Consider the following 124,024-nt stretch of genomic DNA (forward strand, 5'->3'; position numbering starts at 1 on the left):
AAAAATAAAAATAAAAATAAAAATAAAAATAAAAATAAAAATAAAAATAAAAATAAAAAACCTGTTACTTCTTTGTTCTTCCTGCTTGGATATGTTCTTCCTGCACATTCAGACAAGAACCAAGATGATGAACACATTTTTTAAACCACCCTTGGTGCCAGCATAATAAAATTCCAGCAGCAATCAAAAATAGCTTGCAAAGCAAAACAGGTGTGCCCACAATAATTGTTCTCTCCTGAATTTAAGAGAAGGATGCTCTTATCTTCAGGTATCTTGATAAGAACAGGCCCTAGCAGAATAAAGTAACCCCTCTGCAGAAAAAAGTCAAGTTCTGCTGATGAGTATTCCACTGGAGAATCTTCCTACCTGTTGCCTTAGGAATGAGTAAGTATTTTTAAAGCCCCTCAGTCTCCAGCCCAACAAGTAATGCTGATCATATGTGCAGGTAGAGACTCAGCTTAAGAAATTCCTCAAAACTGAATGATGGCAGGAGTCTGCTCCTGTCTCTTCACTCCTGCTACCTTGGGCATTGCCCAGACTAAGTTACAGACCAGTGGCTATTGAATCTTACCTTCAAGGTATAAGCACACCAACACACATGTGCAAGTAAACCTGTACGCACAGATCTTGCCACTTTCCATCACAAAACAGTGTAAACTGTTTCAGTGCATCTTTTGAAGCAAATATTTCTCCCTGCCCTAATCACTGACAGAATCATTACAACCCAATTCTCCTTTGAAAAATAACAGTGACAAAATGCAGTGGGAGATATCTCCAGGTTTGTCCTTTTTCCTAACTTTTTAAGTAATAATGATACACATCTGGAGTTAAAGAGGCTTCACAGGGGTGGAGAAATTTACCTGACTGAAGAAATTACAGAACTCATGTCTGCAAATTGGTTTTTCAGCTGCATCTGACCAACTCACCACTTTCAGATTATGATATTCCTGGCTTCTAGCTGTGTTAAGGGAGTTTATCCAGGAAGAAAAAATGCAAATTTGGCAAGCAGCTCCTTAGCAAATGCACAAGACTGGATGGTGTTTATAACATCACTTGCCAGCTTCACAATCTCAACTAAAAGCAGTAGAACTTTTCTGTAGGTATAAGAAAAAGTACCAGCAGTTCGTTTTATTAATTCCAGTTTCATGTAGGAATTGTGTTGTTAAGATACTACAGAAGATAGATCTTCTAGAATTAAAATTTACCAATTCTCAAAAGAAAAAATACTCTGAAACTGAGTTTTAACTCATGAAAATGAATTTTCTGACAAAATCCCATTCTGTAGTATTTGTACAGTGCAGGCTGCTATACAAACACAGTGAGAGACAGCCTCTGTTCAGCACCACGTAATCCAAACAGGCTTTTGCTCTCATAATCATGAGGGATGTCAATAACACTGGATTTCATTAGTCAACTGGGAAAAGTGGTTTATTTTCAACAGCTGTGATTTATGGAGCCCCACTTAGAAGTCACAGAACACCTGCTGGGTCAGGATTTCTTTCAGCTAATTTGAAAGCAACTACAAATTAGGTGTTTAAAATATCTAACTTGACTAGAATCTTGTCACCACTGGAGAAAGACAGCATCTCCAGATGGCAGCCCAGAAATGAGTGCCCAAACTGGGAGAGCTAAACAGCCCCAGGCTGCACAGGGATGCGGGGACAACTGCTGCAATGCAAGATGTGGCTCTCAGGATCTAAATTTAAACAAGGGAGCAGACATAGCTGTGTGGCAGTGTAACAGCAGGGGGCTATCAACCAATTGGAGGCTGTCAGGTATTGCCATCCTAGTGGGAGAGAATGCAAAATTAAGTAATAATATAATCCATAATCAGTGTGGGGATATTCCATTCAAAACTGGATATATTTGCACAAACTTCTACAGAAAATCCTGCCTCATTCTTGAAATTACAGTGGATTAATTAATACAGAACATGACTTCAGAAAATATGAAGAAAATTATCTTGTGTATTGTGCATGCATGCCATGTAATTCATTCCGAGTAGTCAAACAAGGGTTAATCTGAAATAATAGTTACTGGGTAGACAGTGCCTTTGAGGTCACTTGAGCGATTTGGCCCTGAACAGGACAAGAGAAAAACCAGTGACACATCCTCCTCCTTCCCAGCTAGCACCAGTGCACACCCTGATGATGGTCTCAGGGCAACTGGCAGCTCAGCTTCACACAAAAAGGGATCTCACAGGGGTCTGGAGAGTACATGGGAAAGGAGCTCTGGCAAGGTCTTCCCTCCAATGTTAGTGAACACAGAAATATAAGTTACAGATATATTAAAACAAGAAGAACTGCAATAGATTTTCTTTCAGGGAGTGTTAAGGAAAGCTGTAGTGGCAATAGGACACTTCTTTCAACTCCACTTTTCCATCTGTTTCTGAGCAGTTTCTCATATCAGGGAAAACTACTCAAATGTATCAGTGAGGAGGTGAATGCCCTTTGAACGGTCTCTCCCCTAAGGCATGACTTTGTATCATCTGTCTGGGCTGACAGGTCACACACCATCAACAAAAAGGACCAACTCATCCTTTTTGATGGCTGCAGCCTGTCATTGTCCCTTGCTTTCAGCACACATGGCAAAGATGTGCCCTTCCTCTGAGGGAACCAAGCAGCTGAAGGGAACATGACACTTCATTAGCTTGGGAAAGCTTGAAAACAACCAGCATTGCATTTATATCTACAGGGTTTCAAGGATTTTCTGTCTGGACTTGCATTTAATCAGAGCTAAGAAAGAACTAAGAAAAAAATAGCAATATTATCTAAAAGGAATCTAAAATTCATGAGCTACCAATGCACCTTTGCTAAACTTTTCAAGCTCTCAAGCTGCATTTACTCTAGGAAAATATCTTTTGTTCCAAGAGTGTTCCTGGTGATGTTATTTGTAGTATAAAAGAATTTTTTAAAATAGCTGTTTCTGAATTCTTTTTTCAAACCTGGTCACTGCTCTTCTCACTTAATGAACAGCTGAACTGGTCAAGGCCTGCTTCAGATTAACGTTTCTCAATCAAATTAAGTGTCAAGATCTCTAAAGTTCTCCTGAAAAACTATTGTAATTTAAAACCTTGCTTGGATGTGTACTAATTTCCAACTGTAGCTGAATTAAGACAATCAGCTGTAAATAACGTTTATGCACGATAAGCCATCATCACCTGAGGCTGAAAACCCTTGATGCTAGATTGGAGAGGGGGATTGCAACTCCCTAAAAACATCATGGAAAGTACAAAGCCCGGGGGGGTGATGCTGGCTGCTAGCAATTAATGATCTGCTGATGCTGACAGATCTAAAGAACTGAAGAGGGAAAGTGGTCTTATGTGGTTAATGCTTTTTATAGAGTGATGCACTACTTGTGCTGATTTCAGTATCTGGACTCCCGTGGACTTACACAATGTAGGATCCAGCTGCTGAGGGGTTCATTTTCAAGTTTTCAAGAACAAAGAGAGCGTGGCTACATTTCACGCTGAGTTCTGGGTTTTGAAGTAGCTAATAGGATGTATGTTGAAGCCTAAGTAAAGAAGATTTGTCTGCAAATTCATTTTGCAGAAACAGAACACATTTTGAAATTACACTGGAGATGAAAACAGCTCTTCCATATAATGATTTGCACTCTCTATCCCATACTTAGTAGGCCAGGAGAAAAACCAAGGAGATACACAACTGATGAGACACTTATTTGCAGGAAGGGGGAGAAGAAAACAATTTCCTTCCATATCATATATAGCGATGACCAAATATAAATTAAGAATGATATTTTAATGTTGAGGGATAACCCCGCAATCTGCATATGTTGTGATGATTCACAATGAACCTGACCAAAAAAAAAAATCTGCAGAAGCTCTCAGTGTTATTAATAATAATCGTTATTCAGAAATTTCCCAGATTAATTACTTTACCTTCCCTTCTGCAACTGCTCATGCCTCCGTTATTTAGCATGTGCATTTTATTCTCTTCTAATTAAATGCAATTTCACAGAAGCTGTCATTTTTCTTGTGCACATTTGACTCAGCAGAGCTGAACAGCGGGCATCCCTCTCTCAGAGCCAGTGCTGTTGTACAGCTCCATGCTCTAGCCTTAATGGAAGTCACAGCTCTTGAAATGCTCTGAAGGGAAAAGCTGTCATGTTTCTATGGGACCCACAACACAGATTATTTCCTCTTGTCTGGATTTATGGCAAAGGATGCTCGCAAGGCCAACATAAGCATTCTTAATACACCTCTTAGGAAATCAATCTTACAAACACAATAAATGAAACAGGCTGTGGTTGGATCCTTGAAAACTCTGTCTGCAGCTATTCTGGAAAATAAAGAATTCTTGTTTTTTGTTTGCTATTTGTGTTATTGTTGTTTTTCCTGGATCTTTTTCCTCTCGATTCAAGATATTTCAACAAAAAAGCTCTTTAGCTAAGTGACACATTTTCAGACCAAATTCAAAATTCCTCTGTTTGCTTTTATAAATTTAACCATAGCCTGATTGAAACCCCCTACTCTGCACCCACAAATCACATGTTGACACTATTTCAAGGCACAGGGGAGCATTGTCTGCTGCATAGAAAAGGAATTTACAAAACTAGAAAAAATGGCAGGAGCTTTCCCCCAAAACACCCAGCAGGCTGCAGGATAAGAAAGCTACTCAAAAGCCCATGGGTAATTCAGACTCTGATGTGACCACTTGGAGCACTGTATCCAGCTTTTGTATCCCTAGCATAAGAAGGATGAGGACCAGATGGAGTTGATCCAGAGAAGGGTCACAAAGATGATCAGAAGGTTGGAGCACTTCTCCTATGAAGAAGTGCTGAGAGAGTTGGGATTGTTTAGACTGGAAAAGAGAAGGTCCAGAGGAGACCTCAGGGTCTTTCAATACATAACCAGGTCTCATGCAAAAGATGGAAAACAACTTTTTTTTTTTTCTGCCAGGGCCTGTAGCAGCAGAACAAGGAGTAACAGTTTTAAACAAACGGAGGGAAGATTTACATTAGATATAAGGAAGACATTACTTATTACTGGGGTAGTGAGGCACTGGAACATGATGCCCAGAGAGGTTGTGGATGCCCCATCCCTGGAAGAGTCCAAGGACAAGTCAGATGGGGCAACCTGGTTCAGTGAGAAATGTGCCATCCCAACTCTCTTTCAGTCCAAACCTTTCTATGATTCTATATTACCATGATGTATAGCACTTATTTCTTTACCAAGAAGAAGGACTGACTTACTGGTAATTACAAAGTTCTGATAAAAATGAATCACCCAGTGATGCTATCTATCTCTTGTAGAATTACACTATTTCAGGCAAAATAGAGTGGCTACCAGTAACCTGCTCTGTTCTTAGGAATAGGCTTAGATTTTCACCTGGTAAATAGTCACATAGCCCCACTGGATTTGAAGAACGTCAGTTTTATCAAAAGCAAAGAAATCTCTTTTTCCTCCCTTTGCCAAGCAACCAGACAGAGAGTGGCTGCACTTTTAGCCAACATCGTGCCTGGCTGCCTTCCCCACATGCGCTGACTGTGACTGCTTCAGCACAGCACTACTCAATCTGCTTGAAGCTTGAGGACAGTTTCCAGCTTCCCCGAGCATTTCATTACCTTATCTTCATTATTTAGACAAATATAGAACACTTCTCCAGACAGGTCGAAGGGCGCCAGTTTATCTGCATTAATATAAAAACAACCCTTTATCCACAGTACCCAGCTTCTCCTTGAAACTCAGCCACTATCCAATGAATGCTGCAAATAGCAGGATTTGTGTACACCAGTACTAGATGCACTGCACTCCTCATTTGAACCTGTTCAGCTGTGTTTCCATTCTTTGCTTTTTGTTTTGCTTCTCTGAAATGGTGATTTTTCCATTTTCTGTCTTAGTGTTTATTGTTAAACAACCAGTTTGAACAATACTCATGATCTAGTTGATGAGTTCTGTTTTACATGTAGATACAGTGTCCTGTGGCCATGTAATGTTAATGGCAACTATTACCTTTGAACTGCCCATGAAATCTTGCCATGTCCTGGTTATCTTACTGCTAAGAATAATGCTCTGTAATTACGTGGAAGGAAAGGGAAGCCCCAGTTATTTTATTCTTCAATTTATATGGAACTATGCTACAATAAATCAGTGAAGTGATAGAGAGTTATGGAGGCAAGGACTTACTGTACATTTGTTGTTTGGTTTTTTTTTAAGGATCACTTATTATTATATAAATATTAGGTTCTTAAAAACGTTTAGACAAAGCTTATTCTCAGGTTTCATGCAATTCTAAAAAATAAGAGGACTTCTCAGGAAAATAATCCTATAAATGTAGCTGTATATTGAAATAGCATTTCAAATGCTTTCTTCTAGGGGCTCTAACTGGGACAAGAAATGCTTTTTACACTATCTAGGATACTTAGCAAGAGTAGAAAAGGGAAGGAAATTTACCTATAATAATCCATCCCACTGGACTACTAGAATAAAGATCCATTCAGAGTTTGCTTGTCCAAATTTGTTAGGTCTGGAAAACTTTTATTATTTTTTTTTCTAGCTGAGGAGAAAAATCCTAGAACAGAAGGAACATGCTTCAGAGCAGTATTTCAAACAGAAAATTATCTTCCCTGAAGATCTGAAACATGATTTTGCTATATTTATTGGTTTTATAACAGAGAAAGGTCAAAATGTGAACTTAACCAGCAAATACAGCAAAGCCTCTTATGCTTCTTCTGTCCTAATGGGAATAAAAGTAAACTTGCATCTAGTACTTTAATACTGGTGGGTCTTGGTTTTCTCTTTTGTATGAAAATATTCTGTGGAATATTTGGAGTACTGAGACAAAACAGGGTCTGAAAAATCGGATTCATATGAGTAGGTGATAAATACAAAGTTCAAAAATTAAATTAAAAAAAAATGGAAAAAGGGAAAAATTATGCAGAGGCACTTCTCAAGAGAGAGTCTAATCCATTAAGCAGCTGACATTCTGACCCATCACTTCTTCTTCATTTAGGATCTTTCATCCTTCGTGCAAGAGGTTTCTCATTACTTTTATCTAAACATTCTCATTACTTCTATCTAAACAAATCTAAGTGCATTGGCATTCTTCTCCAAACAATTTGCTGAGAAAAATCCTCTAAACAGTCACAGTCTAAAGTTTGAACAGTGGGACCTAACAGATGAATTCTGTTTTCTCTTTTCTTCTGAGCCAATGACCTAGACTATGTAAACACCTTCCTTCTGGAATTAATTTCCATCCAAAATAATTTTCTTTCTAGAATTCGATTTTGAAATAAAACAACGAGGTGGATGGCAGGACACTATGATGCAGGCCCCTGTTCTGTCACATAGTTTCTATAAGACACGGGTGAGACGAAGCCAGATCCACAGAAAACCTCCAACATAGGTATTCCGAAAGGTGTGGATTTGAGCTCCTGTTCAGCTCCTCCCCAGTAGAGCAGCTTTGCTCTGAGTGTACCTTAATCCACATGTTAAAGTGCTGAAACTCTTCAGAAAGCACGGAACATTCATTTCTTCTGCCCCAACACAACAGTCTTGCACTCAACCCAGCACCTCCCTGTCCATCGGGCTCACCTGCATATTGGAGACCTGAGTTACAGCCCTCCACTCAGCTCTGCTTAGGAACGAGGCCCGGAAGTCACTCTACCCTCCCCAGACAAGGCAGCTGTGGCAGCCTAGTGGGCCCCTGCAGAAAGCCCCCTCTAAGAATGTCTCTTGCACAGACAGCAGCCCTTATACACCAAGCTTTCACAGCTCCAAGAAGTAGCCTGTAGGCCCAGCGTGTTGTGAGTGCTGAGTCACAGACCGAAGATATCTGAGGTCCACATGCATCAGTGGAAGAAAACATTAAGGGCAACGAAGCTGAGAAGCACAGTATGTCACTAGATTGCATAGGGCTGGCACCAGGTCCACTGAAGATCATGGCCAGCCTGATCTTTTTCAAAAAAACCCTGCTCTTCCTCTTTAGGGCCTATCAGTCCCTTCCCTGCCCCAGAGAAGTTCCTGAGATTAAGAGCCTAAAAATCTTTAAGCTGTGACAGGAAAAGTGAATGCATTTCACAGGATCCCAGTAGTCTCCCTTGTGCCCAGCTCAGACAAGTGGAGACCACTAACAGTTAACTTGGAGCTTCTCTATGATCTCTGACAAGTTTCTGGGCCAGGTAATTAAATTGTTCCTGCAGAGGCTTGCAGCCCCCCCAGGGGCTTCTGCAGACAAAGCAGGAGTGTAGTTGTTCCTGCCCAGAGGGGCTACATTCTCATGCACTTCCTACTCCTTCGAGCTCTTCAGAAAGCAAATGACCAAGCTCAACTTTTAACAATTAAGTTTCCTGTGGTTTTTTTTTTTGTTTGTTTGTTTGGTTTTTTTTGTCACTGATGAAGAATTTGCCTGTTTTGGACTGAATGATCATTTCTGAACTGTTACCCAATATATACACTTGCAAGTGTGACTCCCTGTGACATTTTTGCTAAACTAATCAGTTCCTGCTGCTAAAGCTTAATAAATGTTACTTCTTTGCCATGCAGGGCCTGAGGTCTTTCTGCTAAGGAAAAGAGAGATGGGAACTGAACTTTGGAAGAAGTTTTCTGTAGGATCATAACTTAATTCAACTTTTAACCCTTAATATTTCATGCTAAAACGACTCATTAAAAATGAGAAACTGAAAACAAACTCTGTTTTTTTACCACTAATTATATTCTTCCACAAAAATCACTTACTTCTATGTCTGGGAAAAAAACACACACTGGACTTGCCACTGCAGGCAAGATTCTGCCATTCCTCATACCTTCAACACATTCTATTGTCAATCCAATATTTAGTTATCTTACTTATAAGCACATACAAATAGCATTGGATTTTGGGCTGCTCTTTGGAACGTTCCCACTTCCCAGTGTTTTTAGGTGATTAATAACCAGATTTCAAGCTAAAAGGAGTAGGGTGAAGATGGTTTACAGCTCCCTGAAACAGAAGTAAGAGTTTAACCTATTCCTTTTACATCATAAGTATTCAAGATAACAATAGAAAACATCAGGGTAATAGTGCCTTAATTACTGCCTTTCTCCAGAAATTATTTTGGAAGGGCAAAAAGCCCTTGGTTCAGTACAGCAACTCTGGCATCCTCACAGAGGGGTCAGTGACAAATTTCCCAAGCAAGAAAATGGTGACAAGCACAACTGAGGTGCCAAAACTTAAGGACTAAAGCACTCGATTTGTCTCTGCCTACTTTGCACAGCTTTGTGTTCTGTCTTCGGCTTTGAATGACCTGTTTCAAAATTTTCTGGTCTGTGAGCATATCTTCTAGGTGTACAAGGAGATACTTCAGGCATATAAATTCCCTAAGGAGATCAGGTGCACATTATATCATGTAAGGTACACTAAAAATGATGTACCATTTAAATAGTACACTACACTGATAGGATTAGACTATCAGAAAGTTAAAAGTCATTTCTCTAGGGAAAATACCAGGCACTACAACAGAACGTCATGGTACTGCTCATCTCTTCCTCCTTCTGCCTTTTTATTGCCAAGTCCTTTCATTTCCAGTGTTTCTCTGTTTAAATTTAAGAATATCTCTTTGCTTCTTAACAGGATGAAGCATTTCATCCCAGAAACGTTTACTGGTCATTGAAGATGATGCATAATTTGTGTTTTGCTCATTAAGGACTTCCCAGCCAGAATTCGCCTTTTTCCTGAATACTGAATACTTCTATTTGGCATTTTGGCAGCCTATTAACACTAGTAAAACATTGTTATGAAAACACATCAAGTTGTTCTTAGACTACAATCAGTCTTCCTGTTATGAAGTCAAGTCCAATCTGGACTTCAAGTTTACTTCTGAGTATCAACGTAAGATACAGTCTGTGAAAGTTCAGTATATTATAGTCCGTCCATTCCATCTGCTATATGAGTTAATCTACTTCTTTATTTAGTGTTAGTATGTTCACAAAAACAGATATCACATTCACAAAATGTAACTTCTGAAGCATTTCCTTGGTGGCTAATTTCCCCTTCATGAATACTGGAATCTACTGAGAACTGTCAAATGAACTTGTTTTGGCTTTATTTCTTTTGCTTACATGACCACGTGAAATTTCCTCCAATTGCCTAGCAAGCCCTCATAGCTACAGTCTCAGATCTCCATCTCTTAGGCAGTTAAATTCCTTTTGAACAGTGCACATCATCTTCTGAGCACATAAGACCTTTACACACGCTCACCCCCAGTGTCTAAGTTCCTTTTACATCCCTCAGAAGGCTTCATAATAGAAAAATGATTTTCATAAACCAAGGGAGGTTACTCACAGTGTGGGGAAGGAACTGGGACACAGATGCTTTGTCCAATAGTGGTCCAACTTTGGGACAGAGGAAATAGAAACCAAATCTCCTTTCTTCACGTTCAGGCCCAGGCATTCCTACATAGACTTGTTAATCAAACTAATGTAATTGCTGTGTCCAGTATAATGAATAGTACAGACTAAGTTTTGCTTTTCTATACATATACTGCATAGTGGGTCTACACGTATTCCACATTTAGCCTGCCTCATAGAAGCATAAAACTGCTGTTTCAGTGCCTCAGAGATAATTTAAGCCAGTGTATGCTGGAAGTGAATATTGTGTCAAAGTACATACATTTGAAAATTTGACTCTCCGTGATCACAAGGAAGATCAGAGAATTTGAAGGCAAATTAATTTAATTACAAAGGTATTATTTATTTCATTCCAAATGTTTTGTTCCTAAGCATTAGTTTAGAGGGGATTTTAACTTGGCTAATCCAATAAAGAAGAGCGAGTTGGAATAAAAACAGCAACAATTACTGCAATTCCTCTTGTTCCTCTTGCAGAAAGCAACTTATCCTGCCATTAGCTTTACACTTTCAAAAACAACCTTTTCTTCTCACCCACTGCTGACATTTACCAAATGAACCACCTCCATTAATAGCAATGTTTTAGTAAACAGTCTTTCTTCCCTGCCACAGCTGTCTCATCCAGTGCACGTAATCAACCTGCTGGGGAGAGCTGAGTTATTAGAGATATAAGACTGATTGAAATTAGTGATTCCCAACACTTAATCCCAGTGTGACAAAACAAGCCTTTGCATTTTTTAAGCACTTAAGTTATCTCAAGCAAGTATGGAACAACAATGACCTGAAATACCTGTTGTTCATTGTTCTATCATTAACTCATGAGTTACTGGAAGTTTTGGAAAATCAGTTGAACGCTGATCCCAAGTTTGTTTAAATTTGTCATCCCAGGTATCTCTGTATATGAAATGAGTCATAATATCTGCAATTTCTTGGATTTTTTTTTTAGGAAAGATGTTAAGGCTCTATCCCCAGCCATCTGCACCTCATAGGAAGAAGTCTTAAATAAGCCTTTGCAGATTTGGCCAAGACACCTTTTGCACATATTTGTTGCCACGGCAGATGTTTTAATGACACAGAAGAGCTCTAACGACAAAAGCATCTCAGAGTCACTTTATATCAGGAGTTTGCCACGGCAAAAGGAAGACAACTGTGGAAGCTAAGGAAGACAGATGGACTTCAGAACAAGCTCAGACATTATATCAGGCAGGAATGGAAGGTGCCCAACCTGTCCCAAAGAATGATGAGATCCAGCAGAGAAGGCTCCACCAAAAATACTGCTAAGTTGTTCTGCTGAGCAGTACTGCTGCTGGTTGCAGGTGTTTTGATACATACATGCCCACTATCAAAATGTGGGCATGTGAGCATATGCGTATTTTTGTATTAAAAAAAAAATAGTTAAAAATAATAGATATTCTGTTATTCCACCATGGCTTCACTTTCTGGGAATACCCCTCCTTGTGGTTCCTCACTCCCACAGTGCAGATGCTGAAAATCTACTCCTGATCCATGAAACCAGTAGAGAACCATCTCCAGTCACCCTATTTTCTCTAAGCACTACCTTAGTTCACAGGAGGCTGTAATGAAGCCATTAGGCCTACTGAAGGAGAAAGGAGCTATTTAAAGTAGATCTAGCACCAGAACTGGACTGAAGTGGAATTTTCCACATTGTGTGTATGAGAGATCAGGCTGAGACTGAGCCACGCTGCTGCAGAATTACCAAGGATCCAATTATGACTCTTCTCCCTTCAGTCCTGTAAAGCTCCATTTCTGATTACACAGTCAGCAATAAAGAAGTGGATGTTTATCTTAAACTCTTACAGTTCTCCCCGTTCCCTCGTGCTCCTTGTCAGTTTGCCCTTAGACTGCAAGGCAATATATTGTGTAACCACCCTGGAAGCATATTCTGGATGACAAAGGAAGACCTTCACACAACACAGATTCTGCCTTTAACATTCAGAGCTATGATGCCACTAATAGCAGTAAAGCATTAGTAAAACAACAACAAGAAGCAACAAGGCTGTCAGCTCAGCATAATGTCTCTTCCTTTCCTGGACTAACATAGAGGATACGCACTCTGAAGGTTATATCTCTGCCAGTTTTATGTATTGACCTTGACGTCCTGTCCGTTACAATATTCTTTAAAATCCATCATCTTAAACTAAGTTAGAAAACCTAATTAGTAACAGAGACAATGAATAACAAGCTTAAGGGGAGGGAGGAGAGAACTTCTTGCAGGTGGCCAGCTCTTAGCTGAATAATTCTCTGTGCAATAGTCATGCTTCAAAAATTTAATTTTCTGTAATTTCATTTAGGATGGGGAAAACAAAAGAAAATGAGCAAAGTGATATAGGATTTCATTTATATGCTGACAGGTAAGTTCATCTAAAGTTTACCTATCATAGCTGAAGTACCTTTCTTCCAAAGCATTTAATTGTATGAAACAAGGGGCAATAAAAAACAACACAGGACCTACTTGGCATTGTTATTTGATATTTTTACACTGAAAAAATAGAAGCCTCTCTACGTCAGGCTGATTGTATTAATCTGTGATTCCTGCAGTCCTTCAGACTTGATTGCTTTTTGATTCTCACTTAGGGTACATGGTGATAAAAATGCTGAAATTATAATTCTTATTTAGAAGGCAAAGGGGTTCCATGGTGAGTCAAATATTCTGCTGCCTTAATTAAAGAGTTGCACTGAAAAGCTTAGCTGATTCTGCAGAACTCCACTTGGAGCACAAAAAGGGCATTAAGTGCAGACAGATATTGGGGACCACCCTTACAATTGTTCTGAGCTACATTCATGTTGTTGTTGCAGCATATTACGGAAGAATAACCAACATCAAATTTGAAATATTCATTTTATCTAGAAAACAGAAGTAAAATTCAGTCCTCTCAGTGATGAAAATATATACTCCTTAATGGAGTTCTTTAAGTGTTATCATTTCAATTGAAGATTCTGAAGAGAGATTTTCAGCAACAGAACACCCTAAAGAAAAAAAAAAAAAACCTAAAGTATCAAACAATAATTGAAAGTCTTGATTTTGAAAGTCAATGATTTACAAGTACCAGCTCCCTTTGAAATGACTGCCAAGAAACCTCTACACTCAAGGTTTTTATTCCCTGAGAGCAAACATTGCTGTAAGAACATAAGCCACCATTCTTTTACAGAGACAGCAGTAGCTGATGGATTAATATCTTACGCAATGCTCTGAACTATCCATGCTCCCTCAGGATTCAATTTGTACAAATCAATAGTCATCACTGTTTCTTTCAATTTTTCATATGACCACAGCATTGAGAATTAATATTTTACTGAGATAAATAACATTAAGGCTCCAGGGGGCACATGAAACTTGGGTACACATGAGTACCATATTAGAGCTCAGGTAAGGTTCTATCTGCTTAGAGACATTAAGTTAAATCAATTTTTATTTGATAATCCCAGAATCCAGCATTAAACTTTCAAATGCTCCCTTTGTGCTGGCGTTCCTTCTAACCTTATGCCTAAGCTCAAGTCAAATTACGTAGATGTATTTGTGGTTTCTTTTCCAGATACCTGACAAAAACCTAGGCAGCAAGAAAAACCCTAAACAGCTTGTCACAGTGAAATTAACTGCAAAGGATAGCAAGGGTTCTACTTGCCCCAGCATCTAAGTCTCAGTTCCTAAACTCTGAAACTACCCATTACTAGAGAACAGAATTGCAGGTTAATCTCAATTTTACCAGATATTTTGGCACAGATCAGAACTGTACAGACACACAGTTCTTACCTGATGAGATCCTGATCAGAGAAGGAGGAAGCTCAGTCTCTATCAACTCCACCAGTGAGACTCACTTTAACCAACAAAATAAAAGGGGAATAAAGTCAGAATTAGCTCTCCTGCTCACAGATGGCACCTGAGACAAGAGCACAGCTGAAATGACTTCATTTACTCAAAGATAATGAACTAATGAGGGATGTAATTGTGATCCTAAAAGTTCTCCCCTTTGGGCTAGGAAAAATCAGCATGCAGGCCCTTCTTGACCAAGGTAACAGATGCTTTCCAAAGGAGGGCTTCAGACTTGAAAGCTTGCTGCATCCTTGTTCCTGAACAAGAACATACTGTGTGATCAACCCTGCCTGTATCTTTTGGATGGAACCAACAACCCCATCTTCTACTCAAGCACATATGCTCCTGGTGCCCAGCAATGCCTCCAGCCATTCCCTCTGCATTTGCAGGTAGCTAACAGCAGTATGAAGCATCTTCAGCAGCCCTAATGTTTGGTTTCAACTTCACAGCTGGGGAAAACTAGCAGCTGTTTTGTTATTCAAAAAACAACAGAATAGGGACCCACTGGGGTTACTTCTGTGTGTAAGTGGGTGAATCAGGTGAATAACTGAATGATGCAGATCAATTAAGACTAACTTAGTTAATAGAGTTGATTTGCTAATTAGATCACTTGGTGAATCAACTGCAATTCACACATGACAGAAATATTAACAAATATTAAATGCTTACAATGGAACAGATAAATATTGCTGCTGAAATGGTTCTGAAGAAGGTGGTCACTACACAGAAGTTTTCTCTTAAAGGACTGGAGATGGATATGATTTTCATAAAATCCTCTGGATGGGAAGTATATTTTCGTCCTAGCTTGTACATCTTTCATCACCCTGACAGCTCCCAGTGGACCATAAGTGTTCACTGAAAATGAGCTGGGAGAGAACTTCATGATTAGGATCCATGCATAGAGGTTGATTGTGCCAAGACAGCGTGGATCTGCTGCAAGGAAGTCACATAGAATCATGAAATTACCAAACATCCCAAATTGGAAGGGACCCATAAGGATCATTGAGTTCATTTCCTCTGTACAGGATCACACAAAAATCTGACCAGAAAAAATGAAAGAAATGTTTTTAAAATTGAAAGGTGATTTAAGAAAAAGTGTGGAAATAAAAAAAAAAAGGGGGAAATAATGAGACTGAACCTCTCACACATTTCCTCTCAGAGCCTGGAAACATATCTGGGCTATTTGTATCAAGTGATGTACACTTAGGGCAGATGAGCCTCTGATGTTTGAGCTAGCTCAGTGTCATCACAGTGGAGATCACTGGGAAGGAAACACTAGAACTATTATATTAAATGTTTTTGGAAGGCTTAAAATGCTTTGGTCAGGTATAATTAATATGACCTCCCAAACAAAAGTAGAGCTGCAGCTTCCGGAATACCAGATATCCCATGATGAGTTAAGAAAATGCTGAGCTATACAGTCTGTGCAATCAGAACAAACTGAAGATGCAAGACGAACTTGGGGGAACAAATATGCTGCTCCCCACACAGGAAGAAATGAAAAAACACCCACAAAAACAAACATACAAACAAACACACAAACATAATTGTTCACTTGGTGGTGCAATAACGGCAGAAAGTGGCGTTCAGTAAATATTTATGGAGTTCAGACCATGGCTGCATTATTTTAGTGCTTTCATATGGCTCCTCTTTGGAACCAACTAGCACTATAAACTGGTGTCTTGTTTCTTCACAGCATCAGTCTTTGTTCCTTGTGAGCTATAAATGCTGGGTTTGATCCTAAACAGGAACATTAACTGTCTGCGGATTCCAGTGAACTTCTGGCAGTTTATACTTGCTTTGGATCTAACTAATTAACAAAATTCACACAGGATCTTCTCAATAGTGCAAAATTTGTAACATTAATGATTTATCTATTTGTTTTAATAGTGTTCATTTATATTCTGTTTTACTGATGTTTTCCTGCATGCAAGGATTTACAGGTTTAGAAAAGCTTTTGTAAAGAATTTCATTCCAATCAATTTGATTTCATATGAGTGAGCTGTCAGAAAAGCAAGTCTACCTAAAGAAAGGATTTCCTATAAAATTCGTATTGTGTGTGCATAACTTCACAGTTGGGCTATTGCACCGTTTTGAAAGGATCTAAAACAGGAGAACAGCCCTAACAGTTCTGTTGCCCAGCTGCTGAATTATACATAGTGAAAACTGACCCAGCATTGCGGTACGTCTATCAGCCATGGAGCCTCCCAGCTCACGGTCACAGCTTGTCAGGTTTGATGGGAACTGGTTAAACACAGTGTCAGAGTGGGTTACCTGGGGCAACTCACAGAATGAATGCTCATCAGTCAGTTGGCAGTCTTGCAGAATCTATCAAGTCCTGCAAAATGCTGGAAAGTGATTGAGTACGAAGACTTCCAGTTATTGAGTCCTGGCTTCTCTTTTCCCATGTTAATGCTTTCTAAGCATGAACAAGAAACCAGCACCACTCAGTGTCCTGCTACAGAGCTCTGTCACACCAGCCATACTCAGTGAGAGCTAACAGCTGCCCTGCTCCCGGTGCAGGACTTCGGCACCACCTCAGCTCACTGGGCATAGCAGGCCTGCACAAGGCCTTCTGGTGCCTGGCCAAAGGCAATGGAGTATTTCGGAGATACAAATCAAAAGACTTCCTAGGTGATCTTAGTGGTCTTTTCCAACCTTAATGATTCTGTGATTCTAGACTTGCATCAAGTCAAACAAATGGCAAGCCAAATGCATTGTCGTTGCCTTCACCTGCTATGAGACCTGAGATGAAGCCTGAGTCACTGGCTGAACATTCATCGTGCACTTGAGATTCAGATCCCACAGAAAGAAGGCACACTGTGGCCCTGCCAAAGAGTCACGTGAAGAAGCAACGACAAAAGGTGTGGACAAAGCTCTCTGATCTGTGTGTACCTCGGGAGCAGCACAGGAATCTTTGCTTCAGAGCCTTTTCTACCAGCAAGGACAAAACAGCACTTAGCTCTGGCTTGAAAGAAGGCCATGCAGACCAGAGGTCAGAGACATCTCTGGACCCAGAACATTCATCAGTCCGAGAGTACATCCAGTCCTGTCGCATCAAGAAAAAACAAGACAGAAAAGTGACTGTGTGTTTTTAGGGCCTCTGACCCTACTGCCATTCTAATTCAAATAAGGAGTCACAGAAATGTTGCACACAAGATTAGGCATCTGTGCAGAATATCTAACTGATATCTAACTTATCTAACTGATGAAGCTTTCTGTTTGTGCAGCCCTGCGTGTACATCAGTGACTTTCTTAATGAACTGCAGAGAGGCCTGCCCAGCAGTGTGAGGCATTCAGTGCAGAAGTTAACCTCACTTTCAGGACAGAGAGTTATGTAATTTACCCGTACATTGCACCGCAGACGATGTGGGTTTTACTGCCATTTCATCCCAAGTGCCCTGTGATGTTGAAACTTTCACAGTTCAATGAACAGTAAATTGATTCTCTTACTAGGTCAGCCCTGGTAACAGGCAGAGATTTAAGCTGCTTATCACAACATATGACTAAGTAGTGTTTCTGAACTGCATCTCTTCATGACAGAGGGAGGTTAGACTCTACTCCAGCACCCTGGCTGCTGGCCTCTGGTATTTGGTAGCGTTTGTATGGAGTGCCAAATGTTATTTACTTCCTAATCTGCCTACAGAATAAAAAGAATTGCTGCTCTGGGCTATTTCAGAAAGAGAATATGTATGACTCACGAATTTTATCTTGGCCTCAAGCACTGTCAATATATGTTTTACTGTGCTTTAAAAAACAATTAATGCAGATTTCTATGTGTCTTAAGAAGTCTACAGATCATTTAGTGATTTTCATGAGGCGCTAAACCTTACACATCCAGCAAAGCCAAGTTATTTGTTGTTATTAGTCAGCATAATCCTTCGTCAGAAACTCCAGGCTATATTCTCTGTGCTAGAACAGATGCTCAATTCATATTTACTGTCATATATGGCAACAGCTGTACAAGAACCATATCAAACCTCTAAATCCTATGCACATCTATGGAAGTAGGTTCTGAGCCCAGCTCTTTTCTCAAAACCCTGGGTTATAACCAGATCTGAATTCCCACAAAGTCTGAAAGCGCTCTGTTATGGACCTGGATTCAGCATGTCTGGCTTGGCTTGTGTTTAATTTTAGCAGCTACCCACCGGTATATTTGTGATCTTTCCATGTTTTGCCATTCTGAGTACTAGATGCTTAAAGGCAGAGATTTTGCTGGGCAAAGAGTACAACTGTACCGTGTTACCTACATTAACTATCCTGTTTGTGGCATCTGCTATCTAGAAGTGACTTTTGTAGACAAACTTCTTTCCCACAAATAAAAAGCCTTCATCCTTTAAGTTTCCACAACCCCACTGTTCCCACCCAAGATAATGTCCTTTCTCACACTCAAGGCCCTCATGTTCTCTCTCACACTCTGACTTTCAGCTGTCTTTCAGAATCACTCGGTTACACAAAAAGTGGCACAGGGGTGATGAGTAAAATACAGAAATCTCCCTCCTGCATATCCTACTTTCAGGGAACCAATGGCACTTCTATTTCATCAAGATGATACCAGACTCCATTACAGAAGAACCCGGGCCCTATTCTGTGCTAGCCCAGCAAAGTTATCTTCAGTATTGCAGACAAGCTGGAACAAGATACAAATCAGGAAAGGAAGGAGTCGAACCTATTGAAATCAAAATCTGCAGCTCCTTTTTGCCTGGAGGACAAAGTTAACAACAGTAACTACAGGTGTGCCCCAGCAGTCAATACTCACCCAAATTCTGTTTAACATTTTCATTAATGATCTGGATTACAGGGCAAAGTTTGTCCTCAGCAAATCTGTGGTTGACACAAAGCTGAAAGGAGTGGCTGACTCATCAGAGGTTGTGCTGCATCCACAGGGACCTCAGTAAGGCAGAGGCTGACAGAAACCTCATAAAGTTCAGCCAGGGGAACTGCGAAGTCCTGCACCTGGGGAGGAACAACTTTCTCCTCATAGACAGTCAAAAGCTGGAAAAAGAAAGTGCAGCTTCCCTCGCCCTTACCACCATGAACATTCGAGAAGAAGCCTTTCCATATCAATGCATGCAGGTCTGTGCAATCTCAGTTCAGCATGATAAGAATCTAAGCCTGAAACCTAAGAATTTATTTTCTGGTGGATATCTTAATCTTCAAATCAAGACAGAAGTGCTTTCCACACCTGCAAAAAGTCTGCTTAGTCAGATGCAAGTCACATACAAGAAAACTATCTACAACAAAACAGCTTATAATGAATCTACTGTATTTACTTTATTCTGATCAGTGCCACTCCACTGAAAATGCTGAAATGATATTTTAAGCAACCTAGCATACCCTTACAATCTTTTGTTTTGGTGGGTTTTTCTTGTTTTGGTTTTGTTGGTTTTTTTTAAGCATATCAATCAGTCAATGACATATCTCCAACATTTCCACTTCTGTCTTTCCTCAGTATCATTACTGAGGAAGGCTTGACACTCCACAACAACCAAAATTATCAGTTTTGGTTGTTGTGGAGTTCCTTACAGGTATGCATCTCTACTTCCACGCAATCTAGGAGGAAAAATCTTAGTTCTTAGAGTGGTGCTAAAGTCTAGGAATTTAACAGCATTCTAAAACGCAATGAAAATGTGTGTTTGCTATTCTTCTATCCAGTAATAAATACAGAAAACACAACTATGCACAGATTTAAATCACAAGAAGTGGTAAATCATGATGCTCTTAAGATTTGAGGCAAAATTCAGTAAATTTATTGAATCTTCTTAAATTTCAATAGGCTTTGGCTGGGTCTCTTTATGATATTAAAATCCATTTGTTACTAAACATCATGTTCAGTACTGCAGTATGCAAATGGTACAATTTGTTAGTATTATTATGCAAATGTTCAGGTCCAACCATTCTCTTCTTGAAGTCTCAAAATATAATTTCTGTAGACATCAATCTGAGTTACCCATTTTTAATTGCACTGTATACAAGTATTACAGAAGAATACAATACAGTATTCACAAAAATCAGGGGCTTATATGAAACCTACAAAGAGCAGCACAGCATCGATGAAATAAAGGCAATATTTCAAAAAATAAAAAATTATGCTTGGCAGATTTGGAAAACAGTGTTAAAGAAAAAAAAGGCAAATGAATTGGCACAGTTTAACAATCTAATTTCTAAGTGCACTTCATAATAACTCTCCTTAAAAGCTGCTGCTTTCCCAGAAGATGATGACAAAAAGCCTCATTAGGACACCACTGTTTTGTAGTGACAGGTTTTATTGCATTGCCAGCTGTGAATCTAAAAAGAAAAAGAAAAAAAGCTCCCCAAATAACTATAAAGGTTCCTAAAAAGCCAGTTTTCTTTATTATCATCAAAAAATAGCAACATAGCACTTCCATATGTTTGTGAATACCCACATATGCCCTTGTTTAAAAAAAAATAGAAGTTAAAGAAAGGTGATTTTTGTTTTCGCTTCAAAAATAATGTAAACATTTATTAATGAGATATTTTGGTGATCAGAGAGATATGTACAATGAGATAGATTTGAGTCCAATCCTGCAAAATACATGTTTGTGAATGCAGACTTGAATACCTGTTGATCCTGCTCATTTGAGCATGAATGATTAATGTAATTGAGGACTGGCAGGGTCAGACTCTTAGCTTCACATAAACTTTTCCACAATCTGTTCTAGGCTAAAAAGTATAGATACAGTATATACCCTGTATATTGATTTTTACAAAAGGTGTTCTACAGCTCTAACTCCATTATTGCTAGACTAAAAATTAATATTTAGAGCAATTTACATGAATCATAAAGGATAAAATTGAGATGCAGCTTCTGATGATTGAATTTCCACTTGAGCCATTTTAAACTGGGTACACTGCAGCCATTTGCGGAGCACTGACGAGCTATTGTTCATTTGTCCTGACCCCTGTAACATCCTTAGGCTGTGATGGTTGACATTGCTCTGGATGGCTTGGAGGCGTAGCTGGAGTCCAGCAGACAAATGCTGTTGAAATAACGCAAAACATTTCATTTATCTCCATTAATACGTGCTTTTATTCTGTACTTATTGTCATCAAGTGTTGTTAGTGAGGGAAAGTTCCTGCACTGCTCCAGTGTCACATTTCTTTCTTCCACATCCTGCGCTGTAGTGTTGCCATGAATGAAAAATGTGCCTACAAATCACTAGGACTCCCAGTCCTGATCTGTTATGGGATTCTGCAACCCAGAACAAGAAAACTGCAGCTTGGGGAACAACCACTTCAGTAAAAAGTAAAAGGCTAGGCTGCAGAACCCAGTTAGAAGTATTCCAAAAGGGAAAGGAAGGGCAGGACTGAGCACAGGGCACGTATCTTAGCTGATGATGCTAAGATACCCAAGACCTTCTGAAGTGCTGAGCTATCTAGTCCATCTGGATGTGATACAATGACCTGTTTTCTGAGAGTTTGGAGACAAAGTCTAGGGATCCTTCTTCTCAGAATTTACAGAAATAAGTAAGAGTAAGATTAAAATAACAAGCTACTAGAAACAACTTACCTTAAGATTTGACTGTATCATTGGCAACCACATTGGTATTAACTGCAAGAAGAGATGGATTTTGTTATTATACAAGTGACTGTAAACATGCTGTAGTTACTGTGAGACAGAGAAAGGAAGATGTAATGCATTTAGTTGTCAAAATGGACACAGACTGAACCATAAATCTACAAATATGGTTATTTTTCAATGATGTGTATGTTTTGTGGCAAATAACTTGCTGAGGTTAAGAAGCCAGCTTCGTTTGCAGTTTGATGAATCAACAGTAGCATCTACTGATACCCTGGGTAGGAATTGCCTTAGTATGAAATGAAAATAAAATAAAACAAGTTAAAAGAAATAACTTCCTATTTTCCTCCACGGACACATCTGTATGTGTAGGTGGGCAATAACAGAATGAATACAGTACATATTCTGCATTGGAAAGTACAAATCAAGAACTGAAAAGACAGAGAAGTTCCCAATAAAAAGCAGATATTTAAATGGTAACCAGCACTTCATAAGCCACTAGGTCAGTGTCACTGCTTCAGTGCAGAATAGGACTGATATGCTCGCAAGCACGGGTATACTCTCCTGTATATATGCAGAAATGTTGATATTCATTTCAGTCTCCTGCTCTTCAGAGAACTTCTAAGCATAACATGACAAGCTTCTAGAAGATAGAAAGGCCCTTCTAACAAAAGTGTTCATGTTCTCCAATATTCATTTAACCACCAAGGTTATTGTTCTAAAATGTTCCTCCAAATGGTATCAAAATTTGCAATGTACCAATTATGCTACCGGGAGCTGCAAGTTAAACCTAATCGCTATTGACAGCATTAGATAAAGTGCTGTTTGCCTTGTGCAAGGAATGATAATTGTTTCAATTTCAGTGTTGTTTTTTCTGGAGAATCATATGCAACTCTGTCAGGACCGATTACTTAGCCTACCAAATAAAGAAGCTCAGCATTGACAGATGAATGCCAAAACAGAGGGAAAGTAGCCAGATGCAGTAGGTGTGGGAATTCTCTATGCCATTTTGTTAACTCCCACACTAAGTGAAGTGCCTAGTAAGGTCTAGTGCCCCCAAATCCAGATGTGAATCTTGGAGAGGTGGGAACAGGAAACATATAGTGAAAAGCCATGTTCTGTGTCCTACTGCCATCAACAAATATCACTGAAATTTCACCCTCAATTAATGACTTCACTATGAAATTAGCCAGTGGAGACAGAGGTATAACAAGCAAGGAGAGAAGGTAGGCAGAAAATCCAGGGAAGGGAACTTTTCTTGGGGCCAATGTTCCCCTTTGCATCTGAACCAACTGACTGGACTTCTTTTAGAGTCAGCTGAAAACAATAAGCACTTCTCATCACTGCTTTGGGACAAGATGAACTGGATATCTAAAATAGATAAAGATGAGTCATGACCTAAAAATATGTGTTTATATCCATTGACTAGAAAGAGTAGTCAAGGAAACTAGCTCGTATTGATATTTATGCCACAGAAGTCTAAGGTTAGATAAGATTATTGTCATCCAGCATCAATTCCATCTTCCAGAACCTGGACGCATAGAGGAAAACTAAGCATTCTGTTTCAGGCACAAGAAAGGAAACCCTCCACTCCTACAGCTGCCACTTAGATAAATGAGACAAGAAGAAGTTTTTACTGAAGCACTTAAGCTTTATAACCTAATTCCTAGCCAGCCTTTTCTACACAAAGGAATAATACATAAAGCTGACTAGCAAAAAAAAAAAAAAACAGCTGGAAGAACAGACTGCTGTCACTGTCAATTTTTGGAATTGATATTTTCAACAAGATCATGTTGATTCCAGTGCAAGTTCTGACAGAAACCAGGCTGGAGAATAGATTGGTTACTGTGCTTTTTTGGCTCCTCAGCTCTGCTCATTTAGAAAGAAAATAAACATTTAATGGTTGAAATGTTTTCACAGGAAATAAACTTTGTTTTCCTCACCGGATCAGTCAAGATGTGCTAAAGTCAGATCCAAAAATCATCCTCTAATGAAACAGAAAATCACTTAAAGACCATAGAAAGCAATCAAATATGTCTCAGTGCTAAAATCAGAATGAGTTTATTTTAATAGCAGAGGTCAACACAGTATTTGGAAGAGGGATCCCCTCAGAACCAATGGAAAAGAGGAGATAAAGGAGTGCTTATAAGAGGAGATAAAGAAGAGCTTTCAGGAGCAAGAAAGCTCTTCTTTCAGTGAGAGAGAGCACAGTTTTTCATGTCTTCCCTTTCTCTCTTGCTTTCAGACAGATTTTCAGAAAATGCCCACTTAGTACAAATGGCCTGTCATCATCTGAATCCTTCTCATTGTGGTGCATTGGAAATGTGTGTCATACCCAATTACATAATGACTTCATTAACAAGTTTTTGTAGCACCTGGATTCCTCAGGTGAAATAAAAGACATTGCAGTAGGCAAAATGTGAGTGACAAATGATCAGGACTGTGCTCAGTTCCAAGAGGAATTGCTATATTAGCTGAAAGAATGTTAGAAAGAACTAGGATAAATACTTACATAATTAATTAGTTCTGAAAAAGTAACCTGGGACTGCAATCCTAAAATACTATTTTGTCCATGTACTGCTCTTGCATGACTGCATTTTAGGGTTAGGTAGAGGAGATTTAGCCATCCAGACTCTTCTCTTCCCCCTCTCATTCACTAAGCATGTAACAAAGCACCTTAACTGAATTTCATAAGCTTATGAGCTTGATTTTGTAGTAACAAAACCTGATTAAACCTGATTTAGCATATTGTTGATATATACTCTGAAATGTAACTCTCTGTAAGTGTTTATTTGAATTGTGACAGGAATTTAGCTCAAAAAGCCTCTCTGTTGACAGCTTTAAAGCCATTCCTCCATTTTCTTTAAAGACATATACTTGTCAAAATCTGGACATCCTAGACTGCTCCCAGATCCTCTAGGGACACTGACAATTACTTTGATGTCCCTACAGTGACAGATTTTTTGTGATGAATTGAGACATTACTGACAGTAAATCTGTATTTTCACGATGAATGTGAATATTTTCAGGTCAGTTAACATCAAATCCTTTCATTTAGCTGCTATTCTTTCAATTCCTCCTTCACCATAAAAGATGGGAATAAAACATTAGTAAGAAGTTTTCTTTATGGCAACTGAAGAACTACATAAACCAACATACACCAGCTAGCTTCAGAATGCATTTAACTACTTGGTTTGTTATAATTTTCTGTGGGGAAAAACAAAAGCAAAAACAAAATAAACACCTTCAGAATAATGTGATGACAAAACAGGTAAAAAAGGCGAATAAAATTGATCCATGCTTGTGCAACTGCCCCAGCCCTTTTGCAAGCTATCCTACTCTGATCTGAATAGCACAGAAAATGCGCAGGAGCCTGACTGCTGATTTCAAAAGCAATTTTACGTTAATGAAGCATGTCTTATTTGATTTTTTAATCAAAAATAGCCTATTGCATATCCGTCGGAAAGAAGATGAATATTTGACTAAGAAAGACACAAAGGCATTTAATACACTACTGTGGAATAAGGCTTTGTAATTAACCTAAAAGAATTTGAGATCTGATCAATGAGGTGATCTCCAAAGGATCTGTGATGGTTTAAGATTAGAGAGTGGCTGAAAATTTAGACAGTACCTAGAGGTTCTCATGAGGCCAGAGGCACTAGTTGGGGAATAAGACCATCACAACAGCAGAAGGAGGAAGTAGATCAGAAGATCATTTCAAAATATCAGGTGAATATGGATTTGAAATTATGATCTGGTCTTACTAGAGATTGTATTTTTTTGTGTGCTCTAATAGATTTTATTTCTGCACTAACATTCAACTTCAAATTCTACTTTTGTTGCTGTTGTTTAAGTGTTGCAGGGAGCATTCTCTAGTGATCACAAACATTCAAGCAATATTCTTGACCAAATATTCATAATGTGGTACACCTACCTTTACAAAGATAGTAGAGTTGCATTCTTGTAAAGCTTCCATTAAACTAATCACATGCAGACATACCATTTCCACCATCTTGTAAAAATAATAATAATAATCAAGAATTAAATCAATATCCAGTATTGTACACTAAGCAAACCCTAAAAAGAACCTTCCTTTGTTTGCTTGGCAATTATACTGAATCCCTAGATGCATAATTACTAAATACACATAAGATAATATGCACAGATAAGGCGCAGTTTCTTTATTTAGTTTTCCCCTGATGCAGCAACACCTGTCAGATATTTCAAAGTGTTTTATGAATTTTAATTCCTTTCAGACATCATAAGTCCTTTTACATGCCTTTGCTGTATAGACCTCATCAATCAAGGTGTCAGAAATTGATATTTTTATTTACTGAATCCTTTGAAAATTAACATAGCCACACAAAACATCTCTTTTTTTCTACTATCAGAAGACAATTTATTGTTCTAAACTGGCAGCTAGTCCATCATTCTTCCATTTTTTATGATTAATTATGACAGATAAAGACATTATTTATTTGGTGGTAGACAACATTTTACATTTTATATCATGTAAATTCATAGGTTCGAGAAAAATACCTTGAGCCAACAGTGAGTACACTGCCTGCATAAACTATGTGTAAATTCCCCTGACAATAATAACCTTTTATACAGTCTTTTTTATCTTCAAAGCGCTTTACACAAACACTAATTAACTTCACAACACCCATGTGAGTAAGTATTATTATCACAATCCACAGAGCAAGAGCCAAGGCAAATAGATTAATAACTTGCACTAAAGCCACACAATGAGACCCTTTAAGAGTAAAGACTGGAATTGAGGCTTCCAGGTCATATTCTGGTCCTAAAGTTTGACATTTTCCTTTGTGCTTGATTAAACAATGGCTAGTAAGTTGCACTATGAAAGGCTGAAGTATCATTTAAAGTCAGTTACAGATGTTCCTTGCCTCTTGATATGGACCAGACACAAGGAAAGAGTGTCAAACACACTCCAAATAGAGTCTATGTGCCTATGCAATTACAAAGGTCCAAAGATGGTGGTGATAGGTTACTTATAAGAGGAAATGGGAATTGTGTTAAATAATTTTCACTTTAAAAAAGGGGAGGAAAGAAAGCAGCAAAAGAAACAAAAAAGAATGAAAACTCCAAATGTTCATAGCATCTTGCTTAGAGGATGAGGACATCTATAAAGACTCTTTCTCACTCATCTACTAGTCACCATCTCAGTTAAAGTTAATCTTTCATTAACATACAGTGATACCACACGTCATGTCTTTCTGGCTAACAATACGTCTTGCCCATCATAGTAAACAAGCTCTCAACTCTAAACCTGCACGCTTAAGAATCGTTAGTCAGTGGGAAGCAGTGGCAGCACCTATGTGAAAGCCATTCACATACCTCTGGGTTCTTACTGTATGAAGCTTCTCCAAAAACAATGAGCAGTTAAGTGAAAAATTAGAAATTATTTCCAAAAACAAACAAACAAAACAACCTGGATAATTTCTGGGCACCATGAATAATACCCTTTCAAACTTGATCTCTAGAGATTCAACTCATTAACTACTAAAAAGTGCTTCTAGAGATAACTATGTGCCTTATTTTTGATAAGCAACCAGCGGGCTGAGTAGTGAAGTGCCAGCACTGTGTATTCTTCACCACTCTATGGTAAAAAAACAACTGAAAGAATATTCATAGAATTATCCTATAACACTTAGTTGCTTGTGTGAGGCAGAGTAAGATGAAGCAATAGGACCAGTGGGAAGAGCAGGGATATACAAAATGAGACTTGAAGCAGAGAGCCTTCAGTCCAACATGTAGTGACTAGCTTCTGAGACACCATGTCTCTGTTTCAGGTAGATCCTGGCTGTATCCTATCTGAGGCCCACTGCAAGATTAAACCAATACTAACTAGCTTCCTCCTTAACTTCTCAAAGCATCAATCTTGCTTCAAAAAGTTATTCAGAGACTGATGTATTCCAGTGGAACATGGAAACAAAGCCAAGCCCCAGCCAAGTCTAATCTATACAAATCTGTGTACAGCATCTGACTCACCACTTTGTTATGTGCCATCAGCTGTAGGATGCTAGGTGTCACGCGGCTCCAGAACTCCAGGGCTGTAAGGATTGCTGTAAAACTAAATTCATTCTGATTCTGGACGGTCGGAGCTACTGCTGTTTGTTCACAATACACTGTCCAGAGCTGAGCAAATATAAATGCGTGGAAGAGGGAACACATGTGCAGAACAGACGTCTGAAGAAATAGAAAAGAGAGGACAATGTTTATTGAAAAAAAGTGTATTGGAATATAATGCAAAGGTTTTCCCAAGGTACTTCTCTCTCATGCATTGTACTCTGCAGTCTTGCCCTTCACTTTCCTGAATGCTTCTCTTCAGTTAGAAACTAATCATGTTAACATCTCAAAGTTTAGAGCTGGTTTCATATCTGTGGGCTAAAAACTGCATTTGCAACCACACAAACCTGTTCAATCTAAGTGTACAATATTAAGGTCAGTCCCTTTAAAGAAAAGGTTAGTTTTGCATAACTGGTACTAAAGACTAGTCCTGAGACTCTTACTGGAAAACTCTTACCACCTTCTGTGGGAAGCCTGGAGGCATCTATAACACCTCTTAGTCTGATTACCTACAAGAAGGGTATCACACAAAATACATCAACCTGTGATCTATTTCTGTCTTACTGGGACACAGCTGCTCACAGTCCAGGAAAGTAAGCTCTGTGAAGCTAACAGAGAATCCATCCTGTGTACTCAAGTATGAGTTTGCTAATAAGTGTTATATATTGCGATGTCTGAGACTCTAGGAGACCTGTTCATTAACTACTTATTTAAAAGAATGATTTTACTGGTCAGAAATGTGTTCTTAGTTTTATAGTGCAACAGTGATCCATGCTTTGTGGCAGTATGACCACATCAAATATTGCAGTGGTTGCTTGGTAACGGGAAAGAGGTAATTAACTGAGTGAAAAAGGAAAAAAAGCCAGGAGACATGAATGGGAAGCATCAGTGTATGGCTGAGGGGAAAAGGGGATTTTAAGTACTAGGCAAATGTATAATCCTGCTTCTGTAGTTAATAAAATCCTGGTTGTGTACTGCTATATAAGTGTTTAGCTACAGTCACAAATTGCTTACAATTTGCAATAACTCTCTTGTCAATAGCTTCTTTGGAAACAAAAAGTTATGCTTGAACCATCAATGTTTGTAATTAATTTTTGATCACAACATCATTAATAGGTTGCACAGACCACTGTACCCCTAGATAAGAATTAGCAACTCTCCAGAGATTTGCTACAGAGATGGTCATTGCTAAAGATTCAATTTGGAATTGAGTTTTTCCTTTCCCACTCCCGTTCTGAGATATTTTGAAAAAGTTAAAACTCTTAAACTTATCTGTAATGATTTCATCACTAGTTTTATACACATGAAGAGCTAACTATGCAAGAGAAACTGTAGAGATTTCTTTCCCTAGATCACAGATTTTTATAATGTTTTAGACCTTTTTACTTCAGAAGAAATAAATATTCCTATACTGGCCTGCTTCAACCTAGTGGAATCCTTTCTCAAATGTAAAAAAGGCAGAGGGTTCTTAAACTCTCAAAATAGAATTATTGGATTATTTCAGAAACCATCTGTGGGATTCTGTGCTGGTAGTATAAGCCATTTTAGACAAATGTTACTTTACATGATGTAGTTTTGATTATATTTGTATTGTTTTAAATTTCACATCACGACCAAAATACAAATTATTGACAAAAAGAGTAAGGCCAGTCTATACCACATCTCCTCTTAAAATGCAGAATCCCTTACCTTCGATTGCTCTGGAAACCCAATCAGAATAACAATAAGGTGGTCAGCAATTTGTGAACCTGCATCCAGTGGAATAGGCATGCAAGATGATGGAGAATTTGGACAGACAACATTGTGTGTCAGTGACCCCAGGAGTAGCCAGGACAGCAAACGAATATGTGAAACACATTCTATGAATTCTTTGGGCCTGTCAAAAAAGAGTGGATTTTATAATGCTGCAAAGTTTTCTACTTCTTCCTCAAAGCAAATAATCTCTTTAAACACTTTGCAGATGCAGACTTAAGTGTTTTGGAAGCACAAATCATTGGTACAGCTTACAGGAAGTCTAGAACCACACAGAATTTAGTGGATTTGGCATAACCTTTAACAAGTCCAACAGAACATAACTGGAGGGGCCTAAGGAGTGGCCTGTGTAGAAGGATAAAACATGCTCAGATTCACCTCATTCACACACAGTGATATTTTTACACAGAAATCATCAAATGAGGACTGCCAAAATGGTAGTCTTCCCCCTGATTCCCAGAACAGCACAGCTGACAAGGCTATGACAAGATATTCTTCATTCCACAGCTAGCTCTGAGACACAGGTACCCTGCCCTGCCTTAACTTCACTGTTCTCCTCTTTTCCATACATGAACTCCAAGTGGAGTTCGTTTCTTCTTTTCTTTGTTTCTCCCTAGACATTAGGACAGCATTCTTTTGAGGGCAAAGACTGCTTCTTCATGACTGTTATCAATTCATCCACCACTTAGTGCAAAACTTAATTATGAAACTCTGTGTTTAAACAAAGAAGGAAAATTATTTTCTCAAGTCATCTTATCTATTCCCTTCCTGTGAAACAGTTCAAACTACATACCCATATGTATACATAGGCGTGGGAAAAATATTTTAGATCAACAAATCACTATCTAGTAGGCTACTCACTACTCTCACTCATTTATAATTTAATGGCATTGTCAAGGACTCACAGAAACAAAGGCATTTTTTTTGCAGACTGATAAAATGTTCAACCTCAAATACATACAGATTCTCATGGGAAGTCCATATCTTGCCCTCTGAATTCATAACGTAATTTTTACAAATAAGAAACTGTAGCCCAAAATTGTTTCTTATTCTCCATATTTCAAACCTATGTATGTTCTATCTGTGAGACTGGAGCCGAAACATCTTACTCCATAGAAGCCCAGGCAGAAAGCCTGAGACAAAGCTGGGACTAGAATATAGCTTTGCTAAAGTACAGTCCAGTGAGCTACACTCAAAACATCTCACTTGCTAGCGCTGTAAGATAAAGGACAGTGCTTTGCTCTTCTTTTTAAAGATAAGACATTGCACATTAGGATTTCTCACACTGGAAAAAAAAAAGGTCTTGAACACCAGGACTTCTCCCTAGGTGAAGTCAGTATGTTTTATTGCCATCTAAGCAGACACACACAAACATCTTGCTCATTTGTAGTCAGTAATTTCAAGGGGCATGAATTCAATTTTTCTATGATAATATTTTATATAAGTGTAGGACTAATAAATTACTTGCACGCTTTTCACTGTCTGTACTGAGATGGAGAATCAAGTTCATTTCCAGTGCAACTCCAGTCAAGTCAAAGGAGATACCTCCACTGGTGTGTACTTTATATGTTGCACTGATGACTTCTCAGATAAGGATCAGGGAGATGCTGATGAGCATTTTCAATGACCCATGCCCACTACTCCCAACTACGCAGCCTATCTTCTCAATCTCAAAACAAACACAGAACTTTGTGGAGACTTCTAATTCAAGTTAGTATTCCTTTTTGTGGAAAAGCATTCTCACCCTTGTTGCATTGCTGAAGGAGGATGGTAAAGCCAAGGCAAATATCGGATCACAGCTTTGTTGTCTCTGTGGTTTCCTCGTGTGATTTCCATAGCAGTAATCTGAGCTAAACCAACTTTCAGATGCCCACCAAATGTGTCTTCATGCAGTGGCTGAGAACAAGTCTTCATGTGACTCTGCAAAGCAAAGATCTTATTTCCTACCTGAAAAGAGTATTCTGTTTCCTTCAGTCTCTTTCTCGAGGTCTCTAGCTTGAGACTAAAACTACAGAATATGACTCAGAAATGGGTTTACAAACATTCTGCAGTCTCTGTATTAGTAAGTGTATTACAATGCACCTTTTTTCAAGGAGGCCACGTTCTCAAGAACCCATGCAAAGATGGCTTTACAAAACGTCTAAGCACCTGTTGTACCAAAAACTCAAAGCAGGTAAGTGCAAACTAATGGTTTCACATCCAGACAGTTTAACTAAAGATCAAAGAATCCAGCCATTCAATTGGGTGTCACCCTCGGCAGGAAATGCTTTCCTTGTGCAATAGAATTGTGCAATGTTCTATTTCCTTACACAGAAATATGCTGTCTCTCATTCACCAGTGATATGACTGTGCTGCTCACGTTATTTGCTACAAATGCCGTTAAGCCCTGGAAATACAAGGACTAAACCTTTTACCAAGACACCAACATACATTTCTGCCTGGAAAGATAACTTATTATGCTGTTTTGACAGTTACAAGGAATGTTTCACTGGTGCTCTTTGTGATAATTCTGCATTTCTAGCTGAGCTAACTTTGCATTATCTTCTGTCTCTGCACTAATGGAACATAGGCTGAGTATATATATATATATATGCTTTGCATAAGAAAAAAAGACTATCAATAATTAAACTATTATAAAAGAATAAAAATCAATAATATTTTATATCAGGATCTGACCCCTAGCAACTTACACTTTCAAAGTCACATAAAGTCTCTTCAAAATTATGAAAGAACCCTGTCAGCACGTACATGTAGTGAGTTAGCTATACAGGTAAGAAGGACAGAAAGTTATGCAGGCAATTACATTCTTCAAAAATCATGGCATTTTCAAAATAAAGCCTGAGCTCTAGCAGTTAAAATGTTATCCCCCCCCCAAAAAAAGAAAGATAATAAACAGAACAGAAAAAATAAACTGAGATTATCTTGAGAATTAACATTTCTATCTTGTTTATAAAGCAATACTTGTGAATATGTAGGACTGAAAATAATTAACTTCTTTCACAGAAATGAAACTACCAAAAAAAGGACACTCGAATAATCAATATCTTCAGCTATTTGTTCACTGAACTTTTATAGGATAGCATGTAATAATATTTTCTCATTTTTATTTTTTTTCTTCTGAAATGCATCACTAAGCATTTGAAGCTTGGGAAACTTCAAGAATTTGAAATGTTGAAATGATTCAGCTCTTCCTGTTGAGAAGTTAATAGTCATATAAATCCTACAATGTACTCTATGTGAATTGGTTAGTCCAGATGCTCTTGATAGTTGTAGTACGCGTTCATAGTAAGAAATGTACAACTGGGTAGGAACACCAATGTTAATGAATCCCAGGCAACATATGTAATTATATTCGGGTTAAAAGAAATTAATTCTAGATATTGTGAATTTGGTTAAAATTCTGACTATTTATAAACTTAGAAACATTTGCAATATCTTCCAATAGTTCTGTAATCACATAAGTTTACCTTTAGATCCTACTAGAATCTGAAAATGAGAAACTTGACTTCTCAAGTTCAGCCCTATTTAATAAGAACTGTCTTTTAATTTTGCAAAAGCAGCCAAAATTTCTTCTGCAAAATAAATTAAATTACTCCCATTTTTGACTCTGTTGTTTTTGGTAGAGTCCTGTATTCAATGGACTCAGACAACACAGACTCAAACCAATACAACATGCAGTTTTGACAAGTCCGTTCTGATTTCATTTTAAATACCACACAGTACACATTTGATGAGCTTCTTGACTAATTTAAAAATATTAAAGTGACAAACCGGATGAAGTTTGAGTTCATGTCCTAGCTATATCTAGGTATACAAATGAGCTAAGTAAATAACCCTAGCAAGGATTAGAAATTAACAGCTCAGACAAGTTTTGTGAAAGCATTTCTATAAAACAGACTGCAACTCAAGGGAGAAGGGGCACCAACAAAAAGCACAAATGGAAGAGATCTTCCTACAGAAAATTTTTACACAGAAGAGAGGATATCTGCAAGTATTTTCAAATGAATTTTTCCTGTTCTCCATTTCTATGGAAGTGGCAAATCAGATGTATCTCTCTCTCATTTATGATTTATTTGCCAATCTCTTTTGAAAGTAGTTCTGAACTGGAAGAGAAATGGGTGAATAATTTTAAAAGATACAGTGGGAAGGCAATTCAGTTCCGTCTGAAATGATTAATTATTTTGTACTTTGAAGTAAATTTCTACTCCAGCTACTGTACAAAAGCCTGCTTCTCTTACCAAAAATTTTCTTTTGTATCACAATGAGATTCAAGGCATACAGCCAATGGGGTAAGAATGTACAAAAAAAAAAAGGTATTTTGTCCAGTAAAACAAGGTTACCCTGGATTTTAAGAAAGGTGATTTTCAGTTTCACAGGGATTCTTCTTCTTTTGTGGTATTGTTATCCTCCAATAAATTGTTCCCTCCAGGACATACATTATAGTGGAGAGGACAAGGGGAAAGTGAGCAAGTACGTGAGATAAGTAAAAATAAAAGGAAGGAAGAAAAACAAGTCAGTCTTCCTCAAAGGCTTATAATGTCTCATGCCAGGCAGGCTAATTACAGAAAGCATATTTAAAACTACAACAACCACAAAAAATCCATGCTCACTTTATGTATGCCCATAACCAACCTTCAGTTTGGTTAAGGTATGCATATCTGCAATGAAATCCAGCACTTCCCCAACATACTGCCTCATGCATTCCATTGCTGCTGTTCCACACTAGAACATAAAAGAAATAAGTTTAAGTACCAGCTTTCAAATACATTAGTGTTTTTATCTTTGCTTCTTTTGTGCCACAAGAGGTTTGTTTTTGTCTGTTTGAAATTCTTTACTTCTTATTTGAATTACTTTAATTAGAAATAGGCATTCTTTGATGTTTTTCTTCTCACTGTAATTTGCTTTTTTATCTGATGATGGTATCAAAAGATAGACCAGTCAGTGTAGCTTCTTCTTGCATCATGACATGCTCTTATCTATGACAGCAATGAAAGATTAACTAATGAAACTTTCAATAATATCTTTGTCATGCAGCTCCTGAAATTTATAGTGGTCCAGAATCAAAGTCTTAAAAAGTTTGCTGAGAGTTTAACAGCTGAGTTCTTCAAGCAGCTGAGCATTTCTGCAAGTAAAGCCCATCAGATGCAATTGCAGAAAACCAAATTCAGTCACAGACGCAGATGCCCTTATATAAGTTCACTTGAATCACGATGGAAAAAACAGTGTAAATGATTGGCTTTGTGTGTTTTCTGTGTAATCATCACTGAAATTAACTCCACTGAAATTTGTTAGCTTGTTTTTGTTTTGTTGTGGCTTGGCTTTTTTTTGTTTGTTTGTTGGTTGGCTGGTTGGTTGGTTGTTTTTTTCTAACTAACAAATGTTTCTGGGGTATTCCTGTAGTAAAGTCATATGGCACTCATGCTAGTTGTAATTCTGAAATGAGCATGCAAGGGAGAGAAGGAATAAATCCAATTCTTATGAACGATTCCAGTTTGACCATAAAGGTGTAAGCTCTGAGAAGTGCCAAAGCAAGAAAAACTTCAAAGGGAAAACAAATGGATTCAATGCAGTGCTTGTAGTTCCACAGCACAAATGTTCATAGTTCCTTTCCTAGAACAATGAAGAATGCCAGTCTGGCCTTCGGCTACTACAAGACATGCCCAAGATGTGCACAGTACTCAATGTAACAAAGCTGTCAGGTTAAATAAAGTCTTCCAAACCAGAGAACCCTGGAGAAAAGCTTTCAGAAGATGATATGGCTGATCCACAAAATATCATATAATGTTTATATTTTAATAATCAGAGATGAAGATGATTCTAGCTGAATTCAAGGGGAACTACAAATGTCCAATATTCCTCAAAATCAAGTCTCAAATGCTTCAATTTTAGGGTCCAATTGACTTCAGAGGATATAGGATGAAATTAGATTTGGTACCTTTCTTCTTACAGTGGCAAAAACAACTATTGTACTCCAAGTCATAGGCTCAGGACAGAATATTGCAAAATGTTTATAGAAGAGGGAAATATTCTTCTTTGACCTCTGTTTAATCACCTGTGCTTTGAAACACAGAAGCTGAGTAGACAAATGAGTCAGATGTAGTTTCGACCACAAAATTATTAAATCATAATTGAGTTTTACTGCCTGGAATTTGGAAAAGAGTTAGCATTCTATTTTTAAGCAATTCATCTGGATGATTCTTTTTTTCCTAAGTTAATATCAATCTACTGAATCGTACCACTTTCTGTGGTATGTGTTGAAATATAGCACTTTCTGGTTTTTCAAATGCCATGCCTGTCAGCTCCCTTGACAGAGTAACAAACAGTAAAAAATGATTACTGGCAGCCCTGTCAGCAAATCCTCCATCCAGTTTATGTGGAGTATTGAATAACAGAATTATAAAAGATACTAAACCCATAATAATGTTCCATTACTAAAAATACCCTCTGAGTTTCTTTTTCATTCAAACAGCAAGCTAGTTGGTTCCTTAATTTTCTTTCTGAAACGATCACTTTCCTATCATACCTTTTTGCAGCAATGTCAGTCTATCTACTTAAACCAGATGTAATTAAAACATTCTGTTGGGAGGAAAGCAAAGGCATTATTAAAGATCTACTTGAGCACAGGCTCCAGCTAAAGTCAGACATGTGACTAAAGATCATTAGCAAGAATAAGGGAAGCAGCATCAAGTCCAAAAGTTTTCAACATTTATAAAAATGAAGAAGCTACTGAATGCAACACACCTTGCCAACCACAGAAGAAATGAAAAGAACATACAAATGAACCATAATGAGCTGATAAGACATACTTTTTAAAAGCCAAACTCAGAGATGGATTTTGATTCAGTACTTACTCCAGGCAGAGAGGCAATCATCTGTTTATGCAAGATTGTTGATTCAGCTAGTTTAGTTCCAGCATCTGCACAAACAAACTAAGAAGAAATTAAAGATGAGTTATTTTTTAATTATTTTTGGAGGAACCTAAAGACACAGATAAGTTGTCCATGGTTTTATTAAGATCATTTCAGATCTCTACTTCTTTTGACTTTAATGTGTTTCATTAACACGTATATGCTGGGCAGAATCAATTTGAAGATTATCTAAAATCTAGATATATGAAATACTCTTCTTTCATCACAGATGCAAACAAGATAGAAGAAAATAAGGCAGCGTGCCATGATCTTAACTATGCCACTACAGTGCTTTCACTGAAGTTCTGTAATGATGAACTATATGAACAATTTTCAAATTGAGAACAGACTGGTACAGTATAAGTTAACTTTTGTATAATAAAGGCCAAAAAAGTAAAAATACAGGCAGTTTCAGTGACAAGATCAGCATCATTCTGTTATATTAGACTATCTCTACTTGTCTGAATTATGTTTTAATTTCCCTTGCTTATCTTTTCTCTATTCATTTTTAAATTTCCACATCCCGTGCCCCAGTATCTCTGCCATCCACATCACTGATACACTAGGTCCACTAATACTAATACTATTATTTAATCTTTATGCTTCAGTAATGCGTTTGACAACATATAGATGATTTGCTCTTGCCTAAAACTTGTATGAAACTCTTTTTGCATTTAAGGAATTTCTGTCTATCATGATGCAAAGAAGCTTTCTGATAAATAGAGAGAGAGAAGAAGAACCAGCAAGCTAAGGTGTAAGTCTGAATTTTCTTTCTTGACAATGAATACTGTGATACCCTTACAAAGTGAGATAGTTATTGACTTCTCAATATTCTCCACGGTCAGAGATCCCTGTGACAGATTTTCTCCTAGTGTTCCCTGCATCAGAAAGAACAATACTGTTGCAGCAGCAGCAGACAAAGTTACCTCTACTAGTCTCCCCTAAGATCCCTACATCTATTACAGAGAGGAGTTTAGATTAAACAAAATACTAATTTATTAGTGAAAAACAGCTGACAAAATCATTACGTTTTTAAATAACTATTACCTTTTTTATGAGCAATTGGGCCTTGTTTAGCTTATATTTCTCAACATCTGACTGCCAGGTGCAAGGATCCTTCCTAAATTCACAATGCAGTCAAGAGAAGATGGGGAAAACAGATGCAAAATGAAAATTTCTTTCATTTCTAGTCCAATTCACTGCCATTTATGCTGTCTCCCTCTATAAATACTATAAGGTATTAAATTATCACCGGCAAGAAATTTAAAATCAGCAATATGTGAAGTAAGCAGAGTATCTCCTCTCTGAAAAAAAGATGAGGAATGAGCAAATAACTGCCACAACTCTTCTTAACATTGTCTGATGAGGTACGGATGGAGCATAATGTTTAAGCGGATATGTCTTCTGAATGAAGTGAATTAACTATATAACATAATTATCTATATTATACTACATTAACAATCAGAGCTGTAAAAATATATATTCTTAATAATGCATTGTGTATGTAACTTTAAACTGTTCCAATCAGTAATTAGCAGACCACATCTTCACAAAGACATAAACTGGAGACACTAGATTTTCAGTAGCTGAAGATCTGGACAGAAATATGAGTAACCTAAACAAAGCATGTCAAATGTATTGATCTTTAGGGGATGACTGAACAAGCAAATCCTAACGATACTAATATAATTTAAAGTCAGTGGAAATCCTGAAAATATATGCTGATGAAATTTGAGGAGGAGAAAGGTGCTGGGAAACAAAACACTGGGTGAAGAAGCAGTTCCTATGGAAACCCATGGAACTGTAGCATATAGATGATGGCTTTAATTTGCTAGGACAAATTGAGGAGATGGACTTTTTCACCCTTAACATCTAGGACTTTTATCTGGGATTTGGATGAGCTGGTTAAAATTCTCATTCTTAGTAAAGTGAGAGACAGTTGCACTCATTTTAGCACAGATGTCAACAGTTATACTTATGGCACCATATAATCTGGAATTCAGTGGGTGTCAAACTTACATTCCTAGAAACTTCTTTGTCAGACAGCCCACAGCTGATCTATCATTAAAATAAAATGCTTTAAGCTCCATTATTTTGAACATCTTAATTGAACCTCGGTGTTCTGTATGCACTGTCTGTATAAAACCTTGTATGGAGTTTAAAAAGTTAATGGAGAAGACACTATCTTGAAAATGGAAACCTTTTTCATTTGGTGCTGTATTAGGCTTCATACGGTTTTATGGACTTAATACCATACAATTTAAATGAATATTGTATGGGCTTAGTGTGGTAAAGTTGTACACTGAGCCTTCCATTCTATTAATAACATAAAAAAAATAAATCACACCGATATATGTTTTTACTATCAGCTTTCTTAAATTACAACAAGGCTTAAGATGCACCAAATGGCTACTATGCTATTTAAATTCAAGGTGTCACCAGACCATTTAATACTGAGGGCTGCCAATTTGTACTGTCAGCGGTCTGAATTCAGCCCCTGTTGGTTATCACTAACGGAACAAAAGCAGAAAGATCAGTAAGTGTGACTTACTTCATTAGCCTCTGAAATGCTATACAAGACCCTTACAATTACACTGGCTGCCGTTGTGGAAGGTACGAATGCATCCTAAAGCATATAGAGTACATAGGAACAATGCTAGGAGGAAAGTACTGGCAATTATCAGTTTACTTTCAGCTTAGAAGAGAGTGTTTTCTTTGATGACTTTATCAGGTGACTGGCTCAATGTGAAGGACAAGTGTTTGTCAGTTAAATTCTACTTCTAAAATAGAAGGTGTAAATTCATGATTGGTTAGACTACAGAAATTATGGTACTTTGCCATCCTCCAGGTTAGCCATAGGACAAACCTATAAAATGGAGCAGTGTGAAAACAGCTGACCTGTTCTGTAATCTAGAAGAAGTCAGTCAATTCAATGAGCAGTAATGCAGATGGCATCAAGTTGCAACTCTGCACTGCTAAGACAGAAAGCAGTTAGTGGTTGAGACTCCAAGTAGAAGTCTTAGACTAAAAATTAAGAAAGCAAACTACCAGAGCCTGAAATACATGTATTTCAAAAAAATGCTTTCCCTGACATCGCTGGTACTTTCAGTAACCATGTTGGGCTTGTAAATTCTTTTTGCTGAATTTGGGCTGAAATACAATCCAGATGAGAATAACGTGGTAGATCTCCTGTACCTGGACCAGCAGCAATAGATTCATGTCTGGTAATGGTGATTTTAACTTCAGAGCCTGCAATAACTCCAGTATGACACTGCGCGTCAAGTAGAATTTGTCCCTTTCCTGCAAAAGAAGAGTAGAGTATGAATGTTCTGATATTCACTGGCACCCACTAGTAAACTATAGCAATACTTCTTATCTAAATTCAAAAATATAAAAGTTATAGAAGTGTACTTTTTGTTACTACCTGAGAAAATTCCCCATTTTTGAAATTCTATGCAATATAATATATACCAATATAATATATATCAATGAGAATGACTTCTGCTATACAAGATTTTAATATTTCATATATGACAGATTTTATGATAGTCATATAGCAAAGGCATGCAGGGTAGTTGTCACTGCTTACTTCCATGTAGACAGAAAAAGGAAAGTGGTAATATTGACACAGGAAAATAAAACTGGCAGTAGTCTTTAGCACTGTTCTCTCATTAAACTTGCCAAAAGTGGTCTAGATTTTACCATATGTATTTTTCTTGTCATTCCCCTTAAATAAGGGTGACTGCAGTAAGACAGCTTTAACACTGATTTTAATTTATTAGATTAGCAGTACTTTTCCACTTACACAATAAATTTTGGCTACAGCTGCCACAACAGAAACATTTTAAAACATATGGTGAAAAATCAGCCAATGGAAATTAGAACAGAGAAGCCTAAGAATAGAGCTGTAGAGCTGAAACAGCAAGGCGGTTCAAGAGATAAGAGGAACTTGTTACATATCTTACTTTGACATTCTCTGACTTCAGAAGATAAGAAAAAAATGTGAAACAAATCTATAGCCTGCTACTGACCTCCACAACTCAAGAACTTTGATCAGCAGAGAGACTTACATTGAGCTCTCTTTCAAATGAAGAAAAAACATTTTCTAATAAGGAAAGTGTGTCCCAAAATGTGTTTATGACTTAAAGTTTATTATCTTTTGTCTTGTAAATCTCAAGCATTTGCCTGCTCAATTGAGTAAGTTAAGCTCCTAACTTTTCATTTAATAAGGGTCTCAGTTCCAGTGTTACACCTGCAAAATGGAATAATGCTCTTTTCTTCATCAAAGGATTGTAAGGTTTAATATGTGAACCAGTTTGCAGCTCATTTCCAGCTGCATGCAGTAGCAAATGCAACTAAAATGAAAGGAGATGGAGGATTTGAGTAGCTGGAGGACTGAGCATTGATTAGCATTGATTAGCACATTAGAAAGATGATGTCACCACACTGTATTTGGGCAACATAAAGCCAAGCAAGTGCCTCTCACAGCTTTCATGCACCTTTTAATGAAAACAGATTTTAAATATCAGCCTTTCAGTTGGAAAAAGGCACTAAAACAACAGGATGGTATGTCTGTTGTAGAGATTATGGTGCCAGTCTGTGAATGAAAGACTTGACGTCAAGTTCCTGTTTTGATTTATTCAAGGAGAATTTTGATTTTCAATTACATGGAACACATGATCTGATAATACATTTTCAGACTGTACGTTTAACTGATGGAATGAGACCCATAGTGCAGCAGTCTAGGCAGCTAAACTTACAAAAAAATGAGGCTTCAAAAAAATTTTTTTAATTGCACTCCAGGAGCAGAAAACACTGGATCAGCTCAGCTGTATTATGAAACAGTGTCTTGAGGAGACAAATCCTAAATGCATGAACGGTACACTCTGATCATATAGAGTCCTCAGTAACTTATCTCCAACACTGCCATAAGCAGATGCCAAGGGAAGAATAAAAGCAGGGCAAGCATGTATAATTACCATTACCACTCTTATAGTCACCAACTATGTTCTGCTCAGGGAACATCTGAGGTCAGTGTGACTCCTGTATGATTTGTAACTCTGAGATTTCTCTCCCACATGCATGCCCACTGAGCACTTGTGCCATGTCAATTTTCAGAACAAGCATTGTTTGGCAAGGAGTCGTTTGAAGAACCACTTTCTTTTACTTGCTTTGACATTGGTTCCTACTTAATATGTTCTTGTACAGAGATAGTATGAGATTACCCACTTCTGTCTGGTTCACATGTCATTTTACAAACCTCTGTCACATTCCCATCCATTGTCAGATTGAAGAACCTGACTTAGTTGCTCTTTATATGGAGCTCACTCTACAACTTCATCATTCTTGATACTTTTATCTGAACTTCTTCCACTTCTGTTGTATCCTTATTGGGCATGGGGAACGAGAATGGTACATAATACTCAAGGTGCAAGAGGGCATTGGCAACCTGCTAGAATGTCTATTCCCCAAACAGTGACTCTTCCTACTGTCATGTGCTTTCATACACTTTCATAGTCCTGAGAAATATACACAATGCAGTTAATAAGTACATGTCCCAACACACTGGACAGAATTTCCTATCAGCAATCCAATACAATAGCCTGCAAACGCTGGAAGAAAGGTAGAATTCTTGTCAAAAGCATTCAGCCATTTTAGAGACTAACACCTAAGCTCACAGAATGTAACTGGCTGTCATGGTTTTATGATTTTTGGTATTGGTATTCCACCAATAACATCATGTAGTGCATTGGGAATTAAAGAGCTAATGCTCCCGCTTCATGGATCATTTATAGTTAGGGGTATACCTATCTCAGAAGAGAAGAACTACATAACCCAGAGGACTTATTGTTGCTTTTCATTTTTCTGTTTTCTGCTCAGAGGGAAAGATAAAAACTGTTTGTGTGTCACAAGATACAGGCTCTTCCCTTTCAGTCTGACCCAGCAGCAGGTGCTCACTGCCATCTCGCTTTCAGTGTAAGGCCTTCCATTTATCAGACACTCTCTCTTGCTGATTTTATTTGATTTATTAGCTTCAATTCCAATTATACTGTATTATATTGTGTTATTTTGCATTCAAATATGTTATTTAGTAAATTAGCTTTCCCCTTCAGATGGTTGCCGCTGTTTTGATTTTAGGCCCATCTCCCTTTTCCTTTTTCCCTTTCCTCCTTCCCCTTCCCTGGGGCATGAGTCCATGGATCCCCTGCCCCAGTAGTCAAAGAACTGGGCTGAACCAGCCCGTAAAACACTGACATTCTTGTCTCCCAACATGGGGCCAATCATAAATTGCTTTGCCGGAACACTGGGAAAGAAACATAGGCCTCATGAATCCCAGCTTTCCTTGGCCTTAAGGATGATAAAACAGAGATCTAACTCTTCCTCAAACTACTCTTACCTGTTGAAACTCTTAATGTTTTTTAAGCACAGACAGATGAAGGAAAATCAAGCAAAATGTTTTTAGACATCTGCCCTCTTACTTCCTGCTGTTAATCGGGAGTGATGACACTGAAGTCAATGGCCCAGAGCACTCTTCCTACTGAAGTCTCCTCATTCCTATCATTCTGCCATTCTGCTGCTGAAAAGTATGTATAAGAACTTCATATTCTGCTACAGCAGTGTGAAGTCGTATTAGTTCCATGAGAATAAAGCCCAGAGCAGTCATATGTGTGAGCATGGTACCAAAGAATCAAGAATGCAATGCCTTTAGTTTCTGTTCAGCCAAAGCTACACTCTCAAATGCCTATGCAAACCTATAAAACAAATGCCTTGCAAACTTTAAACTATGACTTTGCAAAGGAGAATGTGTAGAATGTGAAACTACTAGAATTTCTTTCAAACAGTACCTCAGGGTCCAAATTTAGTAAAAAGAAGAGAAATTTTGGTTTTGTAGAGTAATATGCTGTCTCTACAAATAATCCAAGACAAAGCAGAAAGTCTTTGTTTGCAACTGTTGCTACTGCAGTAATTAAAAATACCAAGGATATACCATTTCAATGTTCTTCCAAAATTTCAATAGAAAAACCTTACAGTGTACAGTTCAGTGGAATACTACATTTACTTAAGAATACATTAGAAAAAACAGTGTGTTAGTAAAATGCTAAGTTTAGGCTGAAGCTGCAGTAGCTGTAATAGATAAGAAAGCCAAAAAGTATCCTTAAGACACTGATAACTGAAGATAAGATGATAATATTCTAAATAAGAGATGCTACTTTCAACTGAGAGTCCCAAAGGCACTGAAAAATTCAAATTCCTGAGCTGGAACAGAGACTCAGACAAGGAAATATATCAGACTGATGTGAGTTTTCAGACTGAAAGATACAGAGATATTCCTGCCACAAGGAATTGGGAAAGAGTCAATGAGTAAAAAACAAAAAATTTTGGAGTGGTCAGACTGCATTGCTCTCTATTAAGTACACAATCGAGTGGTTTGCTGCTTGAAGAGATAAAATTCCTTCACAGTGTAGCTGAAAGTTGTGCCATGAGTTTTGTTTGAGCCAGTAAAAGCTAATAATTTATTCTGAATAGTTGTAATGCTTACAAATTATTTTCCTTCTGCAATTACCTTCTACATGGTATTCTACCACAAACAGCACTATTTGTTCATTCTGGTTACAGAATGTCCACTGTAAACACAGACAGTGCAACTAGCTTCTTATTTCTAAAAGCATTCATTGAATTGTTATTTCCAGTGAAAAATTATGGCACGCTTTCAGCAATAACTTGGATAATGTATTATGGAGTTTCACTAAATTAAGCATTTTGTGGATAAAAATTGCAGGAGAACATTCCCTAATGATTTCATTTATGGGTCACCAGGTTGCATTAAACTAAATCAAGAAAGATCGTTTAGCAAGTGCTATAATCCTAGCTTCCTGCATGCAATTAAGACACAATGCAGTTATAGAATATTGAACCAGGAAGCATGCAAGAAAAACACTTGGTTGTTTAATATCATGTTTTAATAAAATTTTCTTAAAGTAACTGAAACTGCAGGAGTATGAGGGGAGTACTTCCTGTATTTCACCATTTGCTTTAGAAGACATACATAAAATTGCCTTATCAGATCTCAAATGCAGCAGTTGTTTCAATTTTAAATGTTTGGGCTTTTCTTATCTTTTCTATAAAACCTCAGCCCATTCTCAGTTAGCATTTTACTTTGTCTTGCCCCAGAGCCTGAACTATAGATCTAACTCAAATTACTTCCAGTAATTGGACAATCCCTTCTGTCCTCATGTTTTTTATTTTCATAAACTCTCCTATTTCAATTGAGACAAACAAGTAATATAATGAACTTGATGAATAACTGAGTCCTATTTGTATACCAAAGCTTCCAACCAGAATCTTAAAACTTTTTCCAGGTCAACATGTTCTGTTTTCTGTTCTATTCAGCTTAGAGCTATGTACATCAAAGTGAGATACCTAATACAGAATAAAAGGGGATCCTAACTTGTGGAGTCTCACGCTTTAATCGGCAGGCTGCTGCCTCCCCTCACAGCTTGGTTCTCAAGTGGCGCTACTGCGAATATTTAGGTTTTATTGCTCAAAGCACGTGGCTAAAACATGTACTAGGAAATATATGATTATACAGTCATGCATGAATAGCAAATGTTATCTCTAAAAGCAAAAAAATTCAAAAGTCATGAAATCTTATCAGAACTTTTTTCTGAGCAATGCTTTCAGCAGTTTATCTGTATCTATACTGGGAATCAGCATTATTAAGTGCTGAATCATCATCACTATTTGGTTAGCCAAACTACATTAAAACCATTGACATGTCCAAAACTTGACATTGATTTCATCTTTACTTACAAATATCCTACTTGAGGGCAGTAGGATTTTGTCTGCCCTATTTTCAGCGGTCTCTAATGGAAGATATAGTCTCACAGTTACCTTAGTGAAGGCCCGGTAGCACAAACCACAGAGTTCCACCAGGTAGGCCAGAGTAAAGACAGCATTCTGAATGACAAAACTTAGTAGTTTTGAAAAAGGTTCCAGAAGACTCTGCAATGACATAATTTTGGGAAATCAATAACTGGTTGCTCAGCAAAACAAAAAGCATTCCTGTTCAGAAATATCTGATTGGAACATCATCATCACTGTTAGTTCAGAAGTGATTTTGCTGTGATTTACGCTGCTTCAGTCAAATGGCTGTTCTACCTACCAAAGGACTTCATGTTTGAGCAACAAATGAGAAGAAAAACAATTTTTAGAAGTTTCTTCTCTAAAACAGTGTTTATGAGACATCAGAGATTCTACAGTGTTTATGCAGGAAGATCTTACTGATCTCAGAGGAATTGTACTAGTGTAAGAACTCCAGAATCAGCTTCTGAGGAAGTCCATTACTATCTTTTTTTTTTCAGTGGAGAATATAAAATCTTTAAGATACACACTCACACCCTTAAAGGAAAGCAATCCCGCACAAACTTCGCTGTAACCCAGACTCCAAAGCCCTTACCATTCTCACAGAGTATCAGATTGCACAATTTTATGCTTATATTTAATGTTTTCCTGGCTAGCGGATAAGAATATATTTGCAGAATAATGCAGGTTGGTTGAACATGAGGCAACAGAGTGATATCTTCTTGAAACTTACCCTGGTGGCACTAGTGGTAGGTATCTTCAGCAAGCAAATCATTATTCTTAAACTAGAATCTAAAGAACACTGTGGACATTTTGAAGGGAAAAAAAAGTTAGTACCTTTCTGTGTACATCTCTTACTTTTAGTGGTGGCAGCTACAGGTGAAGTCTGAAAAATGATCCCTGATGACTGATTTTTAGTTACTTTGCCTCAAGTTACTTATTTCTGAACACATACTCATATCCCCTCAATGGTAATATACTACATCATGCATCTCAAGATAAGAACATTTCAAAAAGGGACTGGCTTAGAAAAGTTACCTTTACCTTTTGTACTGAAAAATCTCCCTGAAATACATTCCCGCTGTAATGAAAATAGATTTAAAAACTGAGTGAATTAGCACCATCTACCTCACTCTGTCATTGTCTGGGACTATGACATTTCCCTGTACATCAGTATAGGCTGCACCCCATGATATTAGAACAAGCTCTGGCAATAGCTGTTCCAGAGGCCCCAGCAAATATGTTCCCTAATGTGTAATTGCTCTTTCTTCTGTGTAAATCACACAGGTTCAGCAGTGAAAGGGACTTTCAAGGATCTGTCCTTTGTCTCACTTTGTCCCAGGTGCAAACATCTAGAAGAGCAAAGAGCCATCTATGACCCTAGAGGAAGGAATTGGGGGTGATTTTTTTACTTGTACCACTGATGATATTTCCCATGAATAAAAGGGAAATCATAGTAAACACTCCATATAAATGGACAGAAACAAGGAATTTAATGTTTCATATAGCTTGAGAGTGTTGCGCAATTTAAAAGATAAGTTGCAAAGTTAAATGTTGGATCCTTCAGCTCAGTATGATCAATATGCCTTTGCACAGTAGAAATTATGGCTTGGCTCATTCATACTGTGAGAAATGAAGTCAAAATAAGAGTATCAGAATCTCATGTTTATTGGAAAGAGTCAGAATTTTACCACATTAAACGAAAAAACATCAGGAAATGTACACAGTAGAAAACAAGGCCTCTTTGTTTTGAGTATTCAAATTAGAGCCCAAAACTTATAGATTCAGTTTCCATATACATTCAGTTTCCATCCATATATAGCCAGAACTATAACCTGGTCAAACACATAGGTTGGACCGAGTTACTTCTGGGAATAATTCCAGTAGTCTTTCATTTTACTCTGCCTGTCTGACTATTGTATACTTTAACTAAATTAATTAGGTGGTGCTGCTCTTCTTGTGAGATTCTGTTAGTTTTAACAGTTAAAACCATACAGATACCAAAACACTGATTCTCTCAAATGCAGTAATCTAATCTGACAAAGTCAGGATATGGAAAATGTAGAGAGAAAAAAATATCTAACAGAGACTGAAAGAGTACTCTCTGGTCAGAGCTGTTATTGTTTCCTATGCAAAAATTATTATTAAAGAGATAGATTGGGCATACAATGAATCTAGCTCTCTGTAAACATTAGTTGCATCATTAGAAAACATTCACAGCCACCTGTACTCTGTCTCTCATCCACAGCTTTCCCACTGTTTCTGTACATCCTTAACATTGGTAGTAAAGCTCATTTCAAATGTCTATATCATACCTTAAGTGGCAAAACACAAGGGAGTTTGGTAAGGAAGGTCTGAAACTGATTACTAATTGTAGTCCAAAGGTTGCTGGGCGAATCCATTGGCAAGGCTTCCATAAAGGTAGCAATATTTTCCAAACAGCGTAGCATCGCACCCCCTGCTGGTAAATTCTTTTTGTTATTTAAACCCTGGGAAACAAAATGACAACTATAAACAACTGTAAACTTGGAATCATGGCTACCTAATATTTGGAATTTCGTAGGTTAATTTTTCATATTAAATATTACTTACATCTTGCATAGTACTAATGATAAAATGTTGTCTGAGGAATTTGACCTGAGTATGTGATAGTTAAGTCTAGTTCATCTCCTAAAGTACCGACCAAGAGATTTCAACATCGAAAGCTGAACTCTGAGACAACATTTAATACACAAGGTCCTAACTCATATGCTGCTCATATTGTCATGGTAGTAAAACAGAAAGCACAGCTCATATTAACCAGTAGCTTGTCTATACTTTCTTTTGGCTAATTTAAAAGAAGACACTAAAGTTCAGAAGGCCATGCACAGTTTTCTGGCTTGTCTACTAAGGAAAGGCCTGGAGAGATGTAAATAGCTTTAAAGTTCTGTCAGAATCTTTGTTTGAAGGAATCACCATGCTCTTGGAAGAGAAGGAGAAAGGAAGTTACTAGTACTAGTGGGATGATAAAAGTTACAATAGAAATAACCCAGGAGCACAGAAGGTAGCTGTTGAAAAGTGAGCAATAGATCTTAAGATTATTTAGAGAAAGTGTCATCAGATATAGATGAGAAGGCCAGTGTAGTAGGATAAATATTTCTGAAAAACAGAGTATAAAAAATAGTGCTGGAAAAGAGACTGCCTAAGCTGCTAAGGAATAGGACAGCTCCAGCAGCTGGTCTGTGGAAAAGAAAAAACAAAAAGCTATCAGTGAGAAATCTACCCAGAAGAAAAATGGTGAGGATACTGCTTCCAGTGACAAAAAATAAATAAAAAATAAAATAAAATAAAATAAAATAAAATAAAATAAAATAAAATAAAATAAAATAAAATAAAATAAAATAAAATAAAATAAAATAAAATAAAATAAAATAATAAAATATTGTGTTGCTATTGGTAATATATGTTTGAACTCCTAATAAATGAGGAGAGGTGGCTTCAGTAAGTCTGATAATGCCTAACAAAGCCAGCAACATTAATAGAGTTGATAGAAAACATACCTCTAATAGCTGGCTGAGAGCAGCAATAGAACTCAGCTCACTGAAGTCCATAAGGGATGTAGCTAGGGTCCGTAAGAAACTTCCATCTGAAATTGAAATGACAGTTTTTCAGTAGGTATCAATATGGGGGTAATTGAAGGAGTCAGAAATGTATTCCAGTACTGTATTTCACCTTTAATGCTGCTCTGGAAGAGCTGGGGGAAGATGCCATTGGGAGCCAGCTGATGGAACACACAACGGAGGAACTGTTTGGCCACACCTGCAGCATTTCCAGGGATCATCATGCTGAAATGAAAGGAAAAGAATGCAGAGAAATTGCCTCACAGATGGAACACTTCTCTAACCTGAAAACATAGTGATAATAAATAAATCCTTTTTTTTTATTATTATTATGAAAGTGTTCCGTTATGAGAAAGCCATAGACAGAACTTTCCTGATTAAAAACAAATGTTAATTTTACTTTATTAATTCAAGTCAGCTATTCAGAGATGGAATAGTTTTGTACACATATCTAAAGTATTTGTCTCAAAAACAGTTACATTTTTCCTTATTTTCCACATATTTTTACTTGTGAGTTGTCAGGATTTGAAATACAATCCTGCTTTCACCTTGTTGATTTCAGTGATATAGATTCTTGGTTTTACCATAAAACACATGAAAAATAGGTAAACATGCACATTACAACATTAATTTGTCTCTTGCAGTTTCCTTCAATTGTTTAAATACTTCCTAATCTTTAACAAATCAAATAGTTTCACTAAAAAATTGAAGTGCTGTCTATTTACTCATAAACTGCACTTCTTAGCACTTCTTGCAGCTTTTCAAAATGAATTTATCCTATTCAGCATCCTTTTTAAGTGATGAGACATCTGTATTGAAATTCTGGAAATCAGCATCTTTAAATCAATCTAATTAATCTGAATCGGATTTTTTTCATATTCACTACATATGAATATGAGTACCTGCTCATCTTTGGAAGACAAAAAATATTTGAAGGAAATGAAAAAGAGTGATTTTTTCTCTTACATAGAAACTTTTAAAAATTAAAAAAAAAAAAGGTTACATTTATTTGATCTGTTTGATTTCATGGCCAGGGAGGACAATTATTTAAATTAATTGCTTGATTTTGGATAAGGTATCTTTTGCTACTATACCTTTCTGCTTGATTGGAGAAACTGGTACTTGATGCCAGCCTACAAAAAAAAAAAAAAAAGTAATTGAAGCTCATATGTTTTTATGCTTTTTGTGCTCCATTTTGAATACAGTCAATAGACTATCTATTTAGGAAATAATAATAATGATAAGCAAAAGTTTTACACAATATTTAAATGCTATCATAATGATCTACTGAAACATGCTTAAATTCATGCAATCATACTGGGACAACATATAATCTCTAACTAGTTTTGCAATGTCACAAATACTCCCCAGATCTGAAGACAATTCTACTTCCTTTCCTGTTCCAGAATGATGATAATAAAGTGAAAACTACTGTCACATGCATATCTGAAATAATTACTAATCTAAAAGGATGTGGTGAAAAAAAAACTTTGCCAGAAGCTGTGTACTGGCTGAATCGTTTCTGATTAACACAGCAACACAAACTGAGCCAAAATTCTCCACTTGGCAATCTGAAGTGAGGTTTCTAATTTCAGATTCTGGCACCTAAATAAGGGGCTTAATATCAGAAACAGTAAGTACCTAAGAGCTTTTACAAAGTCAGATGAGAAAGTCAGTGGGTTCTCAAAAATCACATCATTTTTGATAACTAAATATAGACTATGAAGTCCAAATTGGGAATCCAATTGTGAAAATACTTAATACAATTATAAAACAAATCACACACTTACATATGCAGACCATGTGAACAAATAGTGCATATACTATCGAAGCAATACCCATTTATTCCTGAAAGTCACTTAAAAGTTGGAAGCATCACCTACACACAAAATACCACTCAATTTTTGCTTTCATCCAGTTCACATCAGTATTTCAGTTGGTATAAGATACAACTGAACTGCAAGTTCATAGAAAAAGACTAGTTTGCATCAGCTGATGAACTGGCTTTTAACATTTATCTTTGATTCAAGATCCTTTCAGGGTGGATTTAGCTTTTGCTTAATCCTCTGTCAGCCTCAGCTCAGAAGGCAGTTTCTTCTCCAGTCTCCACTGCAAACTGCAAAAAGGATCGTAAAGCAGCTCAGTGAAGTGCATCAGAGTAAACCAGAATGGATGGTAATTTCCATTAATAACGCGTGACAAGCTGGGCACACAGCATACATTCAGCTGTGAAATAATCTCAGTTTGGATACTATAGTGGATTGAATATAATATTCTCTTCAGTTGTCTCAGCATAAATCAGGAAAAATATCACTAGAGTCCATGATTCCACTGTTGTTAAGAGAAGTCCAGGCTAAAATGAAACATATTTTCTGATGTGCAAATTAATCCTGAGTGAAAATAGCTCTGAAGCCACCTTCAAGCAATACAAGCCTTGATCCTGGAATAAGTGAACCATCAGCTTACCTTAAAGTATGTGAGGATTCCTACAGAATTTGGTGGAACTAATCACATTCCCAATAGACACCACAGCCATTTCCAAAAATCTACAGAATGCTCAGATAAAAAAGCATAACCATTTTCTTCTGAAGGAAATCAAAGTCCTGTGCAAAGTTTCTTCTCTCCATTTGAATGCTACAACGCATGCACGTTGTGACGTGGTTGTGGAGGGGTGTTGTTCTCATTTGTTTGCTTTATAATAAACAAAACATTCAGATTGTAACTTCCAGATGGAAAAAATGTCATGAGACATGAACTACATTAAATACTTGGGAACATCTAAAGCTTTCTGAAATTAACAGCTTGTATGTGTTTATAATTACTACTCTAAATATTGTTTCCATGAACTCTCATCACCATCTTCATTTATTACCTCATTACTTATGTTCAGTGTAATTTCTTTCTAGATAGCCACTTACTGTGTTTAGAATTTGCCAGAACAGGCACCTACTAGGAACAACACAGCACATTTACCAAAAATACTCCATCCTGCATGCCTTCTGCTCCTTTAAAAGTTCAGCTCCTTTCGAAGATGCAACATAGAAAAAGTTGAACCACTCAGCCCTCATCTTTGATAATTTATCTTCCAACTCTCTGTGGTTTCCTAATGATCATTAGTTCTGTATTTACAAGAATCACACAGAATGGAAAGCATCTGTCTAGATGAGAAATTTTGCCTCCACCAGAGTTCATTAGCAGTGAACTGCAGCATTGGAATTAATGAAAGCAGGGGGCTTGAATAGTACCTGTGTTGAAATAGAACTGGGAGAAGGGTAGGTGGGGCTGTAAAGAGCCATGCCTCTGCACAATTCAGTCAAGCTCCTTTAACATCAGACACTGAAATGAATATGTAGAGGAGAGCTGTGCCATTTCTGTATGTTTAGTGCTGCTCAGAAGTTTGTTCTGAAACACATCCAGTGCATCTCTCCCACATCTTAGGCAACAAGTTGTGGAAGCAGCTGAAGCAATAGTGACAAGTACTACAACATAACGATGCACTTCAGTTATCCAATGCATACTAGATGAAAGTCACAACGGAAAAACAGCAGACACCAAACATTTAAGACATTATAGAAGACAACCTGGTAGAGCAGCTGGTTAGGAAGCCAAGACATGCAAACCTTTAGTTTTAATAAGCAAACAAAATATGGCTGAAGAACCTGAAAAGTTCTTCAAGTAAGCAGAACCAGATGTTATATATAGCTTCATTATTTGAAGTATATGCAAACTCAGTTGTGGGCACAAAATTATTTCAATCACATGGAAAAGAGGACAGTCCTGAATTTACCTTCCAACAGACTGCATAATGTCCAGTAGTAGAGGAGCAGCCAAGTCTGGACTAAGGTGAATGAAGGTTGAGAGCACGACGATAGCAAGGCCTAGTGTTTCTTCATCATATTCTTCAAGAATTGCTCCACAATCATGGCACCTGCAAGAAACAGTAAAACAGACATTGAGAAATCCAAAACAAAGCATGCAGGCGTATTTATGTCTTTTTAAAGCACTGTTAGTACTTTCTATTCAAAATTAATTTAGTAAAAAATGCAATTGTGATCTTTCTAGAATTAATACTGTGGTTTTCAAATATTAATAAAGGTTTTCACTAGCTGCACTGGCTGTTTCTACACTGAGGAAGGAAGAGTACGGTGTAACTCTAAGTTTTGAATCCTTCATTGGTTAGCTACTTCCCTCACTGTAATGGACTGCTTCAGTTTGCATTACCCAAGAGAAACCTATGACGGTGAAGTCTAGCCCCAGCAACGTTAACATCAGCCAGATCATGTCACTTGGTGTCAGGCAAGGACTCATGTCCCTAGCACTTCTCTGTATTGCAGCATAGACACCCAATATGACATTCATAGATGATCTAAAAAGAAAGAACAATTTCACATTGTCCTTTCTGTCATTAATTATGAGTAACAAATTATATAATTAGGAACAATAATCTGATTGGTCTTCACAGCATTTATCGCTCTTAAGAAAAATGAAAGAATGAAATTAAAGAACCAAACAGGGGTTAGAACCTTAGATTTTGGAGAAGTCTTTTCCAGGACAAATTTGCTGCTGAGTCACTTAGTCCTCCTGAAATACTAAGAGACAATCAAAGAAGTTCTGAAAGAGCTCTCTAATGACTAATTACAGAGAGGATGTCAGACTCAGGAGAGATGAGCAGGCTTCTACAACTGTATATAAAAAGCAAAACAACGTGGGAAACTAGCTTATCTTAGCCCAGTAGGAGAGTTTGCTCAATTAGATCAATCAGTTGCTTCTGACTCCAATGCATTGTGATATTTTAACCTAATGGAATTGTATAGGCAATTTTCTTGACTGTTACTGAACAGAAGGAAAATATGCCAACAGTCATTAAAGTCAAGCTCAGTTGGTCTATGTGTTAATAAGCAATGATGATAGAGCTATGGAGAATTGACCAAAGGATGTGTGAAAGATAATCCTGACTTTGTGGATTCCTCACTTTGTCACACTATAAGGACTGCTTCCAGTCACAGCTGTCTCAGTGATCCTGACCAGCGATCATCCTGGTAGATCTGTTCACTGGACTAAGCACAGGAGCACATGCAGGAACTTACAGTTTCTATTCATAATTTTTCAGTAATTCAGCACATAGCTCCCTGCTAATTGCTTTCCTTTTCCATTAAATGAGTACACTTAATATCTATTTCAGAGGCATTTTAACCAACAATTAGATGTTTGCAAAACCCTTTGTGATCATTGCTATGTTGGTAGCAGAAATGTTGGTGGGTAATCATGACTTTCTACTTCAACTGAAAATTGAAATAATTTAACAAATAACTTTTTTTATCCTAAGGCAAAAGTGGTTTCCAGTGACCACAAGGAAACACTGATTATAAAGAGGGAACAGTACAATTTCACCCACTTAGTAGGTTATATATATAATATAATTCTAACCACGTAAATACTCAGTTTTAAATGAGGGTAGAAGCTGCCTCCCTTCCCCTTCATGTGCATACAATAGCCTGAGTTGTAATCTCACCAGTGCAAACTCGCAGGTATCCTGCTGGGTTAGAAACACATCTTCTGGGCAGTGTTTTGAAGAATTTTAAGTTAGAGTAAAATAAATTAATTCATTTTAAAAAATAGCATACAGTTAAAAGATAGAAAGTGAATTTTATTTCTGTTAAGTATATTTATATTTAGTTTCATCTATATGAAGTTCAACTGTTTTTTTGAAAGGAGCAGAAAATGAACTTACTTGTCAGTCATCACAGTGGGCTGATCATCAGCAAATTCTTCTGGTGCAGGTACAAACATACTGACTATACTGGGCGCTGATAACAAGCTAGATTTTGTGGCACCTTAAGCCAATAAGGGACAATAAAAACAGAAAAGCAAAAGAAAATCACTAAACAGAATCCCAAACTGCATTGGCCTGAAGATCAAACTTGTAAGAAAGAGCCATAATGATTTTATTGTGCACAGAATAAGAAATAGCTATGTCAACAAAAGGATATAGCATGTTCCTGAAATTAACTATAACTATCAATTAGAAGTATATATATCCTTGAAAAAAGATAGATAACAAAGAAAAAAAAATTATGGGAACAGCATGAGTCTGTGTATCTTCTCATATTTAGGAAGAAAGGATAATTCTATAGATTGTATTATAGTGGAAGAAGATTTGCAGCCTTCCCTCACACTTCCAGGGAATCACCCTCTCACTGTTCTTAATGACATGAAGAAGTAAAAAAAATTTTTTGTATGTCTGACCACCTGAACATCAGCTTATTCACAGCATCCCTAACAGAGGCATGGGAGAAAAATTTAAAAAGGGACAGTTGGAAGAAATAATTTGTAAGAACTTAAGAAACACTAAAAGAATTGGAGGGCTGGTAATTAGAAATGTTTTCCATTAGAAGTCCTCACAAGAATCTTGATTCTACAAAACCGAGTTTTTCATCTGAGAACCTAAAGCCAGCATATCTTTGTATATATGAGGTATCTTTAATATATGAGGTTCCCTTAGGATTAGGCAAATTGTGTGCAGTTGTTTTCTGGCGAATGCTTATTTTAAAATGAAAAGTTGTGTATAATGGAAAATTCAAACTCTTTGCTTATCTAAGTTCTATTTTCCAGAATTAGACCAGTATAATGCAGTTCGAGAGTCTAACATCTCTCTAGTATGGTAATCTTCACCCTTAATCTCTTCATTTGCATTAAGCATTAATGTTAAGTAATTGCAGGAAAGAAAAAGAAAAAAAAAAAAAAAAAAGGAAAAAAAAGAACGAAGCAGAAAAGGTAAGATTCCAGATTCTCTGGTTGCAAAGAAAACCTCAAGATGATGAATCCAATGTTAACAAGCTCATGGATAAGCCCTCAGAAACTTCTATCAAAGTTATGGTGAAGTACAAACCATGTCATTAATCTTAGGCACATTTCAGTGGTCATTAAAATATTGTTGGCAGTTTCATTCTCCAGGTCACCAAGATAGAAAGAGAAACTTAATTCTTAAGGAAAAATGTCTAATGTTGTTGCTTTTTATAGCAGGTATGATAGAAACTGCATTACAACTGTTCCTATAAAGTTCAGCTCCATTAATGATTCCAGTGAACTCAGTTGATAGACACCATCACACTGCATATAAGCTGCCCCAAAGGCATCCCATTCTGAAGATCCATCTATGACAAGCACATTTTTAATCAACTTTCAGAAAAGTATCTATGCTTTCATGCTATCACATGTTTATGTTACCAATTTTCTTTCTGGTTCCTTCAATCTGCAGATTTAAATTTAACATTAACATTAGCATGTTCTGACAATATTTAACTATGGAGGTGGCTTCTCCATGGATGTTAAGTTCAGAAAGAATTTCTGACAAGATAATCCCAGCTATTACAGGAAAATCAAATTTAATAGCACCTCTCAGGCTAAATAAGAAGCTCAGCATCTTCCACAATATTTGAATTCAAAATATGAGTGTTGAGGTTTGGTTTCACAAGATGACATTTTGCTCAGTATAAGAAGAAATATTTCTTTTGCATACAGAGTTCACTACTTCATAATTCTCCCCTGAAATTTATCTGGATGAAAACAGACACTCCAGGTAGTCCAGAATACTCTTCAGAAATATAGGACATCATCCAGAAAGTAATAGATTTTCCATATATTTCTAGCCAAATACATTCCTATTCACAATTACCATGATTTTGGAAGCTCACTGTCACCTTCTCCAGATAAAAGACCCCTTGCAGTATACAAATGCTAATAGCTCTCATAACACAGGACACAATGTTGGAATACAATTCAACTATTTAAAAATATCTTTCACTCATTTACTGAACAGAAGAAAAAAAATACAACTTAGTTTGAAGAAGAACGGTCACTGACACATTACAAGATTGTAAGAAAATCTATACATCTTTGGCTATGAGGATGTTTAACTGGGAACTTCCAGGTTGACAGCACAAACCCCGCCAGGAAAAAAAAAAAAACAACCAAAAACCACTAACAGAAAGCCAGTGCCTTTCATCAGTTGACCCTGACTTGAATGAGATTTGTCTAATACTTTTTCAATGATCTGTGTTCTGCTGAACAGTTGAGGGTTTTAAAAATAGCCAAATGGAACACAAGATTCACTGCTATTTGGTATTAACATGAAAACAGTCCTAGTAGTCTTAGCAGAGAGATCAGGTCAACTGGACACTGAACTAACCTCTGATTCTTAGTGGTGGTCCATCCAAGTCAGGGTTTAGGCAAACAGGAACATTGCACAGACGCTTTCCATGCTGTATCTGCTCTGTGAATAAATACAGAACTTCAGCCTACATCATTATGAATCCAGTAAATCACCAGCACAACAGGAGATAAACAGTTAAATCAAGAGACAAACAAATAAAACAACTTTGGGAAAAAAAAAAAGAAAAAAGAAAAAAAAAAAGTAAATTTTTTGAGTATATAAAGAGAAGAAGAAAAAAATAAATAAAAAAAATGGAGGAATAAAAAAAAGAAAGAAGACCAAAAAGGAAAAGCAAGAGATTGCAGTAACTAAAAAACTAAAAAAGAAATTATGTGCTAACTGAGGTATGGAATACAGGAGCCACAATAAGAGAAAAATAATGTTTTGGAATACCATAGGTTAAAAATTCATGTATAGCTTGTTCTGACAGATGCTAGACATGCAATGATTTCAGTGTACAGATAACAAGCTTGAGAAAGAAAGGTTTGAAGTAAGAAATGAGAAGCATGGTACCTACCCATGTTTAAAAAAAATAGAAAGCATGCATGGACCAAGCTTGTATCACATACTTCTGCATTATAACACTTGCTACACTTGAACATAATGAGTCTCAAAACTGTAGCATGACACTGAAAAAAAAAAATTATTCCGTCCAAATAATATTTTTACTTTAAAGTTAGTGATTGAAAAGGAGATTGAGAGATGCAAAGCTTTCTGGAAGAAAACATTTTACTTAGTATCTCCAGGATTGGAGGCCTTTAGTTATTATGAATGTTAGATGGGAAAGTAGCAATGTTATGAAGTAATCCAGTAGACCTGGAAGAAGGTTAACAAGATGGCATTCCTACATTGTTTCAAGCACTGACTTGTTCTTCTGAAACCTTCTGAAACTAAATACTTCTCAGAGAAGGACAGTAGTAAATTTTTATCTCAAAAAACCTGCCTAAAAATTGAACTGATACTAAGCCTCTTTAATAAACAAACTTGCTTATGAGATAAAAAACATTACTATTATTGACAAATTCTCCCCTTTTTATGATTTAAGGATCTCATGCTGAGCATGCTACTCAGCAGACTGGTCAATCAGAAAGGCAAGACCTGAGGTATATACTGTACCTTTAGCCACACTTCAGATACAAGATCTAGGTGGATGGAACTGGAGGCTGAATATTCAATTAAACAAAAAGTCGAACACAACTGGCCAGAACTGGTAGAGACATTCATTCAACATACTAAATTCTACAAGAGGTTTTAAGTGTTCTTTTCCCTGGATGCATGTGGACTTGATCATAAGTTCCAAACAAGTACAATTCCATAATGTCACTAACACCAAGATAGGCAATGAATTGTCTAGTCTCTAATAGAAATATAATTAATACATTGTTTAGTGCCATCTGCTGAGAATTTGAGCACAAGAGAACAATTTTTAAAGAAGATTAAAAAAAAAAAAAGTAAAACACTTCACATGAATGAGGAAATTATGTGCTTATTTCCCTTTTCATTGTTTCCTCTATGTTCATCTTGAGGGGTGAAAAAGATCATTAAAAAAAACAAAACAAAACAAACAAACAAACAAAAAACAGACTTTGGGTGCTCAGTCTGAGCTGTCAGAAACTTCTTTATGGGGAAATGAAACTGGATATTATAATGTGAAAATCCTTAGTGTACCAACACCATTGTAAACATGTACACAAATTAATGATTCCATGAATCAAGGATGAAATTTTATACTTAATGAAATCAACAGCAATATTTCCATTTCAATTAACTAGGTTCCCAATATGCAAAATTATGGGGACACAACTGTACCAGAGGGGCTACATCCCAAATATCCCAACTCATACCAGGTGAGAATCTGTTATTTACTATGCAGTTCTTCTTTAGATTTGAGATTGATTATTTACCTTCAGAACTAGAATAGAAACACCTACTTTACTAGTGGATTGATACAGAAAGTAATTGGTTTAAGGAAATAAAAATAAGGAACAAAAAACGCAGCTCACCAGTATCCCAAGTGCTGATATTGTGGGGAGCACTAGACTGGTGTTCCAGCTGCCTCTTCATTAGCTGGTTCATTGTCAGAGCTCCCAAAGAGCCTCTTTTCATTTGTCTGAACTGAGCTGTAAGTCAGAAATGCAAAAGGATTTCAAGGGCTCAGACAATACGTAAAACTGCTCTTATTTTCTGAACTTACAAGCCAGATAAATACTGATAGGACACAAATTGCTTGCTCAAGGTTCTTGCTCAAGTCAATATGCACTTTTCACACAACTACACGGGGTAAAATTATGGCCCAGTGATATATCTTAAATGACTTGGATCTAGGATCTCATCTACTGTGCCAACTGTCAGTGCCTTTTTGTCACCAAACAAGCCAAGTTCTTCAAAATACTTGGTATCTATACAGTGTAAGATACCACCCCAAAGTTCCCATGCAGATAGGTGAGAAAGGAAACTCAGAGAAAGCTCAGTCTCCTCTGAGCAAAGTATGGAGGACCACTGTATCCATGCTCACTACGGCGGAAAATCATCTGCTTTGCTGTGTTCCACTAGCATTCTTCACGTAGAGGCTCGATAAATATTTGCCACTCGGGCATAATAACTGCAGATGCTTCTGAAGCATGCTTTGGAAAATGGGTCCAGTTCATAACTGACGTTGCATTCTTCTTGCAGGAGGCAACAAGTCTTTGCCATTTCCATATCTGACTATTTGTAATACTTCTTTAAATGAGCATTAGTACATTATTTTATGGATTTGTCTTACTGCACAATGCTTCCAGAAAAAGAAAAAAAAAACACATATGTTTGGGCTTACTATTTAAATCTTTTCTGGTCATGTATCTTCTGAATGCTCAAATGGAGAAAGAATTAAACCATACAATATTTCTGACTTTCTTACTTCCCTCCATTCATAAGAAAAATACTTCTATTTTGCCAGCTGAATGTGAGCAATATAATACATTTCCACCACTAAAATCCAACTCATTGTTCATAGTATGAAGACAAAGACTATGACTGAATAAAGCATGCCTACATGCATCTCCACACAGGAAAGCTTTTACAAGTATTGCTATAAGCCTACATTTAAATGCCTTCCTCAGTAATGCCTCAACAGCAAAGACAACAAATCAAAATCTTCTAATGATTATTTTCATTTGAACCTATGTCCAACATTGTTTTAAAAATCACATTAATTTTTTTATCAAGTACTTTTGAAAATCCAATTAGTACCCAGCTAATTTTTGAAAACAAACCAAAACTTTCACGTTACTACCTGTGATGAAAAAGTACTTGGGATAAACTACGACTGAAACTCTAAGAGGTTGAGTGTCTTTTCCTAAACTGGGTCTATTCAGTCTCTACTTGAAAATTTCAAACTCAGAGAAAGCAGAATGTATCCTAAAAAAAACCCACCAAACTCATGCCCTGAGAATAAACACAAAGATAACTTCAGTGTGAGTTTGCATGCAAGCTATATTACTAGGTGAAGTATTTTAAGTTTTCCTTTGTTCTTTCAATGTATCATAGTGCATTTAATTTTGTATTTTTCGTACAAGTACTGCCTCCTGCAGCCCTGCTGCAAAGCAGTCCTTGTATAACTGAACTTCTGGAATGGAACCAGGCCAGGACATAATTACGTATTTCACTTTTTAAGTTATATTGCAGCTGTTTTTCACAGCAAATTAGAAGAAAAATATAATTTCCATCAATTCCAGGGCAAGAATTTTAAATAGATGCTTTATCACTTTATTAAGTACAGAATTTCCTGATGAAAGAACAGCAATTAATGTTAGAACTGACAAGACTGCTTGGAGTGTAGATGACTGCCAATTTTTAGAAAATTACCTCTTTGAATTTTCTTAACAGCTTCTGTGGTTAGAATATAAAAAAAAACGTTCATCCACATTTCCCATAATCAGGCTACTGTTGAGCAGGTTTCTACTGTTATTTACCTGATTTCCCATGTAGAGTGATTTCAATTATCATTAATTAAAAAATAAGTAAATCCAAAAACCTAAAACCCAGAGAGCTGACAGCCTTTAAACTATGTTGGAGCCGGGCTGACTGGTGATTTAGAGTTCATGATTCATGACTGGCCAAGGGGTTGTGAAGTCTCCTCCTCTTGAGAGGTTCAAGACTTGCCTGGACACCTACCTTGTATAACCTGGACTAGGAGCCTGCTTTGACAGGGGGGCTGGACTAGATTATCTCTAGAGGTCCCTTCCAACCCCTACAATTCTGTGACTGTGATATGATCAGGTTTTCTACAGGAAGCCTATGAAGCATGAGGAGATAAATAACTTCCATATATTATTTGGTTAGCCTTTCATATATTAGCTAGTGATCTGGACAATCGCTTTGCTTTTGCTAAGGTATTCTCTACCCATAAAGTCCAAAGGCAGTATCCTCCTAACACAATTAATGACATGCTTTCTGTGACCTAGCACTGGTTGAACAAGGAGCGTTAACTGTTTGTGTTAGGAAGTGCCTTGTATGCATAGTTCTGATCAGGACTTGTTACGCAAAGCACTGTAAAGGCACATAGTAAATGCCTAACATACTCCAACAAAGGTATACAAAGGACACAATAGAAGTATCCATGCCCCATTTTACAGCTGGAAACTGAGGCACACAGAAAAAATTGTTGAGAAGGGACGAGATACAACATTCTCTAAATCTGTCAGTATATGAGGATGAATTCCATCTGGCCCCATGGACTTAATATGTTAAGCTTCAATGTTGTGTTGATAAATCTGGTCCCTTACAATTCTGTTCACCACAGATGGAAGGCAGTGCTCCCCTAGTCATGGTCCTCCAGTACCCCAAATACTGAGATAATAAAAGGCATTAAGCCTCCACCCTTTCTTTCTCCTTACTTTTTAGGTGACCTTCCCCTGCTCTTTCAACCTGACAAACTTCATAAAGCCTTCTTTGTCATCTTGACACCACAGTAGGCAGTGTCAACTCAAGTTGAGACTCGGCATTTCACCTTTTCTTCCTGCAGATGCAAGATACAGCCCTGTACTGCTTTTGTGAAGCCAGGTTTTGCTTGCAGAGGCCAGATACTTTCCAGTTTATTTCCAGGCAGAGTTCTCTGTTCAGCCAGGCCAGACTGCTGCCCCACTTGCTTGACTCTGCAGTACAATGCAATTGTGCACACAGCATGTTGTGGTTCAAAAAAATCCTCAGGTACCCCCTGGGATCATTCTATCTGACTACTCTTTTCTGCACCTGCTGCAGCTGCTGCCTCTGTTGCTACTGCAATTACCAGGGTTTCCTGCAGCCTTCTGCCACTTCGAACTGCTCACTGTAATACACATACTACTCCAGATTTCATGTATTACAATTTACAGAAACACAGAGTACTCACTAAAACCAGACAGAGATAAGTCTTAACCCGTGGCTCATTACTTTCTTTTCTGGGTGACTTCTATGTCATGATGACTGTTCAATTCTATGAGATACACATCACTCAAGATGCTTTTGGTAAAACCAGAGAGGAAACCACTGTTTCAAGAGCTAATCTAGCATGCCACAATAACATCATCCTTTACTACGGCCGATACTCCAATCTAGCAGTTCACTGCTATCAAAGCAGGTCATCATTTCCCCTTCTTTTTCTGCTTCCCACAGATGCTGTGCCATCAGCCTTCAGATGTGTTACCTAATGTTACCTAAATGGACATACACTTATGGATTTTGATAAACTATTTCAAGATGCCTCCAACTTCTAATGTTAACTACATCTGTTCTATTAAGCCACGTGACAGTAACATTTTAAATCAGCCTTGTTCACTTTCCCTTGAGATGAGTATAGGACTCTCTAATATGAGAAGTTACTGCATTTCAGCTGAGGCGCTTGAAAGCATTTTACAAAAATTGCAAGAGTTTTGTTGGTTTTTATCCTAAGGTAAAAGAATCACTCTGATGAACACACTAATAGTTCTGTGAATCTCTCATCCTCTGCTCTGTGCACAGACAGTGGACAGTGTTTTCTCTCACTGTAAAATATACATCTAGCTTCAGTGAAATTCTGCTTATAATATCTGCTACCTAGCCTAATTTGGGAAAACTACATTTCTCAAATTTGCCTTGTCACAACAGAAAATCTTGTGGTTGCTAACTGCTAATATATCCTTGACCTAGATTTAACAAATTTAATATTGTCCAGCACAGCCATGTTTCCAAGGATCAATAAAACTCAGAGGGAGGCATTTGCCATATATGATAAGTATCTGATGTATAAATACAACAGGAGATTAAATTCTTGATTCAGGGATGAACTTACTTGATATGGAAGAGTGACTACTTGTCTCCGGGACACCTGCTTCAAGGGTTGGTGCGGAAGAGGATTCTCTTGGCATTTCCAGAGTTGAAAGTCCCTTGGCAGCAGGATCTACATACAGAGATTGTACTTAAACAGTCATTGTTTAGAATCAATAAATATTTTCCATCTGCTTTCACACTGGATGTCTTTCTCACATTTTTTCAATTATCTATTCACCATCTGGCATTTGCTGCAGTTCTAAAAGGACTCAGTGGTAATGTTTACAGAGGCACAGAGATCTATTACTTAAAATCACTTTTTGAAAGAGATTGGTATATATGCCCATTTAGAGCTCAGAACTAAGAAATGCACAGAGTTTGATTTTGATCCCACTTAAAAATTGATTAACAAGACCACCAACACGTAAATATGTATCTGCTCCATAAAGAGCCTCAGGTGGGAAATTCTGTATCCTACAATTGTGTAGTTGAAGAAACAATCACCATTTGCACGCTTAATTTAGAAATCACTTGTGTCAGAAGCCTTTCTAGCACATAGGGAAGTATAACAGGCTGACAAAGATCAAATAAGACTTTAAACTTACAATCATTGCATTATGATGTTGTTATTAAGCCTACTTAAATTAATTACAACACATGTTCTCAAATAAATTAATCAATAAGGCTAAACAACAGAAAACAGACACATGAGATAGATTAAACTACACAAGTAACTGAATTACATAATTATGCAAACTGACTGTAACATAAGTGAACTTCCAATGAGTCATTGTGACTGGCTTATTTTCAACTTGGATGACATATGTACATGCCTGCCGTCAGATGACTATTGTGTATGATAAAATCCTAGATTCAATACTGTGTTTCAGAACTGAGACAGTCCTTTCAAAATGTTTCAAGGATGTTACTAGTGGTACATACTACCAATTAAAAAAAAGCATTTGAATCTGAATGCTTTTAATGACCATTCTTCTCAAAGAACCTATGATGTGGAAGATTCAAAAACACTTGGCCTTCTTTCATTTTTCCAAAGCTTCAGCAGTTCATCAGCTCACTGGTGCCACAAATGGGACATTAGGCCTCAAACAGAAGTAACAGCACACACTGAATGATTTCTCCTTTTAGAACTGGGATATCATGATTTAAAAGTCAAAAAATTCTGATTCAAAATCAGAAATTATACCATGGTTCCTTCTGAAGTAACTGAGAAATAAGTGAGGTCAAGCATACATATTACTCTTCACTTCAAAGTACTGAGTACTGAGTCCTGATGGATTCTTTGATTTTATAATTAATATATGTTTTTAAAAAGCCTGATAAAAATCCAATCACTGAAAAATCCTGAGAAGAAATAGCCACAGAAGAGGCAGCAGAATACATTTTTAACACTGTTTTTGACACATTCAGTTGAAATCTGATCTGTTAAAATGCACTTTCTCTCTACCTGAAGAACTTGGTAACAGAACCCAGTACTGAAATGGTCTGGAAAAAAACTAAAAACAAAAAACAAAAACAAACAAACAAAAAAAAAAAAGATGTATGGAAATACTCTACAGTTTTCTGCATGCTTGCGCTTCCAATCTTTAGTAAGTACAAGCCTTGTAAACTTTATGTATTCCCAAGTACAGTATAAAAGCAAAACATGAATATCTTTGATACTAAATGCAATCTGTAGTTAATTCCAAGTGCTCTTATCTCTGTTATTTTGCTTTCCAGTTTGTTTTCCACTGCGTTAAGTCTGCAGAAGAAACAAGAGACAAAAATCACTATATACAGAGAAGGTTCAACACAATATGGACTAGATGAATAGGATAAAAGGCACAGAAGAATGACAGTTTTACTGACTCCTCACATAGTCATGGAGTCTATTTCCTATCTTTGATATGAGGGGTGGTGATTTTGTCATTGAGCTCCAACTTCCTTTTCACATGGGCTCTCCCCTGGACATGCATATCTGCATGACTAGTACATTCCTTGTGAAAAACAAACACCTGGAAGTGTTCAGAAAGTTCAGATTGCATCAGATCACATATCTCTCTCTGTACACCCATCTGTTACAAAAAATCTTTACAGTGTGCCATTAAGGCAGTAGCCAAGCTCACCTGCTTCCTTCTGTTCTCCCAGCTTGTCAAGGATGTTAAAGGAAATGTCCAGGTATTCTCTCTGAATAGCACTCACAGCAATCTTCCTCTGCTTCCTCTGTCGAGGAACAATCTGAATCTTAAATTCTGACTCCTCAGACTCCTCTTCTCGTTTTTGTACTGTGTTCTGTTCAGTATCAGACTCTGCGTTGGTACCAAGTTTATCACTTTCGGTTTGGTTTTCAGAATCCTCAGGAACTTTAATGAGGACTGTTTTAACACTGGGACTTGGAATTGCTCCGCTAGGTCTAATTTCTTCCACACTGAGTTCAGAGTTATCATCAAGGGACATTTCTGGAAGGGCAAATGACTTCTGCAGCAGGTCCCTTTTCTGTTTCAGTGTTAATGAGTTCCCACAGGATACGTCATGAAGTTCCTCTGGCTTACCTAAATCGGAAGAGTTCTTTTTATCTTGGGGAGATGTAGAAAGGATGTCCTCTATTCCTGCTGAAGTGCTGTTGCTTGTATCCTTAGAACTAAAATCTTTGGAGCAATCTTCAATGCTGAACTGGACCAGAGGAGTTGTGCTAAGGCTGAGTGCAGAGACATTGATAGGAGTTGAGGGAGATGACACTGTAGTTTTGCCAGAGATCTCATCATTTAATTGATTTGTTGTTTCTTCTTCATCACTCTCCACTATTCTCAGAGGAGGAAGTGGTTCAAAGACTAAAGAGTCACTGTCTGAAGTGGAAAGTACTGAATGCTTTTCAGGACCTGATGTTGAGTCAGAAGACAAATCTATCAGATCTAAATCTTCCTTGGGACCAGCAGGTTTAACTGGAGAGTCCACCTTCACTTCAAAGGTTTCCATGCAGTTTAACCTAACTTCTGGTATGACAGGTCTTCTTGTTTCCTGGAAACTCTCTGCAGAAGGAGGATTTTCCTGTATTTCTATATTTTCAGCCTTAGTAGAAGAATTCTGCCGAGAACGTCCATAATCACTCTGCCTGTGTATCACGTAAGCAGCAGGGACAGGTGGTTTTTCTAAGTCACATCGATCTATGCAGGACTTCCTGCGATGCTCATCTAATGTAAACAACAGGGAGTCTGCATTCCCTATATCAAGAGATTTTTGTTTTAGAGAGCGCAGTTTTTTTTTCTGAATGCTTTCTTCTCTCACACAGCGTAGAATACTGTCTTGTAAGGCCCCCGTCTCTCTATATTCAGCCAGCTCTATTTCACCTGATTAAAACAGAAAGAGCTAATACTACCTTAGTTGGAAACTTCTGCAAGATATCTTCATCTCACAATTCACTGGCATTTCAAATACAAAACCAGTATTAATCAAAACTCTCTAAAATTTGTTTTCACCTCAGAGACACATCACATAGGTTTTTACAAATTAAAAGAGATAAACTAAACAATAATCACAAAAAATATATATATTAAATATTAGGGTTTGTCCAAATTCAACTCATCCTGGATAGATGCAACTTGGAGGCAGGACACTTAATCTTATGCATTTGAATAGAAGATTGCACAGTCAAGTAATTTCTAAGAACATTTGGTATGGCTGTATTAGTTATAAAAGGTAAACAAAGAAAATAGCTACACAGACAAATTGAAGAGGTTTCAAAATAACTTTGGATTACAGAATCCTGGACATGCAGTGCAATAAACTCTATAGATGAAGGTGATAATTTGAAGCTAAGAGTAGGAAATTGTATTTCTGCATGAGTTTATACTAGGGGAAAAAAAATTCATACTTCTCTGAGCATTCATCTCAACTGGCTGATATTTCACCATTTTGCTGCCACCGATTCTTTTCAGTCTTGCAAAGAATGTTTGAGATTCTTTATTGCAAGGACCAGTTGGTGTATCGTGAATGTCAGACTCATCAAAAACACTGTCTTCCTCTGCTGGGGAAAGAAAAAATGTTATTAATCTTATGAGAGTGCAATTCCATGACTGAAAGGCGGTGAACGTGATAAAGCCTCAGCTAAGTTTTCAATTAAACTTGAATTGAAGAGTCATCTGAATTTCAAAAAAAAAAAAAAAAAAGAAAAGAAAAAGAAAGAAAGAAAAAAAGAAAAGAAAGACTACAGGAAATAGCTAGAATCTCTTCATTCTTGTTACATCACGAATTCAAGTCAGAAAAGGCAGAGATAAATGGAAACTGGGTTACAACACAACAAAAGTATACCAGTGCGTTTACCATTCTAAGCTGATATTTCCCTACTAATAGCACAGATTCTTAGGATGAAAGAAAACAATAAGTTTGGACACTGACTTGAGTAAATAACTGTCTATACTGTTCAGAGAGAAACTGCAAATTTCAGGAGATGGGCAATATTACAACTGCAGTCTGTAATAAACAAAATGGGAAAAGAAAAAAACAATAGTCTTGAATGGCTGCTAACAGTAATAGAATGAAATCTAAGAACTGCTAAAATATTGATCTGAGTAGTAATAGTAGAGAATTAGGATTGAATACAAGAACCTGTGGTTGAAATGGCAGAAAGGAAGAAAGATATAAGTCTGTCTATGCACCAAAAAATAAATACATCACCTATATGAAATAACTACTTAAAAAATAAGGAAAGGAAAAAAAGTCCATATCTATCATGTGTCTCATTAGGCACCTCCTTAGGATTCAAGAGAAGACAAATAAATTTTGCCTTGTCAATCCCAGTAAATGGACATGGAGAGGAAGAGCATTTGGTGTCGAGAAATGAGGAACAGACAAATAAGACAAACTGCTGGAATAGCCAAAAACTGGACATAAACTGGACATAAGTATCTTAAGCCTTTAAAATGAGTTTCTACAAGATGTGAACTCTTGAAACAACCATCTGAAAGCTTCAAGGATAAAGAAAACTAATTTATAAGATGAATAAAACATCAAAAAAAGTTGATAATATGAAATTCTGTAGGGACTGATCTGAATAAATCAGGAGACTACTTTTAGCTTAACCTTACACCATCTCACAACATCACCGTACCTCTGTTAAGGCTAGCAAGCAGTAGAGCATTAACAATCAACTGCTGACTCTAAGGGATGAACCAGACTTCTGCCTTTAGTTGTAAGTATCATACATATTTGCAACTGAGCTACTCAACTTTAGCTCTATTTACACAGGCGGAAAAAAAAATAGACTGCTTTCATCATTTCCATTGTTAAGCCTCTACTACTTGATATTATCCTATGCTATTAAAATGTTGTTTTAATTCACTATTTTTAACATCTACATTAGGATGAGATAAAATGCACTCCAGAAGGGCCTGTTTTATCTTAAGTAACTGGATTCTTGATTCTAGACCACTAGAGCATGTATATTTAGATCCATGCTTGGTCAGATAAACTGCACTCCCTACATCCGAAAATAGCAAAAATGCAGTGAAGGCTGGTGGCAACTCTTATGTATCTGCACAGTCAGTTAGAATTCTCATTAAAAAGGCCAAGGACTACCCAAGTGTGGTGACTGAACTACTCAGACAAAGGCACCTTCTCTTCAAGACAAAAGTTAGATTGCTGTGCTATGCTTAAACTACAAAGAAACAGTGAATTTATTTGTGTTGCTATAGATAGCCATAGGTTGTCAGATAAATCAGACCTCGGACTTCATTCTGAGTATTATGTTCTAAATTTCAGACTACATCTGCCCATTTCTACAACATCTGTGGGACTCCATGGCCTAAATCAATGACTATTAAATAAATGAAAGTGTTTAAAGTACCTTTTTCCTTTTCACTGTACCGGCTTATGTTACTGTTGTCACTATACAAAGGACCAGCAGTTGCATGTGGCTTGCAGCTGTGATACTGAGCATTGAGGGTATTGACCGTGATATGGATTAGGTGAAGTACAATCTTGCTGATTTCACAGTCTCTGTAGGGGTACTGTTCAGTGAAAGAGAAAAACTTCAGCTTAAAATTCAACTTCTCTCCATGGATAAGAATTTAGGCAGTAAAACAAAAATGACAAGAATATTGTCAGCTTGAGATCCCTTTGCCTTCCTTTGATAGTACATTCCTAAACATATGGTGAAGAGCAGGGCTGTTTTCAACTTTGTACAGACACTTCAATATATTCCCTATTAAGATTTAATATATTGCTCTGTTGGCTCCTATATGGCAAAACCAATTATTCATAGTAATATGGAAGTTCTTATCCTCTGAATGCTGTATTTCACTTTGCATATACCATTCATTTTTAGTTTCTCCACTTCTTTGCATGCTCTGTAAACCTGCAAGAACTTTGTTAAGCATATCAAAAGCATTCATATGTTTCCATCTGTAAACATCGTATCACAGTTAAGCATGGGAAAAACAATACAGACAGCAGGAATAACAGGTCAGGAAGCACAGCTGAAAACCTAACTACTTCAGGCTCTGAAATTAAACACAAGGAGTAAGGAAATCAGAGTTGTTCTTTACAGTTCTTTTCATTTGCAGTACAGTTAGGTGTTCCATGTAATAAATTTCACATTTAAGTGTGAATTTTAAGGTAGTTATCTCCTCTTCAGGACCACTCACCTTATAGAGAATGACAAGTAAAGCCTTTAACCACATCTGCCGAATGTGAGGTTTGAGGGACCAGAGGGAGCAGCGAGGAGGTTGCTGAAAGTAATGCCTTAGCTGAGGACAAGTGCAGTATTTCAGAACCTGCACCACCAAAGGAAGAAGGTGTTTTCCCAGGTTGATGTTGTAGTCCATTACCTGAAAAGAATATTAGCACAGGGGCTAGCTCACCAAAATCAGCTCCGCTGATGTGATAAAACAAAATAATTGAGTTTAGATACCAAATAAGTGAAAAGAAATACACATATTTATGGTAGTCTTACTATCAATTAAAAACTTTTGCCAGTTTGTCAGGCTCTCATTTTAGCTAGATGGATAAAATAAAACAAAAGAAGATGCATTCTGAAAGTTTTTCATCTTGCACAGTCTGTATACTAATAAATATACGCTGTCATGTCCACAATATATATTATGTGGTTATAATCTATATTATGGCACAAGTTGGTCATGCTTTAACAGACAAAACTATACTACGTGAATCCCATGTTTACCAGACATGATGCAATTATGGGTTAATTGTTGTTGTTGTTAGTTTTGTTTTTTCAATTAACACTGTACTGTTAGTTTTCATTATTTTCTCATCAGTCTTGCAGCAACTCCAGTCCAGGTCTTGTGGAAAGGCTGTGCTGCCATTCAACAAGACCTGAACAGTCTGGAGATCTGGGAAGAGAGTAACCTGATGAGGATCAACAAGGGCAACAATCACAAACTGCGACACAGAAAGTTCCATACTAACACAAGGAAGAAATTCTTCTGTATCAGAGCAAAGGAGTACTGGAACAGACTGCCCAGGAAGGTTGTTGAGCCTCCTTTTCTGAAGATATTTGAGACCTGCCTGATGCCTCCCTGTGCAATCTGCTGTATGATTTTTCTTTAAAGCTGTATGTCCATGAATCAGTAGCTGAATTAGATAACTTCAATCCTTGTCTATGACACTGATGAAGATTGATCAATGAAATATTGTGTCCAGTTCTGGGCTCCCCAGTACAAAAAAGATAGGGATCTCCTCGAAAGAATCCGCAAAGATGGTAAAGAGCCTGGAACACCTCCCTTATGAGAAAGGCTGAGAGACCTGGGCCTGTTCAGCCTTGAAAAAAAGAAGACTCAGAGAGAATCTGACCCACGTCTATAAATATCTAAGGAGCGGGAGGCAAAGGGATGAGGCTGAACTCTTCTCAGCTGTGTGTGGTGACAGGATGAGGAGAAATAGCCACAAACTGATGCATAGGAAGTTCCACACAAATGTGCATGGGAACTCCTTCACAGTGCAGTGACGGAGCACTGGCACAGCTGCACAGAGAGGTGGTGGAGTCTCCTTCTCTGGAGACATTCAAGACCAACTGGACGCCTACCTGTGCAACCTGGGCTAGGGAGCTGCTTTGACAGGGGAGTTAGACTAGATGGTCTCTAGCAGTCCCTCCCAACCTCAAAGGAAAAAAAAATAAAGAAAATGTTTAGGATGGTACAACAGCAGAGCAGGCAAAGTCCAACACATCCCCTAAAATCTATCCCCTAAAACCTTCCTGCAGTTTAAGTGAATTTGGTGTTTTAACAGGGTGCTTGTCCACCTAAACAGACACAGACACACGTTTCACACACATTATCAATTTCCTTCTGGTCATCATTTTTTGGTTTTGCTTTTATTACAAGAAAGGGATGAGTCTAATGTACTAACGCAAAGCTCATCTCTCAAGTTTCCTTCTGAACAAGATGAATGAAGTTTAGTCTCTAAAAATTCTCTAGTTTGATGCATAGCTGTCTCAATTTTTTCTGTTACTTCTGTTATGTGCAGAGACCTAAACAGATGAATGCTACATCTATCCTTGTATGGTTACCCTGTTGAACAGATGACATATGATCACCAAATATGGTTCTTCCCTGCAATGTGCCTTGTTCTCTCAGGATGACATACAATTATATAACACAGTTAGGAAAAATTCATCCATACAAGGAAGCCAGAACTCAGCATTAACACAGCACATAATGCAGTGCAGATGTGTCTTAACTGAGCAGATCCATTTTTTACGATGTCACAGGAAGATCTGGAATAAATGATGTTGCAAACGCTGAGCAGAACTCAGCCTGGGATGCAGAGCCTGATGTGGCACTGCTATGCTCCATCCCTGCTGTACTTCCCCAGGGCACAACTGTACAACATTGCCACCTTGCGGGATAATACTGAACTGGCTTTAAAAATAAAATCGCTTCTGCTAGGGAGAGAAAAGATAGATGCTTTCAAGGATAAAATCTGAGAGCAGCCCTGTAGCTAGAGAAAAAAATCGTCCCAAAATACAAGTTTTTGATGCCTACTACATGGAGGAAATCACAGAGTCACAGAATAATTTGAGTTGGAAGGGACATTTTAAAGGCCATCTAGTCCAATTCCCCTGATATGAACAGAGACATTTACAGAAAAACTGTGGCCTACTGAAACTCCATTTCACTTCAAAGGAAGCAGGATTCAACTATAAAGCTTTTCAAGCAGAAATGGTGAATTTGGCTATCCTGAGACATTTCAAAGGCAGAGGAAGAGGAAGGCAGAGACTGGATTAACTGAAAATCAGTTCAATGTTGGTCACTGAAGTTTGAGTTTCCAAATCTCAAAAAAAAAAAAAGGAAGATATTGTCCAGTGATCTAAATTGCCACTGCCAGACACTAAATAAACCATAATAGTCCTGAAATTAGCTTTACACACTTCAGCTTCAAAACACACAAGTGACGGATTATTCATTAACAATATATAGCAATGATGCCCCAAAACAATGGATCAGGATACATTTGCTGCTGCTTAGTATGCATTAAAAGCTTCTATTTTGCCTATGAAACACCAACACCTGACAATGCTTCACCACAAATAAAAAGAATACTCTGCAAACATGAAACATTTTTCATCCTAGGATCACGAACAGCTCTACCATTAAGAATCAAGCCTTAGAAGAGTGATATGTGGTAAGAAATTACTGCTCTTTACTTTGAAGATGAAGAAGGCATTATTTTGGTACAAATGCAGCTGTGCTATCACCACTTCAACAACAAAGAGAAATAGCAGAAAAAGATAGTAAGTGCCTTCACCTACTTGTGCTATTCCAGCAATGAAGGCATTAAAGCAAGTAGAAACACGCATTTTTTGTGGTGCAATCATGAAGCATCCTTCCTGCTGATCATAACCAAGCAGGACATACAGATGGCGCTTGACAGTGTTGAAAGCTTTAGCACTGCTGATGTCCGACTCAGCACTGCTTTCATCCTTTGCCATGAACTTCATTAGCACAGTGATCAGCTGGTGTACAGTCTGGTGATCAATCCCAGCATCCTCTGGCAGTAAGTCTTTTATTGTATTATCATTCTCTGGGGAGGGTTGTCCTATCAACACAAGAGAGACAATGGTCTTGGGTACAGTATAAAACTGCAAAAAGAATACAGAATATACCATAAACTTCCAGAGTTAATTGCTCCATTTCCACATGGATGAAGTCACAGAAGAGATAGACATGCATTTCTGAGGGCACTGACCCACTGCTGCTTCAGTATCATAGAAAAATAGAATCATCAAGGCTGGAAAAGACTTCCAAGACCATCCAGTCCTATCTGGATGACCGCAATAATATCTACTATGCATACCAAATTCCATTTCTCAGCTTTTCTATATTTAACTGAGCTGCTTATCTTCTCATTATAGAATCATAGAACGGCTTGAGTTGGAAGGGACCTTAAAGGGAAGGGTGGTTTCTATCTAGTTCCAATCCCTACCACGGGCACAACTGCCACCTGTTAGATTAGGTTGCCCAGGGCACCTTTTGTGCATCTCTGCCAAACTGAGTATTATCACACCTTTACACTGATGTTCATTAAGAGAGAATAAAATCCCATGGCAACCACATTCTATTCTGGCATAATTTTCATCTTTTCTTCAGTGAAGACTGGACATTAGTCTTTGTCAGTAGAGAAGGTATCAAATGTCAGAAAGGAGATGAAAACAGTTCTACCCAATAAAAATAGTTTTTTCTTTAATACTGAGTCCATATATTTCTAAAATAACTTTTGCCGAATTTAGGAACAAATATTTATTAGGTTTAACACGCTATGTCGTATGTCATAATCCAGATGACTTCTTCCCAGAGAAGACGACTTACTTGATAAATACTAAATAAAAATAACCAAACAGTAACACTCAGCCATTGTAGTCACGTGAAAGACTAGAAGATACTTACTAAGCACAAGGAAGCTGGGGTGCTGGATCTCACTGTCCAAGCAGAGCAAACTTGCTGAAAGTAACAGTCACCAACTGGACAAGTATTTTCATTTTCAAACTCAAATATTTTTTTACTATAGTATTTCCAAGTCCTTTTTAGACCATTTGTCCTCACTAGAACTCTCAAGTAACTATCTTTAGAGTTATCCTCCTCCTTCTCACTATCACTGTAACATCTTTTCTATGACTAAAGATCTTCAGCAGTGTTTCCTATAACAACAACTGAGTTCTTGAAAAGCACCAATTATTTCCCACATCAATGTATCAGATTCTTTTATTAAATCATTATGAATATGTCTATGGCTAAACCACAGTGAAGAACATTATTCTAAATTATTCTAATTTAAAATAAATAAATTATTTTATAAGTAATTTATAAGTAATTTAAATGGAATGTTTCTGTATAAATAAAATGCATTCTATGTGCAATAAAAATTATTCTGTCTGGGATAATGAAGAAAGAACAGATAATACTGTTTTGACAGCATCAAACAAGGAAACACTAAAATTAAGTTTTTATAACATCACTGTTTTTAGTTCATTCTTAAAATACTATTAGTGTTTACCACTAAAATTCTTAAAAGTATCAGATGTATTTTCTGATAAATGGTTAAAAGTCTGTCTAACAGTGAATAATCGTGATAAAGCAAGTCGATAAAAAGCAGAATTACAAGATGATCTATTTGTACTCATTTAATGGATAAACCCTTTCAATTATTGTAAATAGCCTTTAATGTTGCAAGAACTGTTTAAATTGAAGTTTCTAGGACAGAATCTACAAGCAAGATTTACTGAAAGTATGATCTTGTACTTGCACTATGCAAAGACTAGTTTTAAATCTATAAAAAAACAGATGAATATAAAGACTAGATCATTCAAGTGGTATACAAAAAAAAAAGAACAAAGACAACCTTTTCTACAACAGATGTACAGACTGTGTTTAGGAGTAGGTTCATTCCTCAGAAGATATACTCAGTACTGCCAATGCAAAGTGTTAAAAACCACGAGTCAAACATTCAAAAAATAAAACTAAGACTTCAGAGAAATAATAAATACTGCTCAGGAGAAGAGGGACAGCCATTTGTCTTCTCGTTTCCAAAGCATATGTGTTAAGCTTGAATTACATTATGAGATCTTTTCATATCAGTTTTTGCTAGCTGCATGCAACATTTCATATACAACTTCTGGTGAAAACTGAGTTTGCAACTCAGGTCACTAATTAGAAGAGCCTGGAACTCAAAATCTGAAAGTCTGAAATAACAAAACATATCGAACAAAACCACAATGGCTAATAATGCTTACTGTGAGACTGAGACTTCTAATGTGACAAGTTTATTTAAGCCCAACCCATAGAAGGTGAATGGTGCCATTAAATGAGCAACAATAATTTGCCAATACCTCTCCTCTTCGCACTATGATTTCATTTGCTCCTTCTGTGAGCCCGTGGCAGCCTGCACACATGTTCTGTAATGAACTGGTTGATTTCTAAGTCTTACTTGGGTAGCTTAATAGTACTATAACCAGTGCTAATTCTGAGACTCTGCCAGTCCAGTCCAGTCCACAGCTCTTGGTCAGCAAATACAGTGGCAAGATTCTCCTGTTTAACTGATCATCTAGTAAGGAGATAGATCCAGTCTGATTCTGAAGTTGTGTTGGTTCAAAATATTGCAAGTTCTAAAGAATTAATGTGAAAAGAGATGAATCTGAGGATTTTCACTTCCAGTGGGTCAGTCTACAAAGGTCTCAACCAGAGCAAGAACTGTCAGCAAGTCATACTTGTTTAAAGACTATTTACATACCTGGATTCTGCCGAACTAACTATTCAATGCATGTCTGAGAGTAGGGCAGCATCGTCATGAAAAGTTTTCATTAAATATTAAATAATGGACTTAGGATGTCTATAAGTATACAGCAGGGAAAAGAGTAATAACTGCAATCAAAAGCATTCTTCTACCATCTCTTTAAATGAAAATCTGAAAGTCAAATGTCTGGCTGAACACACATAACCCATAGGGCCACCATACTAAAGATACGCTTGTTTTCAGGGGCAATGAAACAAGAGAAAGAGACACTGGCAGCAATAGATGATTGACTCTGAACAACCTCCCTCCAGCCCTAAAGTATGATGAGGGGCTGTTTTCAGTACATGTCTAGACCAAAACAAGAAGTTGCACCCTTTGGGACCATGTTGTGCCTTTTAGATAGCTTACAACTTGCACTGGGTTTTCTGAGCAGCCAGCAAGAAAGCCAGCTCTTCATTTCCCCATTCCACCTAAGCACTCACTTCAAACCCACCTGGTGTTTGCTCTGGTGTTCCGCCAAGTGCTGGAGCAGACTGCTCATGTCTGGTCAAGCTCATAGCTTAAAAAATTAAAAAACGACAACAACAAATAAAACAACAACAAAAAAAACACAACTGTTTAAGTAAGTAGTATTCATGTCTTAAGCTTCAGCATACATTCAGTGCTAGCATATTTAAGTTCATTTGCTCATGCACTGTTGCCAAGACAATGAGTGTCACCATTTGAAATGTCACTCCTGTGCTCAACAGATTTTGTACACCATGTTCTGTAACTCTAGTTCTCTCCATCATTCAGCTTTTCTGGTGGAAGTGTCATCACACAGGAACACCTGTGCAGGATCAGAAATCGGTCAAGAAGGATTATGTAGGAGTCCCAAAATACAGTGCTGCCAGGTTTGGAGAAAATAAATCACAGTTCACTAACATCCAAGTCTGAACATTTTGTATGTTCCTAATATGTGGGTAGAAGCAATGCAAGAGGTTCAATCTGAGTATAAGACAAATGAATATTTGCAAAATTCTCTAAGAGAGTATGCTCAAGCTTTAGTTTTGCTTGGAAAAATAACTGTACATAACATCGTAGAGGCTTAAGATTTCCCATAACCTAGGCCCTCCTACACAAGCTGGCAGGAAGGATGTGTTGATGGATATGATGTTGTTATTTTCTTCACAAAGGAATTCTGAAGATTTCTAACAGCAGTTGTTTTTAAGTTTCCTATGCTGCATACACTGATGGGTAATTACAATTAACAAATCAGTAACAAGTTATTTTTTCCATACATGTATCAGTTTTAGTCAAAATCACTGCTTATTAACCACAAATAAAAAGTATGATGTATCCACAAACTAGCTTTGGAGCATTTTTTTTTCTGGCATTCTAAACAGAGCATAGATGTCATGTTTGTCTAAATTCCTTGTCAAACTCACTAGTAAATCTTAATATTGTCCAGATCGGACAGAAATCTAGCTTTGCTATCCTGTTCGGATAAATACTGACAATTCCGTTGTGTACCCAACAATAGGATACAGTCCTAAGGGAGACAAAAACATAAATAGATACTCAACGAATTTTGGTGGTTAAGGTTTCTGGAAGGGAGAGCGCTCTCTTTGACTCCACTGGTCCCTTCACACTGTCCCTCAGGGAACGCACACTCTTCTGACGATTACGTGCGAAACGAGCCCTCTTGATCTTCCACATTGCTGCATCACTGAGGTTGGCGACATTTGTCCGGACAGCAGTGATAGCTTTGCAAATGCAATTGACCAAGTTAGGATTCATTCCACAGCATGGTGAGGCCCTAGTGCTGCCAAGTGCCAAATGCAACTGGGCCCCCAGTCCCACTGAAGTCAAGAAAGATTCATATGGGTTCAAGGGGTCCATCTGCAAGGAACTCATCTGCATGCTCTCATTCTGAAACCCATAAAACCCCAAAGAGCTTAACTGCATTTAAAGAATAGTGATGTCCCCTCTTTCTTCATTTAGAGGTTGGAAAAAGACTCTTGAACCATTCAGACTAAGGGAATACGGGAAGCTCCCTATTTAAAATGGCAGAAATCTCACAAGTATGGATCACATTCTATGCAGTCTTACCAAAGGTGGCATATAGTTTTGCCTTAGACTGACCTCATGTCCTGTCTACACCTGTCATCCTGGATCTGAACAGTTCCTCCAAAATTCTGAGAGTGATTATGCTTTTATAGTCTCGTTAACAGAAGTACAATTGCATGTCTTAATGAAATCACTAACACTTTTCTATACTTCTATATGTCTGTAGTGTATTCAGACACTGAGGTTTATTATATGAGTGATCAAATCCAGTGACCCCATCTCTTGCATTACTTACGTCTTTCAGAAGACAGAGAAAGACTGAAAGTGCTGAGATTCCTTTCTCAGGCCTCAGCCCCCTGCTTTGGGTCAAGCTACTCACATACAAAGATGAAAATACTTCTGTAATTCTACATTCATTACATGAGTGCAGTAGCAGCACCTGGGCTTTTTTTTAGGGCTTCATATAAGTGTTGGAGAAGGCATTAAGCTTCTGAGTGACACCTGCTGTCCAAACAGCTGTTCCCAACTTCCTTCAGACAAATCAGACGGAAATAGATGTGCCACATCATCCAACATTCAGTTAAGGAAGTTTTCAATTATTCAGGACATTAAATAGTAATGCACAAATTATTTTTAACCCCCAATAGTGAATGGGAAGAGACCCAGTATTCATCAAGAAATCAAGTATGGTCAGGACAAATATTTACAAAAAATTGTGTTAATCACTACAGGGATAGCTAACCAAGCACTGGCTCATGTACCTCTTATACTGTTCCCCAGGGCATTTGTTTATGTTTCACGGACCACACAACTCCTGGGGCTATCTCTGTATAGACCGTTACAAAGCAGTGTCAGGCATGACCTAGGCCTTTGAGAATAGCATGTTAGCATAAAAACATGCACAGAAGATCAAGTGGAATAATGCAGTTTGCAGTTGAGTGGCCACAGAAACAGAACATGTTTGAAAAATTACCAAGGTTGGCAATCAGATCCTAGTGAGAATAAAATATGAAGCCCAAAGGCACAGCGAAAGATAGCCTTGGCTGTATTTAGGCAGTCAAAAAGCACTCCCTTTGAGTTATTCTCTTCTAGCCTGAAAGATTAGTTAGTTTCAGATAGCTCAGACAAGTGAGGCTTACACCTCTCTTAGACCCTTCCAAGCAGTTGAAATTCCAGAAGCTGATAAAAGGTTGTCAGATTGATTTGGACTCTGCTTACTTGTTGGGAAAGGAAATTCTTTGTTGCAGTCCAGATGAAGCTGTGCTTCCAGAGACAAGGTCTCAAAGCGATTCACAAAGAACTCCCAGCTCAAAGCTGGAATATCCGCTTTTAGAAAATGAAGTAGCAAAAGCTTACTAAGAATTGTGGGCCTGTCCTTGACAACTGTGTCAAACTGGAAATCAAGGCAGAGACAAAGACCCTATGGAGAAAAAAAAACAACACAAAAACAGTACTGAGATGTGAAGATTATATGCTTTTTTTTGTTTGTTTTTTTAAAGCAAAGGGATATCAAAGCTCTAATTTCTGACAATTTGTACAGGATATACAGGCTCCTTTCTCCTGCTTCTTTAAATGAGGACTAATGCTTCAACTATCAATGGAAAAGTTAGTATGTAAGGAGATAAATAATATTTAGAATGGAGAAGTTTCCAAGGTTTTGAGGAATACAAAACTATAGGTAAATGTTCTGCCCTACTACACATTTGATACAACTACCCACAAGAAATTTGGAGAAGTACTAGCAATGACTGTGACATTGTACACCTGAACCACTTCAAACATTGCGTAAAAATCCAGATTTTGTTTGAATGCAGAATTGTTTGAATATTTTTCCATATAATGAAACTACCTGCAAAGCTGGCCTCTTTATGGTGTCAAGTAATAATCCAGCTCTTGTAGCTACTGCTGGGTTGACATCTTCCACAGCAGTCAGGAAACAGCAGAATGCATGAGCCAAAGAGTACTTCAGTAGGTGGTTTTTTGTCACAGAGTGGATATCCAAAAATCTGCACAATACTGCCACCTTCTCCACTGTAGCGGCCCCGAGAGAAAGAAAGTACAAATATTAACTTAGGCAATGGCTTCTTTATGTCTTTTGTATTTTGATTAATATACCTCTCCTAGAAATAAGCACATTTTAGAAAGTAACAACAAAAAATAGCTGGGAGATGTTACTGTGATTTCATTTTTGTTTTTATTTATCCTGAATGCCTTATATTCTCCCTTATTCTTGTGCCATTGTTTTGCACCACACTATCTCTCAAACTCTACAGTCCAGCAAATAGATAGTCTTCCATTACCTGCCACTTACAGAAGAGAAAGATCTACCACTTCAGCAAATAAACAAAGATCAGATAGTATGTTTCCCAGGCCTACCTGCTTCAAACCTTATCTTCCAATCTTTGCTGTTGAAATTGCTGTTTATGATTGTCCAGAAAATGTCAGCTCCATGAGGAAGAGAAAGTGCATGAAGAACAAGTGGGACTGCCAGGGAAGAAAGCTGAGAGAACTCAGACTTCACAACTCCCCATAAGCTGGAAAGACCAAAAATATGAAGATTGCTTATAGGAGCATTCTCTTGACATCCTTTTTGTATGCCTGTCCACACTGTATTGTTAGTGGGAACCCATTTTTCATTAGAATCTTTGTGAACAAACCTAGATGTTTATGTGAACATTATAGAGTTGCTTATATGTGAATAGAGCTACTTGGAAGTCTTCAAATTCCACATCTTTTCTTGAAAAATCCAGGCCTACAAATTCCTTATATTGAAACACTTCAGATTTAACAGAACTTTAAGTAATTCAAAGCATTACAACCAAGGAACATAATCTATGTTGTGAATTATCATGAGTTCAGTATATGAGCCATGTGTACTGTCTAGCCATCACGAATCATGTGCATCCACAAACCACTGTGATGCAAAATTCTTTCTGCAAAATGTATATTGTTTGACAAAGTTTTCCTTTTACTTTTTCTTCTTGGAGAAAGAAAACAAACGAGAAATCAGTCTGAGATTAAGTGGCTTGTAGAATCCATTTTAAATCAATTTGAACCATCAGTGTGAGAGTTGTAATACATAGACTACATGCTGTCATTTCAACAGTGGGCTGAGTGGTCCCACATTTGGTTCCTTTGCAACGCTTTGTTCTCTCCTTGTTAAAATGTTTCACTACCATTTTTAAAGTGTGGCTATGGCCTGAAAGAAAACTCGGACTAACTACTAGAATTTTAATCTTATCTCTCTTTAAGTATATAGCATGTCAAACAGACTGTGAACTGAGCTATAGCACCAGATCTTGCTTCCAAGCAAATGCAGGACAATATGAAACACTTATCAATATTTTACTAGACTCCAATACTTTCCTATTTCCCTGGGAAAAAAAAAAAAAGAAAAGAAAAACCCCACTTTAATCAAAATAATTACATTTTTTATTGCCCAGCTATATGTTCACCTCTGATAGGGCTAGAGATGTTCAGGTAAATATGGATCTGCACAAAACAGCGTATCTTGGTTCTATATGCAGCCTCGTAAGAGCAAATTATATAGAATGTTTACACAGCTTCTTAACCTATTCACAGTTCTCTAACACACTTACTTAATTTTCCCTATTAAACCTGTAAATTCTTTGCCATCAAAATGAATGTATAGTTGGGTAATCAATTAAGTGTGAAGACAAAATATGCGCTAAAAGCCTACCTTGAAATCAGCATGTGATCTTGAATATAAGCAAGAAATTGTGGATGGTCCTTTCTTGCTATATACAGGCATTCTCCATGAAGACAAAGAATCTTCAGACAGTTCAGCATGTTAAAAAGAATGTCTGGTTCTTCAAATCTTGACATTTCCTGTGTAAGAGATGCAGTACCCTCAACATGGCAAAACCACTTAAGTGAAAATTCAAGCTAAAAAAACAAGTAAATAATTTTACCTGCAATATAGTGTATATGAGCTTCAAGGTAACTGGAAGTTGCTGATAACAAAATTTTCTTTCTGTGTCATTCTTTATTGCTGTTAAAAATGTAAGTTACATAAATTGTAGTTAAAGTTCTCTCATTTGCAGATTCAAAGTGAAACTAGAGTGTGAAAGTAATCAGAAGCATATTGATTCTAGCCACAGTAACACTGACATCAGTAAAGTTACAAATGCACATAATTTGGCATGTAATGTGCTACTTGGTATGTTCTCAAAGCCAAGATTTCTTCCAACGCTTTTTGAGTCAGTAACACTCACTTCAAACATAATACAGTCTTCCTGCTGATATGCTGAAAGAATTAAATGCATGAAAAGAAAATTGACTATGTATTGCTGCTCCTGAAAAACTGCTTCAAAACTCTGTATTCTGTATCAATGAAACATTTAATTCAAGGCCTTACTTAAATACTCAGTCTTCTCACTCTGAACCTACCAGCATTTTCTGTGGTCTCTGTGTGATTCCCTGGGTTCTCTCCATGCTTTGGTACTGATTTGTCTTCTTCTTCTCCTTCAGTTCCTATAATAAACTCAGGTCTAGTATACAGAAGACTATCCTCAAGGTTATCTGTGGGCTCCTTTGAGAACATAAGAAGTTAAATTAATTTCTTGGTGTTTTCTAAATACATTAGGCCATATCTTGTCGTTTAGTAACATTTCATGCAGATAAACTGAGCCCAAATGAGGGGAAATTATCTAGCTTCCATGTAAACTTGTCTATTCAGATTATCTGTACAAATAAAATCCTGCATCAGCAACTGCATTCTAACAATAATATCCTGTTTCGAACATGGATTTAAGTGATCACACTTCCCAGCTGCACACTGGAGCTGAGTAGGATTCTCAGGCCTCTGGATTCACCAAACCTGTCTTCTTTTTTTCTGAGCATCAACAATCACAAAACAAGTAAGACTTTTCAGGTTACCCACTGACAACTCTTCTACTTAAAATCATTAACCATCTGGAAGTATCTTCTCTTAGTCTTCAAAGCAAGATGAAAAACACTAAGTATTAATGTTTCACATTTTATTTAAACCAGTATCTTGGGAATGTACTTCCAAAGTGGGCAGCATTGACAGGGAGAAGAGTTCACACTTGAATGAATACTGCCATCTTCCCTGTGATCTCTGAATAAATTCAACCTTGGGAGATTTTAAATTCAATGGCATTTTTTCTTTAACTTCCAAACATTCCATGTCAAAGGTCAGTGCAGCTTTGCTCCCTTGTGCATAATGTAATAAGCAAAACGAAGATGAGTTTCAGCATGCCAGTAACACAGGTTCTTGCAGTACTTACCACTAGCCTGATTTCTTCTTTTGGAGCAAGCTGTTCCAGCAGCTCAAAACCCAGCTGGTAACACAGAATGCTGGACTGACACAGACCACATTCAACTGCTTTTTCATCTTTCTGACATGTGTGAGAACCACCCCAGGGTGCCTGGAATACATTGTTTATGATGGATATTATGTCTTTTGAAATGCTATTCTCTAAGCCCAAAGTGACACCGTCATCCTGGAGTTCCATCTGAAAAAGTGAAAAGAGTAAGGATTTAAAATTTCTTTAGAAACCACAGCACTATCTATTCTGCCTATTCCTACATTTCTTCCAATGTTCAAGCCCAAGACTGAACAGATAGAGTAAGGTAGGTTTTGAAGGTAAATAAACAATTTCAAGTGCAGGATTCATTAACATTACCTGGACACTGTTAAATAGTTGGATTTGAATTCTCAGTGTATAACTTTAGCTAACCAAAAATTGTGCATCTAATCTAAGCCTAACAACAAACTTCTAGCCTGTAGGAAAAAAAAGAAAGAAAGAAAGAAAAAGAAACAAAACCACATCTCCAAAGTTCATTTCACTCATATGAGATACCTAACACAATATGGAGTTATCTACCTTCTATTCATTGACCACGAAACCTTAACTTTTATATAGGTTAAAGCATGTGAAAGCTGTAGAAAAATTTTAATGCTTTATATTTTGTCATAGTCCTTCTTCAGAAAGGGTCTCAGTACAGGATTAGAGAAACAAAAGTGACTACAGAACGTCTGTGTCCCTTAACATAGATATTTTTCTTCCTTGAGTACCTGCTTCAAGATGAGGTCGAACATCAAAATGAAGCAATTAAGATTCATTTCATCATCCTCACAGTCAAAGTCAATTGCCTTTCCACTAGGATGTCCAAAGTTCTTGAAGGGACTTTGAAAAGGACTACGTATAGGACTCCGAAATGGGCTCTGGAAGGGGCTTGGGAAAGGACTCAGCATGTTGTGCTGAACTCTGCGCCCAGGGTCAGAAGCAACGCTTACCTGAAGATATATAAAGTAAACATGTTCAAATGAATGCTAAGCATTTAAACAGCCTTATTCTATACAAGACTGAGGAAAGTGTCAAGAGTTTTGAAAGCCTTACTATTCCTTGTGGTAGCTTTTATTTACTTTTTAACCTTCATCATCATAAACAAAACAGAAAATTGGTGCAAGTAATAAAGTGGTCATCAGGTTACAATGGTTTGCCCCATGACTCAGGGATATCAACTTCAATAGCAGGAGTCTAATACAGCGTATCTCAAGACAACAGTATAACTATGGCTACACCAAGAATATGGGTAGCTGGTAAATGAAACAGGCGTAACAACAGTAAGATGTGCATTTCTGCACAAGTTTATGCTCACACCACCACAGGCCACTTACAACACCCTCAGAACCTCTAAGTGTTTCAAGGAAATATATGGTTAGAGAACACAAGGACATCTTTAGACAACCTGTGGTCTGGATTACCACATTGCCCAGTTCTGTTTAGTTTAGAAGTGGTCATGATCAAGTTGTCTAAGAGCTCTCTACTGACCTACATCAGAGCATAGGAGGACTACGCATGAAGAATCATCAACTGCTTAGATGCTGTAGGTTGATAATCTAAAGGTATAATCTTTTAACACTGTATCTTCTGTTCTCAAAGCACTCTTTAGAAGACTACTGGGAAGTAGTCCAGGTGTGTTAATGCCCACCTATTTGTAAACATTGTTTCACAGCTTATAAGCTTCTGACAAATTAAGTTTCCTCAGATATTTTTACATCTTTTGGAGGTGGCAAAATACAGGCAAAAAGAAAAAAAAAGAAAATTCTGTTCTATCATCTTTCCAAATCATCCTAGACAATCAAACATATACCAGAATAAAAAAAAATCCCTCTGGGTGACCTGTCCATAGAAAATATTGTTAACAGACATTAAAAGTAAATGAAAGAATGAAGAACGTTGGAAAAGATACCATGAAAATGCTCAAAAAATATCCCATCTGAGCTCACCAATGAAAAATTGCAGTTAATTCCTGCCTGCATTACCTTTAAACTGACCACATGGCAGAGAGGTATTAACTGAAGAAGCCATAGTAATTTTCTTTCCCTCTCAAAATTTGTATTGGGGTTCCAATCAAATGTTGCCACATTGAAAAATATCTTTAATTCTTCCTATTTATTCTATTAGGATAACTGTTCTATGAAAAAAAACAAACAAAAAAAAAACAAGCAGCAGAAATAACCCATTACCCTCCGAGCTGCAACATTTCCTGCCAGTTCACTGACTCTAGATTTCCTTTGATTTGCTAATTCCTTCACAGAATTAACTCCATCAGAAAACATGCTGATCAGTAACTGAAGAGGAACAACAATGTCAAGTTCAGATAACACCTGAGGAAAGACAATAAATTAAAAAAAAAAAAAAAAAAAGCCCATGAGTTTCAAGACTGATAAAAAAATACCAGCTATTCTATAAGCATAGTTATCACGTAATTCTCAGTTTAGCAAGTTGCATGCACTTAAGTTTGGAATACAGTGAAGTGAGCTGTGAATTTAGGTTTCTGTTCAAAACAAGGCAGAAGAGAACTGTAAAAAGAAAGCATATTTACTACATATTCGTTCACATGGTGCTTGGCATAAATTGAGGTCAGTTTTATGCACAAGACAGGTATGTGAAGGCTGTTCCAAAAAATGTTTCTGTGAAGCAAAAATATTAAAAATACTTGTATGGATAGCTATTCACTATCTTGATTATAAACTTAAATACAATTCCTATATTATAAGAATTCATCCAGATTGCCTATGGATATAAACACACTGACAGAACTGGTTATCCGCATATCACTGCGGGATGAGTATCATTACCTACTTTGTCACCTAATACGAGTTAATCTGAACTTGTCATAACTGCTAGTAGGAGTAAGAGAAAACTACAAGAATCATATTTTATTTGAAAATTCTGGATACATGATTACTCAGGTAAACTGCCCTTTGCTGACTTATTAAAAGAAGACATTTACATGCAGCCAAAGCAATGCTTGCTCTTGCACAGAGGCTGGATACCCAGTGAATCGACAACTGATGAAGCCAAACATCTCTTCCATGGTAAAAGGGAGAGGGCAAAGTTCAATGTCAAACATTTTGCTGAAAAGTAGGACAAAAATATAGCATCAGTGAGTTATCATGACATGCTGTCACAGTAAGGTATAACAGAAAACTAGTAGAAAGGCAATTGCACAATTAGCACTCATGATCCCTCTGGAATCTTATTGGTATCCTCATTCCCCAGGGAAGCTGAGCTAGGTTGCTGATGCCACCCATTCTGATTGAATCATATCATAGAATCATAGAAGTGCTTGGGTTGAAAGGGATCTTAAGACTGTCTAGGGCCAAATTCCCCACTGTGGGCAGGATTGCCACTGCACAAGATCAGACTGCTGAGAGTCACATCCAGCCTGGCCTTGAGAACCTCCACAACTCTGCACAAGATGTCCTAGTGCCTCACCACACTGAATTTAGTGATGTAGCTTAAGAATTTGCATCGTATCTTATATCATGCCCAGTTTGATACGATTTCAATACTCAAGTTATAGGAAAATTTCACATTTCACCACTCCACCATTCCTTATTCTCACTAAACATGTTTTCATTGGTCCCTACAAATATAAATTTAAAATCAATTTCAGAGTCAGACAATGTGAAGCTTTATTGCCAAGGGCACCCAGCAAATATGAAATTATGACTCCAACAGTCACCATTTTTATTCTGGCACTTTCTTTGCTCAGCAGGGGAAGATAGCAGCTAAATAATTAAAAATCAACCCTTTTTCAAATCCAGCTCTACTAATCCCCAATATTTCTCATCAACAGCTGGTCAGGAGGAAACAAATTTCCTCCATCATGCTATAGGACCGTACTGAAAGTGTGCCTTGCTTAATAAAGTAGCTGATTCAAGGATACGAATCGCAATAAAATGAAACTTTCTCAAAGGTTAAGTGCTCTAGTTGAAATATAATTCATAAAAAATTTGGAAGTATTCACTCATTACCATCTACCTGCACAAAGGAAAGTAGGCTGAATGATGCTTTTATGTATTTCCAATATTTTATTTCACTTATAACCTCAGCAATCAACATATTTAATAATAAAATGATTTATACGTATGTTTTCATACCTTAATACTTCCCGGAATTCTTTCAGTTGATTATCAGGCACTTCAGTCCTTATTGCTTCCAACCACTCTGGCATGATACATTCCCACACTGCCTGGTTTATTACGTTGTAAGGAATCAAGCAAAGGATTCGATTCAGGCCTTCTTTTAGTTGGGTCACAGCACTACACGATTTGTCCCAGTATCCACCAACCTGTGGGCATTTCCAGGAATTATACTGATGACCACTACATGACCCATATAACTGGTCCAGCACCAGCACAAATTTTCTTAGTGTGTTGCAGCCAAGAAATCATGAGGAATGTTCATAAATATCCATCAGCCTAAATTTAGAATTCAGACATGGTGACTGAATTGCTTTTTCTCTCTCATTTGATCTTGACAGTCCAAGATTTAGAATAATTTTGCTCACTTCCACACCATCACATGGAATAATGTCCCATTGTTTACAGTTCTCAGTGAAGGTCAGATTTGTTTGCTCAGACATATACTTTCACTTTCAAATCTTTCCTCTGGATCATGATCTACAGTGCTGGTTATTTATTTTGAAATGCTTGGTCTGAACCAGGTCTTTGGTTCTTTGTGTATGGGACTTTTTTGCTTACTTATATTTTGCTTCTTTTTTTTTTTTTTTTTTTGAATAAAACTTCTGCGTGACGGGAGCCAAAAAATATACTTCCAAGTAAATAAATAATGGTCTATGGAGACTAATTCTTCTAACTGACCTCAGTTCACATCTGCTGTTTCTTACTAATGACTCGAGATGCCTGCTGTTTTGGCAGCAACTACTAGTACTCTCGGCCAGCAAAATATTTTTAACTCCATTCATCACAGCTAATTTCATAGCTATTTTTTCTTATTGTTCTAGTGAACCCTTGCAAAACTGGTGAGTTGTTAAACTCATTCTCAGCACTGCAGGGGAGGTTGCAAAAATTTAAGAAGGGCTGGATACAAGACAAGGTCCAACAAGATCCAAGGAAAAGGTCCACAACAGACTATAGCATAAGTTCAGCCCTTCCTCTCCTCTTTAAACAAAAAACCCAGATCTCTCAATTTCTAACACCCAATGAATCTGTTCACCTCCCAGATTCCCTCAGCTGCCTTCCAATCCTCCCACAGCCAAGGTCTACCTTCAGAGTTACACACAGGGTGGTCTGCACATGCATAGCAAATTCCATATATGAAACACACTTGATGATGTGGTGAATCAAGTCCACATGACACTTCCTACACTAGCCACCAAACTGTAGAAATCAAAATGAACTTGTCCATCTGATATTTTATGTAAGAAGATCATGAAATAAAAGTCATCTCCAAATTTTACAAAAGAACGAGTATAGTTGGCAGTGAAAATGTTGAAGAAGTCTGTCTGACACCCCTTCCAAACATAACATTTCTATTTTAATCCTTATGTTTAATTTTCTACAGACGAATATTCGTGTGACTAATTTTGATGCATGCCTTCAACTATTCATTTTAAGGCAAGTTCTGTTTCTTAATTAAAGAGCAGAAAGTAAGGAAGCCCCTTGAAGGAGTTATTCAACCAAGGGGTTTCCTTTATGCCCCCTGAATGACCAATGACCTTCCAGATAAGTCTCTCTCACTCCATTAACAATAATGCAAACCATGGCAGATGAGTCTCCTGAGTCACTTAAAACAGAAATATCACAGTAAAACAGACTAGTAAAGAAGAAGGTCATACCTGGAAGCTGTCAAGTGACACCTTATTTCTATAACGTATGCTTTAGTGCATAAAGGAGATGTGCAGCTGTTGAAAATGCACAGTATATTTCAATCTCTATAATATTCTTCCACTTTGTCTTCATATTACTGTAAATAATTCCCCGTTTCTGACAGAGAGAATTTTAAAAGCTATGAAGACAAAAAATTCCTAAACTCTACTACTCCTTTCCCAATGTGATTTCTTCTCTCTTGATAGAGCTGAGGGAGAAATAGTCTTTATCCAGTTTACTTTAATGACTGTGGCAAATAAATAAACCTTCAGATAAATTATTCTTACCCTAGCAAACTCCATTGGTTTAGGAAGAAGGCACATAACCATGACATCAAACCGGACATCACAAACTGTCTTCAACCACTTGGTAACAAACTGAGGTTTGAGCTTTTCAACAAGGCTACCAACTTCATCATCCATCATGTAAGCTGTAGAGTGAAACCACTGGAATACCATGCTAACCAACCTTGCTAAACTCTCTGTGGGTGTATTCTCACTGGGTGTGCAAAGGCTCACCTGCAGGACAAAGATACAAATAAGGTTTCTCACTTTTAATTCTAGAAATGGAAGTATTTCTCTACTATATTTGCATATTCTCAGAGACACATGGATGCAGAATAAATACAAAATATCTGAGCTGATCAGTTTTGAATTTGGCACATGACAATTAACAAAACATTTCCACAGCCAGAAAATAACAGTAAGAGGAAAAAAATAAGCATATTTTTTTTCTCCATTTCAACAGTGAAAATAATCAAAACAATGTTTTGACAAACTGAAACATTCTGGTTTGAGTTTTAAAATAATTTCTCTTTTCTAAATGTATTCTAATATCCAGTAAAATGTATGACTCAAATATAAATATATAAAGCACAGACATTAAAAAAGAAAAAGTAAATTAAAAGTTAAAAAAAAGGGAAAGAAGATATTTAGTTGGCATAATCAGTGATCTTGGCTTTACAAGTGGGTTCCAATTTTGTTTTGTTGTCTCATTTGGGGCAGGAATATTAGTTTTAAGCTTTCAAAAATGCCTGTAAAATCATTAACAATAATCTGTTTCCTGTGTCCAAACTTTCCTTTTTTTCTAGAATATCTGCACTGTAAAACTACCCCAAATCAGAGACCAAGTTTGTACCTCAGTTCACAGACCAGGCACATTCTAAGCACTTAATGACCTGCTGTTTGAGCTTTTGCTACCTTCTGTGGAGAAGTGAGAACATTTCAAGTCAGGTTACTGCACTGAATAAAACAAAAATAAAAAGGAAAGTAACAGGTGACAGAAGATTTAGGAAGTTCCTACTAACCGCCAAATAGCTGAAGGTTGCCACTTCTTAGTGAAAGCTATATTCTCAGTATTTGATAACCTGAAACCAGTGACTCCTACTTTGCAGTAAACAAACAAAAGAGCAATATTTCATGTAAAATCTAGGAAACATTTGGCAGTACTGCCTTCTAGAGAAGGCAAAATAGTGTATTAACAAGTGTTTCTCCTCCATATTTTCCTTGGGATGAGGTAGCTAACAACACTGGAGAGAAAAAAAAAAAGAGAGAGAGAGAGAGAGAGAGAATTTAGACTTCAGAAATAAAAGAACAACAACTTCTTACCAAGAACCAGATTCCAAACTGGCTTAGGAGGCGTTGGTCGTGCTTGTCATCATCTTTATTATCAAAGTCTGTGTTGTCCAGGGAGTGATGGGAAGAAGTAAGGCCCATCTGCCTCCTTCGGTTGAGTTCATGCTCCCTCTGCTCAGCATGGAACTCTGCTTCCTTCAACAAGCTATAATACAAGTTTGTAGTCAGTGAAGACATTTTGACAGCCTTCCTGCACTGCACACAGATATCTGATTAACCATGATTAGATATTAAGACATTTGAAGTCAACATTTTCCCAGAGTATGTAATAAAATAAAATCTACTTCTAGGATTCAAGGCTGAATTCTTCAATGAGTACAAAACTCAGAGCTGATAGGTACTAGAGCAGCAGGAGTTCAGAACCCATAAGTTACACAAAATCTTGATCCTGCTTTAAATATAGATGTTGTATACACTACAATATTACCTGATCACAGCTTCTACAGTACACACAAGCTCCTCTGCCCCACACTCCCGTGTATTGATAGGAGGTGGTGAGGTCTGGTAAAGGTGGGTTTCTGCTGCTGCCCCAACTTCACTGCTGTGATGATTTGAATGGCATCTTTTGCAGTAGCGCACTGGCCTGTTGCCATGGCGACCACAGCATCCTGCTGAGAAGCACGTAACCACAGCTCTTCTGACATGTGAGCTACAGTTCTGGAAAATGAATAGATTTTATTAGGCCACAAGTATCAGGCTGTGGAACTGAAAGCTCTAATGAAAATTTGCAGTGAAGAACTGGCTCAAGTGTAGGCCGTTTGCAAATCACTATGTACAAGCACAGATGTGTACAAACTCCTGATGCCAGGTGTCACTGGGCTTTCAAGAACATGAGCTCAGGCCTGGACTTAAATGTCACAGTTGTTCTTTCAGAGCAAGCCAAACCAGTATTTAAGTCATCTACTTCAGGCTTGGAGCAATCTCTAAAACTTACAACAGTTCTCTTAACCCTTGCTTGTACTTCAAAACATCTCCTCAAGTTACATACAGCAAACCAACACATCCTTGGAAGTGTCATCAATGGTGCCACATCATTTTACTCTATGAATGAATCTGGCTTATCATATGTAACTGTTCAAACCCCTCAAGTACGTACTACCTTCATTTTTGTCCTCTGGTAATCTGGCCCAACATAAAAGCTTGATTTATCACACAAGACCTAGAATATGTTATATACTGTATCCCTGTTATTACAACACACTAGCTGGTATGTTTTGCAAGCAGATTCTTTTTGTCAGCAATTTTTTAGACCACTGAATACATTCAGTCCATATATTTAAAGCAATTCACTGCTTACAGTAGGGGTTCTGGCCATTTTCAGATGAATCTAGGACTTCAGGAATACAAGAAGATATAAAATACTTAGATCTAATATTTATCTTTTGCTCTATCTACTTCATAAGTGGATATAAAATTACAACTGTGCTCAGTTGCATAATTAAATTGCCTTACTCATTACGTCTTGAACAAAACCTACAACTCCAATCAAATATCAACAGTTCAAACAAAAAGAAATCTTACTACTAAATAATTCCCATCTCCAACAAATGCATTCATGGATAAACTGTGAAAAATTGGAATGGTACAAAAAAGAATGCACCACAAACTAATGGAATGACATTACACACAACACCAAATCATGCCTCACCACAGAAATGACTTAATCTTACCTTCTTCTGACATATAGCAGAAATTTCAGCTGTAAGGGGAAGGCATACAACACATCAACACAGAATGATGATTCTTCTGTTTTAATATGGCAACCATGGGAAAATGGAATAGCTGCAAGGAATTCTCTGAGGCTGAACTTGTACTTCCCGATACTACTCAAATCTCTAAGTCTCTTGGATTCCAGAGGTTTATGGAAATGAAAGAACAGTCTTGGTGCATTAAGGGTGGTGTGCTCCTATCCCCTTTGCCTCACAGAAGGATTTGTAACAGTGGGCCTGTTGGCAAACTAATGCAACTGGCATACTTGGTAGGCAGTGTTTATATATTTACACTGCCTGCAAAAGCTGGTAGTATTAGTGAATTTAGATTAATAATGTAAACATAGCCACTACATCTGTGGTCCCTAAGACCATACAGATTCAACCTGTAAGCAGTACCTCTCAGTCTTTCACCCCAATATCTGATTCAGATGCTTCTGAATCCCTGATTCCCTTAAAATAAATGAAAAATATATTATAATTCCTTTAAAATAAATGATACATACTGTAGTCTGGATTAGATTATAACAGTAAGGAAACAGCAAGAAAAAACTCCATTGCCTAAGGATTTCCAGTTTGCTGAACAAAGAGAAAGTGAATGTCTTTGCTTTGTCCTTGAAACAGTATTCTAGAGAGCATATGGCTATCTGACCATCCTTGTAAACTCAGGAAACTCTACTTAGCTGTCAATAAGTTCAGCCTGCTTTATGGCAGACAGTAGAATACCACACATACTCTATAGCCAATGGACCATGATTGGATCAATAAACAGATCACTGAAAAAACATGTTATGTCAATTTCTGACATCCTTTACAGCTTCCTGTTTGTAAACTAGATTTTCAGAAGCTTGTAAAGGTTTAAAATCAGAGCCAGGTTATCAGAAGCACTAGCTTCTTTTCTTGGCCAAAATGCACTTTAAAACTTGGCTCCAAAATACACGCTTAAAGAATTTAAAATCTGTTCAGTTACCTCTATTTCCTCACAAATACAGGGCTGCATACAACTTCAAGTATGAACTATTTAATGCTTAATAGTGCTTTAAAGACATTGAGCAGAATTAAGTACAAGCTACTTGAAAATTCTACAATACTTTTTTTTTTTAAATAGGATGCAGCATTTCAAGTAACACAGTATGCAGAAATACCAATAAACATAGGGCTGTACAATTATGATTGGTTTGTACCTACCCTTACAATGCCACTTACCTTGTGGTAGAAGAACATCAATCAACCATTCACTGTGATCCCTATAAAAATTGTACATCTAATTAGCTTTCCATTTCTTTATTTATGTATGCATTTATTTTTGCACTGAGGAAAGTCATCTAAGTTAATGTGGTAGCACTGACATTACTCTGAAGCAGTGTTTTTACAAATATAGTTTCTTAAATGGCAGGCTGCTTGATTTTACTTCTTTGTTGTCCCTGACTTACTCCAAATTACCACTCTCACATGGGTACATCATGTTTAAAGCTTTCAAAAACTACTTTTAAGTCACTAATTTATCAAATGAAAACTGTGTGCTCTGGAAGTCTGATGGGTAAGAAGTAATAGTGAAGAGTGACAGATAAATATGGAAAAAAAAATTGTACTAGTACCACTTACTGTGAGCTTCCTTTGAAGCTCTGGGTCTAACAAATTAAATTACTTTGTCCCGAAGCTTTAAATCAGTGATTTAAACACTAAGATGACTTCTACAACATGTAATTGCTTTTCTGGCAGCTGGTGTGATATTAAGATGGCTGTCAAATTGAGGATGAAACCAAAACAAAAACACATAGCTTCTGAACTAAATGTATTTTTGTCTATTTGAACTACTGATTGAAAGTCCCCTTAACTGTTAGATCTCATAAAGCACAAAAAAATCAATTTAAAAAACTGAGGTTAATCAGATTCATTCATCTCAGGATATATTCCTTTAATGCACTGGACAATCCTGGACCAGTTTTAATTCTTTACTCTGCTTATTCATGGTATGTATTAGAGAACAATCTGAAATGTATGCTACAGAAAAGTAACCAAGTCTCTGCAAAAGATCTTTCATTGTAATATCCTGCTTTACTGACATTCAGAGGATGAGGAGAAAAAAAAGTTAACACAAGCAAAAGCTTGTACTATAGTAAGGTTCCCCTACCATAGTCAATACATCCCATACTCTAGTCATTCAAAGATCTTAACTTCAACACTCACTACTGACCCATTTAAAAGTGCTAGTCATTTGGGTAAGTTTCTGTAATCCTTGTTCACTGCATTGCACTGTGCTCCATACACTTCAAGAGAGTTAACTATACAAATTATGTGCTAATCACACAGTAAAAAAAGCTTAAGAATCTTCTGTAACAGACTGTTCTGAACTGTGGAGTTTAACTGACTGTATTTCCTCATTCTCCTCCTTAGTATACCTACCCTGCAATTCTCTGGCTGCATTCTTCACAAAGATATAGGGGAGGTGGTTTATCACCCAAAGCCACAGACAAGGATGGATCAATGCACATCTGAAACATAGAGAAGAAAATAAAATTAATATGTCTGTCCATGAAGGTTCACTGAGAATGTGTTCAGTGCATTAATGCAAAGACAAACTATACAACATGGCTTTGACAACTGCTGAGAGCATTAAGTATTCTGAAAAATAGTACTCAGGATCTAGCAGTCAACGATCTCAAAGTATTTCTAACAAAGAAGGTAATGAGTCTGGAAATGAGAACCTGTGTGAAAAGAGCAATTTGTGTTCCAATATAAGCATTTTCATTCTTTGAAAGACAAGTATGTTTTGTGTTACACATTCACATTCATTAACATTGCATAGCCACAACAGACTTTTTGTTTCTTCCGAATAGTCACTGAGAAGACCGCTTAAGAAAAGGTAATGTAAAAATATATTCCTCTCACAGTAATTTCCCTTCTGGCAAAACCTAATTTTTGGTCATCATAGCTGTTAACTATCCAGCACAATTCCAGTGATAGAATGACAGCTGTGGATCTGTATCTCCTTTGGCAGCATAGGCTGCTATATCCAAACTGAAAATATAAGGCCTCATTTAAACAGAATGTTCTTCGTCTTGCCTTAGCTTTTATCTGTCCACATGTCAGGCAATCACAGATTGATATGAAAACACACATTTGTTTATGCACTTTCTACTTCTTAAGGAAAAGCTGCATACGCACTATCTCAGCCACTTAAAATGTTCCTTATTCTACCCAAGTGTAAGATCTTTTTTACAAAAACTGTGCACATTTCTCATCTTTGTTAATCACCTTTACATTTCATCTATCCAAAAGACAACAGGGTGTGTCTTTCTGAATGGTGGCAGCTTAACACAGCTTCTGTCATAGAATGTTGAAGACACTGTTCAAAAACATTCATGCATTACATCTGCACAGCTTGGAGCTGTAAGTTTAATTTACATTTTGCTCTACTCAGTGATTAGTTTGAATCTAGTGATTGTAACTACTTGAAGCAACATTTCCCAGCTTTGTTCTATGTGAAGGGATTGTTGAGAATGACTGGAGTGGCCAGGGAAGGCACTGAGGCAAGTGTCACCACCAAATCTAGTCTGTGGAAAAGGTTTGCTGAAGAAATTTTTTACTCATGTAATTGTCTAAGTGCATGAACTTATGCCAGGAAAATACATATTTAACTAACTAGTATGACAAGTCATGCTCTGAACTTGGGATGCTATTTTTATCTCTGACACTGAATTGCTCTACGATCCTGTGCAAACCATTTTACTTGTTATTTTTGTTTGTAAACAAGAAAGCTGTCATTTGCCTCCTCTTGAAGCAGGCTGTAAAAGTGATACATAAATCATTGTTGCTAATTGCTTCAGAACACATCCCAGTCAAAGGATGAGAGCACAAGTACTGTACATCAGTCTGATACCAAAGTGCAACTTGCACCTATGTAACTGACATATTTCATGTATATGTGTAGATTCCTCTGAAAGTAATGTCTCCTACTTATTTCCTTATGGGAACTACAACAGATACATAAAACACAACAGCTCTCTTTGATAGAGCAAATTTTCAGCTATAATATTTACATAAACACACATGTTTAGGAAATTATTCATAAGCCAGCATAGAATTCTACACAGTGTTTTGTAACCATTCTGACCATTGTTAAGACTTGACTTGCAGTTATTGGAGGAAATACTTCAACTTGCTTTAGGCATTCAAAGAAAACATTCACAAAGCTCTGACTCCTTTACTCTTGAAAGGTTTTTCTATTCTCTTAGCTACCCAGCTTCCCTTAGTCACCTAAACATCACCAGTCCCTATAGCTGGGGCAAAGTGCAACCTCTCCCACTTCCAGATACTCAGGTTTGACCTCTGACAAAATAGCAGTACCTTCACAGCTGGTTTGTTAATTGCATTATGGCATTCAATATGCTGGCAATGAATAGGATTCCAGGCTGCAAAACCAAAGCACAGGAGATTAATAAACAGGCAGAAATTATTTATAGTGATGTCAATAATGAACAAGATCCTCTTGTGTAAGTACTACGTAAATATGAAAGAAGTAATTCCTCAGGAAGACTAATTACTACAACGAACAAAAGGAAAAAATAAGACACAGACATTCCAATTGTAGATCCTTCCCGTTCTCATTAGGTTTTGAATTACTTTGTAATTCTTCCCTCCCCAGAGCAGGACAGTAGAAGTAACTCAGTACATTCAAAAACATTCATTGGCTAAATGAAAATACAGCTGTAATACTGAAAAAACACTCTAGCCACAGAAGAAGCTGTTGAAGGTGGGTTCAAGCGATATCAGGTGGATGCTTTATGGAACGCCCTCAAGTAAAAGTGCCATGCAACCAAGAAACACACAGCTCACTGTGGGATGTATTAGTAGAAAAGTAACATAGAGAAAAGCTATTCCAGTCTGCCTCATGTTAGTAGTCAGACTGCATGTCATGCTTTGTTCATAAATCTGAAGAAGAGATGCAGAGGAGTACAGTAATAGTTATTAAAAAAAAAGTCAAGACATGTTTAAAAGAGATCATACAAATAGCTATAAGGAACCTTCAAGATGAACTTGAGTTAGTCTAGAGGGTCTTCGATCCTTCATTTTTATTATTTAAATTGTTGCATTCTGGTCCAGAAGTTTTAAACATGAACACAACCTATATGACAAGGATTACTTGAAACAGACAGATTGAGACAGGCATGCAAGTAATGAATTGCTGCTTGACAGTCACAACCATTAAAGCAGAATCCCCCCATTAGGTAGTTTGGTGGACAGAGGATTGCACATCATTTGCTTTCTCAGCTCTATCTGCATGGCTGACATGTTCACTCTGCAGTCAACCTTGAGTATTTATCCATTTTACTGACAACACCTGACATCACATGACTTCTTTGACAGTAACAGTCAGATAAAGAGCCATAGCAAAAGCAGCAGTGATAACAGCTGGCACAGCAAACAAACCAAAGTAGTAAATGAAAGAAACATAAGCCAGAAACACTGTGAAGCTAAGAAAGCAGTTTCACAGGCAGTTTGAAATGCTGTACTTATTTCTCCTTATCCCTTTAGACAATATTTGCAGTAATACAATATAATCATTAGCCATGATTTTTAATATATATTATTTTTATAAGATCTCTTGCAGAGACAAAGTGATATTGTATATATTTATGAAAGCACCAATTCACAGAATGAAAGGTCTTCAAAATACATCTTAGAACTGCAAGCACACAATTAACACACTGCTGACAATTTACTTTGTATTTATTTTAGCTTACACAAAAAACAGTTGCACTGACCTGTGTACTGCAGTCCTCTGTACTCACTGATTGCCCCAGGGGGTTTTAAATTGGGCCAATAGTGAAATAACATTTGTACTGCTGGGGGTTTAACTTGAGATGGTCCATAGGCTATGACATACAGCAAATCCTAAGGAAAGAAATACAAGTTTATTTTGTAAGGCAAAAAATTCAATTCAACATTTATTATTTGCTTTCACTTAACACATAAAATATACATGTTTAGTGCCCTACCAATTATCTTTTGTAATCTCTTAGAAGTAGATTTTATATAAAACTTAAAAAAATACGTCTATGACTGGCTTCTGTGTATTGTCAGAATATCCAGCAACTTTGATCCATCCCACACAGTATGTCAGTACGCATCACATGAAGCCTTTGTGTATTCTTGGGGCAAAAAGATGTCATATAGCTAAATAAATGGATCCAGATCAGATTTAAGACAGTGTTTACACAGAGTCCTTGGGAAAGTTAAATATCATATGAATGGAGAAAATTGGTAGTTTTTAAAATTTCTGCCACTTGGAGCCACAACTATCTAGTAATTAGGCAAGAGAGGTCGGTTCTATAAAAAAGTATAGTTGATTCTGTAATGTAAAAATCAGGACCTTTCTCTTCATAATTCAGAGGATATAATCAGCTCAATTTTCAAGCCCTCTGGTTTTCATTACCAGCAAGTCACTTCCACAAAGTACATATGATCACAAACTTACTTTCCATACTTCTTGTTTATATTTCATGAGGCATTCCAGTAACTGGCAGTGATACACTGAGAGAGAAAAGACAATATAGGCATAACACTAAAATGGAAATTCAAGTTACAGAAGTGGTATAATTAATCAATTGGTTTTGCCTTGTCTACGTTTAATTTAATTACCTTTTATTTTAAAAGGTTTGCTGAAGGATCATTGTCCTGAGGGTTATCATAAAATAACAGCCTTTAAATACTGCTAGCTTTTTTTCTGTCAAGTAATGCAGTACAAAAATGAGCCTTATGAGGGTACTCATAGAATACCTGCTAATTCACTTAAAGTTTGTTTCTCTGGCACTATATAAAGCTGTAAACGGGTATTTTGTCATTTTACGGTGAGACAGAGACAGAAACAACACAACATTATTCCTTTATATACCAAAGAGTATAGAAGCCATATTGTATTAAACACGAGAGCCAAAGGAAGCCCTCAGCATTTATCTGACTTCCTCAGAAACAGAGGCAAATTTTCCTCTGATGGATGGAACATGAACTCACAAGCAAAAATGCAAGATTTTATGAAAAAAAGTTTAACAAATACCTTTTAAAAATAGCGTACTCTTTTTATTTACCACTGAACTGCATTAGCATGATGCGACAGTTCTCATGCACAGTGCGAGGTTCCTCCTCACAGATACCACCTACCATTTAAGTATATATATGAAATAGGAGATAAATAGCTTATTAGCATGAAATACAATAGCTCTCTCAGGTAAAACTTTGATTCATTTTGCCTGATTCACCACAATGTGAGAGAATGGTATTTATGCTCAAGTACTTCCAATTACAATCAAATAACAGCTCTTTTCTGAGCCTGTAGCCAGCATTATCTGCCTTCTTTAAAAAAAATAGTATCAGTTGTGATCTCAGTGGGATATAAATAATAAAATAAACCTAATTCTTACTACAAAATCCAATATTATAAATGAACACTGTTTCCTAATGTCAAGCAAAGTAGAACATTCCCTCCTGGGCCCAATCCTATGTCTTCATCACAGTGAGATCTCCTATCCGTATAATGATAACTTCAAGCACAACACTCAGAAATGCCAGTTTTGACTAAAGTTACCAATTTTTCATCCTGTATTGGATAGGAAGATAGATTTTTCACTCATCTGAACTTATTTCATTATATTTGACACAGAATTTCATGACTCTGAGTTTCACAGAGAATTATACCACATTACACATTTACACATACCTGGGTTTGACGTGTATTGCATTGCAATCATTAGCATTGATGATGCAGATAGATTGACATGAGCAGGAACACCTTCCCTTTTCGAGGAGCCCACTTAAAAGAAAGGATAAAAAAAATCAGCATATAATGAGGAAAGCAGCATATAACTCTGGTTTCAACTGATAACAAATAATGCAGATTAAAAAAATAATAATAATCCTGAAGTACCACATCATTTAAAAAAAAAATGAACCATTCTGAACCATTTTGTATTGTTGGGGATGAATCCCCTGGAAGAAAGAGACAACTAAGAATATGATATCATTTCACAGAGCACATATTTTTTCTCCTAGATAGGTAAGATTTCTTTCTCAGAGCTGCGCTGACCAAAGATAGTGATCTCCTCAGGCACACTCCATCAGAATCCACAGTCTGGTCACCCATATAGTCACACACACCTAGGACTTGGGTTGTAGGTAAGGCAAGGATGAAGTAGAAAGTAAGAAAACAAGGAGAATGGAAAACTTTTGATGTGTACTGGCAAAGCCACGAGACTAGTGGTGGCTGGTGGCATACAACACAGATTACTTCTCAGGGACTACCTGGTATGAATTGAAGTTATGACTATCTACCACAGTGTGATTTAAGATAAGGATGAACAGTAGTAATGCAGTGTAGCCAAGGTGTTGTAAATTTGACCTCACACATGAAGTAGCTAGAGTTCTTTCTAATCTCCTATTGTATATTTACTATAATTTACTATACTTGGAATAACTGCAGAGTGTAGGTGCTTATTTGCAGAACTCCATCGTGGCAGAGTATCTTTATCGGCAGCCACCTACTCAGGAGGAGATGTGAATCTTCTCTGTTCATGTTCTACAGCTCTTTCCCAAACCTGTATGTCAGGACCTCTGTTTGGGACAGAACATAATAACAGCTCCCAGTTCAGCAAGATATTTTCATCCCTACCATATGGCTCTTCAGCTGCTTATGACATCTCTGGTACCCTTCCTTTCAGTTTGATTCAGAACTCAACACCAGGAAAAAGAAAGGTTCTATGCTTGCCTTGCAAAGGAACAGATTACTCCCAGTGGAGAAAGCCTAGGACACACATTTTAAAGAGCACAAAAAAAAAAAAAAAAAAAAAAAAAGGGCAAGGTAAAGGACAAGGGAAGGGAAAATAGACAATCATCTGGTAGCTCCCCAGACACCCCAACATTAAAGTTCAACAGAGAGATAAAGCATTCTTTTTTGAACTTCATCCACACAGAGTATGGAGTTGCGAATATATATGAGAGCCAGGGATTTGGATCAATCAGTTCTTTTGGAGAACAGTTTTAGAGATCTGAAGACAGGTAACCTATCCGACCCTAAGTACATCAGTTTTCTTTAACAGATAATATCAGTGGAGAAAATAAAAGTTTAATACAACATTCTGCTCTTAACCCAAAGAGAAAATTTTTCCAAGATCACTGACTGAAAATATTTAGGTGTAAATTTCCACAAAATCTTAATCTTGTAACACTGGACCATACTTCTTCCCTTGCCCTAAGAGGAATTTCTGCAGTCTTTATTGACATCAGTGTAGATCTTTATACACAGAACTTTTGTGCTTTTTTTCCATAGAGGCCTGCAACGCACATAAGGAGAAGACATTCTCAGAATCACAGGATGGTTGATGTTGGAAAGAACCTCATCTTGTCCAACTCCTGCTCAAAGAAAGGTCAGCTAGAGCAGGAACTAAGGATGATGTCCACCTGTGTTTTGAGAATCTGTAAACTTTTTTGTAGACTGCCCCAGTGGTCAACTTCACAGAGAAAGGACTCCTGGTTAAAACTGATTCTTAATATCAACATTAATACCTTTCTCTACAGAAAATGGTTAACATTCTTTCATCAAGCTTTTAGTCAGGTACAAAGACAAGTACACACTTCGGAATTCAAGGACTCACAATCTACAGGAATTCTGGAATTAGGTAATCACATCATACATTCAGGGGAGAAAATGAAACTCCATACTCCCCTTCCCACCTCATGCCCAAAAAAAGGCAGCCAATGTTATACTCTGTCTTAACAATTACAGATAGAAGACACTGAAGCTATTTAGTACAGAAATTAAAACAATAGAAAGAGATGGAGGGAGAAAATTGGAAATTCATCATAGAATCATGACATTGAAAAGAACCATTATTGTACATCCAAGTTCAATACAGATGAGAAAAATTATACATCATATGCATACTGATATTGCATGCATCATTTAGCAGCATTCTGCCCATTAATTCTGTAATCAAGAAAAAAATCAAATAAAAATTATAGAATTATTTTCATTTAAAAATAGTCTTTTTATATACATACAGTACAACATTGCATAACAATTCTATGACATAACTTTGGCTCTTACAGACTGATATTGTATCAATGAATTATTTTCTGAGCCATAACAATACCAGAATAAAATCTACTTACAGATAGCCATAGGCAGAAAAGATGTGCTGAGATATTCTATAATATCCTTGTGCAGAAATGGTGGAAAGGTAGCTAATGTTGAAATCATTGTATAAGGTAAAGTACTCAAAATATCATCATTGAGAAAAGGAAGCAAGCATGTAGTAGTGTAAAAAATTGATTGCCCAAGATCTGTTGAATAAAATGAAATAAATACAGAATCATTAAATTGGAAAATAATTACAACTATGTACTTCTTGATTTATGAATCCATCAAAAGTTTGCATTTAAATTCAAGATTTCCCCTCAAAGTGTTTCATAATTAATTACTTTATTACCACAGTCACAAATAAGTGATATCACTCATCATTGAAGCCCTTCCTAAAGTAGAGGGAAACAACTGTTCGACAGTATCCAGAATAGTTTGGAGGGAATAAGAATACTCCAGACAGCAAAATGAACACGCCTACATAAAGTGGCCTGCTTTTAAGCAGAGGTGTTATTAAATTCAGGTTTGAGAGGTACTTAGGTTTGAAAAAGCCCCCTTTCACAAAAAGTATCACAGACTATCTGCCAAGAAAACTCAGATTTTGATCTTAATTACCCGTATGACAACTGCAATTTGCCTCCCACACAGAGGTTAGGGTGAGCATTGCTGCATTTTGCAAACAATATGTGATTAGAAAGGATCTTGTTTTCATTGGAAGCCACTGAAACCAAGAATGCCCAAGGCTTAAAAAGAATAAGATAATTATAAACATATGAGCTTCCAGACTAGTTCTAATTAATTGCAATACAACACTTTAGAAGGGATACTTAAGAAATTTTGAGGTCTAAATAGAGCAGATATGTTACTGTGTACGTGGGAACTGTGATGTCTTCCAAATGAAGAACTTAACTGGGGCCAGTAACCTTCCAGGAACCCAATGAACTCCAGGTTTGAACCTGTGTGGTGACTACAATATATCATAAGGCATTATCTCTGCAGGAGAGGGAATTTTTTGGTCGCTGACTCCCTCTGTAATCTGAATTGTATTACACAGGTCTCCAAACTTATCTGTACACCTAGGATTACTTGAGTGCTCAGAAAAGCCTGCACTTCATTTTTTGTGTATGTAGTAAGACCTCTGTGCAACAACTAGACTTTTAATGCTAGAGCATGCTTTCCTCTTCCAACACATATTTACCATCTAAGTATTTGACAATTTGGTATAGTCTGAAGAGATCCAATCTGAGGACCATCTAGTGTACCTGTTGTACTTACCCAAACAGTATGGATTGTTCAGATAAAAAATAAATAAATTATTTTTGTCGAATGCTATGTTGAGGGAAAAATATATAAATAAGTTCTGTCACAAAATTTAGTTCTCAATACACAGAAGCACAGGAAGTAATAAGTGAAGCCCCCTTGCCTCACACATGAGTCATCCATATTATTTCTGGCAGAAGTTTATCAAATTTGGCTTTAGGAATCTGCAAGATAAAGTTTCACTCCCTCATCTGTCAGTTCTTAGCCTTTAACCATCCATATAATAAAAATGTATTGAATTTTTTTGTTTTGATGCTTGTATTTGTTTTATTTTTGAAATTTCTTCTGCTGCAGCCAACTACTTCTAATCCTGCTCCTACATAACTGTAAACACAGTTTATTTCTCCTTGCAGCCATCTTTAAACAATCTTTACATGTTTGTAATCATAATTCCATTCAGTTTTCTTTAAGCCAATTTCATAATGGCTTTTGCTTTCTGTCCACATTCTCTAGACTTCAGATCATTCTCGTTTCTTTTTCCTGGAGACTCCTCCCAGATGATTTGTGCATTTCTTAAGACCAGATGATTAAATTCAAAAATTTTACTCCAGCTGATATCTTGTTTGGAGTATTTGAATGAAAAATAAAATGAAATGCTTTGGATGTCTGATAAAACAGATGTTTACATATTGTTAGTATTAGTATATTAATGAGTCACGGTCAGCCTCTGATACACTATAACACCCAGATCTTTGTGCAGTATGACTTCCAAGCTAATATTTCTCTTGTTCAAATGCGGTATTTTACATTTCTTCTTTGATCACTTTTTAAAATAGTCTTCAATTTACCAAGATGATTTTGAATTAGAAATCTTTCACATAAGGGATGCTACCTTCACTAACTTGATACCCCCTGTAAAACAAAGTGCTGTGTCTCATTGCTGTGTCTCATTGCTGTCACTGAGTAAAAAATAAAAATATTTAATAACACTAGATGCAGCACAGGCTCCTGCAAGGTTCCCACTTGGGTACATCCTTCCAATTGACACGGGCTTCTGGAGTGTTTTTCCTCATTCAAGTGAGGATTATATGACCCAGATTGCCCACATGGATGTCAAGTAACACAGCAACAGTCTGACTAAGCTCCAGCAGAAGAGCCATCACACCACCATAAAACAAAATCATGTTTGTTCGGTGTTATTTGTTCTTGACAAGTCTCCATTGGTTTTTAATTATCACCATGTTATCTACTTAGAAAAATATTGTTTTGATAATTGACTTGGATTTCTGAAAAATGGTAAAGTCATCAAGTCTATAATTCGCTAATAGTCCCCCTTTTCTAAGATCCCAGTGCAGTAATCATTGAATCAAAACATGTTGTTGCCAACTCAAAAGTAATTTAGCATTTAACAGAAGCAGCTTTCCTGCTAAAGAGTTTAGCAGTGAATCAGACTGATGACAGAACTCCCTGTACTGAACTGCATAAGCTCATTCTGATATAATACACCCCAGTACCATGGTGAAAATTAATATCTGGCTTATGTAACATAAGGAAAATACTGGGCTCCAAAAGCCCATTATGGGAAGCCACAGATTAACAAGAGAGATAAATGCAGTACTTGAAGATAAAAAACAACAACAAAAATACACCACAGCCACAAAGAACTTGAGATGAGCTAGTTCAAAACCTAAGAAAACACTGCTTTTCAGCACATCATACAGAGATAATGGCAACTTTTTAACCTGGAATGTTTTAAAGCCATCTCTATTGTCATTGTTTTTCTTCAATCAAATATATACTGTGTTCTGTGCAGAGATGGACCTTCACCAAAATACTAAATCTGCATATTCCTCACAAGATAGGTATACATATTCAAGTAATACCTCTTTAAGAGAGCCACATCAAAAAGACAAGCCTGAAGATATCCCAACAGGTTCATATTCAACTTCCATATATTTTTGATTCACATTTGTATTATTTTGGTTACATATTACCAACATTTCACAGAAAATCAGACAACTTCAGAATTCAAACCCAAATTCATGGTTCACAAAACAAAATATCTTTTATTTCAGAAAAGAAACCAAACACTTTGATATAAGTACATCCCAGTAGATTTGACATCCAGATCCAGATCAGTTTAGGCCCATCTCTTCTATTGTATTTATGCATCATTCATGGATTCACGGCACTGAAGTTAAGCGTACTGGAAGGGTTCAAGGGCCTGCTTACCATGTTGACCATGTTGTAGCAATGGAACTAGATCCAGCAGTGTCACCAGTGTCACGTAAAGTCCTTGATAGTCCAAAGATGGGTAGTCTGATAACTGAGCATCACGACTTTGCTGGCCACGTTCTGATGGAGCATCTCGCAGGACGCTGTAAAGGAGGGAGCGAGTAACAGTAGGGTTGATGGAACTGACCTGTGGTCTTAGAGATGGGGTGAGTGGGAATGGCACAGGAAAAAGACACATGGTCATGGGCACTGTCAAATTGGAGGCATCTTGATTCTCCTTCTTCCCTGTGCGGGACAAAATGCTGTTGGGGGGACAAAGAAAAAAAAGAGACAACAAAGACACAAAGAACAGCACATTACATTGAAATGACACTATAAAACAAATAATAAAACACCAGATACATCCCACATAAGATGCAATTGCTCCCAAAACCAGTGTATCTACAAATCTAGTAACCATACATTTTCATGCTTCAAGATACAGGAGTTAAAATTGACATCTATGAATATTTTCATTGCATCTCATGTGTTATCTGGTTCATAAGGAGCAAAAATATAAAAATGCATGTTTCAGTGCCCTACCCATGTTTCACAGTTAAGATAAATTCTAGGTATTAAAATTCTAGGTCTGCTATGTAAAAATAGCTGTGTCAAAACAGATTGGTATTTTGCTCTGAGATTTTGAGAGGTTGTTGGATTTTTTTTCCCCTCTATGAAATCTTTTGAACCAACTGACTGAAAACATGTAAAATATAGGTGTGGCACTTGCAGAAACATGTTTTAGCAAAGAATAAACATGTGTGTTTGTTAAGATAGTCTTAAAAATCACATGTTTATTGCATTAAAATAATGTCTATGTATTTTATGATACTGTTTCATGACCACTCAGTCAGTATCATTTGAGATAATGGTTTAAACAGGCACATGGATTTAGAAATAATATAATATTTCTAAAATGTTAACTAAACTACATTTGGAAGAGTTATAAAATAATATATAGTAGATGGTCTTTAGCATATGTTTGTGAGCTAATGATAATGGTTGTTTATGTGTTTTTAAGTTTGCTCATGTTTAAGGAGGAAACATTTTTCTTTATGAATACAAATGTTCCTTGGGTAAATAGCTACTTTCAAAATCTAAGTGCTAAGCAAGCAAGACCAATAATGTAACTGCAGATCAGACAGTATGTTACCATACATTCCTGCTGCTACTTACGTTATTTATTCAACAAAACTCACTATAAACTAAAGGAGAGATAATTTCAAAAAAAATAAGAAGGATTTAGTGGGAATCAAAATAGAAGCTATATGTCAACCACCTTGTTATGGAGTTTTAAGAATGATGTAAACATGTTAATCTAATTTTCTAAAAAAAAATAATAATAAAAAGCTACTTTAGATATAAATTGTCACTTAAGCATTGCTGCATTTTAGTTATCAGGAGATTATAGGGTTATCTCAATCTTTGCATGTGCCTAGAACACAGAATACACCTTTTAAATATATTAAACCACACAATGTTTCTGACATTTTGCACTTTTTTTTAAGCATATGTTGCACCTCTCAGCAATCAGTATTCCCAAAAGTAACTCCTATTGGCCTAACTCCACTCCCAAAGCCAGCATCAAAACTTAAAACAAGACAAGAGTGTAGCATCAAAATTTCCACTGACTAATGAAGAGCAGAATTATGTCAAGAGGGAGACTTCTGGAAGTCTCAGTTTTCTTTAACAGAACAGACATTCCTCCCAGATAACCACCTTCACACAGATGCATCTGTGTCAATGCAACAGCTCAGAGAAGTAAGCTGAACTCGTGCAAAGGTGCTTATAAGAAGAGATGCCATTCACTTGCTAAATATGTAAAACACTTTCACAGTTACAGTTGAATGCCAAGTGGCTTCTACCAGGTAAGTCTCACAACACACTTGCAGTCAGAGTTTACAGGCATACTGTCTATTTTAAGAAACTACATTTTTATTATTATGCCCTACATATTCAGTAGATTAATTTGATTTCTGTTACCCAATGTCCAGTACAAGAAAGGTAATGACTGCCATGACAATGTTTATGAAATTGCATCATAAAAATCACTAGGATCTAGTATGACTTTAAAAACAAATGATCAGAGTGCTGATTCCTTTTTTCCTCTTAACTTTTAATTTGCTTGATGTTTGCTTGCCATAATTTATAGCTCTTGTTTACAGATGCGAAGGTACTAAATTATATTTCACCTGTGTCTACTAATGGATTATAACCAATTAATCATCCCTGAACTTGCCAGAACATCGCTTCAATCACTCCTGTTTCTAAAAAGAAAATTAGTATATTACTCAATCCTTGCTTTGGAAAGTGTAAGGCAGTGATGGAGAGTTTGCACTACAGACTTCTCTTTTTTGACATGGAGCTATGGCTACCTGATTAGAAACCAAGGCACATAGCCTTACATAATGATTGGGTCATCCTTCTGTTCACTCCAGGAACAGAAATGAGGTCAAAGCTGAAAACAGATCCAATCATGTCAAATTTAGGTGGGGAAAAATACCTAAAACATTCAGACCCAGATTTGTACCTGACCAGTATGTTACAATGGCAACAAATTAAACAGTCAAAAATGAAAATCCAGGAAGTCCCCTAAGACTAAGATACAATGGTTGCAGTTTGTTCCTGTTCTGCTCAAAGCAGGTAGTGAGAACAGGGACTGCTTTCAGATCATAATTCCATACTAAACTTGCTCCATGACAGGCAAGAAAACTGTATGGGCCTGCTTCAAGATTTGTATGCCTCTGTTGCAAATTTATCTCAAAATTACTGTCTTTCAGGAAACATTTCCTAAAATGTCTACAAGAGATCTACAAGAGATTCACCTATGGGTGAAATGCAACTATTCCTTACGTAATATATTTTACCTAGAAATATGCATGGAGACTTTTCTCCAAGAAAATGTGAAAGAATAAGCTGTCCTGCAAGATGTTTAAGCCTTAATATCATTCCTCAAATGAGAGAGAAAATACTGAAAATGAGCAGGGCATGAAACAAATTCATGCGGTAATGTAAGGAAATGCTTTTGTCCAAAGAGAAAATTAAGGAAGAACTAAATGAATCAATATGCTATGCATTGCGTATGGTGACTTTATGTGATGTTTGTTCATAGAAATAAGGAATTAATTTTTTTAGCCATTCCACATCTGCTCCCCCCCACCCCTGAACTTGTACTATACTGAAGCCATGTACAGCGCAAAGGAGCAAACTAATCCCTTGTGCAGTAACTAGCAGAATGACACCAGATATGAATGTGATCCAAAATAGTAGGCATACCCCACTGAAAGCACATTCAATGTGCCCATTATATGGAAAGGTAAAAAGTATACTAAGTAATAAAATCTACACTTGTAAAACACAATAATATGGAATTTCTGTGACTGCGCACTATTCCTTTTCAATTCCTTTGATGACATATGTTCATCAAGAAAAGTTTGGCCTAAAAATCATCTGCAAAAAGAATATACATCTAAGTAGAAAGTATTTTTTTAAGTTATTTTAAAATTGATGATTTCAACCAACTTGTTCCACAGACAAGATGAATCTCCAGAAATCTATGGGCATGTCTGCTGTTCGATCAGTACTCTTCCTGCAGCCTGAATTAATTACATATGTTCTGCCACAAGCTAGAAAGGTTATTCTCCATCACATATTTCTAACATCGATGTTAAACCTTACACAACACAGTATCAGTGTAGGAGGTAGATAGGAGACTCAGCATGGAAAGAAATTTTTGATCAGACTGTTCGAAAGACAAGTTCTTAACCAGTCTGCTTAGTTTCAGGGTAAATCTTAGAGATCTGCATAAAGTGGGTGGGAGTTTCCTCCTTTCCATCTGCCACACTAAATACAGGGTATGTTTTGTTTTGCCTCTTTAACCAGCTTCTGTCTTAGTATCAGCCAGCGTATAAACTTATACTGGTTCAACCATAGCACTCAGGCTCTCACCCACAGTTCAGATTCCCCAGTTACAAGGATTTGACCTGGCTGAATATTAGAACTCAGGCCATTTAATAAATTTAGATCCAGGTCCTGACTGCAATCTCTGGCACCCCTCTGCCTCTGAGGTTGATCATATCTGAGCTCATTAAGGACAAAGCCATTTGTGAACCATGTAGATCTATGTGTTTCATTATCAATACCACTTCTGCCTCATGAAGTGAGCTTCATCAACAAGAGGATTTTGGTTCAGTCCCATTCCAAGCACAAAATAAAGAATTGGAGTTGCTCAGTTGTGCAGTTGCTATTCTGACTCTAAACTGCTCTCAGAGCTGGCAATTATAAAATTCCTTCAGTAAGCCTTAAAACATCCCTGCACGTGGACTATGAAGAATTTGTCACACAGGACATACAGTTGTACTGCTCAGGAAGATTAAGTCAGCAGGGTGGTACAAAGATATTTTCTTTAGAAACAGCTTCTAAATTTGTCCTGTTCCAGTGGACTTCTGCCCAAAAAGAAATGGATCTCATTGTAGCACTTGCTAGTTACAGCTGAGAGACAAGATATAAAACATTCAAGAATAATCGGTTAAAGCAAGAAAGTCAGGCTTGAAGGCTCAGAGCATTTAAATAGAGGCTTTTTAGTGAAGAGCCTTCTTCAAAGTGATTTAAGTATTCGTTGTGTAAAACAAACCATCAAAACACTCTGGTGTGGGAACAAAGTCCTATTTCAGAGTTATTTTCAATGTGTCTTTGAATACTTTTTTTTTACTGCTGCTGTGATATAATGAAAAATTCCACATACCAATCTTTAAAAAAGCCCTACTGATAGCCTTATTTTTATTCAACACTTCAAATACTGAGGGAAACACATTTCACAGCAGTTAAATAATTCTAGTCTTGAAATTTTCAGTTAACAGAAGGGCTGGGTTTCTTTGTTTCTGTATGTTTGTTTGTTTTCTCTTATTTTTTGTTTGTTTTTAACAAGTGAAATAGGTGTTCCACTGATAATCAGTACTTCTGTCTACGTATCTTTCCTTCTCATAGGTTTACAAACAGGATCATGAATCTTGTTATATTCCATGGGTTTTGAACGAGCGTTAGAAGGAATTAATGTCATTCTTTCTGGTTAAATTCATGCTTCTCCACTTATATGTATCAGAGATGTGTGTACAAATACATAGTTAACTGTAATAAATTACTATTTCCTCTGGATGTAAGACAAATGGCTGTATTTCCTTGCTTCTGACAGAAAGGAGAACCATCCCAGGTATTCAGAAGCCATACAGGTTAATGCAGCATTAACAATATTTGTTTTGTATATGAAAATTAATGCCAGCTAATTAATGCGGCAGAGAAAAATCAAATCTTCACTGTCAAAAGCCATTTTTAAACGATTTGAAAATATGAAACCACTAGGCAGCACTGTGGAGCAAAGCAGAATACACATGCCATTCCTAATTAAGCCTCACAAATTTTTCACATCTTTTTAGAAAGCCAAGAGGTAAAATTTCCTATTCAAAATATATTCTGTATTTATATGGTATTTTGCACTATATATTGTCACTAAATGCTGGATCAAACTAGATCATAGTCCTGGGTCACAGCAATCCTGATGTCTTGCTGCTGCCATCCAAATCCAAATCTGTGTACCAACTTCACAACTACTCATATTGTTATAAGGGACTGAACCAGAACCCAATCTGAACTACAGCACAGACTCTAGTCCTGCTTGTCTGGCTCATTGCTCTACCATCCCAAAGCACCAGGATTGGTGAGTAGGTCCTGAGTGTACACTTCTACAGCTCTGCAGGTCACTAGCTCTTTTCTTCATGGGTTCAGTATGTTTGCATATTCATCTAAGACTTAGAAGGACAAAGCAAATGTGTAAACAACCAAGTTTATTTTAGAATCAGCCACTCAATAAGCAGCTCAACTGGGCAAATTGGGCAACAGCCACTGAAGAGATTATTTTATACCATTCTTTTCTTAAATTACGTTCTGACTCTTTCTGGTAGAGCATTGACCCATTAAATCCTGCAAACAATTCAAAGTCAATGAATATCCCCTACAATACTTTAGCAGTTTCTGGTTATTTCTTCAAGAGCATTTATTAAAACTTACCTCAATAACGTCTGAGAAAAGTATTTCAGAGTATTTGCAATGTCAGTTCCAGAGGGCACAGGGTAAATATTGTGGAGAACTCGATTGTGGTATTCTTGAAGGTAACGGATTTTGGAAGCAACTACATTAAAAAAAAAAAAAAAAAAAAAAAACAAAGACAGAAACTTTCATTCAGCTTTTTGCAGATGTTGAGGGATTCACATTTGAACCTACCACAACTGATTTTTTTTTTTTTATGGTTTAACTCTTAAATTAAAGAAGTCTTTTCACTCTTTTAACTATTTATTCAAATACAGCATTACCATGCCTGAGTGCTAAGGGAAATACAGGAAAGGCAATGAATGTCTGCTTCTGCTTTAGATTGTCTTTGTGCTAGCAAATGGGAAAGGAAAAAGAAAGTTGGGAAAAAAAGCACTTATCTGTGTCTCCAAAAATCTCAGGATTATTTATAATAAATGAGTCACTGGATAACAGCAGGTTCGTGTGAGGTGGTATTTCTATAGACAAAAGGAAAAACACAAGCTAATAGAGAAAGTTAATGTTATTCACTTAATGCTAGAAATGTACACTATACAATGAACTACAAAAACAAAAAGAGCTGTGCTGTTACTTCAAGTGTCTCAGGAAATTTGATCAAACAGGTGAGAGCATTTCAAAGAGCAGCAGAAGCTCTACACCTTCTTTGAGACTGTTTGTTTCAGAAATAGCACTCTTAATTTCTAACAAAGCTCCATGTTCAGTACTGGAAGAAAAATGACCCAACATAGCTACAAAGCCTTGCACTGCCTATATGACACAGGCCAGCCTCATGCAGAAATAATCAAGCATGGCCTGGACACTTTTTGCTCTACTCAGTCTGACCAACTCTACTGAGAAACCCAGACTGCTGGCCCTCAGTCACCTAAACTGTAGAATTCTGAGAGTTGGAAGGAATCTTTAAAGATCATCTAGTCCAACTCCCCTGCAATGAACAGGAACATCTACATGTAGGTCAAGATGCCCAGAGCTTGGTCCATCCTGACCCTGAGTGTGGCTACTATGGTTACTCGCTGACAGATATCTGTAAATGAAATTAATTAATAAAATTTAAAAATTATGGCACACCTTTCTACATCTACTTCCTTGCAATAAAGTGGATATATATTTTTTCTATTAATCAGCACAGTCATGCAATTGTGTAAGCTGAAATAACAAAACACTTTATTTTGACTTTATAAATACTTAGCTTTAAGCTCAAGGCTTTGGCCTCACCTCTCAGAGCAGCCCAGAACACTGACCATTGCAATACAGCATCCTGGATCACTAATGACCTTCAGAAAGAAAGCTCCAGAGCAAAGGTTTATGAGCCCTGAAGATATTGAAGTGTGTGAATGACCTGAACACCCAAAGTTACACTTCAAAATGTGGCATCACTCTGTGTAAATAATTCCTTTGCCACTCTCATAGGGTCATCATATAAAACAAATTCAAAATTTAAAATAGAAATAAATAAACAAAGCTATTCTGAGGCATTTTGCTGGGTCTCTCTTTAGTATCTATACAGACCTCATTAAACTTCCTAGCTTCCCCATAAGCATTTACTGAATTGAATGAAACTATTAAGAGCTTTTAAATATGATTTTGGTTGTTACGCTATTCTGGAGAAGAACACTGTGGGCAGCAGGCTTTCCCAGGACATTACTTACTTCAACTAAATACCATTTAGTGTTATTCAAGGTGAAAAAGAATAAATTCCCCTTTGATACAAAGGCACACCTCATGCATGCTGTGGTGTGGGTCAAATGACAAAACCCTCTGTCATTATCTCCTCATATGAGAAACAAAATGAAAGCGGTTACAAAAAAAGAGAAGCTTCTCAAGACGATTTCCCAGACTGCTACCATTTTACCTGCTTTCCATACAACCTGCCAAAGTGCTGAGGGCTGGCCGTGGATTCATATTTAGACCAGTGCTTTCTCGCTCTTCTCAACTGGTCAGTCCATTTCCACATTTGTAGTGGGGCTTTTTTCTGTTTCTTGGTAAATTCAGATTCAGTATGACTTGTGACTCCTCCTTGACACATTCTGGTTCTCACTAGTCTGTCCATGAGGGCAGAAGCAATGGCAGCAACAGTTAAAGTCTGAAGTTTGCCTGATAATAATGCATGTACATCAATATAATCCTTGTTGGAGACTGTCGAAACACTGATCAAAAATTGAAGGTGAGTGGATCTTAAAGTTATGCAAAGAAAAAGATATTTGGTAATGCCGTAATAACTAGACAGGGGAACAGCCTCAGTAAACAAGATACATTCAGTAAGTTAGAATGCACAGGATATGCCTGCTAACTGAACAGAGTGCATTGAAGTGCCATGAAAAAGTGTCAGGAAGAGGAAAGATCTGCAAACTGGATCCCAAGTAAATCTTTAAACGTAAAGCAACATGGACACAGTAGAGCCAAGATGCAGTCTCCCAGATAGTACAAGGGGATGAAAAGGAAAAACACCTAAGGAAAAAATATGGAAGAGAAGCTCACGCAGAGAAGACCATAAGAATTAGGAATGCAGAAATAGAGGAGACAAAACAGAAAAGAAGGAAAATGCCAAAGACAGAGGCAGCAGAAATTCTTCTGTAGAGTAATGTGAGAGACATAAAAATAATGTATCAGAAAGAAAGAGGAAACACATTCAGAACTTGGGTGGAAGAAAGGCAGAAAGAAGAGAGCAGCACAGATGTGAGCATTGCACACCCAAGGCCTGAGGTACGCTCAGAACACTGCCTTTCTATTTATGAGCCCCACAGTAGTAAATTCGCATCCACACAGTATTATAACAGAGGCATCATCCATTACTGTAAATAAGTTGCAAACCCTAGAAGAGAAGTTACAAGTAATCTCTTCGCTAGAGCAGTTCAGCACTGGCTTATAAAAACAAAGTCTTCTCCCAGTGAACTAAGAAGCCAGCAGGATGCAGAGGACAGCAACCATCCTCTGAGCCGTCAGATCGCATCATGTAGTCACGGCAGGCATCAATCCGGCCTGCTGCTCACAGGCTTATATCCAACACCGAGCATCGGCAGTGCCCTCGATGCGAGAGGCCAGCCCATCATCCTGCCTCAGCGCCCCGGCGGAACACCAGCTGCCATCAGGAGCCACACACCCGCGGTGCAGCTGCAGCCGTCCCAGCCACCATGTCACCTGGCAGCTCCACGCACGGAGCCAACATGGTGGCTGGCACATCCCCGGCTGCCAGGAGACGCGGCGGGCTGCGGGCAGGGCTGGCGGCAGCCGAGGGTCCTGCAAGGCGTGGAAAAACACGGCAAGGCGGCGATGCCGCCGTACCCATCGGCACCGTGCGCCTTCGTAACACTGCGACGGCACCTTCACTGCAGCAACGCCAGGAGCATCCCCGGGCGGCACGTCGCCGGGACCGAAGCCGGAGAGGCCCGATCCCCGTTCCATCCCCTCCGCCCCAGCGCCCAAGGAGGACGGACGCGTAGCATCCCCGGGAAGGCCGCCTCGCCATCCGCACCACCCGGCGGAGGCAGAAAGAGCCAGAAGGAGGCGTCCCCCCCACCCTCCACCAACCACCCCTCCCGCTGCCGGGATGCTCGACAACGCGGGATGCGAGCTGCCCCGCAGCGGGGAGGCAGCCCCCGTGTGCCCGCTCCCTTCGGACTTCACCCGGCCCCGCCACTCACACTGCTCCGCCTTGGTGGACATGCTGCCGGCGGGGCGGCCCCAAGCGCCTGCCCCGGCTCGGCTCGGCACCGCGCTGGGGATGGAGCCGCTGCCGCAGGGACGCGAGCCGAGAGCGGCGGCAGCGGGCGGGGACGGGGCGGGAACGGAGAGAGAACGGAGCGAGTTCTTAAAGGGAACCCGCGCGGAGCAGCCCTGCTGCCCGCCTCACGGCGGCGGCTCTGAGGTACCTGCCCCGAGTGAGCGCCTCGAAGGGGCTGCGCGAGGGGGATCCTAAGGTGGGCCCAGGAAAGTGGTGATGCTCGCCCATGGGGCTCTGGGGGTGTTCGGGGGCTGTCTCAGGGTCACGGGAAGCAGCTTTTCGTCCTTAGAGTATCACAGACTCGTACAACCGTTAAAGTCAGAAAGACCACCAAGATCACCCAGTCCAAGCACAACAATTGTTGTGCCCACTCTAAACCATGTTCTTCAGTACCACATCTGTACGTTTCTTGAATATCTCCAGAGGCGGTGACTTCATCCCCCCCCCCCCGGTATGCCAGTACCTCATCATTCTTTCTGAGAAGAAAGATTTCCCTATATCCAGCCTGAAGCTCCACTGTGCAGCCTAAGGTCACTATCTTTCACCTTATCTCTGTTGCCTAGGAGAAGAGGCCAGCCCCTTATTCTGGATAAACAAGCTGCACTGCAGACATACCTGTATTTTCTAACCAAACCCTGTTGCACAGCCCTTCCAGATTCACAATGAATTACTTCTTCTAAACTTTCAGGAGGATATTAGCAATGCTTATAGACTCCTGTCATGTGAAAATACGGAATGGTTTGGGTTGGAAGGGACCTTAGAGATCATCCAATTCCAATCCCCCGCTGTAGGCAAGAATGTCATAACATCATAATTAAAGAAATTGCATTTACAGAAGTGGGGAGGGAAACAAATGCATATTCCCCTTTTCCAGGAAAAAAAAAAAAAAAGTGAGGGAAATTGAAATAATAACTACTACTTTTCAGGGTGATAAATACATACAATTTAGTGTACACAAAGTCGTGGATGTGTGTTCAAATCCAGTTTAAACAGCTGACAGTAGTACACAGATTAAGAACCCTGCAGTCCACAGCTGTATCCAGTAGCTTAGTATCCAAAGATTGCTCAGCTCACTTGAGATTTGAATCCCCTTCCAAAGGAGCTTGTCTTTTCCTTTGCAGGGGGAACCTGTGCTTTATGGGAGCCAGCTTAATGCTACAGGTATGTTAAGGTAGGCATCTGGATTGTGACAAGTAACACTGTTCCAATATAATCTCTGCAAAGGGCAGAGCTGAATAAGATGAGGAGGCCCACAGCAGCCAAAGAGAATAGTGCTGTGTAGGTGGAGGAGTACAGGTACATGTTCTGGTTCATCATGCAAGGCAGTGCCTTCCAGTTCCTGCTGTCCAGATTGGAGGGTGATGCACATTCTGTGACAGGAACGGCAGTGAAGGGGCAGATGCTGTTCCCTGATATTTAACAGGTTGGCTTTTTTTCCTCAGTGATCTTCTAAAAATATTGAATGTGCAAGATTTTTTCCAACACCACGCAGAACTTTTATTGCCTTTTCTTGAGGCCATCTCAGCCTCCATGTAGTCCTTCCCACACTCCCTGCTGTTGCAAGCCCCCAAGAGAGGGAAGCCAATGATAACCACTACCAGTGGCTGCTGTGAGCACATAGTGGAACTGAATGGCAACAGAAGGATGTGAGTTAACTAGGGAACAAGCTGACTCTGAGTAGTCCTTCACAAAAGCAAAGAGCTCTGAACTGCTCCCACATGTGCTTTACGTTTTCCTCACGCTGAGCTGTCTGCAAGATCTTTATAATGCTACCTGGGCAGAAGAGGTGAGGCAGAGACTGCTTATACTTCACTCTTTTATTAGACACTGATATGTGATATCAAATCCTGCTGAAGTTAATGAGAGCTTTCCTACTTATTTACTGTAATGAAGTACCCAAGGAGGTCACGTGGAGCTACAAGCCTCCCTTTCCCAAGCCTAAGCCACACCAAACAGAACATCAGTGAGGAAAATAGAGACTTCCAGAATATAGGCTTTCAAACCTCACAGAAATAGGCTGTTGAAGTCAGGTTTCATCTTCATCTTGAATTTCTGTCTGTTGTTGCAACAGATCATACTGAAACATTCTACCACGCATTACAGAACAATAGGGAACTCTGCAATGAGAGGAACTGAGCTCCCTTGGGTATCCCTTACAATATGCCAAGTGTTCACACACCACAGTGGTAAGCCTCCTAAAACACTCAGCTTGGTAAAGCAGGCATACACTGAGGAAATGTGAATTCAGTTTCTTGTATAAAATATTTCTTTGGTTAAGTGCCTGAAAATTGGAGTTCTGCCTGCATTTTCTGAGCAAGACCCTATAGAGTTCAGCATGTAACTCAGGTATATGGGAACAGCTTTATTGCTTATGAGTCCTTGTACATGCCTAAGCAAAACCTAAGACCCATAGTGTGTTTGGAATTATTTTCCAGGATTATTTTCCCTTTTCCAGGGATCAAGATAAGGTGCAGCCCCTCAACTTTATGGAGCCTTCTGCTTCTCCTTCTTGAAATTAGGAAGGGCATTTGCTTTCTCACTTCTCAGGACTCTCCCCCAGTTCCCTCACATTTCTCAAGGCAATCAAAAGCAGTCCCACAATGACAGCAGCTAGCTCCCTCAGCACTTAGGCATGCATTCCTCTAGTTTTCATAGATATATGTATGTCTGGCTTGTTTAAATGTTCCCTGACCTCATTCCCTCCTTCTTAGGAGTGAATCCTTTGTTCTGGAATTTCACACTGGCCTCAAGGCCTTGGATTCCTGAAGGCGGGCCCTATCAGAAAAGGCTAAAGCAAGGAAGACATGGAGTATTTCAGCCTTTTTCATGTCCTCCGTCACCAGGTCCCCTCACCAGGTTTTTCTTAGCCTTCCTCTTACTGAATCCTTCTGATTGTGCTTTATTTTTCCTCACCAGATTCAACTCCTCGTGAGCTCTGCTTTTCCTAACTCTATCCATCCCTTCACACTCAGACAATCCTGGCACACTGTTTCTTTATTCCTTATAGGTTACCTACCCTTGCTCTCACCTCTTGTACACTTCCTTTTTATATTTGGCTTTTGTCAGAAACATGTCTTTCATCCACACAAGCCTCCTTTGACCTATGTTTGACTTCATGTTATTAGGAGGAACCATTCTTGAGCTTGATGAAAGTAATTGCTGAAAATCAACCAGCTGGATGTCTGGATATTAAGGTGACACAATATATTCAAGAGGGATACAGAACACACCTAGCTCAGAGGAAATAGTTATAGCCTACAATTGTTTTCCAGTGATATAGGAAACAATTTTCATGTTTCCTCCTACTGTGCCTTTTGTAGGGTAAGGCAAATAAGATTTGGAATAGATGGGGAGTTTAACATCTCTGTGGATTTTGCAGGTTTTGTAATTTTACTAGCCATAACAGTGTGAATTGCAATGACAACATAATTCAGGAATAAAAGTGTGTGTTGTTTAAAATAATGGATAATAAAATACTGTAAGAAGGCTTCCAGACATGAGCTGTCTCTGAACAGAGAAAGTGTAGGTTTTGGTTTTAATCACTGAGATAAAAACAATCTACTTTTAGAAAGGTAATCCTTTTGAAAAATATGAAATTGTAAGCTCTTCTACCATGAACTGAAAGTGGAAAAATTCTTAAATTGTTCAGAAATTAAAGTAAACAAAACATATATAAAAATACATCTACTTATACATGTATCTGTATGTATACAAACATTTACACACATTTATAAATCTGATATGATCACTTACCAATTCTCAATGCATTCCCATGATGCTTTCCTTAAAGGCTCAGGGTCTTGAGTGAGGGAATTACATCAATATCTATTTGAATTTAAAATAAGAAGCAGTTCTTAGCTGTCACATTTAGAAATTCAGATGGAGTACAAATATTGTTCAAAACAAATGTGGATTTAAATAGGGAAGAATCAAAATGCTTCACAAGCTTTATCAAACATCACAAAACAATACAAAACAGTCAGTTTAAGTTACTGTAAGCCAGTGTCTCCATTTTTTGAGGCTTGCTCACCAGTTCTGGCATGAAGCCATCATGAACAGCGTTGTGATGGGATTATTGAGCCCCACAGTAGAGGTGGTAAAACAGAGGATGTCTCAGTCTCTTGCTTTAGTCACTACAGGCCACTGAATTGAAGGCTCTGTCATGAAATGGAGGAGAGGAGGGAAAGGAATCTGACTGATGAACCAGTGACAACCCCAATAACAGAAGCAAAACATAACACCTCCATCAGAGCAGAGACAGGAGAGGGTGAGCTTCTTTGGCCTTAGGGCTTTTCAACCTACACTCTGTTCTCTGGGCATCCAGCATTACCCCCAGGATAATGTAGCCCAGATGTCAGGTGTTAGTACAGAACAGTCCTTCCCCCGTCAGATTCAAACAGCAGATGGAGTCCCTCAGGCTCAGACAAGTGCATTTTACAGTAAGAGTTAGACCACATTAAATTTAATTTGTCCTAAATCTTTGCTCTCTGTAAACATTAATCTTCATGAATGATGGTAAAATAGATAATCGCTAGAGGAAAAAGTCTATTTGGGATTAAACTGAACCATTAGGCTCAAGTCAGACGTGCTACATCACATGCTGGTTGACACTGGATGATTTCTTAATATGTCTCTCAAGGCTCAGATACCTGGGCTAACTGGCATCAGCCAGGACTCAGCAAAATGAGACAGGCACCTCTTCTCTTTCACAGAAAATTGCATCTATGAACAAAATCAAGTGAGCTTGTGCATTACCTCTGAATTCAATCTTACTGAGAGTTTGTTAAGTCTTGTTCTTCTATGATATTGAGAATTAATTTCTTCATAGAGGAAGAATATCCTATCTTAGCCTCTGTGTTTAGACTTAAGAATACAAAAAAAATAAAGCTTACTATCTTGTTCGCAGCAATGCTAACAGAAAATATTCAACCAGTCCTCCTGCTGTAGAAGAAAATGAATGTAGCTGCTCTGAGGAGGAAACCATAGAGTAGAAGGAAATAAATTAGTAGTAGGATAGAAATTAGGAATAGGACAGGATAATAGATGTTGTCAGTCATGGCAGAAGTGATTGTGATGTGTTCAGAGGCTTGGCTGAAGCTACCAACATGTATCAGTTATGGCACCTGGCATGTGACAAATGCATTTCAGTCATCACTGACTTGGGTTCATTTAAAGCAAGAGACCGAGTAGTAAAGCGCTCTGGGCCTCATTATTACCACTGTGAACCCAACAGGGTAGCCAGCTTGTGATGTTAATGTTTGTTCTTCTCCTCCCAAGTATAGAATAATTAGAATAATTAGGACTTTAGGGGAAAAATTATCATTAAAAAATGCGGTGGTTGTTTGGCTGTTTTAAATCTTTTTTCTTATTCTGAGAATTACTTCAATTAACTATATGGATGCTATATTTATTTGTCTGTATCTGTCATTGCAAAAAATCTAATAAATGCCCATGATTTTTCTTCTAATCTCATTAGCCTCTAAATGAGCAAAATACTTAATTTGTTGCCATAGCAGTAAAATTTAGAGAAATAAGTGGTGACCTGCATAGAGAACCAGAACAAACCTAACAAGCATGAACTAGGACTATTAAGAAAATTAGCAAGCCTCAGCCCAGTGACAACTAGTGTTGACTTACCTTGCTTATGTTCATAAAACTGGCTGGGAAGCCAGCCTTTAAGTCAGTTCAGTAGTGTTTCCTCCAAACAATGACATCAGATTGGCTTGTTCCAGAGAGGAGCCCAGGAATTACATACAATGAACTGCAGGGAAGATTATCAAAGGCTGGAGTCCTGGTGTCAAACAAGAATTTAACTAAATCAACAGATTAGGGGCAGCCTGTAGGAAAGCTGCTGCACTTTAGATAGGAATGTCCACATTTTTCAAATCAGTAGGCCACTAAAAATATTCAAGTGGATGTACTGTATAATCTATAAACCAAACTGAAGTCTACTGACTGTTGGATGATATACCCCAGCTATTATTTTTGCAGACACAGTGAGCCTGAATATCTCCAGTTCTCTTAGAATTAGAAATTAGGAGAGTGAGCTCATGCAGAGTACTCATTCCTGAGAAGAGGCAATATGGTGGCTGAAAACCATTACAGCCATTTCTCTTTCTACTTACTCAGATCTATAATGAGTATTTAACATTAATGTGCACTACAACATATAACCATTACCATGAGCCAAATATTCCAATGTTTAATCCAGCACAAACCCAGTTGTCTTAGTAGAAATTGCTGTTATGCTCCTATAGAAGGACAGATTTCGGCAGCTGATGCATTTGCATGGATGTGTTACCTGTGCAGTTACTTGTAGCAAGTTGAAAGCTAGCCCTGGTACCACTGAGAGAAACACAAATCCTTGCTGTAGATACAAGATGAGAAACAAAGCAGGGACTCTTCCTCCAGCAGTCTGCTTCCACCTACACCAACAGCCTCCTACACCAACATAACCTCCATTAGAGATAACACGATCTTGGGCAAGCCCTTCATGCATGGTACTCTCCTTAGGTACTGTCACAGGAAGGGGACTCCAGCCTCTCTTTGCATAGCTCTCTGCTTATGCCTGCTCACAAAGCACACCACCATTGGCTGAGCCCTGAGCTAGCAGTGAGCCACAGCACTGTGATTTGAAATCCATCAGTGAAAAGATATGCATCAGAAGAGCATTATTTTAAAATATCTGTGAAATGTAATCCACACTGCTTTTAGGGAGAAATACTTGAAATTGACTAGAAGTCTGAACAACAGCAAAATAAAAGTATGCTATGTAAATACTTCTATTTCTAGCAGTCTTTTAGGTAAGGAGTTTCTAAAAATCATTCCTGCTTCAATACAAGCATCCCTACATACCTGTATTGCCAAATGTCACACAGTGGATGACTTTTTTTAATCACATCTCTTCTAGTGCAATTCTCCCTGCATCATTCACACTCGTTACTCATTACAACCAGGAGAAATCACTATTCATTACCATAATATAAAGAGGCAAGTACAGCAGCTGAAAGATGATGTGTCTTACTGATTTATTTAGCTATTGCCAGGTGAGACATGGATGACAAAATTGGGTGCAGGACAAGCAGGCACAAAAATGTTCAAAATCATTTTTTAAAGAGGACTCTGCAGAACCTAATTGATTTCAGTGGTTATATTCATGGCATGCAAGAGCAGCGTTTCGCAGAATGCTTGTCTGGCTTCACTTCACTTACTGGCATGGATTTTTTCTCTGGATAGGCCCTTATCCAAAACTCATTAAAATCTTTAAGAAAGTTTCCAAATGCATAACTGGGCCTCAGATCAAGATGTTGGATTCACTGACAAAGCTACAGGTACGGGGGGGAAAAAAAAAAGATACCACTTTCATATCTTATTAAACTTCAGGCATCGCAAAAGGTTAACGTTATATATATTTTTGCAAAACAGACATGAAACCATTATTCTTTTATAACACAACATGGCAAAACAAATATTATTTAGAATGTTTATTTGAAGCACAGTCTAGATTTCAAGGTACTTATCACTTTAATTATTTTAAACAGCAAACAGGGCAAAATATTTCAAATGTCACAAATGCTAATGATCAAACAAAATAAATTTCAGCATTTGACAATCATTACCAACAGAAAAGCACTTATCCCGGTAGCAAATTAAATTGGGTGGGGGGGCACCAAAAGAATACATTTAAAGGTCAAAGATAAGACTTCCAAGAAAATTGTCTTAAACACTCAGAGCATTTGTTTGAAATGAGTACAAATGAAAGCACTATAAACATCATTCCTTTATATTTTCTCTCATCTGTTTATTAGAAGAATGGACCCACCACTAC

General features: G+C 37.5%; 1 protein-coding gene across 3 annotated transcripts; it reads right to left on the reverse strand.

The window, feature by feature from the left end:
- Nucleotides 1-20,115: 20,115 nt before the first annotated feature.
- On the reverse strand, nucleotides 20,116-116,178 carry UNC79 (unc-79 homolog, NALCN channel complex subunit). 3 transcript variants are annotated; one of them, XM_065750949.1, is made up of 52 exons: nucleotides 116,117-116,178; nucleotides 112,440-112,560; nucleotides 106,335-106,639; nucleotides 102,875-103,045; nucleotides 100,428-100,520; nucleotides 99,189-99,244; nucleotides 98,476-98,605; nucleotides 97,058-97,122; nucleotides 95,114-95,202; nucleotides 93,914-93,954; nucleotides 92,669-92,697; nucleotides 91,426-91,655; nucleotides 90,972-91,143; nucleotides 89,652-89,882; nucleotides 87,634-87,824; nucleotides 86,481-86,604; nucleotides 85,711-85,851; nucleotides 84,253-84,474; nucleotides 83,462-83,689; nucleotides 82,602-82,743; nucleotides 82,124-82,203; nucleotides 81,892-82,040; nucleotides 80,568-80,725; nucleotides 80,041-80,222; nucleotides 79,410-79,611; nucleotides 77,708-77,887; nucleotides 76,636-76,701; nucleotides 73,165-73,451; nucleotides 70,043-70,225; nucleotides 69,244-69,406; nucleotides 67,273-67,422; nucleotides 65,528-66,748; nucleotides 63,427-63,534; nucleotides 59,141-59,257; nucleotides 57,114-57,197; nucleotides 54,657-54,759; nucleotides 52,713-52,853; nucleotides 50,020-50,058; nucleotides 49,038-49,150; nucleotides 48,866-48,951; nucleotides 47,642-47,815; nucleotides 46,060-46,128; nucleotides 45,357-45,467; nucleotides 39,660-39,764; nucleotides 36,408-36,485; nucleotides 34,189-34,278; nucleotides 31,301-31,476; nucleotides 29,494-29,680; nucleotides 27,727-27,924; nucleotides 25,649-25,726; nucleotides 21,706-21,747; nucleotides 20,116-21,175 (listed from the first exon to the last, which is right to left on the reverse strand). In XM_065750949.1, exons 1-52 carry the CDS (start codon nucleotides 116,136-116,138, stop codon nucleotides 20,975-20,977), a joined length of 8,124 nt encoding a protein of 2,707 aa, XP_065607021.1. In that variant the 5' UTR covers nucleotides 116,139-116,178; the 3' UTR covers nucleotides 20,116-20,974. The 3 variants fall into 3 exon arrangements, with proteins under 3 accessions (XP_065607021.1, XP_065607030.1, XP_065607037.1); XM_065750958.1 differs by lacking the exon at nucleotides 76,636-76,701; XM_065750965.1 differs by lacking the exons at nucleotides 67,273-67,422; nucleotides 76,636-76,701; nucleotides 106,335-106,639; nucleotides 112,440-112,560; nucleotides 116,117-116,178 and having other exon boundaries at nucleotides 102,875-102,962.
- Nucleotides 116,179-124,024: the final 7,846 nt, after the last annotated feature.

The sequence above is a fragment of the Cyrtonyx montezumae genome, unplaced genomic scaffold, assembly GCF_038088225.1.
Source record: "Cyrtonyx montezumae isolate F1298 unplaced genomic scaffold, pur_monq_1.0 scaffold_10, whole genome shotgun sequence".
NCBI lineage: Eukaryota > Metazoa > Chordata > Aves > Galliformes > Odontophoridae > Cyrtonyx > Cyrtonyx montezumae.

Coding starts and splice junctions, on each gene's coding strand:
- UNC79 (XM_065750949.1), bottom strand. CDS start 116,138: ATGTCCACCAAGGCGGAGCAGT. Junction 79,612..80,040: donor TAAAGAGGCCAGCTTTGCAG/GTAGTTTCATTA, acceptor TTTTCTCCATAG/GGTCTTTGTCTCTGCCTTGA. Junction 70,226..73,164: donor TCATTGCTGGAATAGCACAA/GTAGGTGAAGGC, acceptor TATTCTTTTCAG/GTAATGGACTACAACATCAA.